Source organism: Arachis hypogaea, chromosome 17 (assembly GCF_003086295.3).
Source record: "Arachis hypogaea cultivar Tifrunner chromosome 17, arahy.Tifrunner.gnm2.J5K5, whole genome shotgun sequence".
Taxonomy (NCBI): Eukaryota; Viridiplantae; Streptophyta; class Magnoliopsida; order Fabales; family Fabaceae; genus Arachis; species Arachis hypogaea.
The window spans coordinates 26,922,427-27,066,605 of NC_092052.1; the positions used below are offsets into that span (position 1 = coordinate 26,922,427).

Consider the following 144,179-nt stretch of genomic DNA (forward strand, 5'->3'; position numbering starts at 1 on the left):
TCCTTGCTCACCAGAAAATTCACCATTTACAGGACTCAAGGATCAAGAACAACATCAACAAGAATAATAGAAAGCTTTCTTGTGGTTTCTGAGAAGCGTTGAAAAGAACTGTATATTATTGTTGACATTGGTGCTATCTACCTACTCCATGAGAAAAAAAATCAAATTTTGATCCGTGGGTGATTCCATTTTTTAGCTTTTCTTATTGCTGGGATCTGGATTGAGGTCTCTCAGAGGGTTTGATTGGGAATGAGCATCTTAAAGTCATTGGATTATTCAAGGAGTTACTTCAGGTCTTGTTCATCTTCTTCTGACATATTTGAGATAATTGACCATGCGATCATGGTGGCAGCTTCTGATTGTCCCAAGAAGTTCAGGCTGAGAAGGAACCGTATTGTTGAGATTCTCTTCTCTTGCAAGCAAATAAGGTGCGTGGGTTGTGACAGGGTTGACCTCTCTGTCCTTGGTGATAGTGTTGATGGTGGTGGTGCTCATGGTGGTGGTGAGGATGATGGTGCTTACAAGAATAGTAGTTTTCATCACAATTGGGATGGTATTGTTGTGTTTGAAGTTGGGGGCAAGGAAGGAGAGCAAGGTGAATAGCTCAAAGAATGATATTGATGATCATGGTGACATGGATGTGAATATGGTCCTTAACAATTATAGTGTTGGTGAAGTTGAGGCATTTACTGATGAAATGAAAGAACAGTCAAATGCACAGTAGTATTATTTGAATCACTGAGGAGGCTGCAACTGATGGAGGCAGCAGTTGTTGGAATCGGCATGGAGGCTGAGATGCGTAGAGGAGGAGGAGAGTATGTGATCGCTGGGTCGGGTTGGGTTGGGCTCCAGTTTTCTAATGGTTTAGACCTGTCTGCGGGCTTGAATCCTAACAAAAAAAAAATTAACGTGTCACGTCAGCAAAATTTAATTGTCGTTAGTGACAAAATGGACGAAAAGACTAACGTGATTAATTTTAAATATTTTAAGGACAATTTTGATTAATTTAATCTTTCAGGTATCAATTTAGAGATCGAATAATCTTTTAAAGACCAATTTAAATATTTACTCTTTAAAGTAAATAATGTTAAAAAATAAAAGTGAAAGTCGTTTAATTCCCAAAACGTTCTCATCTTAATGATACATGATACATTGAATGTATTGAAATCCTTAAATTTTAATTTCTCATATGAAAATTCATTTTTAAATAGTAATAATAAATACCTTTAACATATTCATTAACAAAACCAGTTTACTTAAACTTCATGGCAAGTTTCATTAACAAAACTATAAAAATGCAAGAGGAACACATAGCTAATAGATTAGCTCATTATTATATCCTATACGTATACCCCACTACCAATTGAATTATAATTAAGAACATAAGAAGAAAATATTGTCTCTTTTTCTCGAAAGTAATTATTGGTAATGCTATGTTTGATGTAATTAAAGGAAGACGTGTAATCTAATGTTTGTCCACAGGATTCGAAGTCCCAAACTCCCAATCCTCATCACCAGCTCTTTAGAGAAATAATACGTAATACTTGTATAAATCTTTCAGAGTATATTTAGCGAATATTCTAAAAATATTATAACTACTTAATTTTACCAGAAATTAATTTATTATTGAAAAAAAATGGTAATATACAGTATTATTGGTACATGGCGTACATGGCATGTAATCCACAAATATAAATCTGCCATACTCAATAACCTGAAAAATGTAAGTTATGTTTTTTGTAAAACAGAAAAAGCAAAAATTGCAATAATTACGGGAGAGTTGTGTGTTTGGTATAATCTCCTAACATCTTCCATCATTTTAACTTCACCTAACTCGATTTTTTTTTATACAAGTAACTGTAAAAAAAATTCACAACTATGACATATATAGAGGTTTTTTCACTAAAATAAAATAAAAAATTATTATTTTTCTAAACACTATTTTTAAATTTTAATTCCCCAAATACTTAAGCTTCACAACAATGGTAACTATTATCATCGTCTCCAGAGTATATAGGAATACAAAAGAGTACCCAGACAACAAGCATGACTTCTTCAATATCGTCGACACCAATGTCAACCATTATCATAGTCTCCAAAAATATATAGACACATTTTTTATTAAAATATTTTTTCTTTTAAAAAAAACGTAACCTGCTTTTTAAGCTTTTTAAAAAAATTTTCTAACACCTTAAAAACGTAACTTGTATTTTGCATCCTTTAAAAAAATTTGACATCCAAAAAACGCAAGTTACGTTTTATTGTTTCAAAAAAAATAAAATATGAAAATAATAAAACGGAAGCTGCGTTTTATTATTTTGATGAACAAAAAAATAAAAAACGATTGAAAATGATAAAACGTAAGTTACGATTTATACTGACACCATAATAATAAAATTTTTGTTCATCCATCCATTTCATTACATTACATTATTATTGTTTTTATATAGAAAAAAATGAGCCTAATTTACTTGCTTTTATATTTTTTTAGGTTTTGTTAAAGGGTGCTTTAATTATGAATGGATACACAAAGGGTTTGGAGGGCTCGGCACCCTTTTTTAGAAAAATATTATAAAAATTACAAGTTGCAAATATAATGTGTAATTGTAAGAGTGTTTTAATATTTTTTTGGCATTGAAAATATTTTAATATTTATGCTGTTTTGAAAGATGTGAAATACTTAAAAAAAAAACTTAAAAGCATTATGGTCTTAACAGAATGTTTTACACTTTATGAATTGAACAAATGAAAAAAAAATAAAATTATTCTAAGAGCTGACTCTATGTTATCTAACTAAATTAATACAAATTATAATATGGTTTTCATATTTCACATGAGAGAGGTATTAAGGGTAAGGGTATCAAAGTTGAGTTTGAGAGTCTAAATTTAAATAAAATATACAAAACATTTTATTATTAAAATATATTTTAGACTGTACTTTTAAATATAGGTAATAAGTATGTATTGGGAAAGTTGAAGTGTGCAGTGTTCTTTTTACTGAATTGTATGCAATTTGGAGATATTTACTTCTTGTTTAAGAGAGTGAATTTTGTGAGACTATTTAAAAGTTCTTTTCTTAGTAAACCAAAGAATGTTTGGTAAGGATATTCTAGAATAGGATTTGGCAAAGCATATACATGAGGTTATGAATTGGAATTGGAGAGTCTTTATTCTTTTAATTCAGAGGCCTGCAAATAGTGTTGCAGATTGTATGGCTAAAGCAGCTGCTTCTGTCGCGGACATTCACTCGAATTTGAGCCAACCATGGAGTGAGTTTCAACATTTAATAGATTTAGATATGACCCTAGCCAATTAATTTGATTTTGTGTCTTTTTTTTTCTTTCTTTTCTATTTAGTCACCCAAAAAAATATATAGGTAATAAGTGAAGTAGTTTATCGGATTAGAACACTTGTCAAAAAAAGGCCAAACTATTATTTTATGACGATTAGAATTTTACAAATTTCAATTATTCAATTTGGTTAGAGTCTTCTGAACCTATCATCCAACTCAATTTAAAAAATATGTAGATAGCTCTTCACTTGAAAAAAAAAGTATTCCATCTCCACAACTTGAACGACCATACTACTAATTAGATATTGATCACTCCTCATTTTGAAGTTAAAAACAAATTGCTCTTAGCAGTTGAATTTGACACCAGGTCTATCATATATTTTTAACTTCTATCTTACAAGCATCTAAGGAGTGCAAAAGTTTTGAACCAATAACTGTGTGTTTAGATTACCATTTATAAATTTAATTGATTTTGTAAATTTAATTTTGATGAAAAATAAATTTGTAAATTTGATTTTGCAAACTTAATTTTGATGAAAAATAAATTTGTATTAAAGTGATTTATATTTGACCATCTTTATATCAAAATGAATTATAAAATAAATATTGTTTGGATTACATTACTTAAAAAATTACTAAAATAGATATCAATTTAAATAATTTTTTTATATTATCCTATCATTTTAATTTAGATATTTGAATAATCTTATTAATTAATTTTATAATAAAATTAATATTTATTTATTAAAATAAAAATAACATATAAAAATTAGTAAAATATATTTTATATTAAAAATGAGAAATATAAATTATATGTATAAGAATATTTAATCAAATATGTTACATTTTTCTTAAATTTTAAGTATTAACGTGAAAATGTTAATTTAGTATTTTTTTATATCATATTTTTGTTCTAATACTCTCAATAATTTTATTCTTAATATTATTTTGGAATCCAACATTTATGATTTTATTAATACCTATGATTAATTTTTTATTTAATTTATCTTTTTTTAATGGGATCATAATCTATATTATAAAAAAATTACAATAAAAAAATTGTATATACCAGAATTATAATTATAAAAAAGAATAGTAAAAATAATAAAATTAAATATTTATTTTGGTAGTGATGGAAACAAATCTAAGAGTTCTTGATGATGTATTTTATATAGTATATTTTTAGTTCTCTTAGTACTCTTTTTTAGTACCCTATAATTTATTATTATTATTATTTATAGTTAATTTTTTGTTTAATTTACTTTACCTAATGGGATCAATAAATCTTATTATAAAAAGATAATAATAAATATAATATACAAAAATCATAATTATAAGAGTGTATAATGTCAAATAAAAATTTAACAAAAAAATAAAAATAATAAATAATAGAAAAAGAGAGCTCATATAAAGAAAAATAATAAAAATTTCATAAATAATACAATAACATGTCTAAAGAATAAATTTGGTAAAGGAAAAATAGATGTTCAGTGTAAATGGCTAAAAGTCCGTCAGTGAAACGCAAAAGGTAGAAATTGTTGCCTATTGTAAACGTGGTTTTGAATACAAAACCACTTCTACGTTTGCCAAACCAAAAATTAGCCAAACAAAAAATTAAAGCTTTCAAAAAGTTTAAACTTACTTTTACTCTTCTTGTGGGTTTGCCAAATAGATTGGGGAATGATGAAAGGACAATCGGATTAAAATAGATTGGTATATTTTTTTTAATGACTTATAATATGTTGGGAAAAAATTAACACTAGTCATATTTTTTTATTGCTCTGCTAGGGTTTCACTGCGCCGCCTCCATGGTTACACCTTTCTTTGTCTTTTCTTCGTCAAATTCTTTCCATCTTCTTCTACTTTCTTTTCTTAATTTCTTTTCCACTTAGCTCCCTAATTTTGTTTTCTCTCCCAATTCATTCTTCTTTTAATTCATTCCGTTTTGTATGTATTATTATTATGTGTGGTCCAGCATTAGAAACATATAAAACACACATAACACGATGTGATTAGATCATCATTGGTTCCGGTTAGTTTATGTTTGTTGTTTGGGAGTACCTAAGGAGTACCTAATTAACAAGAAAGCATGAGGGAGAGATCAAGCATAGCGAAAGACTCCAGAGTCTGGAATCGGGAGGAGTACGTTCGGCTTGAACGAGATTCATTCAGTGTTTTCGTGGACAGTTTACCAGCGGATATCTCGAAACGCGAGTTGTTTGGGTTATTCTCTTGGACGGGACGGATCAACGACATATACCTCTCAAGAAAGACGAGAAATGGGAAGATCTACCTATTTGCCTTCATACGATATACTACGAAGGGAGGAGCGCTGAAGGCTATTGCTGAAATGAATCACATGCTATTAAGGGGGAAAGAGCTTTATGTAGGGGATGCTAAGTATAGGAGGGATGCTTCTAAGGGACGAAGAGTGGCAGAGGTGGTGGCGGAGGGAAGGCCACACCACCGCCAGGCTGAGGTCAATAACGCGGTAAGGGAGCACACAGTTGGGATCCAGCCATCTCCAAACATGGTGCAGGGGGCACGGCCGAGTGCTCTAGATATTGCAACACATGCCATAGAGGAGGATTCTAAGAAAATGGGGGCAATGTTGTCAATCTCGAATGGCTGCAAAGGAGTGTGATTGGGAGTACTGTGAGACCAATTGACTTCAGACTATTGAATGAACTCAGCAGGAAGGCTTGGCCTCACGTTGTTAAAATCTGTGAGCTGGGGAGGTATAAGGCCTTGCTGATATTTGAGAGTAGAAAGAGTGCGGAGGAGGCGTTGGAGGGTTGTGGGGATGCCCGCTGGCAGTTTTTCATAGTATGTGTCATTGGAATGATCAGGAACGGAGTGAGTGTTCTGGCGTTCCACTACATGCCTGGTCCGAGGATACTTTTCGTGCGATTGGTAGCCAGTGGGGTGAGGTTGTGGCTTGTGCTAACGTTACAGCCCCAAGTTTGTCGTTCCGGGCTGGTCGCATGCTGATCGATACCTGGAGGGTGGCATCTATCTCGGAAAGGTTTTATTTAACTGTAGGGCCGACGGAGTTTGAGGTAATTGCTGAGGAACTTGGCAGTGATGAACATGGCTCTTTGGAGGGGGGGTGGTGACTGATGTGATGCCAGGGGTTGCTGGGAGCATGGAGGGCATTAGCGGTACTCGAAATCCGATGAAGAGGGGGTGGCCGGGTCCGGCGGCTGAGGAGGTAGCCTTGCCGCATAGGATGGAAGGGGATCCGGAGGGCAGAAGCGTCATTACGGCCGATATTTTGGATGAATGGAGCAACGGTTCTTTGAATTCAAATTTTGTAACGGCCAAGAATACGGTTGCTGAGCTCAGGAGAGGAAGTGCTGAGATTAAAGAAGGTGCGTCAGAGAGGACTCAGTCGTGGGACTTTGATGCGGACCGGGTGGTTGCTGTGGGAGAAATCACAAGCCAGATTTGTTTGGGCTCTAATAGCTCTAAGGCCCAGCTTGTTTACTCTAAGCCAAAGAGGGCAACGTTGGGCTTGACTTCCCAAGGCCCATCTACTCCTCATGCTGGTTCCGTGAAGGGGATGCGGATTGGGCCTGTTGCGAAGCGGTTTGTGGGTAATGCGGAGGGAGGATCTCAATCGGGTAGGTGTGGGAGTGGTGATCCGTTTACATTGGGCGATGAGGCTGGGGAAGGAGACCACGGCGGCGTGGTCAGGTGTGATGCGGGGAGGAGAAGAGACGCAGATCGGGGCTTCGCCTTGGTGAGTACGACACTGACTGTGGAGGCGGATGCTCACCCTGGGTCGCCGCACATGATGATGGGATGGGTGGCGTGTGCAAGGCTGTTGACGTCGCGGGTGAGGTTGCTGAGGCGAGTCTGGGGGCACGGGGGTTGAGCGGGGCACCGGTGAGGAAGGTAGGCAGTGCTCTCGCGGGAGGGATGGTGCTGATGATGTCGCGGCTGGTGGAGGGAGGAGGGGCAGTGGATCTCGTTGGGGGAATCCAGGTCGTGCAGGGGATGGCACTGGTTCTTTTGAGGTCAGCGGCAAGGGAGTGTCGCGCTCTCCGTTGGAAGGGGATGGGGCTAGCTTGGGAGATGAGTTGGCAGAGGGCAGGGACAGTGGCTGTCAGGGAGAGGTAGATACTGGTGTTCAAGGGAGAGTTTCAGCGGGTGTGCAAGGGGCCCCTTCTGATGTAGTGAGCGAAGCTGAGACGGAAACATCAGAGAACAAATGGACAGCTGATATGCAAGAAAACCGGGAAGCCTGGAAGCTTGCAGTAGAATTTGGAGCGGTGCAGTATGATGAGGAAGATGACATCATGGCCATTCTACAGGAACAGAATGAGTTAATTGCGCAGAAGAAAAAACAGGCTAAGCGAAAGGAGAAAGCACGGAGGAGTCGGCCGAAGAATCGGAAAAAGGTGTGTATAAGTACTATACGATGATTTTTAGTTCTTGGAATATTAGGGGGTTGAAGGGGGTTGGTAAACTAAGTATGATTAAGAATTTTCGGAGAAAGTTTAATGTGCATATGCTAGGCTTGATAGAGACTAAGACAGAGATGGTGACAAATTTTGATATAGCGCAACTGTAGGGAAATGGCACAGTTAAATGGGAGTTAGTTGGTTCGGTTGGTGCTGCGGGGGGACTGGTATTAATGTGGGACGACATGGTGTTTCGGATGAACAACTGTTATAAAGGGGCTCGCTGGATATGCTTGGAAGGTGTGCTGCTAAAAACTAACTTTCCCTGTGCTTTCTGTCTAGTTTATGGGCCACATGAAAGGGCGGAAAAACTCATTATGTGGGAAGAGTTGAGCTTCCTATCTGGGTTATGCCAAGTACCGTTCTGTTATATGGGGGATTTTAACGAGGTAACTCATGTAGAAGAGAGAAAGGGTGCTATTTCTTTAACAGTGTCCGCAGAAGAGTTTAAATCGTGGATACAGGATATGGAGTTAGTGGACTTGGCAATAACTGATCGCTTATTCACCTGGTTCAGAGGGCAATCATGTAGCCGCATTGATAGGGGACTGGTTAGTTTAGAGTGGCTAGAAGAGTTTCCTGATACAAGACTGAGAGGGGGACCTAGAGGGTTATCAGACCATTGCCCAATGATCTTGGAGGTTAACCGGATTAGCGGGGGACCAAGACCGTTTCGGAGCTTGGATTCGTGGTTTACCCATGATGGGTTCTTGAGAATGGTGAAGGAGGAGTGGAGGAACTTGGGGGAGGGACAGTTCATTGATAAACTAAAGGCTCTGACGACTCCGCTGAGCAGATGGCATAGAGCCAATTTTGGGAATATGAACCAAAGGATTACACAGCTGGAAGATGAAATTAAGAAAGTAGATGACATGGTAAGTACTGGCATGGCTGATGGGACTATTGAAGCAAGAAGGAGAGCGTTGGTAAGCTTCTGTAGAAAATGGTATATCAGGAAGGAGCTTCATTGGAAGCAAATGTCCAGATCTCGGCACGTGAAGGAAATGGATAAAAATACCCGCTACTTCCACAATCTAGCCTCAGCACGAAGAAGGTCGAATATGATTGATTCCTTAATGGTTAATGGGAGGTTGATAAGGAACCAGGCGAGGATCAAGACGGCTATTCGAGACTTCTATAAGGGGTTGTACCACCAGGAGACATCGCCAGTGATTGGGTTCAGGGACGGGCTTGTAAAGCAGATCAACGAGGAAGAGGCACTGGAGCTAGAGATGATGCCAACTGTTGAAGAAATAAAGGAGGCAGTGTGAGATTGTGAGTCAACAAAGGCGCCAGGTAGTGATGGGTACAACATGAACTTCATAAAAAAATGCTAGGATGACTTAGGAAGGGAGTTCACTGATGCGGTGCTAGGCTTCTTCCTTTCGGCTACACTTCCTAGAGACTCGAATGTTACGTGGGTTACGCTGGTGCCAAAGTTTACTGGAGCCAGAGAAATAAAGGACCTCAGGCCGATTAGTATGGTGGGGTGTGTCTATAAGGTCATATCCAAGGTGTTGGTTAGGAGGATGCGAAAGGTAATGCCGGGGTTGGTAGGAGAGACTCAGAGCGCCTTCGTTAAGGGCAGAAAAATCCATGATGGGGCCCTGATCGCCTGTGAAACAGTGCACTGGCTAAAAACACGAAAAAAGAGCGCCGCAATAATAAAGCTGGACTTCCAAAAGGCTTATGATAGAGTCAAGTGGGGCTTTGTGGATATTGTCTTGCAGAAGATGGGGTTTGGCCAGAGGTGGAGAGGTTGGATAAAGGAGTGTGTCACCACTGCATCTATGTCATTGCTTGTCAATGGATCACCTTCGAAGCCTTTCAAAATGGAACGGGGTCTACGGCAAGGTGACCTGTTGTCCCCATTTCTGTTCGTATTAGTTGTGGATGTTTTGCATCGAATGATTGGAGAGGCGGTGAGGAATGGCCGTATAACTCCGTTACTGCTTGGTAGAGATAATATTGAGTTGTCTCACTTGCAGTTTGCAGATGATACTATTCTTTTCTGTCCGCCTGATGAGGGGACCATCAGGAATTATCATCGGCTACTCAGATGCTTCGAGCTCATGTTGGGATTGGCCATTAATTTTGAAAAGTCCAGCCTTATACCGGTCAGCTGTGAGAGGATGTGGGTCCGGAGGATGTGTCGGTTACTGGGTTGTAAAGAGGCTTTATTACCAGTCAGATATCTGGGCATTCCCCTGGGAGCAAATTCGAGACTGGTTAAGACATGGAAACCGGTGATTGATAAGGTGGAAGACAAACTGAGTTTGTGGAAAGCAAAAACTCTTAACAAAGCAGGTAAGCTGGTCCTAATTAAGGCGGTTCTTAGTAGCTTGCCGATTTACTACCTCAGTTTATATAAGATGCCAAAGACAGTGGCAGAGAAGGTAATTTCCCTGCAACGACGGTTCCTGTGGAGTACTGAGGATGGGAGATACGGGGTACCGCTCGTGAAGTGGGAAGTGGTTATGGCTCCAAAGAAGGCAGGTGGGTTGGGAGTTGGGGATGCGGTGATTCGAAATACTGCATTGCTGTTTAAGTGGTGGTGGAGGTTCTCGAAAGAAGACTGTCCCTTATGGAAGAAAGTGGTGTGCTCTTGTAATAATATGCATCCTGCAAGAATGGTGGGAGGACAGCCTACTCCCACGCGAGGGGGTCCTTGGAAGGATATATGCCAGCTACAAGTTAGTAAGCCGGGGCTGAGAGATCAGATGATCAGTGGGTTGTCGATGGAGTTAGGGAATGGCAGAACAATCCGATTCTGGGAGGATAGATGGCTACCGGCTGGAGTATTGAAAGATATGTTTCCTAGGCTTTTCTCGGTCTCAACTCTTCATGAATCTGTGATAGCAGACTGTGGCTTTTGGGATGGGCTAGTGTGGATTTGGAGTTTCCAGTGGAGGAGAGAGTTGTTCCAGTGGGAGTTGGACTTAGTACACCAGCTTCATGAGATCTTACAGTCATTCAAGCTTACAAATGGGAGGGAAGATAGTGTGGTATGGAAATTTGATAAAACAGGTGACTACTCAACAAAATCCTTTGTGCGAGTGATGCAGGAGGAAGTCCTACCGGAGGAGGTTACCAGCTATAGCTTCACTAGTGCTGTTTGGAAAGGATTTGTCCCCCCGAAGGTTGAACTCCTTTCTTGGTTTGCGTTAGTCGGAAGGGTCAACACAAAGGATCGACTGTGCAGATTACGGGTTATTGACCAGCAGGACAATTGGTGTCTTCCCTGTGGTAAGCCTGTGGAAACCGCGTATCATCTGTTTCTTAGTTGTGAGATTACATGGCAGGTGTGGTGTGCTTGGCTAATGGCCTTTCAACAAAGGTGGAGCTTTCCGGGTACTTTGAAGGAACATTTTGAGAGTTGGACGAGCTTTACAGGAAGGAAGGTAGATAGGAAGAGATGGTTCACTGGATTCTTTGCTGTTATCTGGACAATTTGGCTAGAAAGGAATGACAGGCTCTTCCGAAATAAGAGTTCAAGAGTAGGGGACATTATTAACAGATCATTTACGTTCTACGAAGAATGGAGTGGTGCTGAGCCCTTTGGGTGTTGATGGCCGAGTCACAGTGTCTAGGAGTTGTATGTTATCTTGTTTTATTCTTACTATAGCTTTGCTATCTGCTCCACTCTGCTGTGTTGAGCTCCCTTTGATTCAAAAAAAAAAAAAAAATAAGAAGGACAACCGGGCTAAAATTTATATTTGAAATGTTTATTTATTTTACTTAAGCTATAATTTGGATAATGTTTGATTGGTTAGAGATTTAGACAATGTTTAATTAGGTATTTTAAATAATATTTATTTTAATTTTGATCATGTTTGTTTTTTTGGTTGTCTACAGTATTCTCCAACCTGACAGGTCAAGGACTAATCCGTCGCGGATCTGAATTCCATTTAAAGGTCTACCGCTGGTCAATAAATTGCTGTATGCACAAGACGGAATTTAAACCCCCCGACACTCGCTTAAACAGACGAGTGAGCTCCATTTTAATTTTGATCATGTTTGTTTAATTTGATTATTTATATTTCAAAAAATTTAGTTAAAGATTACTTTATAAAAATTTAAAAATGATAAATTTATTAAAATATTTATGAAAATATATTTTTAATAGTTAATGGTTTAATAATTTGAGAGAGAAAGAAAAAGAACTTGTCTTCCTGCTGCTAAGTAGGGTAAAAATTTGAGATCGCCTTATTAGGTAGATTGAGACAGGTTAATCTGCTTATTGACGAGCTTTTGTAGCAAAACGTACTAAGCCACTTGTCACCCGTATTTACAAATTATTGATTAACGCAAATCTTAGATATTTATACGTAAAAACTAACTTTATTTATTATAAATAACAAATAAAAAGAAGTAATGATGTTTAATTGTTCATAAAACATACAGTAAATATATTTTATTGTGGAAAGAAATGATGAAAGTCTCTCCATTCCGAGATCCTAGTATATTGTTACCAACTGATAGGAGTTTAAAAAAGACAAAGAAAAGAAATGGAAATGAGTTTGTTGTGAATTGAGAGAGCAAGAAAGATGGGGATTGAGATTTGTTGCAAATGGAATTGCAATGGAGAAGAGCCATTGTCTGTGAAGAGTAAGACAAAATACAAGTCATGAATGGGTTATGAGGAGCATGCGCATGTAAATATGTGCTAATCTAATTATGAACACATTATAATTTTAATTTCCTTCTTTTGCGCCCAACATGTAAAGCTTACCTCAACCGGTCAACCCCATCATCCCTTCTTTCATGCTAACAAATCATCATTATTGTCCCCGAGAATCTCTTCAATTTCTCAATAATTAAATGTGCACCATTTTGCATTTTTGCTACCATTAATTAAACATGCATGCTGAGTAGAATATATGCATGCTGAGTAGAATATAGTTTTATGGAAGGAAAAGTATAGGGTACCAATATATTATCTGCCAATTTATTGCCAATAATAATTAATTATTATATTTTAAATACATATATAAAGAGACACATTTAGAAAATATATCTATAAAGACACTTCTATTAACCACAACCATAAAAAAAACATTTTTATTAGACACATCTACGAAGACACTTCCATGAAACACAATTATAAATAAGAGTTGGCAGAAATTGGCAGATATGCTGTTAGTAACGTAACGGGACCGTTTATGGAAAATTATATGAACCAACTCCTAATCAGTCAAGAATTAAACAACTCATTTAATTATAATAATTTTAGTTAGTTTTATTCATTTTTAATTTATAATATTTAAAATTAATTACTTTTCACCCCAAATTATATTTTTGAATGATACGTTCAAAAATTAGTTACGGGAATCACGGAAGTTTGCTTCAACGAATTCCGATTCTTCACCCTCTCTTCCAAGTGGCGCCATCCCGATTCAAGCTCTCTATCCCAAGCGGCGCCCAGCTCCTCCATCCCACCATCCAAGGAGCGCTCCCTCCTCGGTATTCGTCGGTCTGTGCCGCCACATGTTGGGTTGCGGTTGACCATCGTTCTTGTTGTTCCCGATTGCCGCCATTAGTCCGTGCCACCACTCTCTCCTTCAAGGCATTCACTTCGAAAGTCCAGAAGTCACCATTGAAGGTGACATTCTTGATCGCGGCTCAAGTGGTGTTCCCGAATCGGTAACGGGAACACCCGCAAGGACGATCACGCCAAGTGTTTCCGTCACAAAGAAGCGGCTGTTGCGATGCAAGAATTCTGGAACCACACAACATCGTCCATGGAGTTTTCAATCCCGGTGGGCAGATCGAACAACGCATTGACCAATTCAACCCAAGGCGATAAAAAATTGAGTGCGGGTGATGTTGTTATTCAAGAGCAAGAGGGGTCTAAGGTATGTTGCATGGGCTATTCTTGCATTGTAGCCAATTTCATCACAACGTGATATGTGAATGTTGTTTCTTCATGTTAATTATATGTTTTTTTAACTTTATCTATTTGAAAAATTCTGGTACGGTGTTATATTTAGTTGAGAAATTATTAAAGTAAACTAGGAATCGCTTTCAAATGCTTACCCAGCATGTTCTAATCCAAAGAATTGATATTATTAAATTATGCCTGACTCTCATATGCCATTGCACTATTTTGTTGATGCTTTTTATTTGAATGATTCATTATATATTAAGGTTCTTTAGGTTGTAAAAGTTTTTTTTCCATATATTTAATTGAAGGGCGACGAAATTACCGACGTCATTGTGATGAGCAAAGATGAGTTAGAATTGAGACATGAGGAGTGAATTATGACTTATTATTTGTTACCGCGTTATAGTTACTACGTTAATACTAGCTTTAATTCGTATTTGGTTCTGAAAATTGACTTTACAGTTGCCGGATCATAGTGGAATCAGTGAAGAGGAAATCCCACTCAAAGGAATGAGTTTTGATTCGTTGCATTTGGCACAGGAGTTTTATGCAAATTATGTAAAGAAAATGGGGTTCGTAACTAAAGTCAAGAACACGAACTTCAACAAGACGCGGAAGGAATCAAAGATACCCGTTAATCAATCTCTTCACTGCACTCGAGAGGGTTATCGGGAATCTCGGGTTAAGGCAGCAACTCGGACAAACAGAATAACAGCCACGAGATGCAGAGTAAGGATGTATGTCATGCTGGATAGGGAGAATGAATGTTGGGTTGTGTCTAGGTTAGAATTGAGACATTCTCACCCCTGTTTGGCATTGACACTTTAGCTATGTCTTCAATGATTCTCCCCTGAAAAGCAGCTACACTTTAGCAATAACACATTTATAACTACTGACGATGTCGGTGCACTAATTGGTGGACATATACTTACCGCATAAGCATGTATTTTTTATTTATCATCATTATGCTCTCCTGAATACATACTATCCAGCACCCACAGCCTTTTTTTAGCAATCTCAAAGGCATACAGCCACCAATGACGATCGATACAGACGGGGACAAACTACTACGATGAAAACAGAGATATCAAAACAATTATATGATCAAGTTAGTCACCAAATACAGATAGTCGCAAAATTCTTAACACATGTAACATGTTGCGGAACATCTAATGAAACGAATTAGCCAATCACATCTCAAAAACATATACAGAACCATCCAAGTGGCAATGAACAGAAACATCCTAGTGCTTATCATAAGCAACATCCAACCAAAAAATACGGTGTCGTAAGCACATAAACTAAAACATCAACATGCAAGCATTAGTTCGTGCAATGGCATCAAACAGCAAGAACCATACAGTTTTTGTTCAACTAGCGCATTAACTTACCCATTTTCGCATGGAAGCTGCTATCATGTCAAAATATCTAGAATCATCACCGAAGTGAGGACCCAGCCCCACATAACTAACGGTAGGAACCTCCCTGAAGGAATCCAGGTTCCTTTTTTGCAACACAGTTTCCTGTTAAAAAAGTACTATTTAGTTTCAGACTTCAAATCATAAACGATAAGAATTCACAAATTCATGCATACCAAACTTCCTGGAGGAATACAGTAGAAGTCATCCCTAAACCGCAATGATTCTGAGTCATTAAAGGTTGAACACATCCACTGAACGATCTGCACGATAAATTTTAATTGAGTTAGGGTCATCTTTATGAGCCTTGATATATATTAAGAACCATATTCATTCTATCAAAGTGTTAGTATGTTCTACTTACGTTGCTGTTAACCCAGCGCCGGGGTAGCAGTGTGCAGATGTCCTCTTGGACCAATACTAGATGTTGCCTTCCTTCATACGACACCATGACCTGCCTTTTCTCCAACGAACCATTGGCAGCCCATCGTCGCAATCGCTCCTCGTCATCCTCGTCCAGCTTTCGCCCCTTTAGCAATAGATGCACCTTTATAGGAGTAGATTGTGTAGACTTCTTTTCCATCCGAGTCATGCCTGGTAAAATATTCTGGCTCGGTGGACTAGGAGTCATGCAAGACGGAGTGGTTGGCATCACAGTCTGCAGTGGCTTCGTGTTCTGTAGTTGCTCAAAGTATTGCCATATTCTTTCACTCTCAGGGTCTCGCATTGACAGGAAATTGGGATTACTGCAAGAAACTCAACTAATGTTAGAGAAAAGTTAGTTTTATATGGATACATTTCCTAATTCACCAACAAGCAAAATAAACCACAAAATAAAATATTTTTGCTTAGAAAACTTGCCCGTCGAACTCCCATTCTTCATGTTGCACTAGTGCTACGGAGAGTGTTCCTGCATCAGGAACTCTAGAGACAGGTGTTTCATGGGGAGCATTATCCTGATTGAGGTTGCCGTCGGTGGGCTTGATACTTGATTTTTGTTGGTCAACTCCCTGGTTAAACAATCGACACATCCTCTTAGCAAGAGGCTCATTTTCCTCATCATCATCTGTGCTCATTGGGAGATCTTTTTCTTTAGATTGTTTTGGGCTGGACATACGTGATCGGTCCTTTTTAGCCCCCTCATTTTTTTGGTAGCTCCCCTGCTGGGCTGTTTTATGCATATTGAATATGTTAGGTAAAGAAACATGCAATTACATTGAAATGAACCTTATAAACTTATTTAAGCTAGTCCAGGATTTAAACCATACACAACCATAAACATATACTCACCCTCGGGCTAGTTTTTTATCCTTCCGCGCGTCGTGAACTTCTTCTGGTTGGAAGTTGATTTGTTGTGCGTCCGTGATAAACCCCATTTGTAGGATTTATCTTGTGCTTGATTTAGGGAATTTTATAATCTTTTACCTACATTTATCCAATGAAATAGCATGATTTTATAACTTCTCCTTTAATTGTGCTTAAGAATGAAAACATACTTTTTAGGACTTAGAATATCTAAATTTAATTCACCTTGGTTCCATTAGATGCCTTGATATATTTGTTAAGTGATTTTAGATTTAGGAGGCAAAGATTGGATCAAGGGAATGAAGAAAAAGCATATAAAAATAGAGAACTCATGAAGAAATGAAGGAATCGCAAAAGCTATCAATCCGACCTCTTCGCACTTAATCGACCATAACTTGAGCTACAGAGGTCCAAATGATGTGGTTCTAGTTGCGTTGGAAAGCTAACATTCGGGGTTTCGAAATGATATAAGATTTGCGATAGTTGCACCGCGCATAGGGGCTCGCACGTGCATTGTACGCATGAGCGCCAATTTGCACAAAATTCATTAAATGCAAATTCATGGCCAGCGAATTCTAAAGCCTTGTGAGCCCAACCCAACTCATTTCTGATGCTATTTAACCCAAGGATTGAAGAGGGATGAGATATCTAGTCATTAGTTTTAGTTTTATTTTAGTTTTATCATGCTTTAGTTAGTTTCTAGAGAGAGAAGTTCTCTCTTCTCTCTAGGATTAGGATTAGGTTTTAGATCTAGATCTAGCTCTTCTTCTCCTCTTCTAATTTTCCCTTTTCTTCCCTAATTGTCCTCTTGTAGTTGTAGAATTCTTCTTCTCTTGTAATTCCTTTGTATTGTTAGTTGTAGTTTATGAATTTTCTTTTGTAGATCTACATCTCTTCTTCAATGCAATTGGTAAGTTCTTTGTTGTTCCATAATTGTTTTCCTTTTTATTGTTGATCTCTTGCTATTCTAGTTAGATATCTCTTTAATTCTTGAAATTCATGTTGTTTACTTTTATTGCCTTCTATGTGTTTGTTAAAATGCTTCTTTTAGTTATGAGTTTACTTTTCTATTGTTTTGCCTTTCTATTGTTAATCTCTTACTTTTATAGTTGTAGATTCATTTAATTCTTGCAATTTACTATGCTTTTATTTTATGCCTTCCAAGTGTTTGATGAAATGCTTGGTTGGATTTTAGAGTAGATTTTAGTGCTCTTGGCTTGGGAAGGTAACTTAGGAACTCTTGAGTTACTAATGTCAAAGTGATTGACGATTGGAAGCCATTAACTCTAGATCTCACTAATTGATTTGGTGGAAAACTAGGACTTATGGACTTGGATTAATATAGCTCATTTGACCTTCCTTTATTAGTTAGAGGATGACTTAATGGGGTTGATCCTTGCCAATTCTCATGTTGTGGTTAGTGATTAGGATAGAGATCCTTGACCACCAAATCTTGCCAAGTCCTTTTTAGCTATTAGTTTAATTCATTGCCATTTACTTTTCATGTTTCTTATCAAAAACCACAAAACATGCTCCATAACCAATAACAAGATACTTTATTGTAATTCCTAAGGAGAACCACTCGAGGTTCAATACTTTGGTTTATAGATTTTAGGGGTTTATTTTAGTGACAAACAAATTTTTTATATGAAAGGATTAATGTTGGTTTAGAAACTATACTTGCAACGAGAATTTATTGTAAATTCTAAACCACACAAAAATCTTCTCATCAAAATGGCGCTGTTGCCGGGGAATTGCAATGGTGTTGTGCTATTGGTTATTGTACATATGTGAATAGTGTGAATATGTTTGCTTTTGTTAGTTCTTGCTAGTTTTAGGATTTGGTTTTCTTTGTCTCTTATTTGATTTTGTTTTCATTTTCTCTTGCTATCATGAATTCTCACTTTGGCTATGAGTTTGGTTCCAACTATGTTGTAGGAAATGGGAACTTCAATGAGGATGTGTATCAAAGATGGAATAATCAAAGGTGGGAGGAGCCATATGCATATGACCAATCTTCATGGCAACAACCTCCACCAATGCACTATGAAGAAGAGCCATTCTATGATGCATACCAATCAAATGGCTATGGTGAGCATCCTTGTGACTTTCAAGAACTACCACCATATGCCTATGAGCCATATCCTCAACATAACCCTCAACCATACTCACAAGCCCCTTTCCACCAAACGCCTCCATATGACCCTCATCCATATCCACCATTACAACAACCTTTTGAGCCATTTGAACCACATATAGAGCCACCACCATCCCAACATCAATATTTTCAAGAGCCACCCCCTCCATATTATTACCAGGATGAACCACCTCCAATATATGAAAATTTTCAACCACAAGATGAATACTACTTTCTACCACAACCTCCCATGGAAGAATACTCATGTCCTTCGATCCAAGAGCCATATGATCCTAATCATATTATCTAAGAGGAACAAGAGTCAAGAAATCGTCTCAAGAAAACATTGGATCAACTTCAAGCAATCATGGAGCGTGTTGTGCAACAAGTGAAAAGAGTGGAAATTATTGAACCACCACAACTCTACCAAGAAGAACCACCTTTCTACTATGAATACTTCCCCCAAAATCATGAACCCTTCCATCCACCCCAACCTCCAATGGATGACATCCTTGATGTTCTTGTTCAAGGACAAGAGGAGATGAAAAGGGATGTAGAACAATTCACGGCCGCCTTAGATGAGGTGGTAAACCGGTTAGCATCCCAATGCTTGAACACTCAAGGAACTCCCATGGCTACATGTGGAGAATTAAATAAAGAGCATAATATGAAGGAGAGATTGGTGGGGAATGAGGAAAGTTGCTTGGTATTGGAACAATTGGAGGAAGCTATAATTGTTAAAGAAGAGGAAGAATTTGTTGAAGACTTAGGAGTTGCGGAGCCTCCATGGGAACATAGAGTTGAAGAAAATCCCTCCAAGATGATTGAAATTGATGCTAGGGAAGAAAGTGCACACCTTCCAAGGCATATTCCATATGAAGACTTGGATGGGATAGAGCAAGAATCAAGTTCCCTTGGTGAGGAAGATCAAGCACCAAGTCTTAGTGGTGAAGAATTCTTTGAGCTTGAAGAACCTTCTCCCGGTGAATTTGAAGGCAATGTGGAGGTAAAACTCTCTCACCTTCCCATTTATGATTTGAGTAAGGGAAAAAGCTTAGATAGAATTGATGAACAAAGGATTGAAATTAAGAGATCTTGTGAAGAGGTGAAAGTCCCTAGAAATAGAAGAACGAGGGTTGGTTACGCTTTGTCAAGATCTTTGGAAGCATCTTTGCCTAGGTTGCTATCTACTCCTTCACTTGAGTTGGCAAAATTCATTTCTATTAGCTTTATTGTCCCACTTGAGTATGGCTTGCTTGAAACGGATGGTCAACTTAGGATGCTTTGTGGGATGAAGCGTAAAAGAAGAATGTTTCGTGGTTGGCCTTGCAAATCAAGGCTCATTTTGGTTGATACTTTAAGAGTTAAATATAAAGGTTGGAGTAGTGCTCAAATAGATGGGTCTAGAAGGATTGTTGGGCACTTCATAGAGAATTCATCATGCTTACCACCCAAATGGAATAATGATGATCAACTTGAAGATGGGTGTGGCAACAAGATATGGGATCCGGGAATACATGAGGATCACCTTTGGGAGCTCATAGCTTGTGCGAAACTCCATCAAGTTTTGAAGATATTAACTTTGAAGAATGGAGTTTATTGGAGATTCAAGTATTGGTGGATGTTCCAAGATGAGTTCAAGCACAAGCTACCTTGAGAGGAGCTCCCCATAAGTCCAACTTAAGGACAATAAATAAAAGTGCTAGGTGGGAGACACCCTACCATGGTAAATTCTTTTCATTTTTCCCTTTGTAGATATTAGTAGAATAGGTTTGATTTCTTGTTTTGATTAGTTAGTTGAGTATATTTGGTAGTATAATATGTTAAATAAGGTTTTAGGGTGTTTTGGTAGCTGTTTGGAAGTTTGGAAGGATTAGTTTGGTGCAAGAACTTGGAAAAATTTTGAAAAACAGAGCACCATCCACGCGTGCGCGCACCTAGCGCGTACGCGTGCATCAAGCATTTTTGGCCATCCGCGCGCACACGCACATGGCGCGTACGCGTGGATGCAAAAATTCCATTCCCCAGCCAAAAACCTGAGAGTCAGGCCTGCACTGTGCGAACATTGGGCCTAAGGCACAAACCAACCTGCGCGTACGCGCACCTGGCGCGTACGTGCCCATGGCCTCAGTCGCGCAAAGCGCGCGTACGCACACTAGCCGCGTGCGCGCCAATAGGGCTATCTGCAATCCTGGGCTACTTTCCCGAGAGTTGTGCTAATTTTATGCCAATATTATGCCTGTAGCCTGACTCACGCGTACGCGCACCTGGTGCGTATGCGCCCTTAGGCCAAAATGCACATCGGCGCGTAAACGTGCATGACGCGTGCGCGCCGGTAAAAAAAGGTTTTTTTTTCTCCTCTTCCATTTTCTTTTGTTCATCACATTCGTATACTTCTATTCTTTACATTTCAATTTTGATTTTATAGCCTGTTCTCATTTTTTTTTCTAAGTTCCTCATTTTAATAATGGTGTTGAATTCTTATACTCAATTGTTGAGAACTTCTTGCATTGTTTTGGTGCTTCGTGACTTGTTGCATTAATTGTAATATTTGTCATACACACAAGATTAGTGCTTTAGTCCTTCTTAACTCATTATTCTTTGTTCTTGTGCCTCATTCTCATTGAGTTAGGATGGGACCAATTGCTCTCATGCTTATCACTAATCTTGTTTGTGTCAATTCTTATTTGATCTTGATGCTCAAGACGCTATTCATGCTTTGACTTTACTCTTGCATCAAGCTTGATGATGTGCCCTAGCTTACATTGTTTTCTCACTCATATGTTGTAGCTACCATGTAGTGAGAACCATACTCTTATTTGGCATTAGCCCCCGCCTATGTTCTTTTTGCTTTGATATCTTTATTGTAGGCTTAATTTTCTTTCTTTTTCCTTCCTTTTAGGTTGGCCACCAAGAAAGGAGAAAAAGGAAAAGCTTTTAAATGGGGCAACAAACAAGTCATCCGCACTATCTTTTGACGGAGCTCATCAATTGTAGCCACCCATCCCCATTGCTCTTCTTTGCATGCACCAAGGACGGTGCAATCTTCAAGTGTGGGGAGGTCGTCTGACCGGTCAGCGATTTTGGGTGACAAGTTTCTAATCTCAATACTTTTGCATTTTATTTTTTTTTAGGTTTTTTAGGATTTTACTTTCATTTTCTTATTTTTGCATATATATACACAATAAGCTTAGTCAAAATAATGAGATTTTTCAAGATCTCTATCTATAGGGCACCTCAATTGATTTGAGTGAAAACTTTTCATTGAACTTGCTTGAACTATATATATATATATCGTGGAACATGGTTTTTGAGCTAAGAACACAAGCTTGTGAGTCTTGAGCCTAATGGTGTGGTTACATCTTATAACCACTTATTTTCCTTCTTGTGTGCATTATTCTCTTTCTATGATTGTAATCTTTGATTTGTTTGATTCTTTATGTCCATTATTTTGTGTATTCATGCATTTATATGATTGAGGCCATCATTTCATTTAGCTCACTTACCCAAATAGCCTTACCTTTTATCTCCCATTGTTAGCCAATTTGAGCCTACGATTAACCCATTTGTTCTTAATTTTAGCACATTACAAGCCTTGAAGTGAAAAACAATAAATGTCCTTTATTTAAATCTTTGATTAGTTTAGGCTAGTGTGTGTGTGTGTGTGTGTATCATTTAAGTGTGGGAACCTTGGGACATTGGGGGAATAAAAGGGTAGTTTTGTATTTTTGTTGAAAATATTGGGAATTGGGTACATGCTCATGTGTAATAAATGTAAAGCCTTATGCATTGATGTTCTTGTATAATAGAATGAGAAAAAAAATAAAAGAAAAAAAAAATATATATATATATATAGAAAAAGAAAGAAAAAGAAAAAAAAAGAAATAAAAAGGGGACAAAAATGCACCAAAGCAAAGCGAAGCTCAATAAAATCAATGCATATAAGTTGTGAAATGAAAAGAAAATGCATGAGTATGTTAAAAAAGTGAAAAATGGGTAGTTAGGTTAGTTTGAATTGTATAGGATGTCATAGGTTAGGTGAAAAGTCTAAGCTTATCAAAGATTCAAATTTCAAGCTCACTTGACCAAATATGCATCCTACCTTGACCCTAGCCCCATTACAACCTAAAAAAAAGACCTCGTGATACTTGTATGCATGCATGAAATAAATGTCGATTGTTAGAAGAAAAACAAATCTTGGAAAGCATGATTAGGGAAGAATTGAGTGAATCAACCCTAAACACTTGAGCGAATAGAGTGCAAATACATCTGATGAGGGTTCGATTACTTAATTACATGTTTTCCACCTATGATCATCACTCCTCATGCAAGTTTGTAAAAATAATTAATAGCTCAGTTCAATTGTGGTTTGGCATGGTTGTTAATACCCTTAGCCCTTGTGCATATATGTATTCTTGGGAGTTGATTTATTTTGACCAAGCAATTGCATTCATATAGATAGATGCATATAGTTTAGGTTGCATTTAGATTAGTTCACATTGAATAAATATTGATACCCTTTACTTTCTCTTGGTTTAAGCATGAGGACATGCTTGGTTTAAGTGTGGGGAGGTTGATAAACCCCATTTGTAGGGTTTATCTTGTGCTTGATTTAGGGTATTTTATAACCTTTTACCCACATTTATCCAATAAAATAGCATGATTTTATAACTTCTCCTTTAATTGTGCTTAAGAGTGAAAACATGCTTTTTAGGACCTAGAATAGCTAAATTTAATTCACCATGATTCCATTAGATGCCTTAATATGTTTGTTAAGTGATTTCAGATTTAGGAGGCAAAGATTGGATCAAGAGAATGAAGGAAAAGCATGTAAAAATGGAGAACTCATGAAGAAATGAAGGAATCGCAAAAGCTGTCAAGCCGACCTCTTCGCACTTAATCGACCATAACTTGAGCTACAGAGGTCCAAATGATGCGGTTCTAGTTGCGTTGGAAAGCTAATATCCGGGGCTTCGAAATGATATAAGATTTGCAATAGTTGCACCGAGCATAAGGGCTCGCACATGCACTGTACGCATGAGCACCAATTTGCACGAAATTCATTAAATGCAAATTCATGGCCAGCGAATTCTAAAGCCTTGTGGGCCCAACCCAACTCATTTCTGATGCTATTTAACCCAAGGATTGAAGAGGAATGAGATATCTAGTCATTAGTTTTAGTTTTATTTTAGTTTTATCATGCTTTAGTTAGTTTCTAGAGAGAGAAGTTCTCTCTTCTCTCTAGGATTAGGATTAGGTTTTAGATCTAGATCTAGCTCTTCTTCTCCTCTTCTAATTTTTCTTTTTCTTCCCTAATTGTCCTCTTGTAGTTGTAGAATTCTTCTTCTCTTGTAATTCTTTTGTATTGTTAGTTGTAGTTTATGAATTTTCTTTTATAGATCTACATCTCTTCTTCAATGCAATTGGTAAGTTCTTTGTTGTTCCATAATTGTTTTCCTTTTTATTGTTGATCTCTTGCTATTCTAGTTAGATATCTCTTTAATTCTTGCAATTCATGTTGTTTACTTTTATTGCCTTCTATGTGTTTGTTAAAATGCTTCTTTTAGTTATGAGTTTACTTTTCTATTATTTTGCCTTTCTATTGTTAATCTCTTACTTTTATAGTTGTAGATTCCTTTAATTCTTGCAATTTACTATGCTTTTCTTTTATGCCTTCCAAGTGTTTGATGAAATGCTTGGTTGGATTTTAGAGTAGATTTTAGTGCTCTTGCTTGGGAAGGTAACTTAGGAACTCTTGAGTTACTAATGTCCAAGTGATTGACGATTGGGAGCCATTAACTCTAGATCTCACTAATTGATTTGGTGGAAAACTAGGACTTATGGACTTGGATTAACATAGCTCATTTGACTTTCTTTTATTAGTTAGAGGATGACTTAATGGGGTTGATCCTTGCCAATTCTCATGTTGTGGTTAGTGATTAGGATAGAGATCCTTGACCACCAAACCTTGCCAAGTCCTTTTTAGCTATTAGTTTAATTCATTGCCATTTACTTTTATTGTTTCTTATCAAAAACCCCAAAACATGCTTCATAACTAATAACAAGACACTTTATTGTAATTCCTAAGGAGAACGACCCGAGGTTCAATACTTCGGTTTATAGATTTTAGGAGTTTGTTTTAGTGACAAATAAAATTTTTGTATGAAAGGATTAATGTTGGTTTAGAAACTATACTTGCAACGAGAATTTATTGTAAATTCTAAACCACACAAAAATCTTCTCATCAGTCCACTTGGTCGTCTTTCCGTTGCTACCTGCTCACTCTCTCCACCGATGGAGCTCCCCTGTTTGTAGTAATAGCATGAATCAAATTAACAACAGCGAAGTAAACTTGTTAAAATACTAAGCCGTTAAAACGTGCTTACCCTTGGCGGCGCCGAATCCTTTCGTCCACGCTTTTGTGGTGCTTTTTTTCTCGATTTTCTCCTTTCAGATTGCGGTGACCGGCCTTTTATGTCTTCACCTTTCCGCTGTCTAGTCATGAGGCGGCCCAGATTTAAGAAATGAAGAGAGTCATTGACCTTAGTCAAACCCCCAAGCATCACCAACACAAAAACCAGAAACAAAAAAAAAACCATTCACATCTTAAATACACGGGGTCAACCACAACTACCTAGCACATCTGAAACTGGAAAAACATATTTAGAAACAACCAAATAGCAAACATAAGAAACATCTTGAGTCCTCTCGAAAGCAGCATCCACTTACATACTGGCATAAAGTAACCGATTACCAGAGAGAAATGAGTACCTCGAATATAATATATTGCGCCTTCTTTTCTAGCCTCTCCGAGGTCTACGCAGCTAGCCATGGCTTAGCCTCATGACGGTTGTCGAGCTGGCCGTATTGCAACCACTGAAAATAGAGGACCTGCACAAAGGATGGTTACCGGTTATGTTCTACATGAAGGAAAAACAGTTTGAATATATTCTTAAGTTGAATAGTTAGCACCAGATATGGTTCAAGATGGTAAAAGGTTAGAAAGCAATGGGGGAAAGTCTTTGGCATTCAGAAAAATGACTTAACAAGTAGTAGGGTAAAAAAAGAAAAGGAGAATCAGTTTTGGCCATTCATTGCAGGACCAATAATATAAACTTTTTGAATGGGAAAGACATATTACATAAAAGACAAAAACTATCTAATCAGTTCAAAAAAAAAAACACGGATGTCCACTTAGATAATCATCCACATCGCTACCAATAGATTGAGTTAAAACTCCAACAAACCTTTCCAAAAAATCTCTTTTTGATGCTGCAATTTTAAATAACCACATTCAGACAAAAGTTTAATTTAAAACAAAAAAATAAACTTAATTATAACTAACTTTTTTCTTACAAAACACCCATTACACAAGGAAGAACATCAGCTAACGTATACAAGAGATATATAGCAAGGCACATAGAACTAGTGACATGAAATATTCAGCTGAAATCATAAGCTGAAACATCTAAAATTAGTCAACAAAAATGCAAGTAATTCAGCAACATATCGGTACTAGTGCCTGAACTCTCGAAACTAATGCATAGGAAATTAATTTTCTACAAGTTATGTTCTACATAAAAAAATAGCATACTGAATTTACTAATAGTCATTACGTCCTACCAGCATGACGAAGATGCAACCTTCACAAATTTTGTTCCCTTTCAGCTTATACTTCTCGGTTGCCATGTTGAACCACTTTAGAGTTTACAACAGCCAGTTGAATCTTCGTGGATCAAAAACATCTAAGACGGGGTAGATGTGCCATGGCGAAATTACCTGTTGAGTGGTGGGGTACAGGAACATTTTTATTACCACCAGTAAAAAATATCTCCTGAACTCCATTCTATCTTATTCTGTTGCCATTGGACAGTTGTAAACTAAATCCCAGAGTTCAGTTATTGTCTGTCTATAGAACCTCTTTTTGATAGTCACGTGGCAGGGATTACTGTCATCCAGGGATGGGAATGGATCGCCTACAACATGTTCATGTGTTAGTGCATGGTGATATATCTATACCCAAAGATATTTGTGCCAATACGCTTACGCCACACTAGGTAATTAAGATAGCAAAACTTACCTCGAGACGGAATGCCAAAAACCCTCCCGATTAACTCGGCATTGAGGCGGATGTTTCCAATGTCGAGTATAAAAGTTCTTGGCTTCACTTGATATGACTCGACCAGGTGAACCATGATGGCTTGCTTCACCGACCAATTTGGAACAAGCCTCAAGAATCCGAATCTGATCTCATCAATCTCCGCAAGCTTCTCAATGGAGTTGTTTTTAAATAGCGTGCTCATCATGTCATGTATGTAGCTGGGCAAGTATCACGACTCTAACAATTTTTGTTAATTGTAACACTAGCTGTAAGTCACACATAAGATCATGTGGAATATTAAAATGAGAATGGTAGACATCATTTTACCTTTTTTTCCATGTTGGTTGGCTTTTCTGCAAAATAATCCTGCTGCGGTTTCACAAGAAACAGCCCCGAATCCTTTAATGGATACTGCATACAAAGATCAGAGGCAACATCAAAAGAGTTCTCAATTAAACATGGTTGATGATGCTATACGAAACTCATATCAATTAATACCATATTAAACCAAAATTAGAAGCAGTATATATCAAATTGCACGAGGTTCATTTTTAAACACATGCAAAATTAGAGTAGATGTTCAGCATGAATAGAAAACTGCCTGAAGAGAGTCTTAAGTTACACAGATTGCATCAAGTGTGCATTCCAGGGTATAAAGGGTTGGAAAGCAAATAGGTAAATTTGCATATATAAAACATGATTTAACAAGCAGTAAGCTACAAGACGGGTAGTAGAAATGATTTCAGAGTTCCAAATAAATTGACTCTTGGATCATGAGTAAGGACCAAAATTAAGTTCAACCAAAATTAGACTAAATTTAATATAATTTCATCATCCAAAATCCAAACCACTATTCAGAGCACATGAATAATCAATCTCCAATCATATTCAATATAGCAAAATCCAACTCCCAATAACAACATCTTTCGCTCTCTAATTTTTGAATCATCCATTCGCTAGTTACAGCAATTTAACAACATCCAACAACTTAGCAAAAGTAAACCACTTCGACTACAACCATAGTTCCTGAACCTAAGCATAGATTACAAAACAAAATTAAACCATTTCTAATTTTATGTTCTTGGTAATTAATAAACTCCAATAGATGTTGTAAAACCTCCAACAAATCTTACCCAGAAAATCGAATTTTCTTGCTGGAATTTTATATAATCAGGTACAGACCCAAGTTCAATTAGAAAAAAAAAACATACTTACCAGTGATCACGCTTTTGCGAAACTCCTAAACCATAAAAATATGCAGCTGATATTTATCAAAAGGACCAGTGATTCACCAAGATTATAGTACCTGAAAATGGATACTGCATACAAAGATCAGAGGCAATATCAAAAGAGTTCTCAATTAAACATGGTTGATGATGCTATACGAAACACATATCAATTAATACCATATTAAACCAAAATTAAAAGCAATATATATCAAATTGCACGAGGTTCATTTTTAAACACATGCAAAATTAGAGTAGATGTTCAATATGAATAGAAAATCGCCTGAAGAGAGTCTTAAGTTACACAGATTGCATCAATTGTGCGTTCCGGAGTATAAAGGGTTAGAAAGCAAACAGGTAAATTTGCATATAGGAAACATGATTTAACAAGCAGTAAGTTACAAGACGGGTAGTAAAAACGATTTCAGAGCTCCAAATAAATTGACTCTTGAATCATGAGTAAGGACCAAAATTAAGTTCAACCAAAATTAGACTAAATTTAATATAATTTCATCATCCAAAATCCAAACTACTATTAAGAGCACAGCAACAATCAATCTCCAATCACATTCAATATAGCAAAATCCAACTGCCAATAACAACATCTTTTGTTCTCTAATTTCTGAATCATCCATTCGCTAGTTACAGCAATTCAACAACATCCAACAACTTAGCAAAGGTAAACCACTTCGACTACAACCATAGTTCCTGAACCTAAGCATAGATTACAAAACAGAATTAAACCATTTCTAATTTTATATTCTTGGTAATTAATAAACTCCAATAGATATTGTGAAACCTCCAACAAATCTTACCCAAAAAATCAAATTTTCTTGCTGGAATTTTATATAATCAGGTACAGACCCAAGTTCAATTAGAAAAAAAATACATACTTACCAGTGATCACGCTTTTGCGAAACTCCTAAACCATAAAAACATGCAGCTGATATTTATCAAAAGGATCAGTGATTCACCAAGATTATAGTACCTGAACTATACAACATAAAAGAAACCTTCAATCCCTAAAATTTAACTGGAAACACTACAACAACACCATGTCCAAATCCCTTTTCAAAACATGCAGAGGAAATCATAAGAAACATCTAAATACTTACCAATTAGTTGGAGCAGTGGAAGTCCAATGGTGTTCGGCCGAGCTGCACCAGGAGGCTTCAATGGCACCGCTAACACCGGCATGCAGCAGCAGCGGCGCGCCCTCCGTGATGAGAAGACCCTACTCGCTCGACACACCTGGGTGGGAGCCCGTGACCGCGACCGAGGTTGGTGAAGCTACAAGGGGACGGGGGAGTCGCGCCATTCTGGAACAGTGCGTGGAGGCGCGATGCGCAGAGGCGCGGGGGGAGGCGTCGCGGCGTCCGAAGAAGACAGGGAAGAGGTTTGTCCAACGCTCCCGGAATCGTGGCACGGCCGTAGATGGTTTTCAAAATATGGTGCGGTAAAACGGTGAAAGGAAATGGTAGGGTTTTGGGGAGGGTGATTTTGGTTTATCCTTGGTCAATTTTGGGGTGATGCTGAAGTGAATTAGGCTTTTGGATCCCAACCCAAGAGCATTTGGCTAGTTTTTTGCTGGAATCATCTTGATTTTCTAGCATTGTTATAATTTTACTAATTAGTTCAATGTGCTTCCCTCTCAATCTATTTTATTCGCATTATGAAGGTTTTATCACATAGTTTTTCGTCTTTATGTATTTCATATAAAATGAATTTTTAATATAATTTAAGGGATTAATAACCATATTTAGACAATTTAATTTTTATGTACCCTCAATATAAGAGAATTTTACAAAACTTTTCAACCTGTGTGTTCATGTATTGTTATATAAATAAAAGTGACCAATATTTTTAAATCAAATATTTAAAAAATTACTTCACAATACATAAGATGTGATCACTCGAGCCTGTGTTTAGTTAATTGTCACGGTCTTGAATACACTCCATTGAACTTACTCGACCTTTTGAACTAGGACTAAGTCAGCCTAACCTTCAATATTTAGCAAAGAAGCTAATAACACAAGAGAAAGGAAGTTTTGATGGAAAGAATACTTTATTACTCAAGTGTTTGTTACAAATGACTCACACACTCAAACTCTAACTCTGACTCCCTATTTATAACCATCCACCTCCTCAATGGATAGTTAGGATTAAATTTACTGAACGATCCAGATTGATCATCCAAAATCTTCACTATAAATATCTATTCTACCATATTTCTCTAAATACTTCTAGATTATTTCATACTACTCTTCATATTCTTATATACATCCACACTCTTTTAGAATACTCTACAATATTTTAGAGTCTTCTAAAATCTTCTAGAGTATTCTGGGATCTTCTAGAACATTTTAGAATATTCTGGAACCATTTAAAACATTCTCAAATACCCTAAAAAATTATATAAACACCATTAAATATAACTTTCTAAAATTTAGCGTGATAATGTTTATGTTTCATTTGACCTTAGGCCCTCTCCATAAACCCGCAAAGAAAAAAGAGGTTAAAATTTAACTACAACTCAGCAATTCTGTTGGGGTTTTTTCTTTTTCTAATATTAAAGTTTGTTACACAAGTATTTATCCAGTTACATACCATAATTAGCTTTTTTGCTCTGTTATTTTTAATTACTATTTTTTTGAAACAAAGGAAGCTCAACACATGAGAGTGGAGCATAAAACAAACATAAACAGAAGAAAATCTAAAAACAAAAGGTAACAATCCTATGTCATCTCCGGCATTGCCATCAACAACCAGTAGGATCAATACTAGTACACTCCTTATAGCTCAAAAACGTCCTGTTTTATATGACACCAACATTAACCTCTTGATTGTTGAAGATCCTATTATTGCGTTCTAACCAGACGTTCCAAATAACCGCAAAAAACCCAACCAGCCACCTCTTCTGCTCCTCTTTTCTATTTGGCGTTCCATTCCAACTCTCAAACAAGCCTTTAATGCTTCCTAGGACAGCCCAATCTTTGTGAAAACATCTCAACCAGACGCACCACACCTGCCATGTAAACTCACAAAACACAAACAAACGATGAACACACTCGATTTCCTTTTTACACAAGACACAGATACTATCATGTTGTTGAAGTATGCCTAATCTACTCAACCTTTCTTTAGTATTCACTCTTCCTACTAAAACAAACCAACCAAACAGCTCGACTCTAGTCGGAACCAACCCTTTCCAAATCGCACTTGTGAAGCTATAACTCGTAATCTCCTCCGAAAGATTCTCAGATTGCAACACCTGCAAAAAAGAGTTAGTAGAAAAAATACCTTTATTATCAAATTTCCAAACAAGATTATCCTCTCTGTCAGCTGATAGTTTCACTGGTCTTAATCTCTCATGAAGTTGGTGCGCTAGTTCCAACTCCCATTGAAACAATTCTCTCCTCCAATGGAAATTTCAAATCCACTTTAACCCATCCCAGAACCCACAATCCCCTATCACAGATCCTTGTTGGTTTGAAACAGAGAAGAGCCTTGGAAAACTCGCTTTCAGAGGACCACCATGGACCCAATTATCTTCCCAGAAACATGTTCTACGCCCATTTCCAACTTCCATTGTCAGCCCACTCATCATTTTTTCTTTTACCCGCTGTTCCTTTATATTCAACTGACAGATGTCTTTCCAGGGGCTACCCTTTACTGGTAGAGTCTGACTAGAAAGCATAACCTGAGGATTCAAATTGTTACAGGAGCATACAATCTTCTTCCATAACGGACAATCTTCCTTGGAGAACCGCCACCACCACTTAAACAGCAGTGCTGTGTTCCTGAGCACTGCATCCCCAACCCCTAACCCTCCAGCCTTCTTAGGAGCCTGAACCATTTCCCACTTCACTAAAGGTATACCGTTGTTACCATCCTCCTTACACCACAGGAATCTCCTCTTTAAGGCAATCAACTTGTCAGCGACCGCCTTCGCCATCTTGTACAAGCTAAGGTAATAAACCGGCAGGCTATTCAACACCAATTTAATAAGAACTAGCTTGTCTGCTTTATTTAGAACCTTCGCTTTCCATAAGCTGAGATTCGCTTCCACCTTATCTATGACCGGTTTCCAAGTCTTCACCAAATGCGGGTTCGCTCCTAGAGAAATCCCGAGATACCTCTCAGGTAAAATAAACAGCTTGCTTGCACTCTAGAAGGCCACACACATGTTCCACCCACTCCTGCTCACAATTAACTGAGATGAGATTCGACTTATCAAAGTTAATGCTCAGACCCGACATCAGCTCAAAACACCGCAGCAACCTCTTATAATTCACAATTGTCTCTGTCTCCGGAGGACAAACCTCTCCCGGAATCGTGACAGCAAACCTCTTATAATCCTATTTTAATTACTATTATATTCAACATCTTAAGCATGTATTGATAAAATTAAATAACCCTCCCCCTCCCCTCCTTTTATTTCTTATTTTTAATAAGTTGTCATGTCTTAAGAGTTAAGATGTTTGAACTTTGAATCCCCTCCAACACAAAAGCAAACTTTGATTTTGTAAGAGTCCTATTTGTTCGCAGGAGCAAAAAATGGTGCAACTTACATGAATTGCACAACTTGACTAACTCAACCCAAAGCCATCTCCATTATTTGTTTTCCATCGTCACCACGCACACAACTACACACTATCTTTATCACATAATAATAATAAGAAAATATTATCAAATTTATCAACATTCTTTGACCCTTACCACTGAGTACAGAGGCAGGCGTCGAGTTGTCCTTTCAAATCAAGCTAAGCATACTAATAATTGAAAATATCTATCATGTAAAAAAAATTATACTATTATTTATATATTATTAGAAAAAAAATAAAAAATCCCAATTCATTTCACTAATTATTCTTTTAAATTCTGAAAAAAAATATTTTAATTTTTTTATGCTTTTAAAAGTAAAATATATTTTATTTTTTAAATATTAAAAAAATAATTAAGATGATATATTAGAATTTACAATCAGTACACTTATTAAAAATATTATTGTTTTTAGGTTTAATTATTCTGTCGGTCTCTATAGTTTTGTGAAATTTTTAATTAGGTTCCTATACTTTTTTCTTTTTAATTGGGTCTCTGCACCAATTTTTTTTTTCAATTAAGTCCCTCTTAGTAGTAATTGGTTTAATTTTATAGGATCCAACTAAAAAAAAGAATTGGTACAGGGACCTAAATAAAAAAAAAATGTAAGGACTCAATTAAAAAAAAATTGGTGTCAGGACTCAATTAAAAGAAAAAAAAGTATAGAGACCTAATTGAAAATTTTGCAAAACTATAGGGACCAGCAGAATAATTAAACCTTGTTTTTATTCTGACAAGTCTGTCAAATTGCTCTGTGAAATTCAAATAACTCTCAATTTAGATCGTTATCTCTATAAGACAAACTCTTAATTTTATTCAATTTGACTTATTATTCTTTCTTTTTTAAAATTTTTTTTCGTTTTTCGACCATACACCATTACATAAATACCTTTAGTATTATTTTAAAAAATTTTTACCTTTTATTATACTATTCTACTTTTAGACATCTTTATATTTTATTTTTCAATAATTAATAAAATATAACCTACTACTTTTGGGGAAAAAAAAGCTAAGCATCCCAGGACTTCACAAAATCACAAGTCCACTGTCATTAGGGATGAAAAAAATCCGTTACCCACGTATATACGTAGGAATTATCACGAAAAAATTAATAGAGATTCGTAAAATTTTTAAATTGGGACGGGACGGGGATTGAGTTATTCATTCCATAGAAATTCGCAAAATTCTTGCAAAAAGATATATATATATATATATATATATATATATATATATATATATTTTGTAAATAATCATAATTCATTTGATTTTAATTTATATGTTAAAAATTTTATTTGTATGTTATTATATTAAATTTGTGTTTGAATTGTATTTTATTTGATCTATTTGATTAAATTGTATAAAATTTTATTATGGTTGTGTAATTTTTTTAAAAATTATTTAAAATTTAATTATATCCAATTATCTATGGATACCCGTAGGTAGGGTTGGAAATGAATCGAATTGAGCCGAGTTAGACCAAGCTCAAACTCAAGCTCGACTCATAAAAATTGAACTTGGCTCATGACTCGACTTATTAACAAGTGAGCCTATTTCTTAAATTCAAGCTCAACTCACCAAAAGGACACAAGTTGGCTCGAACTTACGAGTTGGCTCAAATAACAGAATATAATTTATAATTTTATATTAACAAATTATATATATATATATATATTAAAAAAGTTAATTTTATATATTGACTATCTATTAATTATAAATTTTTTATTCATGTCCTATATCAAAATTATATATAAAAAATGACTATAAAATTTGATACGTGCTTCAAATGTTCGTGATATGAAGAGTTCAAGTGTTATTTAGAAGATATTAGTTTACATTTTTAGATTATTTTAATTTAATGTATTTTGATTTTGTTTATTTAATTACTAGATTGGCCTTATGTGTATGGGCTTTAGGGTTTTCTTTATTTTAACCTAATAAGAGGTTATAAATACCTCCTTAGCTATTGTAGTCATAATATAGAATGATTTAGAGGTTTTGAAAACCTTTTTTTGGTTTCACGATGAAATCTTGGTATGAACAATTGAGGTTGAGGAGTCCCTCTCTTGTTGCATCGGGGAATTGAGTAGAAGGTTGAGGAGTCCCTTCGATTCAATTCCCAAACTATGGCGTTGACAAGTTAGGTTGAAGAGTCCCTTTCTTGTTGCGTCAAGAAATTGGGTAGAAAGTAGAGTGATTCTCTTTGTACTCAATTTCGACCTATACTTTTTGTTTTTATTTCAATTTTAATGTATCTTTTCTATTCAATTTTAATTATTGTCTTGTTTATCTTTTTATTTCTTTATCATTTGGTATCAGAGGTCATGTATTAGATTAATTCTTATTAATCTATATTTATTCTTCTTTTATCATAAAAAAAAGAGTCCAGTATTTATCGCGTCTTTCTTTTTGTTTTTGTGTTCTTGTTTTCGTTTGCGTTTTATTATTGTTTAAAAAAAAGCATAAAATGAAAAAGAAAAAAAAAATTATCTTCCTTATAGTTATTGTCCTTTTCATATATTTTTTTCCACCTACAAGATTCAAGGACGAATCTTTTTTGAAGAGGAAGAGAATAATACGTGCTTCAAATGTTCGTGATATGAAGAGTTCAATTGTTATTTAGAAAATATTAGTTTACATTTTTAGATTATTTTAATTTAATGTATTTTGATTTTGTTTATTTAATTACTAGATTGGCCTTATGTGTATGGGCTTTAGAATTTTCTTTATTTTAACCTAATAAGAGGTTATAAATACCTCCTTAGCTATTGTAGTCGTAATATAGAATGATTTAGAGGTTTTGAAAACCTTTTTTTTGGTTTCACGATGAAATCTTGGTGTGGACAATTGAGGTTGAGGAGTTCCTCTCTTGTTGCATCGGGGAATTGAGTAGAAGGTTGAGGAGTCCCTTCGATTCAATTCTCAAACTATTGGCGTTGACAAGTTAGGTTGAAGAGTCCCTTTCTTGTTGCGTCAAGAAATTGGGTAAAAAGTAGAATGATTCTCTTTGTACTCAATTTCAATCTATTATTTTTTATTTTATTTTAATTTTAATGTATCTTTTTTTATTCAGTTTGAATCATTATCTTTTTGTTTATCTTTTATTTCTTTATCAAAATTTTAATATATATATATAATTGAGCTGGCTCAGGAACTAATAAGTTGAGTTTATCTAAGTTTAAATTCGGCTAATTTAATTTATGAACTCAATTTCATGCTCAAATTCGACTCACCAACTCACAAGTTTAGCTTATCAAGCTATTAACGAGTCGAGCTCGAGGTGACTCCTCAAGCTGACTTAACTCACTTCCAATTCTACAAGTAGATATCCACTTCTTTCACAGAAAAAAAAAAAAAACATAACAAAAATAAAAGCGAAGGACATTTTACTAAATGAAAACAAAATACAAAAAAGAGGTCCATCCCCATCAAAACCCATTGTCCTCTCTAATTTTTACTTCGCCTACATCACCTTTGGAAAGGATTGCAGTCAGGTAAGGCTTGAAATAAGCTCAAAGCAATGTCTCTGCTTTTTGTCTTTTCAACATTATTTACAAACTCTCATTGTTTCCATATAGGTTTAACGGATTTTGTCCCATTTTATGAGTCATTTCTTGCATGAAATCCGGAAAAAAATATGATATAAAACAAAAAAGATGATATTTTTCTATTACTATTAAAAACAATAAAAAATTGTTTTGTAAAACCAAACAGATCCATAGTCCTCCCTTTATATGTTTGCTCCTAAAATCCAGCTTAATTTCTCCATAATTTATATGAATTTTTCTTAGTGCATGAACAGTCACAATTTAATCACTCAAACAATAACTTCATTTTCCAATTTCCTCTCCCTTAGTTCTTATGATTGTTCCCTAGCATCATAGAAACACAAAATCATCTTCTCAGATTGGCAACTGCTATTTATCAGGTCTCACAACAACCAATGTTCCCACATTGTGCTGGGTCATCTGCAACAAATGTAAAATTTAGTTAAAAAACACTAGCTCCTTACATATTCCAGATATTAGTAACAATTACAATGAAGATCGGATTCATGTACCGATTAACTAGCATCGTAAACAGAGTCGTTCGTCGTGCACCACAGCCAGGAGCCATCTATACTTTTGCCCTTTGCCTCCAGGATGTTAGAAATTGTGGTGCCCTCAAAGCCATGCTCCTCCATGCGTGCTGGAGTAGCATAGGACTTGAACAGGATGCAATTGAGGGGAATTCACCATGCAGATTTTTTGTAGAATTGTACTCTTGACAACGTTCCCATGGAGGAATGCTAGAGGCCAGCAATTTTAGTGTTTTGTAACTATCAATCGGCCAACAATAGTGTTTTTAATGGTGTGAGATTATATTTAATGGTAAAAAATCACTCACTTTTATTTTGATGGTTAAGTGCTGGCCAGAAAACACAAAAGTTGCTGACCCCTAGACTTTTTCATTCACCAATTAGGTAGCGTACTGCATACCAATTTATCTGTGTACCATAACGCCATATGTATATTTTCCAGATAATATTTTATAACCATTCCCGTACTGAAACGTAACTATGACACAAACAGATCATAGCGTACCCCTTAGTGTTTTATCATTTCAATATTTTCAGCTGTCTAATCTTCATGCAATAGGCTAAACACTAACATCCATTTCATTTTCTTAACCTCAACCAAATAAACTCTTCAGATCTTATATCGTGACGCTAGAAATAAGAAATAATAAAAAAATGTATTAAACAGAACAACAGGGATACGAGAGTTATAAATTCAATCCTCATCAAATATAATGAATGAATGAAAGAAAGAAACAATCGTTGCATTTAAAAAGAATAAAATTATACATACGAAAGAGATCTGATGAGGAAAAAAATAAGAGGGAATCACCAGAGATGAGATCAGATGAGAAGAGAAGAGAGAAAGTTGTTGCGACCGAGAGAGAGAGGGGGAATGGATGACCCTAAGAAAGAACACTAGCTCAGTGCTACACTTTATGTGCTCACTGGTTTCTCTTACAGCAAAATGCTCTAATGACTCATTCTTTGTAACTAAAATGGGTCATGCACTATTATTAATGAATAGTTTGGATGCATAGTGCGTACCGGTGTTTCCTTTATCCACAGTTTATGGCAAAAACGCTCTTTATCTTTCTGACTCCCGGCAATTCCACCATTGATCCTTTCTGGCTCCATACCAGCAATGCTACTAACAAAGTAACGGGTGTCCGTTTTGTTGAATTGTTACGGGAGAGTACTATCAGCCTCCGTCTCATGAGCATCTAAAAGGATAAACGAGTGAATGGGATTATGGAGAAAGAGAAGGAGGACGACGGTGGCGGAGGGTGGGGGTTGGTAAACATGCATGCTCTGGCCGCGCCAAAGCCTGCCACCAAATAGGGTGGGTCAGCTTTGTCCGATTCGGTCAGACCAAAATCCATCCAATAAAAATCGAATTTGGAACAAAAAACTGGCTAAGATTGTAAACCGGAACAAGGCCAGCTCATATATAAATAAATGTATATGAGAAAGTCTAGGCGGGCAGCATTTTTGTTGAAATCTGCACTTAACTATAAAAAAAAATAATTAATCCTACACTATTAGATGTCATCTCACACAATTAAAAATGGAAAAGTCTAGGGGGCCAGCAATTTTTGTGTTTTCTGGCCAGCACTTAACCATCAAAACAAAATTGAGTGATCTCCCACCATTAGATGTAATCTCATACCATTAAAAATAATATTGATGACCTATTGATGGTTACAAAATACCAAAATTGTTGGCCCCTAGCATTCTTCATTAAAAATATTAATGATGGCTAATTAATGGCTAAACATCACAAATTCTGCTGGCCCTAGCACTCCTCAATGTATATATACAAAGAAACACAAAACCCTAGCATGTTCAGTCCACTTCCCCATTCCCACTAGCAACCACGCACACCCTCACCAATCACCCTTAAACCCCTCATTTTTGTCCTGTTCTCTTCGGTCTGCCGTTCTTTTAGCTTTGTATCCCTTTGTTGTTCTTTGCTGGACAAACTCAAACGCTCACTGTTTGCCTCGGTTCTCTAACTTATGAGTACTCTGCTCCATCTGTGGTCTTCTATTTACTTGTGCTTCTGCTCCGACGCCTTCTTAGTGCCTCTGCTCTGCTACCTCCTCGACTCCTCTGGTATGCTCCACCTCTCTGCCTCTGCTTTCCCCTCTAGGGGTGGTAGGAGTACCCGAACCCATCCCGTTCCGGACATATTTAAACCCGACCCGAAGGTGGGGATGGGGTGTTGAGCGGGGCAGGGGCGGGTTCAAGGTAAGCCCGCCTCGGAGCGCACATATATATATATTAGGGTTCCCCACTTCCCTAATCGGCTAATCCTTCATATCAGATATCCTCATCGCAGCCAACCCTCCTCTCAACCAAACTCCAAGTCTCCAACGAACCCAGCCAAGCTCCATGACAGAGAGAAATCATCGGTTCGGAATTTTCACGAAATAATAACGTTATAAGTATAGTTCCAAACCAACAAATAACTCTCAATCAAAGTTTAATTTGTTTGTCACTTAAGTTAAACCAATAAAAATACCGAGAATATTAGATCTCGGGTCGTCTCTCAAAGAAATTATAGGAAAGTGTGCATATTATTGGTTATGAGATATTTTTGGGGTTTTGAATGTAATAACAAGAAATGTAAATTGCAATAAAGTAAAGAGAAAAAAAAAAGAAATCAAATGCTAAAAGACACTCCTGACAAGGATTAAGAGTTAATGTTTCCTATCTAGATTATTGATCGCAACATGGCAATTACAAAGAGTTAATTCTACTTAGCTTTCCTCTAACATCGGAGGGAGAAATCAAATGGATATAGTTGATTTGAAAACCAACTAACAACCCTAAATTACCAATTACATTGGACATCAATGACATCAAGGCACCTAAACCCTAATTCCAAACCAAGAGTGCTAAAAATCTATCATAAAACTAAGCCAAATATTTTATCAAACACTTGGTGTGTATGAAAATAAGAGCATGGTAAATTGGAAGAATAATAAAATCTAAGACCACCAATTGCAAGAAATCAATAACAACAACTAAATTAAATCACAAAAAATATAAAACATTAAATTGCATTAAAGAAAAGGGAATTAACAATATTGTTCATAAAACTAAAATTGACAAAATAAAGAGATTAACAAGTAAAACTAAGAGAATTAAGACAATAGAGTAAGGAAATATAAAAAGGGTTGAACTAAAACAATAATTAAAACTTAGATCTAAAAAAATTTGGCCTAAACTATCCTAAATTCTAGAGAGAAGTTAGAGCTTCTCTCTCTAGAAATCTAACTTAAAACATGGCTAAAACTCAATTATGACTACTTGGTTCATTTTCCTTCAATCCTGGGTTCAATAGCATCAGAAATCAGTTGGATTGGGCACAAAATGGGCTAGAAATCGCTGATCACGTGTTGTCTTAAGTGAGTCACATTTTTTGTGTTTCGCATACATGGCACTTTAGCTATGTACGCGGATGTCTTAACTCATCGTTCACTATAGATAATTGCATATCATTTTGAAGCCCCGTATGTTAGATTTCTAATGTCATTGGAATCGCCTCATTTGGAGCTCTATAACTCAAGTTATGATAAGTTTAGTACAAATTGGTCAGGATTGACAGCTTTGCAAATCCTTCAATTCTTCATGATCTTGCACTTTGCATGATTTTTTTCCATTTCTTCAAGCCATCCTTACCTTCAAAATCTTAAATCACTCAAACAAACATATTCAGGCATTAAAAGGGAGAAAAGTGAATTAAATTTAGTAATTTAAGAGCTTAAGAAGTATGTTTAGCAGCCAGGCACTTATAAATTCCCGGGAAGGTTCCCCCAATGAGTTGAATTTATATATGAATGAGAAAAAGCTATGCATAGACTCTTAGGGATGCACGTCGAGGGACAGTCCAGGGTTTAACAGTTGGACTTGTCGGGTTGGCTTGATAACCGACAATTGAGACTCATCAACCACATGACATGCATACATCATATGCATATGTTTGATTTACTTGTTTGTGCATTAATTGGGAGTCCTTTGTGATTTAGTATACCTAATTGTTATAATTGCTACCTGCATTACTTGTACTCTAATTGTGTTTGCCATTGTCTATTTGTCTGTCTATGTATTTCCACTGGAGTTGGAGGATTTGGAGGAAGGCGGATGATGGAGGGTGTTGGATAGAGTCTTGGTTAGGATTAGGAACCTTAGAGAACCACCATACTTATGGCTTTCGTTTTTAAATCTTTAAGTGTTATATTCTGAGTGTCGGAGTTCTAGGATTACCTCTGACTTTTCCGGGACCTTATATCTTATGTATGCGACATCTTTACCATGTTGAGAACCCCCGGTTCTCATTCCATACAGATGTTTGCGTTTTTCAGATGCAAGTCGAGAGGCACGTCGCTAGGCGTCTGGCGTCCTCTGCAGCGAAGTGGGCTTTTGGGATATTATGTTTTATTCTGCTTAGACATGTCTATATGTATAGAACTCTCCTTATGTATATATATGTATGTCTATATTCTGCTTTTGTACCTCATAGAGGTTTATGGAGAACTAAGGTTTCTTTTGTGTATTTTGGGTTATGAATTTTATGTATATGTATGTAAATATCCTTTGACTAGCCTTAGCTTCGCAGGCTGAGCTCGGCAGGCTTGAATATTTTGTACCTAGACTCTCCACTCTCCTTGTTTAAATTTTTATGTTTTTGTACCTATGCTTTCTTCGTACGCAAGTAAAATTTATTCCTGAGCGTTGCGCTTTTAATTTTGTATTTTGTTTTACCTATCCTTCAAGGCTCCTTGTATATTATATTCTTTCAATTATTATACGTACATATATCTTATTTTAGAGGTCGTAATACCACACCACCTCTGTTTTATGACTTAAGCATAAAGATCTTTAGTGACAACTTTTTTGCATAATCCATTATCTCATTTCTTTTTTGAGATTGTATTGACTATAAAAAAAATAAGTAAACTGATTATCTCCTTTTGATGTGAACAAGAACCAGATGTCGACTCACGGACGCAGTCGCGGATGAGGCAGAGGCAGAATAGGCAATGCTAATCCTGAACCGGCAGGGAATAACCCCATGGATTTTATGGCTTCCTTGGAAAACATGGCTGCAGCTATGCAGGCGACAGCCGAGGCGTTGAAGATCAGATGAATAATGGGAATAATGGGAACAACAGTGAAAAGGGGCCAATGACACTTGCCTCTTTTCTGAAAGTGCATCCTCCGACCTTCAGGAAGACTACAAACCTACTGAAGCTGATAACCGGCTACAGGCAATGGAGCAAGTTCTGCAAGCTCAGCAGGTTCCTGAAGAACAGTGGGTTGAGTTCGGAACCTACTAGTTACAGGGTGAAGCCCAGTACGGGTGGCAGGAAACACGACGTATCCTTCAATCAGATGGTGCTGTGATACCTTGGGAGGTGTTCTGGATGGAATTCTACAGAAAATATTTTCCTAGTTCAGTCAGAAACGCAAAGGAGCTTGAGTTGCTGCAGTTAAAGTAGGGACAGATGACTGTTGCGGAGTACACCAATAGATTTGAAGAGTTGTGCCGTTATTTCCGAATTTGTCAAGGTACTCCAGAGGACTTTATTGAATGGAAGTGTATAAAGTATGAGGGAGGACTTCGAAGTGATATTTTGAGCTCCGTTGGACCGATGGAGATTAGGGTCTTTTTCGAGCTTATGAATAAGAGTCGAGTGGTTGAGGAGTGTTTGAGGAAGGTAGTAGTAGAGAAGGGGAATCAGAGGATGACTTTTTAGAGAACTCAAGGGAGGAATTTCGCACCAAGGGCTAGGACTTTTAAGCGTGGAGGTTTTGTCCCACAGTCGAATCAAGGTCAGAACAACTTTCGAAGGCCAAATAATAATGATAATCAAGGGAGGAGGTTCGCAAAGCAGCCACAAAATGAGTTAAGTTGTCAGAGGTGCAGGAATTATCATCCCGGAGTCCCGTGTAAAGTAGGATAAGGAGTGTGCTACTTTTGTGGACGACCTGGGCACTTGGCCTGGAATTGTCTAGAAAAGAAGAAGTATGAAGCTGGTAGAGTGCAACAACCCGAGAGAGTGTTTAAAAGAAACGACTGTAATTACGGTCCGGTTTGTCCTCTGAAACCGTTTCTTCAAAAACTGCTGAATCGGCCGGAACCGGCCGGTTGAACCGGACAGGGAACCGGTTTAAAAGAAACGGCGTCGTTTTTTGGCAAATTTGGTTTACTTTCACTCTTGGTTCTGAAGCCTCTTCGTTTCTTTCTCCCTTTCTCCCTCCCTTTCTTTCATTCAAAGAAACTCAGCCAAAAAACCCTAGCACTGTAAGCCTACACCACCGCCGCAAGGAGTGGCATACTGACGCCGTCCGTCCGTCTATCTGGCTTCCCTCGTGCTCCAAGTCTTCAACTCCTGTTCGCTGTCACCGATCGCAGTTGCTTCCTCGAGCTCGGCGTCCGTTGTCTTTGTCTGTTCAGCCGCGCTTCCGCCGCCGTTTCTTTGCCGTTCACATTCGCGTCTTCGTTCAGCCGTCGTCTTCGTTTGCGTTCTTCGCTGTTCAAGTTTGCTCGGCGTTCACCGTTCGCGTTCACTCGCCGTTCACCGTTCGGGTTCGCATTCGCGTTCTTCTGGAAGCCACGTTGCTCTGCTTCAAACTCTGCGACCAACCCGCGCGCTCCACCTAGCGGTCGAACTGCGCTCTTTTGTCGCCGCCGTGAGTTCCCTAAACCCGCCACCAGACAATACACTCGCACAACACCACCAATACTCTGCTTCAAACTCTGCAACTTCTTATTTCTATTACAATAAGTAATTATTTGATTTGGTAGTGGTTTGGATTTTTTTCATAGACTGAATTAAAGTATACAATAGTTATAGTCTCTTCTCTATGACATTGATATTAAGCTTTGAAATCTCTTATTTCGTTTTAAGTTTACCGCACTCAACATGTTTAATGAAATGCTTTAACCATATTTCGGATTGGTTTTATCATTTCTAGCTTTTAGAAACTTAGTAAGTTGATTGCATGTGACATTAGAATAATTGGATCTTAGTAATTAGGAAATTTTAGCTGCACAAATAGCATCTTTGTAGAAAACATATTAGCATGATGATTCCACTTGCATTAGTGTTCTTCTGGTAAATTTTTGGGCTGTTGTTTTAATTTGCTAAATTGTTAGGTTTCTGCGATTTAATTTTTTGGATTTTCTATTTAGGTCTTGTTCTTGTTTATTTGCTAAATAATCGTTGTGTATTTATTGTTGTCTTTGAGATTCTTGCTGGATATTGGTGATTATTGATTTATTATATGCTTCATGTTTTCATTGTTTTCTTCTTCTGAAGGAAAAAAAATTTATGTTTTCATTATTTTGTTGATTGTTTGTTTTGTTTCAGAAATCAATTTTTTGTCATCAATGCTCAAACCCTGAATGTTGTTCTTCTGTTTTTGTTTTGTTTCATAAATCAATATTTTGTGATCAATGCTCAAATTCTGAATGTTGCTCTGCTGTTTTTGTTCTGTTTCAGAAATCAATTTTTTGTGGTCAATGCTCATACTCTGAATGTTGTTCTGTTTTGTTTTAAGGCTGTGTTTGGAAGAGGTGAAAGGTGATTGATTTCTGAGTGTTGTTTTGTTTTTGTTTTAAAGCTGAGTATTGTGTTCAATGTTCATTTTGTAGGAAATTCTGAGGTATATAAGAATTAAGAAGGAAGACTATTTCAACGGTATTACTCTGTTGATTCTGGTTTGCTACAAGCTTGAACATAGAATTGAAGAGAGAAACCCTTTATTATTTCATCATTGGCCTATTTTTGACATTACATATCATCATTGTAGTTTATTTATTCATAGAACTAGTTGTTTATGATTCCCTTTTGAAGTAAAAAAATGCAGTAGAACAGTGTTTAGAACTAGTTGCTTTATTCATTGAATTTTTATAGAATCAGGTGTTTATTATAAAACGGTTTTTCCGGTTAAACCACGGTTGAACTGGTTGAACCAATGAACCAGTGAATCAGTAACTAGAACGGTTCGATGACTGGTCCGGTTTTCAGAACCTTGATTAGGATGGAATGGTGTTCTAGAAAGAATGAGTACACTGTATTCTTGCATTAGAGTAATGTTATAATATTTTAAGTGTTACTAAATAATAGTAACTAACGACATAGATAATTTGAATTTGTTGAAATCTGAAAAACCAATTGATTGTTTGGGTAACTTGTTGATCGAACACTTAAATGATGATTATGATTTCTGATGAGTAGTGTTTTTTGTTTAGTTGAAAACTTGTTTGTTCAATGTTGTTTCTTTGGTGGTAGAACATTTTGTATTTGTCATTTATGTGCGCTTTGATTTTCTTTTGTTATAAACTTTTATATTTGAAGTTGTTTATGAACTTTTAATGATAAATTATCGATAATTTATTGTGTGGAATTGTCAAATTTTAAATTTTATTAGTTTAGAAATTATTGAATAATATTTAAAATTATATAGTGAATTTTTTTTATAATTTTACTGTATATTTAGTTAAATTGGTTCAACCATGGTTTGACCCTGGTTGGACCATTGAACCATTGAACCAGTCACTCGACCGGTTAAATGACCGGTCCGGTTCTCGCAACCTTGGATGATATATATATATATGAAAAACCTAATGCATAGGTCTTTTCAAACTACTGCATTCGGTTCTTTCTGCTAAATCCTAAACCTTAGCCGAGTTTATTTTTTTTCTCAGCAAAGGAGAGAAAACATTCTCAACCCCCGAATCAGAATCTCTGATACACTCTGCATACGTAGATTATGTCTCCAGCAACTGCAACAAAGAAGAAATTTTCGAAGAAGCAGAGCAATGCAAAGCCACCAAAAGAAGCCATGAAAAAGAAGAGCAAGCTTTTAACCCCCAAGCATGATTCCAGTGCTTCAGAATCCGAATATGAAGAAGAGATTCTGCAGCAGCCACAGAATAAAGATGAAGCACCTGGTGACTTCGATGTTGATTCGGGTTCTGAATCTGAGCTATCTTCTGATGGTGATGGTGATGATCCCTTAGTTGATGATTTCCTCCAAGGATCTGATGACGAAGCGGAAGGTGTTAATTTATTTGCATGTGCGTTTTTTTGTTGTTAATGTCTTGTTTTTAAACTTCTATTTCTTTTTGGTTTGTTGTTTGTTATTCGTTTGTTGTTTGTTATGCAGAGAAAGACTCCGCTTCTGATTCAGGTTCGGGTTTGGATGTTGACTCGGATGACTATGACATTGAAGAGAAGTCGAGAATCATTGATGAGGAAAGGAAGAAGGAAGAAGAAGATGCCGAGGCTGAAATGCAACTCAACATCAAAGAGGAGTCTGATGAGTTTAGATTACCAACCCAAGAGGTTGTTTGGTTGGTTTCTTTATATTATTATTTGAAATTTTATTGATCCCTTGGCAGTTATGCTTAGTTTTCTAAATTAATTTGTGGTAGTTCTGGTAAAAGTAGTTATTTTAGTTCTTTGGTACTTTTAGGAACTTGAGGAGGAGAATCTGCGTCCGCCTGATCTTTCCAATCTACAGAGGAGGATTAAAGAGAGTGAGTTGACTTCCATTGGACTATGCTTGACTGTCTTCATGATTCATTCAATGCGCTACCTTGTTTGGTTGGTGTTGTGATTGTGTTGGATGTTTGTTTTCCTAGTTGTTCGTGTTCTTTCAAATTTTAAGGCCTTAAAGCAAGAAGGGTCAACGAGGAAGGATTATGTTGAGCAGCTTAAGAAAGACATATGTTCATACTATGGCTACAATGAGTTTCTAATTGGTGCTTTAGTGGAGGTTGGGACGAATTTCTATATTATTCTTAGATAATATTGTTGCATTTGTGAAGGGTTAGCATGAGAAATTATAATTTTGTTTTTTTCAGATGTTTCCCGCTGTTGAACTTATGGAACTAATTGAAGCCTTTGAAAAGCCCAGGCCCATTTGTCTAAGGACTAACACTTTGAAGGTAACATATTCACTCCCAATGTTCAATGTTTAAATGTTATTATTGAATTATCCATGTTTCTTATTGATCGAGTTTATGTATTTTTTGTGCTCCTCTGTACAATCAGACACGCAGACGGGATTTGGCAGATGTTTTAATAAATAGAGGAGTAAATCTAGATCCTTTAAGCAAGTGGTCAAAGGTATGAATTCATGTTTTAATTTATGACTTATTGTTCTCGTATTCCTCTTTTGGTGAAGAAAATACAAGTAACAATCTAAATTTGTGACAGGTTGGACTTGTTGTGTATGATTCTCAAGTACCAATTGGTGCCACTCCGGAGTATATGGCTGGTTTCTACATGGTGCATAGTTTTCCTATTACCATTTTCCCTTTTTGCGTTTAGTTTACTATTGCATGATGAGCATACTTAGGTCAAGTTATTAAATTGTTTGCAGCTTCAAAGTGCAAGCTCCTTTCTACCTGTGATGGCCTTAGCTCCTCAAGAGAAGGAAAGGGTTGTTGATATGGCGTAAGTAATAATTATTGGTGCACATTATATAAAATCTTTGTATGAAAAATGTTAGTAGGGTACTATATTGACAACTTAATTAATTTTGAAACTTGTGCGAATGTTTCAACCAAATGTTCTCAGACAAATAGAGCTGAAATGAAAGACATGGTTTATATTCAATTTTTATATTCATTGTTTTACCTTTATTTGTTATAACATAAAATTCCAAAGCGGAAATTGCATTGATGTGATTGTTGTGCAAATATACACATGATGAACATCTATCTCCAAGTATAGGAATACTTATATTAGCTCAAATTTTCACTCTATTTACATTATGTCACAGACAAAATGGAGGAAACAAAAAAAATTTTGGTAATGCCGTACATTTCTAAATTTTAAACTGTACAATTGAAAGCATATCTGTGTTGCAATGATATATCTTTGCCTCAATTGTTGACTTTGTTTTGGATCCTCATTGTTGTTATCTCTCAGTATGAAGAATTGAAGATGACTCTTATCTGTTGTTATGGTCCTATAGCTATATTATGTCTTTAGTGTGAGAAACTAGGACCAAGAAAATTCTTATGGATGCCTTAGAATTGCTATGTGCCACTTTTAATAGCTAAATTACAAGATTGAGTGATTTATTTATAGCTATATTTATACATATTGATTTACACATTTTTCCATTTGAATAATCAGCTACTAGAAAAAAACAAACCTGTCATAGTTGAATAATCAAATCTGTAATAGACGAATAATCAAACTTGTTTATAGTAGTATAATATTTTTTTATGAGATGCCAAATACATGTTTCTATATGCGGTGGCTGATTAATGCTGAACATGTAAAATGATTGTATTTTCAAATAGATTCTTAAAAAATGATATACTTGAAAGCCTGAATATAAGCACTTTTTGATTTCAATAGCAATGCATAACCCACTTTGCTTGCAATACTTATGTGATAATTCTGATGCCAGTTTATGCTCTATGCAGGGCTGCACCTGGAGGTAAAACGACTTATGTAGCTGCTCTTATGAAGAATACAGGTGTCTATTAAAATTCATGAATCTTTTTTGTAGTTTCCTAATTCCTGTGCATTTTGGGTTGTGTAATTTTTTTTGCATTAAACAAGTAACTTGTTTCTTCATGTATTGCTATTTTCTGTGTGTTAAACCTAGTTGGGATGATTTGACTATTTGCAATATTAAGTAATGACCAAGAAAGAGGAACCATATATTTTTATAAAATTTAAAGTGGTTGAGTTGCTTATGCTCCATGAAGGCTGCTATTTGCCGACTCATTAAGCATTAGAGAACTTACTGCATCGATAATGAACTTCCCTAACAAGTTGACACTAAACATCATGAGGTGTTAATTTGTTGAATGTTTATGCATGTATGTATACTCTTTCCGTTGTTTTTGAGTTGGTATCCCCCAATTTGTGTTATCTTGTAATTTGAATAACTGAATAAAATTGACTGTGTTTTGTAATATGTTAGATCCTCTAATTTCTGGTTTCAAATTATTTTTTGGTCATAATATATTTTTTATTACAGGAATTGTTTTTGCAAATGAAATGAAGGTATTGCGGCTCAAGTCACTTACTGCAAATTTGCACCGAATGGGTGTGTCAAACACTGTAGTCTGCAATTACGATGGAAGAGAGGTTAGCATCTTCTCTCTAATCAATTACTGTTTATAATTTTTTACCAAAAGATTTTGAAGTTTGATGTCTTTACTGCTACTAAATTGTCTTGTTTGGTTTTTCATTTTTTTTTACTGCATCTGGCTTGTGTGATGTCATGCATAATTTAGTATTTTGGAAACTATTGTATATTGGCTATGGAGTTATGTTCAATATAAAGCAATACGTATCGTACTTCATGTTATAGTTGTTGCTGTTCATTTTCCTTTTATTGTAGATGTCTGTCTTGATCAAACTCTTCCAAAGAGGAGAATGAATGATTTCATGTATAATCGTCATTTCAACCATGCATGCTAACATCTATTCTGCATTTCTATTGTTTATTTCAGCTTCCAAAGGTGTTGGGTGTCAATGCTGTTGACAGAGTATTATTGGATGCTCCCTGCAGTGGAACTGGGGTAAGAAGCTGGGGATTTATTTAAGTGATTTCTTCGTGTGCTTGTCTTTTTTCCTCTAGAAACTAGAAATGGAATTGGAATTTTTTCTGCCGACAGGTTATATCCAAGGATGAATCAGTTAAAACCTCCAAAAGCTTGGAAGACATACAGAAATGTGCGCATCTGCAGAAGGTAAGTTTTCTTCTCTACCCCTTTCCCCTTCTCTGTCTTCCTCTTTTCAAGAGGGAAAGGGATGGAAAGAAGGTTTTGAAGAATAAAATGGAGGTTTAATTACTCTGTTAGTCCTTGTAGTTTCACCAAATTTTCAATTAGGTCCGTATACTTTTTTTCTTTTCAATTGAGTCTCTCAATCATTTATTTATTTTTTCAATTAGGTCCCTCTTGACAACAAACGTTAAAAAAACGTTAAGAAAGAATAAATTTACTATTATACCTATCGTTTATGCTTTAAAAATCTCTCATACTCAGTAGAGATCTAATCGAGGATCTAAGCAATTCTGTTATTTCCAAAATGTGAACCTTGTTTTCTAGAATTTTCAACGATAAATTATTCATTGTTTTATCAGAGTGACTGAGATAGCAATTGCCGAGAGATTGTTTGTAACAGGTGCTCTTGATGCATTAAAGCTTTGCTTCAGTTATTGTTGTCAACAATAATTAACTCAGAATAAAAACAACAATCCACCTATGTTAACAACAATAAACAATCTAAAAAATTAACTCAAAAAACAACAATTAGCTCACGAAAATAAAACTGAAGAAGCAGTGGAGGGCTGGAGGTTTATCGGCGGTCACAAGGAGTGAGCTCGGAGATAGAGAGAGCTCGAACAGAGAGACAAGTCTAGGAGAGGATGAAAATCAATGACGCAGGAGAGAACAGCGACGCAGCGTCGGCGAGAAAATAACTAGCGCGAGCGACAGGGAGGGAGAAGTCCGCAACAGAGCTGAGGCGTGCCGATGAGAGTCAAAATTGAATGAAACTGATTAGTCAATGTATGGCATGCTAATATGGGTGAGGGTTGGTTTAGGGTTTTCTGAAAGAGGAATGATGAGAAGAGGGTTGAGGACCTTCCGCAGGTGACGACAGCACCCACGGTTTGTCTCCCCGGGCGACGACAATACCCTCTACCCGAGGAGAAGAGTTCAGCAATGAGTTTGAATTGGGATGGTGGCTAGGTTCGGCGATGAGTTCAGTGCACAAAGTGACAACGGAGGGAGTTAAGGAGATGAGTTTTTGTCCGAGTGTGAGAATGATGAGAAGGAGGCTAATTTTGTCTTTATGAAGAAAGAAGGGGAGAGACAATTAGGGTATCTTCAATTTGGGAACGGAATATTCTGTTAAATCAAACGTTTTTGTCTCGGTAGGGATTTAATTAAAAATAAATAAATGGTTCAGGGACCCAATTGAAAGGAAAAAAGTATAGGGGCTAATTGAAAATTTGACGAAACTATAGGGACTAACAGAGTAATTAAACCTAAAATGGTCTTCACATTACACTTCAAATACTTTCTTTACCTCCTTTTCCCTTCAAAATTCAGAACTCACAAATACCCCCTAAAGATTTTTGTTACAGAGATTCATGAATTGTGAAAATGTGAGAGAAATGGTCTATCCCACATTCTTATTACATCAATAACTGATGCTTTTAACGGTCTTCCTTTTTCTTCACTCTTCTACTTAATTTTGGATTGAAAGATTCAGATGGTGCATGTGTCAAACTGTGATCACTATGAATGATAACTTCTCCCCTATACTTTGAAGTTGATTTTTGTCTTTTGGATAGAAATAGTTGAAATTAAATGAAATAGACTGGCACTATTAAACTTACAGCGGCAAATATTTCTTCATTTTTGGTCACTATAAGTAATTCTACACATTGTAATATTATACTTTTTTAATCATTATTGAATAGATTCCTTTGTTTTTTAGGAACTCATTCTTGCTGCCATTGATATGGTGGATGCTAATTCAAAATCTGGGGGATACATTGTTTATTCCACTTGTTCGATCATGGTTGCTGAGGTTAGTTTTTCATTCGCAAATAGTAACTTTCTGTGCTAGTGTTTCCCGTTCTATATATTTCTGAAAGTTCTCTTGGTAAATCTTCAGAATGAAGCAGTTATTGACTATGCACTCAAGAAGAGGGATGTTAAGTTGGTTCCCTGTGGACTTGACTTTGGGCGCCCTGGGTAATGATTATGTTCCTTATCTCTGTAGGTTTGACTATAGAAAATTGTGTTTTGTGACCTTTGCTTTCCATCAGATTCATAAGATTCAGGGAGCAACGGTTTCACCCTTCTTTAGAAAAGACAAGGCGGTTCTATCCTCATGTACACAATATGGATGGGTTCTTTGTCGCAAAGGTATATAGGTTGTTGCTGCTATCTTTAGAAATTGCTTTAAAGTTCATTTACACGTCCAACAAATTGTATTTGTACAAATCTTTCTGCTATAAATTTGTCAGACATTTGGTGTTACAAAATTGCGGAAAGTTTATAGATTGATAATATTCTTGGCACATTATACAATATGTTGACAAATTGTGGAGTTCTTACTATCAATAAAAATTGTTGGTTATTTATGCTTGTTTAATTTGATTGGTGAATATTTTGATTGATACTTAAATGCTTGTTTACGTTTTTTCTAGAATCAGTTGACCATGGAACTTAATGAGTTGAACATTTTTAAAATAATATTTGTATAATTTTAAACTTTACCTATGGGAGCGTGGAGCTGCTGTTGTTAAAATGTACAATTCTTTTTCTCACCTTACTTCATTTCCAACCATTTGTTGTGCTAAATTAAGATTAAAAATTAGATACAGCCATGCATTTATTCCCTTGAGCTTTGTTATGTCGTGTGCTTTTTTTTATTTCTCTAAATATGCGTCTTGCAGTTGAAAAAAATGAGCAGCAGAAAGCCAGGTTCAAAACCATCAGAACCATCTGAAGAGGAGGAAGAACAATCCAAGCTTGAGAAGGAAGAAGTGGAGGATGAGAAGCCTAGTAATGATGTTAGAGAAAATGGCAAAAAATCTTCTGAATCTAAATCCAAAAAGACAAAGAAAAGGAAGTTTCCATCTAAACCAATTAACGGCATAAAAGAAAATGGGAAAGTAACTTCTGGATCTGGACCAATAAAGAGGCAGAAAAGGAAATTTCCATCTAAGGAGGAAATTTCAAATTCAAGGTTAAAAGTTTACTCCATGCTTGACTTCTCTCTTTTCCTTCCATATCAATCATACTAATATATCTGTATCTTGAATATAAATGCAACACTTTAGTAATATGATTGTCTTCCGCTGGAATCCTAAGCTTTTGGTGATGCCTGCAGGGAGGAGAAGAGACGCGCGTTGAGAGAAAACAAGCGCAGAACCGGTAAGCGACAGAGCCAAAAATGAGGAATGACCATTGGCATCAAACTGACTCACACTTAATGAAATGGAAGAGTTGTAGTGATTGCCTGCTATAAAAAGTTTGTCCTGGAATCAGTTCTATGCGGTAATCACACAGCGCAATTTTGTTTGGTTTTAGTTATTTAATGTAGCATCTAAAGTCTAAACATAGATATAAACCAGAAAAGAAAGTGTATCTTTTTGAATTAGTCTTGAGATTTCATTCTAAGTACTGTCATCATATCAATTGTACTGTGCTAGTTATCCTTTTTAAGACACTAGCCAAATGTTATAATATTGATAATGTTTTCATAGTTATACCTTTAATGGTTATGTGTTGGCGAACAAGTATTTTGTTGTTAGTGTTCCCCTTGGTGGGGTGTGTTAGGAACTTTCTCAAAATTAGGATTTATTTGATGTATAAATCAATTCTCTTGTTTGAAAATAGAGAAGAAAGAATTGATTTGATTTAGAAATTTCATGAATTTGTTTAATTGTTTTAGTTGTTTAGAATAATTTTTTCCACAACATATGCTTAAGTTTCTCAACTTACTATACTTTTTCTCTTATTTAAATGTTTTGATGAAATAAAAAAAATTTTGTATGAATGAATTAAAACTCATTTGGAAATTCTCTCAAATTTTTGAAATTTAAATTATTTATTTTATTCCCCCATCATATCAATTTTGTTTGCTAATTTGTAGTGATGAATGAATTAAACACTAGTTTTTCTGTTAATGGTACTAAGTACGTCAAACTCATAATTGCCAATAAATCTCCAGAATGCATTTCTATTTAGAATAAGGAAATAAGTTAGAAAAAAAAAGTTTTAGAAACTAATTACATTTCAGGTATCTACTAATTTTCTCTTGAATCGCTCCATTATTTTATTTATTTTCTATATTCTTTATTATTCAAAAATAATATTTCCAAGAAGACCTAATGTTAACACCTAAACCCACTTTCTTGTATACCTTCACAACATTGTCACACTCACTATATGGATCTCTATTGTCACCATTTCTAACACACATCCCAAATGAGTATATGTCCCCATTTCCGTGTACTTCTCGTATAACTCCGGTGCCATGAATTCCGGCGTCCCAAGAACCAAACGCGCTGAGTGGCTCCTCCCCACAATTGTGGCTAACCCCAACTCACCAATCTTAACCTGATTCATACACATTACAGCAAAAATGTTGCTTATGGAATCAGTTAGTAAACATTGTAACTATATCCAAACTTATAAATTCTTTCCTATGCTAATCGGCTGAAGTATGTAGGAGACACCGTGACTTGTTATAGTTTAATGGTTGGTTAGATCTAACAACATTTTCTTGTTATCTTGATGCGCTAAGAAAAACATTTCTATCTGTGTAATAGTATTTTATCGGACGTGTATATTAATGAGTGAGGACTAGGGAGTATGACAAATACTTGATCTACTATTCTATAGTATCACGATTTTACTATATGGAAATAGCATAAATTAATTTCCATATGGAAAGGAAATTGGTATAATGCACTATATTAGTCATTGGTGAAATTTACGTATTTGGGATGGTAGCATCTTTTCGCAACTTGTGAAAAGTATAAAGGACTAATGAAAGCTTTTTGCAATCTGTGAAAAGCCTTTTAGACCGATGGTTGCCTTTCGGGTGAGTTATAGCATGCACCGGTCCAAATGAGGAGATTGATGCACCTGTCACCTCTGACACAAGTTTCTGCTTTGGTGGCAGGTCTTTTTGTTATTTACAACATTGCTTATATAGTTCTGCATATAGTGTTATTACCCCTCAATTTATACATTTTTCCATTCGAACCCCCTTGTATGAATGGGCTGTTGACTGAGTTTTAGCCCATTTGGTAGAGCGAGGAGATGAAGAGCGACTGCCATGAACCATCATCTCAAGTGACGGTGAAGCCCTGGATTTAAGGGATTTAGGGTGTGGGCAGTGATATTGTTTCATGGTCTATTTTCTGGGTGACAAACAAGGTAGGACAGAGCACAGTAGTGTTTCGGCAATTTTTGGTTACAGAGTATTATGGCTGATGTAAAAAGATGTTAATCCGTGAATGCCATTTTTGCGCAGGACAGCATGGAGGGAGAATCCGCGGTGGACGAATGTTACCGGTCGTTGTCTGCTGAAGAAGAGGGAGGCAATGGAAGCGATGCCTTCGACCCTGGTGGCGACGAATTCGGTGACGACGTTGAGGATGGGGAATTAGGGGTGGAGTCGGATGCAGAGGAGAATTTCGGGGATAGCTTCTTTGACAACTGGGAGGAGAGAGCAGTGGACGGTATTGCGGAGCTGGGGTGTATAAATTTCAAGCAAATCACTGCAAAGGAGATTATGATGTGTCATTTTTCAGATCGATCGGTGGCATTCTTGTTTTACAATTTGTATGCAAAGATGAATGATTTCACTGTGAGGAAGAATAAGACTCGGCGAAATGTGAGGAATGAGGTTACTCAACAAGAATTTGTATGTTTCCAACAGGGGTTCAGAGGAATGGGGTCCGTTAACAACAGCACGCGACGGAAACGTGAGCCGAAGGCGGAGACCAGATGCGGCTGTGAGGCAGAGATGCGCATCCACGTGCACTCCGAAAGTGGTAGATAGATAATATCATACTTTCAGAACGTTCACAACCACGAGTTGCTGGACGATAGACTGACTTTCATGCTACCGGGCTATAGGAAAATGGATGCAGCCGCCCTGGAACAAATGAACATGATGCTTAGAGTTGGGATTAAAACGCCATAGATTTATTCATCTTTTGTGCAAACTGCCGGGGGATTCCAAAACCTTCCGTTTCTAAAGAGGGATATGTATAACCAGATAGGGAAGCAACGGAGGCTCATTCGCGGGGACGCGACAGCTTACCTTAAGTTCTTGGAATTAACGGCGCAGGCTAATCCTGGAATGTTTGTGCGTTATTTGGCGGACAAGGAGGGTCGTTTGGTGCACTTGTTTTGGTCGAATAATTGCAGTCAGCTGGATTATGGTTTGTTTGGGGATATCGTTGCATTTGATGCGACATATCGGAAGAATAAGTATATGTGTCCACTGGTTGTGTTTTCTGGAGTGAATCACCATAACCAAATAATTGTGTTTGCGGTTGCGCTAGTTGCAAATGAGAATGAGCAGACTTACACCTGGTTGCTGCAACAGTTCCTGGACGCCATGAAGGGTAAAGCACCTGGGTGTGTGATAACAGATGGACATGGAGCGATGAAAAAGGCAATCGAAGCGGTGTTTCCTGGGGCCTATCACTGTTTGTGTGTGTGGCATCTGGTGAGGAATGCCATGTCTAACCTAAGCAACCCCAGATTTACTTCTGAATTTAAGAAATGCATGCTGTTCGATTATGAGGTGTGGGAGTTTGAAGATCATTGGCATTATATGGTGGATGCGCTTGGTCTGGCTGATAATCAATGGGTTTCTAACCTTTACTTAAGGAGAAGGATGTGGGCAACTGCACATATAAGGGGCAACTTCTTTGGGGGGTTTTCGTACACCGTCAAGGTGTGAAGGATTGCACTCAATGTTGGGTAAATTTGTCCAGTCTCGCCATAACTTGAGGGACTTTGTTGAGCAGTTTATGCGTTGCATATCCCAAATGAGGTCTAGGAAAGCACACTCTTATCTGTTATCCGTGGTTGGGGAACCAGTGCTACAGAGTCCATTTCATGATTTGGAGAGGTCAGCTGCAAAGAAGCTCACAAGGGTAATTTTCTTCAACTTCAGGCCCATGCTTTTCCGCGCTTGCACACTGAAGGTACGAACACACACATGGAGCCAGACTTCTAATACATTCACTTTGTCTAGGTCAGCTAATACGCGTAGGGAGTGGCAAGTGTGTCACTATGGTGACAGTAACAGTTTCAAGTGCTCTTGCTTGCGAATGGAGTCCCTTGGTATACCGTGTGATCACATTGTAGCAGTGCTGGTACATTTGGAGATGACTGACATACCAGACAGTCTTGTTCTGGATCGTTGGTCCAAGAGTGCTCGCTCGAAAGTAAGGGCCTTTGTGGAGAAAGGTCCGTTTTGCTGGGATTCAACGATCACCTGCCGCAATTGGATGTTGAATGATCTATGCAGGAAAATGTGTGTTCTTGCGTGTCGTCACGAAGCTGAATTTGCCGACATGACGGATAAAGTTCTTCATGAGATAGCGCGGCTGAAAGAGATTCAGGATTCTGGTGATGCAGGTGGTCTGAATGAAGTTGGAGAAGCTTCAACACTAGAGGGCTGTGTGAGGGATCCACAGTTGGTGCGGTGTCGAAAGAGGCAAAGAAAGGAAACGCTGAAGGGGGTGAAGAGGTGCGGTCTTTGTCGCCAGACAGGGCATAATCGAGTATCCTGCCACTTAAATCCCAACAGCAGAATGAATACACAACAGGGTGCATCATACTTTGGTGGTGAGGGCGAAGGTGAAACTGGCACAATGGAGGACTCGTCTGAGGAGGAGGAGGTAACACTTTGTCAACAAATTTGTTTAGTCGTCGTTTTCATTTAATGTATTGACCATTCATCGATTCGTTGTTCATGGCTAACTGAATGTATCATTGTAGTTGGCATGGGACGATGCAGCGGACCTTGCCTTGGACGAGGGTTATGATTCACAGGGCACAATTTAGTAACCATTCCTGTGGTTAGTGCGCTCACAGCTCAATCCAGTGGGAACGTGGGTCTTCATATTAGGCAAAGGTTAGGTGATGCAGCAGGTGTTTTAGTTTCTTATAAGATCATGCGTGATGTTATATGTTTGGACAAACAATGGCTAGCTATAGAAAACATCTGTTTTGGACTGTTATACTTTCAAATTGACCATATTCAGGCCGCTACATGACATTATTTTGTAACGCACTATATTGAGATTGGAAATTATTCTAGAGCATCCGTGGTGCTGTATGAATTGAAATTGCAAATTAGTCTAGAGAATCCATGGTGCTGTGTGAATTGAAATTTTAAAGTAATCTAAGGGACAATGATTTTTTTAAAAGTACTTACTTAAACGTCATAAGATTGTATCATGTACAAAAAGTTAAGTCTAGCAGTTGTAACACATCAACAACCACAACACATAAAGTTTTTGCCAAATCAGAAAAGGCAATCCAACGTCTCTCCTTCGGGAATATCTGGCGAACCGTTCGGCATGTCGAAGTGGCCATCGGCAGGTGGTGACTCCACAACGGCCATGTTGTTGAATGTTCTTTTCCAGAGAGAAAGAGTAAGTTAGTGGGAGTTATATGGGCGCTCTAAGCCTGTTGTGTTACAACCCTTTTAAACCGGAGGAAATCAACGTTTTTGCTATCTCGCGCTATCTACCTTTCCAACGGAGTTCCATTCCCGTATACGCTCCGTCTGACTATCGTATAAAGTTTCCAGTAAGGAGTTACTACTAAGGTGAAAGACTCCCAGAGCTGCTGACTGGTCATTGTCAATGCATTGGACGAGGATGGGCTCAGAAGATGGGCTCAAAGCAGGATGGAAGGTCAATCATACTTTCATTAAATGTCTAAATTGTCATTTCTAATGCCAAGAGAATGGCAACCCTAATTAAACGTTGTATTGCAATGTGAATATATGCATTAAACCATTTATAAGGCATAAAAATTACATCTTATACACAGATATGCATGTTAAGGCACACTTAAACGCTGAATACGCTCGCTGATATTAGTATCATGTTCCACAGAGGGTTTGTTTTATCCTTTTGTTTAATGTTTATACCACATAATAGTTTGCATGTTACGGCCCACTAATGTATGCATACATGATAGTTCCACATATTAGCATGTTCCGCATATTGGCATGTACGCTTAAAATACTTAAAAGACAAGGGGTTATTTATTTTTTTTATTCGAAAAAGGGCGTTAATATATTTTCTCATAGAAGCTAAGCTAAGTGGCAAGGCAACCCAGATGTGGTTATGCTATCGTTCCAAATTCCATGCATGTAACCAAAATTTTTTTAACTTGTTATTCGAATATGTGATTAAAGCGACAAAAAAATAGTTTCAACCACCCCAAAATAAGAATAAACTGACTGCTGCTGCGTTAAAAACCTCGGTGGGAGCGAAGAAGGACGCTCTGCAGGCTTCATTTTGTCCCATCCTTAACTTTTTCCCAGTTATCACTGCACATACTGTCATAAAGACAATCCCAACATAGGACAAATATGGTAGAGTCAACTATCACTGCAGAGCATTAATTGCAACAGGCCACACCTGATTACACTTTTCCTTCCTTGAATTACAACTATCTTAGACAACGTTAAGCAAATCCAATTTCAAAGTTAAGGCAGTACATAACGGTTAGCTAATAACAAAAGCGACAAACTAAATGATTCTGGGGGGCATGTTGCAGTCCCGCAGAACCTTATTTTGTCCACAAGCAACTGCTTGCCTAGTCCACCATCTGCTCCCCCGTTCCATCCACAACTCCGTCCTGAGAGGAAGATGATTTCACGGCGTACGTCGTTGCTACCACTGACCTACGCACATCCTAACCAAACCGCCGATTGCGTTAAAGGGTCCACCCGCAAGGGACACGTCTGTTCTGCCGCGGAGTGTAGAATTCTCAAGCTGCGAAAGACAAACATTAGGGGGATGTAAATTACTACACATGGACATGTTTTACTTACATTCATATGCATCTACTTACAACGCACTAATTTCATACGTGTTAAAGGAACCTTCAGGGTGGAGCCATTGTATCACCTAGGCAGCAGAGCTGTCGCTGCAGAACGTAAATATGAAGCGGGTTATAGCTGACAGTAACTCAATGTTCCAATATACAGACCCAACACTCACAAAACAAGGTGCACCTGGTATTGCAATTTGGTATCCCATTTCCTCGCCGTATTGGCCACCGAACCATGTCTTTGGGAGTGTACTATCGCAGGGGTCCAAACGCCGGAGAAGTCATCATCGCGTACAGCATTTCGAGCTGAGGCATGGTCCCCAAATTAGGAACATATAGAAACTGCATAATTTTGGTTCAAACATGGTACAACAAACAATAAGAAGTCACGTTACCACGCGTTCCATAAGCTGCTCTCGGTCGCTGACCATATTCACGTCCGGGAAGGAGTCCAGGTGGTAGACGGTCTTCTCCCCAAATTCGACCACCATGCAGTACCAGTGCATGAAGATATCCTCAATGGGGATGAAGATCTGACAGCAGACGAAGAAAATAAAAAACTCGAAATTAGTTCCAATGGGGTCAGCAGCCCTGAAAGTAATGCAAAATGCCAAAAAGTCCATATGGATTGAGACACAAACCCTGTTCAGGAATCTTGTTGGTTTCAACCAGAAAGGCACGTATATCTCGTTGAGCTCCACAACAGACAATCCCTTACTAACGTCATCCTATAATAACAAATAAATATACTTCAGAATCCGGTAAAATATGCAGATGTCGTTGCATCCTTGAGTTAACCACTCACAGTGAAGCTTGGTAGGAGACACCAAAAATTGGGATGCTTAAGGTGCTGTATAAAACAAGTGTTGCACATGGCCACCATCTCCATGACGGCTCCGTCAATGGGACGCCCAGGTATGAGGGATTGGATTTTTTCCGCCTTGTTAGTCTGTACTGGAGCATTCTCACAAGAGTATCTCTGCAATAGATGCCATGGTTAATGTTGTTGTTCAAGGATGCAGAATTGTATAAACATCGCGTCAAAGTAATCAGGAATTATAACATACTCCATCGAATGACCATCCGAGAAAAGGAAGTTGAACAGGAGTGTCTCCGCTCGGTTAAAGTCCATGGCATATGTTGCCTTGTACTTCTACGTTAAACACACGGGGTTAAATGAAATTCAAATAAGAACGCAAACATGGAGGAAATAATTAAGGAGATGATTTCTTCATACCCGTGTGTTAGCCGGCGACGAGGTAGATTTGTCACGCTTAGCAGGTGCTGATTTGTTCACTTTGTCAGAAGGGGATCGAAATAGCCTCTTTCCCTTCATAGCTGGAACGGTGGACTGTCTATTGGGACGGTCCTCGTCGGTGTCAGGAGCTATTATCGGCCGAGTAGCATGACTATCGACTGGGACACCCATTGGTGTCACGTCTAACACTGCACCGCAAGCAACACAACTTTCCTGGGACAAAATCTCAGCCGACTCAGGCGTGGCTTGCACGAAGAATGCTGCTCCAGTCCCATCTTCCGCCCTACAAATGATGACTTAAGGGATTAGGTATCTACACATGTAACGTATAAGTGGAAGGACGTATGCAACACAATGTATCTGCCCCATGAATTTCCTTACCATAGCCTCGGAGGTTGCTGTGTCCCGCCGGAAACATTGAATAGGTTCGTCGGCTTCATCTCTCTTGAGTGAGGGTGTCTGACAATCTTTGCTAATTGGTCGTGAAGCCTTGCTTAGTGTATGTTTGTCACTTTTTACGCTTAAAAGCGAGCCATACCGAATTGTGTTAGCGCTAAAATTTTCCCCCAACATTGAAAAATGGCGCTTGCAACCCATGCCTCCCTTTAATCATCCAATTTTGGCGTTTTCTGGAGCAATGCCTCATTAACGACATCCGTTTCAGATGAATCTACTGTTACACATATGCTTTCTATCTGAACTTGGTTTTTGTCGTCTTCTGTGGTGTATCTCAAAAATACTAAAATGTACATACGAATAAAAACTAGACGACCACAACAACAAATGACGAAAATGATTCAAACTGAATAACTGTATATATATTTGTTACATTTAATTTCACAATAAATTCTTCAGATAATTCCAAGATAATTATATCATGTCTAAAAATTATATTTATACTGCCTACATATTATTTAACTATTGACTTATAGATAATTTTGTGGTCAATTCGTCAAAATATAAAACACAAGTATATACTGATCGGATCTTAGTTATTATAAAGAGTATTATTATAGATTATTACCTGAATATTTTTATAATGTTTAAATGAAAATTATGTAAAAAGAAATATCGAAAAAATTATTCAGAGATGCAAACAAATTATATTTAAAACGCAAAGCAAATACCAAGAGTTTCAGAGTAAGCGTACACCAGAAGCCGTGGACCGTAAATCAGGAGTACTAATCAGGGAACCCTAAACTCGAAACCACGTGAACCCGGCCCGTCCAACCTAAGACACATGGACCCGGACCCTAAGCCATGAACTCGTTGACGACCCCGAACCATGAAACCACCCGACCGGCTCACCTTGCTGTGGCCCCTAAGTCATGAACCCCCGACAACGAACCATGGACCGTGTACCATGAATCGTAACCACGAAACCCTAAACCCTAAACCCGGATTCCTAAGCCCTCGAACCCTTAGCCGTGATCCCTAACGGACATACCCCAGAGCGTACACCAGAAGCCGTGGACCGTAAACCAGGAGCACTAATCAGGGAACCCTAAACCCGAAACCACGTGAACCCGGCCCGGCCAACCTAAGACACATGGACCTGGACCCTAAGCCATGAACTCGTTGACGATCCCGAACCATGAAACCACCCGACCGGCTCACCTTGCCGTGGCCCCTAAGCCATGAACCCCCGACAACGAACCGTGGACTGTGTACCATGAACCGTAACCACAGAACCCTAAACCCTAAACCCAGATTCCTAAGCCCTCAAACCCTTAGTCGTGATCACTAACCGAAATTTGTATAAATTTATGTTCCATATGAACTCTTTATAATATTGTTAGGTAAAGAAGTTTTGTCAACTACTGTTCTTGTTATTAGCAAACCTAAAACTAATTTTAAAAAAATACTAATAAAAAATTAATATTCTTTTGATTAGATAAACATACCAAATATCTAAAATCATTTTTTATCGTGCAACACTAAACACGAAAGCACATGAACCATGAACCATCAACCATGTCCTCACCCTTTCGATTCCAATTGGAACTGGATAATGACACCAGTTCACCAGGGACTTTATTAAATTCCATAATGAATACATTAATGTCAATTACCCGTTTTCACAACCTTCCACAAACACTTACAGCCCTTTCGGCTACCACATTTATGAGACAAAGTTGTGTGCTATTCAATTTACTCCGTATTAAATGTTACACTTCAATCTTTAAATTAGTTTCAACCTGACGTGGAATGACTTTAAATTTAACTTCAATTGCATGCAATGCACTATCAAACGTCAAAATAACGCCAAGCTTCAAGACTAATTATGCAATAAAAAAACAATATCATATTCGAAGCTGCATGTAACGATAATTTTCATTTTTTCTGTGTACGAACCCTTGTAAACCACGCATAAAGAAATAAATTGTAAGTATTACATAACAACGTAACATAAACATAAAAGTCAGAATCCTTACCCAAAAAGTTGCATAATAAACCATTCACCAGAAACCCTAAAACCGCCAACCATGAACCCTAACCAAGAAACCCCAAACCCTAAACAGTAAACCGTAAACCCAAAACCCAACCAAAATTATCCACGGCCGTGCAAGGTTTCCCAAACATCCATCCGCTCCCTCAGCAGAGCGTTCTCAGTCTCCAATTCAGCGACACGGGAGTCCACGGACAGACTGGAGACCCGCTGCAACTCCAGAAGCCGTTCCTTGCAACGCTGAGCCACCTGGAAATTGAAATCCAGGATCTCCTTCCCGGAGTCTCCCACAACCGCCTGCAGAGATACAAAAGTGGCATCTTGCCTGGCCATGCGTTCATCGGCTGAGTACCTGCCGAAGGCAGAAAAATTGACTCCCTCCAGCGGTCCAGCCACTTGCACCATATACCCATAATAGCGCTCGCCCTGGACATGTACGCAATCACGCGGCACAAACACTGGAGGCTCTGTCTTAAGGGCGTCGCATGCCCTGCGTAGCATCTGCTCAAGGTCCTCCATGATGACATACTCGTCAGGATTCACCGTGGGGACAACCTCTGAACGTTCAATCGCAAAAAAACAATAACAATAAGTAAACCTCAACCATAACCGGGAAAAAACATAATCTAAAATCGCCTACCCTCGTCGCCGAGAAGGACGCCAGGAGCAGTTCCTCTGGATGAACTACCTCCATCACCAACGCTGGGAGTCGACATTGTTCCAACCCAATAAACAGCGATTCACTCACAACAGGATGTAACAACCTTCAATCTTATTCACAAATTCATTAGCGAAGTTATCTCAAACATCAAACTTATTTATATATGACATGCCTCATCACCTTCTCCAATCCAATTATGTATACACAGTTTTCTCATTGGACAGTCATACCGCTTCCCCAGGGCTTTAAATTCGATAATAAATGCATTAAGCTCACGTATCCGTTTTTCCCACCTTCCACCATAAGTTCAGGGCTTTTTTACCTCACATTAAACGCGTCACAATCTCTCTTCTCTATGTGATATACGAAACGATTTTCAAAAACAAAAAATTCACATACATGATATTAAAAGCCTTAACTATGCAGATTACAAACCTAATTAATTATTCATATATTAAATGACAAAATATTTGCCCCAACGTTTAACGTTATTCTGACTACACGTGGAAGAATCTATACTACTAATTACAAGTTTCAAAAAGTATAGGTAACTAACAACTTTTGTTTAACAATGTGTGAACAGTGTAAAATAATAGGATTAATAGAGTAAATTTAATTAATAGCATTACATTAGGGTGTAGGGTATTTTTATTAATAACATTCCTCATACACTTTTCACTTTAATATAGTTACGCTTACTCTAACGTTTAATATTACGCATATATTATTCAGAACCTATTTGCTACACTACAGTTCAGGATTCCAACGGGATCGGTGGACTTATAAATATGGAGGCACACTCCTTTGTCACACTCCATATCCGCAACTCTATACACATATCCCCCACCTTATCGAAATACGAACCAACAGGAACAAACGTAAAACGACAATGGACCGTTTCTCAAATACCCCCTTCCTTCCGAATGACATTTGGGTTACATTAACCGTTAAAGTTGTGTCAAACTCCATTCAGGACCTCTGCAGTCTCATAATGACTTGCAAGGCTGCACGGGATGCGGGAGACGCGAATATTGTTCACCGCAGTGTTTCTATACCGCCACCGCATGCGACGCCGTGGTGGTGGAGCCGCGACACCGAGGCAACAAGATTCTTTGACCGTTGCATGGCCGCTGGCCATCCAGAGCTTCTGTTTCGTGAGGCGCTTCGGGAACTCTTCATCAGACGTAACCAAGACGTTGGCTTCCAAATGCTGATTAGTGCAACAAGTAGAGGCCATGAAGCAGCCAAATACGCACTCTCGATGACGTTGCTGCTTCGCAGGGACGTCAACGATGGAAAATGGAAAGGGCTCGAACTGTTTTGCGAGCTAGATGCGGCTGGTTTACTCGCTGATTGTAATGCAAGGTGCTTCTCAATACTGAATAACTTGTGGCCGGATGAGGTCTGAATGCCCCATATAGAAGAACAACATACGGTGTGTGCCTCGCCCAGGTGCTCTACCAGGAGCCACATGGGTCCTCTGTATGACAATCGCAGACGGGCAGCAGAGAGAAACTCTGTCCATGCTTTCGGAGGGGTCGTTCATATCCCCTGCATCCACTGTCGGGCGGACTACGAGTTGCTACTCTTCGTCAACCTCCCATGAGTTATGTTCCCAAGTAGATTTAATGTTCTGTTGTTTACACTTTTCCTGTAAAAGTTTCGTACAACATATTTGGTTACTGAAATCAATTTTCATTAACGATTGCACATGCTTTAGTTTGTAAATTGTCATATTTCTTTCATTGATAACAGTACAAAACTAAAAAACAGGTTATGATTTCTACTTGTCAACTTAAATAAACTATGAAACCAAACCATATTTGAAAGTAAAGGTATAGGTAAACCATTATTTACCTAAAAAATTTTAATACCTTGCCCGGTTCTTTTATAAGACTCGGTTTTTTTTTTTTATATTTTGGTTCAACCGGGTTTCCATCATTCATCGAACCAACATTACGCTAGTCCAACCTTACTTTCTGGTCCTTGCAGAAGGACACATCTCATCCATACATTCGACCACTTTTTTCAGCCGTTGGAAATGTTACAAAAATATAATTTCCTGTTCGCATCACAAGACCAATCGTCCTTGGGTATAAAAACCTCCAAATCCAACCTCCCATCTTACCCGAACTCAACACACCTCTCCCTTCGAATCTCAATATAGTCCGAGCCAAAAAGAGATACTATGTTATTTTCCGTGGGAGGGTCCCTGGTATCTATAGTTCCTGACTGGCCTGTCATAGCCAAATTAACGAATTTAGCGGCAACCTCCATAAGTCTTACCAAACCTTCGATGAAGCTCGTATGACGTTCGAACAATTCTCCTCCGACAGACGCTTACAGAATCAGCTCAACCATAATGTTGCTCTACTGCATCGTAGTCAACCACCAACCATTCAGCAGAACCCATTACTGATGGCTGACCAAGTACTCCCCTTCGAGGAAGGCTTACAGGGTCATCGTCCAAAAGAACATGGAGACAACCACCCAATTGTTGACCAAATACTCCCCTTCGACGAAGGCATACATGGTCATTGTCAAATAGAACAAGGGGACAACCACCCAACTGTCCGTCAAAACAACCGATCCAACCAAACACAGCGGCAACAAATTCCTTACCCGTGTATCCTATTTATCTTCGTTACCATCTTCGTCCTATACTTAGCTTTGGTTAGGAAGTAGGCTACTCTTAACCTTAAAACACCACCTACCACCATGTGTTACCTGCATTGTAGTAGGCTTACTTTTCACTGTCTTTCACTGTTTACTTTTTAACATATATTCTATTGTATTAATTACTTTAATCTTCAGTTCACGCATAACATCAGGTTATTATTCCAGCATAATTGTCATTAAGTCATCAAAGTATAATTATTCATATGTGATTTTAGTACTTTAACCCGTTAACTCATTTACTCTCATCCTCTATTTACGACACCTAAACACATACGGGACATGCATTCCAAAAGCCACCCCACGACAAATTTTTTTCTGCACATTGTGTCACCGCAAGCACAGCCGTACAGTCCAAGCCAATCCCCGAAAAAAGACAAAACAAAAGTAAGCATATCTTCTTCTCATGCAGGGATATCTCTGCCAACATTTAAAATAACCACTGCACAATAACGACAAAACAAATTTGAGGGTCAAACAAACAGAATTTCACCCGAATCGTACCTCGTTGTATTATAAGGTAACGTCATTAATCATAACATGATCACCACTAATTAACACAAACTAAAACACATTACATACTACTTTGCGGTTTAATCACCAAAAATAAAGGACACACAACAATAACTGAACAAATACAACATAACCAAACACCAACGACACATTCAGAACACACACATCAAACTCCTTCTTCTTCGACATGGTGTCTTACAAGGGAATCGTACTGGCCTTCAGCTTCTCGTAAGATTCTTCCAGTTGACCTACCCCAGCCCGAAGCGCGTTATTTGAGTCGCCAAGAAGCTTCACCTTTCTGTAGTTATAATCCCGAATCTCTTTTCCAGTTACATCAAGCAACACGCACATCATCTCATAAGCAGCATCCTCTCTTGTAGCTTTTTCAACCATCGAGAAATGACCATTGACAAATAGCTCTATCTCAAATGGATGTCCAGGAATAACAACCGTGAAGCCAAAGAACGGGCCTTGCTCTCCGAAAAATCGTTCCACCTTGAAGAAACAGGGGCAAGGGATCTCTGCCTTTAGGCAAACTTTCAGCAACCACTCCTCCATGCTGCTCACAACTGCGAAATCCACGTTAAGCTCCTCCGCCGGAATTACAGGAATCCCTTTTGCACAGTCATCGAACAACAAAAATCGCATAAATTAATAATTTTAATAACCGGACATAAAATGACCAGAATAAACATCACTAACAAAACTCCAAATCGAATAAAATCACATTCCATTACTGCAAAGCAGAGCTTCATAAATACACTAACTTTTAAAAAGTGAATGTCGTTTCACAAGTCTTACATGAAACAATTGAAAGGCAAGGATAGCCTCCGCCGGAGACAGCCAATTTCTTGTCGCCACCTCCATCCGGCGTCACTCGACCAGTTTCACCACTATGACCTTTCTCAGCACAAATCGACGACATCATCGCTTTGAAGCACGAGCATGCGCGTTCAAAGCTATTGAATCCGTGAAACTCAGAAAACGTATAATCCAGAACTTGCTGGTTCGCCTCCTCCCAACTGGTGTATACACCGGGCTTGTGCCCCTTCGTAACGGCAATGAACAAGAATCGTTGCATATTCACCTCCATCTCTCCTACCCTCTCCTATCCTTCATACTCAACTTGCGCCTATATATAAACATTTATTCTCCATTCAAAGTTAGGTGCTTCGTTGTTTCTTTATGTTTTTTTTTTGGGTCACACATGATTGTTAACGTTTTCTAAGATTTATGAAGTTCAATTCCTCCCTATAATTTTTTTCCCGTTCCCTTGAACTTTGTTTTATTTTCGGAATCAAAAAATGTAAGCCCACAAATTTTAACACAATATATGCCCAAACTGGACCAAACAATTTCACCAGCCAACCAAAAAACATGTTTCAGTCTCACCCCATAATTTTTCGCCATTTACAAAGCAGTTCCAATGAGGCCAAATTAAAACTCCACCCATTAACCCCTCCCTCCCTTCACCAGTGAACTTTCCACCTGACACATGCCACCTCACTGTACCTCACATTTGCGTGGCACTCTCTCAAGTTGGACACCAATGCAGAAAAGACATGGTGCACCAATCTTCTCATTTGGACCGGTGCATGCTATAACTCACCTGCCTTTCGCAACCTGCGAATTGTGTCAGATATCAGCATGCATTTTCTTTTTGCAAGTTATATAAAAAGAGATAGACCCATCCATTTATATACAGGTATTTCACCTAGTTGGTTCATTTTAGTGAAAATACTAATTTTGAATCCATAATAAAATTTTTACACTAATTTTCTATCTCTTATAAAATATTAAAATAATATCTAAAAGAGAGACTAATGATTATACTTGCGACTTGACATGACAATAGTGTCAATCAAAACCTCAGTAGTAATATTTTTTATGGTGAGTTCTATTGTGTCTTTTATTATGGTGCTTAAATTGTCTAACTTGCTTTTAAAAATAAAAAATAAAATATTTAAAATAAAAAATAAAATATTTAAAATTTATTAAATATTATCTATTTGCCTTTTTTAGTAAGTTAGGCGGCTGAGTTTTTTAAATATTGTGAAAAGATCGCTTTTTATTTTTGATATGGAAGAGAGGGTGGGGTGATGCAACATTATGGAAAAGAGGGATGCTTTCCCTGGATGTGGTGTTAGTAGTGTTTTAATAGAATTCGGAGGGTCCGTTTTGAGTTTAGAAAAAAATAAAAAAATAAAAAGCCTAATCGGAGGGTCCGTTTTGATTTAAAAAAAAAAGAAAACAAAACTAATCGGACGGTCCGATTTATGTTTTCGAAAATAAAAAAAAAATTTAATGTTGAAATCGGATCGTCTGATTTTTATTTTTAAAAATAAAAAATAAAAAATACAAATCGGATCCTCCGATTTGTACATTATTTTTTTCTTCAAACAAATCGGACCATCCAATTTGAATAATACAAAAAAAAAGACCATATCAAAGAAAAACACATAATCTTCCAATAACAATGTATTACACATATATTTAATCAATATAAAAAAATTAGCCTGAAAAGATGTGTGATTTTCTTTAATATTTTTCTTTAGGTGAATTTAACACTGCTATGGGAGAAAAAAAATTGTGTTAGAACACAAAAAACGTTGGAGGGTTAAATTTTTTGAATGGATAAAATCAAAATGGTACTACCGTTTTGTGTACAAATGAATAATTTAAAAAGTGAGCAAAGTTGAAAACGGCGCTGCCATTTTGTCTAGGGGCAGAATTTTTTTAATTTAAAAATAGTAAACGGCGGTGCCATTTTGTGCTGAAATCAATTTTATCGTTGAGAATGGTCAAAACGGTGGTGACGTTTAGTATAAGTGCGAATAAAAAATATAAAATTTGCTATATAAGATACGCTAGTGTTATGAGGGAAACACGTTGAATAAAGTAGAAAGTGAATAACACAAAGTCATTTGCCTTCAAATTTTCAGAGCTGAGAGCTCTTTCTTCTTTAGCAATTGAAGTTGTTCTTAATTTTTTAGCATTTGAAGTTGTTTTGCATTTGTTGAGTGAAATAAGTTGTAGATAAATGTAACAAGTGTAAAAAATGGAGAGTTATGTTAGTTTAAGAATATATTTTAATGGTCAGATTTTGTATGATACACATGAGGGTGTGAGTTTTTTGTGTGAGAATCCATGTGTTATTATTGTTTCTCTTTCAATAACATATGAAGGACTTAAGAGTGTACTTTGTCAGAATGTAGGTCAGCAAGGCCTGAAGAGAGTGAGCAATATTTTACACAGGCAGCCTGTGTTAGTATTTGGTAGTTTCGTTCAATTTCAAATAATGCACGTGGCTGATGAAGCTAATATACAAGGAATGTTTTCGACCTACCATCAAACTAGAGCATGAGCCTCACTTATCAAGTTATCGTTGAGTTCGAAGAAATTGAAGATATTGATTTTTCAGAGTCCAATATAGACTGGATGGGTTATAATACCGAAAGTGATGAAGAGTTTAAAGGTAATTATGAAGTTGTTGGTCCCACTGAAGATGTGAAAAAAGATGATATATCAATTGAAGAAGATGTGGCAGATGTTAATAATGCACTAATAGATCAATATCCATCGGAAGAGTCATCGTTTATGCATATTTTAAATCTTGATGTCATGCATGTTTCAAAATTTCCTAAATATGTTAATACAGATAATTTATTATTATTATTATTGTTGTTGTTAGAATTATTTAAATTATTATTAGTATTGATACGTTATTATTATTCTTATTACTAATTATTATATATATTATTATTAGTGCAACGGAGGTTAGAAATTATTATTATTATTATTATTATTATTATTATTATTATTATTATTATTATTATTATTATGCAACGGTGATTATAAAAATTAATGTTATTATTATTATTATTATTAATATTATTATATTATGTGTTACAAAGATTATTTTAATTATTATTAGTATTCTTACGTTATTGTTATTGTAATTAACACTAATTATTATATATATTATTATTAGTATTATTATGTAACGGAGGTTGTTATTATTATTATTATTATTATTATTATTCTGTTTTATCATTCGTGCAGTTTCTGCTGTTGTTGTGGACGGTGAATTTGTCGTTAGAATGGAGTTTAACTTCAGAGAAGCTGTGATTGCAGCAGTTAAAGAATATACGATTCAGAGGGGCGTCGATTATAGGGTGTATGAATCTGAACCGACGACATTCTATGCTAAATGCGTACATTACGGAATAAGTTGTGATTGGCTTATCAGAGTTAGTCTTATAAAAAGACAGTATTGTTGGGTGATAAGGAGGTATAACAGTAGTCACATGTGCATCAGATCCACCATCTCTCAAGATCATGCCAAACTGGACTCTGGTACAATTGCAAAAGTGATAAAACCATTGGTTGAAGCCGACCCATCTCTAAAGGTGAAATCTGTAATTGTTGAAGTGCAGTCGAAGTTCAACTATACAATAAGTTATTGCAAAGTATGGTTGGCCAAGCAAAAAGCAGTTGAGAAAATATTTGGTGGGTGGGAAGCTTCTTATGAAGCTTTGCCGACATGGTTTGAAGCAATGGTTGCAAAAGAACCATCAGCAACTGTTGAGTACGAAACTGCATATGCTTACTGAGGGGATGAGTTGGTTGAGGATCTCAGGATTTTGACGCGAGTCTTTTGGGATTTCTATCCTTGTATTAAAGCATTCAGAAGCTGCAAGCCGCTGATACAAGTAGACGGCACACACTTGTATGGAAAATATAAAGGGGCTCTCTTGGTTGCAGTATCACAAGATGGAAATGGGAATATCGTGCCTCTTGCATTTGCCATAGTCGAGGGTGAGACTGCCGATGCTTGGCACTTTTTTCTTAGCCATCTACGAACGCATGTAGTTAATCGAGATGGTGTTGGTCTTATCTCTGATCGACACGAGTCTATTATCTCAGCTGTAGGTCATAGTGATGGAGCATGGCAATACCCGAGGGCTATTCACATGTTTTGCATCAGGCACATAGCTTCTAACTTCTTGAGAAGGTTCAAAGTGCCACAAATGCAGAAGCTGATTGTCAACATAGGTAAATAAATTATTTACATTTTATGCAGTTTGTGGCCGATGGTGAAAAGTTAACAACAAACTGATTGTATTATCTGGATTTCGTTGTTCTCTTCTGGCAGGCTATTTTAGAACAATCCGTGAATTCAACATGTGTTATGAGAGATATTGTGAGCAGGGTGTGGCTTACAAGCAGTGGCTCGACAATATTCCTCGGTTGCAATATGCCTTGGCATATGATGAAGGACATCGCTGGGGACATATGACCACTAACCTAGTGGAGTGCATTAACGAAGTTTTGAAAGGAGCACGCAATCTTCCTGTGACAGCCGTTGTCAAGGCAACTTTTTACAGACTTAATGTCTTGTTCACAAGGAAGAGAGCCGAGGCCAAGGCTCGTATAAGTGCAAGTCATCTATTCTCTGAGTATGCAACTGAGAAAATCCAGTCTAATCAAACGGCATCAGGAAATATCCAAGTTAATTTATTTGACAGGCAGAACGAAGTTTTTAAAGTACAAAAGATGCCCAGTGGTTTAGAGTTTGTAGTAAATCTGCATCTAAGACATTGCGATTGTGGTGAGTTTCAGGTCGATCGAATTCCTTGTCACCATGTATTTGCTTATTGTGTAAACTAGCGCCTAGATTGGAAGCAGTATATGCATGAGGTATATACAATGGCAGAGATCTTAAAGGTGTACAGAACTCGATTCAGGCCACTAGGACATCTAACAACATGGCCTGTGTATCAAGGACCACGACTAGTACCCAATCCTCACCTCAGGCGAGTGGCCAAAGATCGTCCTAAAAAAACACGCTTCTTGAATGAATGGATGTGCGTGATTTACGTGGTCCTAGACGTTGTAGACTTTGTGGTGGTGAGGGTCACAACTGAAGTAGATGCCCGCATCGTGGAGGAGCTAGTGCTAGTGGTTCGGCTCCGAATGAGTAGTTGTCATCTTGGCTGATTTTTAACTGTCCCCATTTATGTTATTTAATCTTGTATTCAGTTATATCCATTTAACTCACTTGCTCTTATTTTTAGTTGTTTCCATGTTATTGATTTAATCTCTTTTTTAGTGTTGTCCATTTAACTTGTTTAGGTGATATTCAGTTAAAGTTTGGTTCTTTCAAGTCACATTTCACACAATTCAATAGTTAAACTCTTACATTTTTAAAAAAATTTGGAACTACCCTTTAGGGTTCCTTTAATCTCAACAATTCATCAACCATGTTCACAACAATCTAAACCCTAGTGTGCACTATCATTAAACAATGGTCTCTCTATTATGTATAATAAATATTAGTACAATGGTTCATTTAGAGAAAGTTTTCTTCATGCTTCGTGCCATTTTGGAACATCCTTTCTTTACCCTCTTTTTGATGGTTGACGGAGACCACCTAGAGGCACTTTTACGAGTCGGGTCAATCCTAAGGTCATATCCCTTATCCTGGGCACCTGAATGATAACAAAAATTAGCCCCAGTCAATACTCATGTATCAATAATATGAATACCAACCAGGGTGAATAGCAAACCTAAATCAACAGCTAAAAACAATTTAACACAATACTATTACTATATCACTAAATAATGTCTCATAAACATAAATATCAATCCCATTCAATGCATAACAATCAAATTACTTACACCTGCTTCGTCAACCATTTCATCACTTGTATCAACCTCATCAACCACATCAGGAACTAAACCAAGCTGATCGACTTCATGCTCCCATGCACAAGTCTTGTCAGCCGTGTTGTCAGTCTCCTCCTCATCCTCTTCGGGCATAGAAATCCGTGTCAAAGTCTGGCGACATCCAATCCCCCTATGGGCACTCCTACCAGAATCAACAGAGCTCTTCGGCATAGAGTGCTCAGAAAAGGACCGCGGTGGACGGCTCGCATCCAAAGATAACCGACCAGGACCCTCTTGAGGCACCGGCACCTGTACAGGGTCCTGGATACCACTGAGATGACTCAGGACCCTGAACCCAATCAATAATATGCCTATACTGTTCCTCATCATGTGTTGATGTCCCTAGTATTTGTGTCAACGAATAGTGCGGTGCCTGGGTCGGTATGCATTCCTCGTGCATCGTAGAGGGCTGTGTGTATGACTGTATGGTAGGTTGAGTGAAAGGTTGTGCATATTCCTGTGAGTATGGTGGATATGATATAACAGGCTGAGTGAAATGTTGTGAATATGGTTGTGTGCATGGTGGGTATGCTTATGCTTCTGGATGTGGTAGGTACGGATACGGTGGGTATGTATATGGTTGTGAATATGGTTGTTGATCTTGCCGTGGTGGGTGTTGTTGCTGAGCTGGTTGCTCTTGTTGATGTGATTGCTCTTGCTATGGTTGTTGGTCTTTATTGACATGCTCGGAGAGACGCAGGTGATGACCAAAATTACAAACATAACAGTCCATGTACTGCTCAGAAGGTTGATAATGGTCGCCATGTGCACCGGTCAATATGGATGCGGGACTGTTTAACCACTGTGAGATCCATTTTTTGTGTTCTATGCTCCAGTTCTTGTTTTTCGGTCCCGTCAGCACTATGTTGTGGGATGCGCCGAGTTTCATATGTTCAACTAGCGGGTCTTGATGAAAGCCAAATTGTCTTCTGACCCTATCAGTGGGATGCCACTCCACAGTCTCAAAGCATATTAAAGGCACAGTCGCACTCCAGAGATCTGCACCATCGTTGATCTCAAATGGAATAAGATGCGGCGTAATCCGGTTGGGACTGTATGCATCCCACACAAACTGTAAAAACACATCAAATATCAAAGTTATAAATGAGCAATCATCAATTTAATATAGCATAAGAAAAAATCTAAATGACGAAACAAGTACCCCGTCCGGAGAAAGATCGTCCAACCTTCTCCTGACGTCAGCAGTTGTCCAATTTTTATACTGCTCGATAGCGATTGAAAATCATTCCACCTGGCATATTGCAACAACTCGTATTTTTATAAAAATTTGGACATAACCTCTCCTAAATGTGGACTTAACCACCCTTAAGGGTTCCTTCAATTCATAAATCATTTCAACCATCAACCACAATGTCATCAAATTAAATCATAAGTGATTCGTAATATCAGTTGCTACAGTAAAAAACACTAAATCCACATCTTAGCTAAATTTTACCTGCGAGCAAGTGGAAAGCTAGTATCCATCGGCAGTGGTCCTATTGACGGTAGTCGTAACCATGCCCATACAAGGAGCAACGGCATAGGACTATCAATGTCCTTGCAATCATACCTAGATGCCCTACATAAGGATCGATACATGTGTGCAAGGCAAGCTGAACCCCAACTAAACTTGTGAATATGAGAAAAGTCACGAAGCAACGGCAAATACTTCCAGTGCACACTGATTCTAGATTTGTCACTAAATAACGTTGTTCTAAATAGACACATTATGTGACATTTTACATAAATTTCCCTACTTACTGCGTTAGTCAAATGTTGGCGCCGCTTTAGGGTGCGGAACCATGCTAGCTTCACTCCGCTTCCTTTATGGCTGTTCAGGCCAGGAGCAATACCAAATTGGGTCATGCACTTATTCTCTAACCCACTTGTGCTGTGGTCAGTTGATCCAGTAAATGGCAAGCTGTGAGTTTGGAGTCCAAAAATCATGGCGACGTCCTCCAACGTAATCGTGCACTCGCTGTGTGGAAGATGAAACGTGTGCGTCTCAGGCCGCCACCTTTCAACTAGTGCGTCTATAGTTGGACCGTGAGACATGATCCTTCCAATCTGAGATACATGATAGAATCCGCTCTCTCTGAGTTGTTCTTCCACCCTAGCATCATATGAGTTTATTTGGTGTAAGTGTCTAGTGTGCAGATTTCTTAAACCCTGAAAACAAAAGTAATAACTAACCGTCAATAACCAGAACTAGTCAATATTACTAAATTAATACTCGGTTTAGTAACAAATATAATTAATAAGAGGAGTACTACACATACAAGTCATTTTTGTTTACAAGTCTTACAAGTTGGGCCTAACACGCGCGTTACTGAGCCATCTTCGCGTGTTTCATCTTTGTTTTCTTTTTTACGAAAAAGAAGAAGAAGAGACACAGAGAAAGAAGAAGAAGAAGAAGAAGAAGAAGAAGAAGAAGCACGGAGAAAGAAGAAGAAAAAACAGAGGCACAAAAAAAATGTGAAAACGGCGTGAATATAAATGACTTGTATGAGTTGTATGGAAAAGCGTTTTCTCTTTGCCTTCGATCTCCTTCTGTTTTTTTTTCATGGTTTCTGAAATCAAGCTTTGAAATTGTTTTGAAGATGATGGAACTTCAGAAATACACCCGAACAATTACAAAAATACACCCAAACGATTACAGAAATACATCCAAAGGATTACAAAAATACACCCAAACAGTTACAGAAATAAACCAAACGATTACAGAAATACACCCAAAGGATTTAAGAAATACACCCAATATAGGGGGAGACAGTATATTTCTTCTTGAAATCTTTTAATGTTTTGCTGGTTAAGGATTAGGCACATAACAGAGACAATCTAGAAAAAAAATCTAGAAGAACAGTAAAACAGTACCTTGAATAATGTTTCTTCGTTTTTTCTGGTGAATTTGATGAAGGAGAAAGAGAAAACGAAAAGAGGAGAAGAAATTTCAATAAAAAAAAAAAGGAAGGAAGAGGTGGTGTTGATGACGATGATAACGAGAGAGAAATATTACGAAAAAAAAGAAAAGAAGAAGAAGAAGAAGAAGAAGAAGAAGAAGAAGAAGAAGAAGAAGAAGAAGAAGAAGATGAGGAGGAGGAAGAGGAAGCACGGAGAAAAAAGAAGAAGAAAAAGAGGCACAAAAAAAACGTGAAACGGCGTGAATATAAATGACTTGTGTGACTTGTATTGAAAATCACTTGTATGTGGAGAATTACTCAATTAATAATTACTAAAAATCCAAATAATTTATAATTACTAATTGAATTATTAATTATTAAGCATAACAGTAAACACAAAAATTACTTACATATACAAGATGTTAAAGATATTCTGATATATGCTCGTCAGCACGTGTGATGTCACGCTTTTTCATTTTTGTCTTTAACGCTACACTAAAATAATATAGAAAGAAATTATTTATATTTTTCTTTTTTCTTTTTTACTGAAAACAATAATAATAATAACTATTAATCTATTTACTAAACACATATCCTAAGAATTACTAATTATCCTATCTAAATATGTTTCCATTATTTTTCAATATATATTGCAAAAATGCCTAAAATTACTAAACATACTAAAATTTAATAACAATAATTTTTTTTCCAATAAATAATTAAAATAAAAAACATAACGGTATATATATATATAATAATTCAATTTTATTATTAAAAATTTCACGCACTATACATATAAATTAACTAGAAATTTAAACTAATAAAAACCGAAACATCTAATATTTTATATAAAAAAAATTTAAATAATAATCAAAGCTAATATATTTTAGTTAAATTTTAACCTAAAAACCTAAATCACTAAAAAATTATATCCGAATTAAATAAATAATAATTCTATTTTGAAATCAATTATTTTAAATAAAATTAAAATTATTAATTTTTTTCTAATAAGTTATTTAAAATATAACTAAAATTACTAAAAACATCTGTTTTTTAAAAAAGTAAAAATTAAAACAAAACTAAAATTCTAAAGCGGCCTTTTTTCATATAAATTATATAAAATCAAACTAAAAATAATAAAATTCTGTTTTTTAAAAAATTAATTAAACAAAATTAAAATTAAAAAAATATACACTAACATTCAACTAATACTATACACTAACGATAATTTATCAATGCTAACAATTAATACTATTATTATAACTTTAACAAAGAAAATATATTTTTTAACTACTCCTAATCAACTAATAATTAATTTATTTATCTACTTAATCAAAAAACTATTTTAAAAATATTATATACTATTTGTTTTTAGAATTTTTAGTTCAAAAAAATAGGATTAACCCTAACTAACTACTAATAAAACGTTTAAAATATTAACCATTTTCTATCTTTGACTGACTGCCGTTTTCTTTATTGTGGGAATGTGGGGTAAGTAAAATGGCAACTTCCAGCTTCTTCAAACAGAATGAATAATAGGAATGGAGACAATGAACTGAAGAAGAAAGAATGAAGGAAGAAGGGAGTTGGCGTTTTCATTAACGTGTGGAAAGAGAAAGGAACCTGCCACGTGTCGATCATGCACAACAAAACGTCGGTGACATTTTGATCAACACGTCAGTGACATTTTTCACATAACGGCGTCGACGTCTTCCTTGCGGCTCCCATAGCGCCGTTAAACTCTCCTGTTCGGTCATTTTTGTGGGTAACACCACCTTTGGTCCAATATTAAAAAAAAAAGTTCAAGTTAGACACAATCTCAAAGGCACCATAGCATTCACCATTTTTTATATATACATAGTGTTTTTGAATAACATACCTGGCCAGTTTTTTCATTGACAAAGGCATTACTGCAGTTGAGGCCTCTATAGATGATGCAAGGATGATGAGTATGCAAATAATTCAAACCTTCAAGAATCTGCTTAGACCATTTCTTTAGAGCCTTCAAGAAAACATGTTTGTGCCTCTTCCGGTATTCCCTCAGATTGCCACTGTTACATACCTCAGTAATGAAATTGAGTGTGTTGTTCATGTCATCCTCCCAGAAGGCGAAAAGTGAAATGATATGTTCATTGGAAATGCTTTTGAGCAATGTGACTTCAGAGTAATGCCTATCCACCATGGAAAGATTGATAAACCACTATTTTATGGTATATTTTGGATTGAATTGAGTGAATTTTATCAACTATTCTCACACTTATCCATATAAATTGCATGTTTTTAAGTTTCCTTTCTAATTTTATGCTATGATTGAAAACATGCTTCTTTGGCCTTAAAATTGCTAATTTTTAATCATCTTTTATTACCATTCGATGCCATGATATGTGTGTTAAGTGTTTCAGGTTTTATAGGGTAGGGATGACTTAGAAGATGGAAAGGAAGCATGCAAAAGTGGAACGAACACAAAGATTTGCAGATTTGAGAAGCTGGTACCGACGCATACGCGTGGCTGACGCGTGCGCGTGACCAAATACAACGTCTACATGACGCGTACGCGTGACCTTGCGCATAGTTAAACGATGCGTATGCGTGGCTGACGCGTACACGTGACGAGCGGCATGTGCCTCGATAAAGAGAAAACGCCGGGGGCGATTTTCGGGCTACTTTTGGCCCAGTTTCAAGCCCAAAAAGAAAGACAAGAGGCTGGAGAGGGGAGCTGGAAAGGGTGGATTTCTCTCTTTAGGTTTTAGGGTTTCTTATTTTATTTTCAGTTTCATTTAGGTTTAGATTCTACCTCTCATCTTGATTCAAGTTCCTCTTTTAATTTCCTATTATTACCTCTTTGCTCTTTTAATTTTATATGTTATTTCCTTTACCTTGTTACTTTATTGTTCATGACTCTTTGTTGATTCTAATTTCTTTTTAATGCACTTTGAGGTATTTTATGTTTATTGTCGCTTTCTTCAATTTGTTGTTATTGTATTCTTGCAATTGTTAGTCTTAGATTTTACTATTTCTTGTTAATTTTTTATATTTTTATTTTGTGTCTTCCAAGTGTTTGACAAAATATTTGGTTGGATTTTAAAATAGATTTTTGTGTTCTTTTCTTAAATTGAGTAATTTGGAGACTCTTGAATTGTCAAAGTCTCTTGTTGATTGGTGATTGAAAGTTGCTAGTTGGGTTGAGTTTCAATAAATCTAGTCTTTGATTAGGATTTGTGAACTTAAGTTGATTTTGCTCACTTGACTTTCGTTCAATAGTTAGAGGTTAACTAAGTGAGAGTAAAAGGCAATTACCATCACAATTGACAACGATAATGGGGATAGGAATTCCAATTCTCAACCCTTGTTAGGACTTTTCTTAGTTATTAGTTTATTTTCTTGTTATTTACATTCCTTGTTCATCGTTCAAAAATCCCAAAAATACTTTTCTACAACCAATAATAAGTACACTTTCCTGCAATTCCTTTGAGAGACGACCCGATGCTTAAATACTTCGGTTATTTTTATTGGTTTGCATTGTGACAAACAAATTAAACGTTGATTGAGGATTGAATGTCAGTTTAGAACTATACTTCAACGTGATTATTTTTGAGAAATTCTTTACCGACATTTATCCTCTGTTAAGTTTTTGGCGCCGTTGCCAGGGAATTGCAAATGTGTGCCTTATTATTGGTTATTGTATATATTATGAATATGTTTGCCTCTTACTTCTTTGTTAGTTGTTGCTTGTTTCAGGAGTTTGTTTTCATTATTTCTTATTAGCTTTTGATTTTATTTTGTCTTTTCACCATAAATTCTCACCCCTTTGGCTATGAGTGTGGTTACAACTATGTCGTAGGAAATGGGAACTCCAATGAAGGCTTGCATCAAGGATGGGAGAATCAAAGGTGGGAGGAGGCTCAAGCATATGATCAATCTTCATGGCAACAACCCTCTCCAATGCACTATGAGCAGGAGCCATTCCAAGATGTATACCAATCAGATGGCTATGGTGGACCTTCTTGTGACTATCAACAACCTCCACCATATGCATATGAACCTCCTCCACAACATAGCCCTCAACCATACTCACAAGCCTCATACCACCAAACACCCTCATATGATCCTAATCCTTATCCACCACACCAACCACCATACGAACTATACTTAGAACCACAACAATTCCAATACCCATACTCCCAAGAACCACCACCTCAATATACACCACCTCCATGCTCTTACCAAGATGAACCACCTTCCTATCATGAACCCTTCCTCCCAAGCAATGAACCCTTATATCCATCCCAATCTCCAATGGGTGACACCCTTGGTCTTATTCTTCAAGGCCAAAGCGAGATGCAAAGGACGACACTAGAATTCGCAGCTGCCTTGACCGAGGTAGTAAGTCGATTAGCTTCCCAATGTTTGGACACTCAACGAACTCCCATGGCCTCATGCAGAGAATCTAATGAAGAACGGAGCATGAGAGAGAGATTAGAAACTCCGATAAAAAATGAGGAGTGTGACTTTGTATTGGAGCAATTGGAGGAAGCCGTAATTGTTAAAGTTTTGTTGAACTTGCTTGAAAAAATTTAATTTAGAACATGGTATTAGAGCTCAAACACACAAGCCTAGTGATATTTTTGAACCTATTTGATTGGTTGCATCTTATCAACCAATATTTTATTTTGGTGTGTGTTGTTCTCTCTAAGATTATAATCTTTGTCTTGATTGATTCTATATTTTCATTGTTTGATGTATGAACGCATTTATACGATTGAGGCATTTGTTTCACAAAGTTCACATACCCAAATAGCCTTACCTTTTCATCATTCTTTGCAAACCAATGCTGAGCCTATTTTAACCCATTTGTTTTTTATTTTAGCACATCACTAACTCTAAACGGAAAATAATAAATGTCCTTAATTTAAATCATTGATTAGTTTAGACTAGTGTGATTTAAGTGTGGAAAAATTGGGTTTGGGAATATTTGATTTGGGAATTGGGTATGTTATACTTTTTGTAAGAAAGCGAAAAAAATATATAGTTGGGCACATATTCATGCATTCAATACTTGAATCATATGCATTAATTTCTCGTTCATATATATTATTCACCACGTATATAAAAAGAATAAAAAGAAAAAAAAAAGAAAAAAAAAAGAGAAAAAAGAAAGCAACACAAGGGGACAAAATGTCCCAAAATAAGTGGTGTTGACAATGCATATGTATTGTTCTCAAATTTGGGATGCATGAATATGTGGCAAAAGATAGTCAATGGGTAGTCAAGTTTTTGCATTTTGATTACATGTGTTAGAAACAAGAGACTGAGAGAGTAATCTGAAAAGTGTATTATTGAGTTGTGTACTGAGGTACAATATACAAGGGGTATTTATAGGTGCTAAATGAATCAAAGTAATAAAGACATAGAATCCTACAATTAATGTACAGATATGCTATATAAATATAGACGATGCTAATTGATCTAAATTGATTTTAATGATTCTCTAACATCCCCCCTCAAACTCAAGTGGGAGCTAAGGATACCAACTTGAGTTTGGATAACAAAGTCCGAAAGCGAGTCGGGTGATGAGCTTTCGTGAAGATATCAGCAGTCTGATCCAGTGTCCCAACAGCAATGAGACGAACAACATCAATAAGGATACGTTGCCGAACAAAATGACAATCAATCTCAATGTGTTTGGTGCGTTCATGAAACACATCATTATGGGCAATCTGAATAGCACTGCGGTTATCACAAAAAACATCAGTAGGGGACGACTGAGGAGCACCCAGATCTTCGAGAAGCCAACGAACCGAGATAACCTCAGCAGTGGTGTCAGCGAGGGCACGGTACTCAGCTTCTGTGTTTGAGCGAGCAGTGAACGTTTGCTTCTTAGCACGCCAAGAGATGAGAGCATCGCCAAGAAACAAACAGTAACTAGTAGTAGAACGACGATCAGTGGGATCACTAGCCCAATCAGCATCAGAGTATGCCTGAAGGGTCAAAGAGGAATGGACAGAAAAATAAAGACCATGAAATAGAGTGCCTTTGACATACCGAAGAATGCAAAGAACTGCTGCATAGTGAGTAGTACGAGGAGCAGACAAGAACTGGCTGAGGACATGAACTGGATAGGCAATGTCTGGTTGGGTGATAGTCAAGTAGACGAGACCTCCAACTAACTGGCGATAAAGTGTCGGATTATCCAAAACAGTGCCATCCATAGGGGTAAATCGAACATTAGGCTCAAGAGGAGTAGACTCAGTGCGACTATCTGTAATCCCAGCGCGAGCAAGAAGATCTGAAGCATACTTAGCCTGAGAGAGATAAATTCCATCATCTGTGGAGATGACCTCGAGACCAAGAAAATAGCTGAGAGAACCAAGATCCTTCATCTCAAAGGTACGGTGAAGTAAGGCCTTGAGATCAGAGATACCATCAACATCATCTCCAGTAATGATCATGTCATCAACATACAAAAGTAGAAGAACAACTCCACGGTCGATTTTACGAATGAAAAGCGCATTCTCATGAGGACTAGAAATAAAACCAAGACTGCATATGGTAGTGCTAAACTTGTCAAACCATTCACGAGGAGCTTGCTTAAGTCCATAAAGTGCCTTGCGAAGGAGACAAATCTTACTGGAAGGACAAGGATATCCTGGAGGTGGTTTCATATAGACTTTCTGTTTCAAATCCCCATTAAGAAATGCATTCTTCACATCCATCTGACTGAGAGACCATCTTTTAACTGCAGCAATGGCAAGGAGAGCTCTAACAGACGTAAGGCGAGCAACAGGAGCAAAAGTCTCTTCATAATCAATACCATACTCTTGCGTACAACCTTGAGCAACCAAGCGTGCCTTATAACGGTCAATAGAGCCATCAGAGCGAGTCTTGATCTTGTATACCCATCTACTACCCACAACTTCCTGATCAGAAGGAGGATCAACCAAATCCCAAGTGTGTGCTTTTTCAAGTGCCTGTATTTCTTCCTGCATTACTTGTTGCCAATTTGGATTTGTGGAGGCTTCTCTGAATGACTTAGGTTGATGTTGATGAAGAATAGTAAAAAAGCAATGATAATCAAGAAGATGAGGAGGGAGATTCCTTACCCTAGAAGAACGAGTGGGAGGAGGAGGCATGACACTAGGAGCGGGATCGCCGTCCGAACTAGAATCATCTGGAGATGGAGAAGGTGGAGGATCAGGAGCCTCGAGGGGTGGACTTGGGGTAGACCCTGTAGTATCATCACTAGGAAATAGATCAACATTTGGGTTAGTAAAAAACAGTGACGGAGTAGAAGGAATGGACTCAAAGAAGGAAAAACTAGAGAACATGTGATGCTCCCAGAAGACAACATGACGAAATATACGAATACGGCGAGAGATAGGATCCCAACAACGATAACCCTTATGTTCAGAAGCATAACCAAGAAAACAACACATGCGAGCCCGAGGTTCAAGCTTATTATGTTCATGAGGCTGAAGAAGGACAAAACAGACACAACTAAAAACACTGAGAGAACTGTAATCGGGAGAAGTACAATAAAGACGCTCAAAGGGAGTAGTGTTACCAAGAACAGAAGAAGGGAGTCTATTGATAGCATGAACAGCAGTGAGGACAGCTTCACCCCAAGCACGCTCAGGACAGGAAGAGGAAATAAGCATCGCACGGACAGAGTCAAGAATATGACGGTGTTTACGCTCAGCTCTGCCATTTTGTTGAGAGGTACCAGGACAAGAAAACTCGGACAAAGTATCCTGTTCAGCGAGAAAATTTAAAAGTTTGGAGTCACGATATTCCATAGCATTATCACGTCTGAAAATTTTAATGACCTTTGAAAACTGAGTTCGAACCATAGTGGCAAAGTTAATATAAATCTGAGGCAACTCACAACGATTAGTCATCAAATAGACCCAAGTAAAACGTGAATAATCATCAATAAAGATGACAAAATATCGAGCCCTTCCATAGAAGCGGTGGGAGCGGGGCCCCAAACATCAGAATGAATAAGATCAAAAGGAGAGCATGCAATAGAGGAATTATTATTAAAGGATAAGGCAGGTTGTTTTGCAGTGTGACAAGAAATGCAAACTAAAGACTCATTTTGAACTTGACCTAAAACACCCGTAGATATAAGAGGACGTAATTTGCCTAAGGAGCTATGGACAAGACGACGGTGCCACAAGTGAAGAGTAGATGGAGAGGAAGCAGCACAGAGATTTATAGAGGAAACATGAAGGTTCTCGAGCTCAAATAAGCGTCCGACCTTACATCCAGTCCCGATGATCTTTCCCGTCTGACGATCCTGCACACGACAACCAAAATTTGAAAAAATGACATCAAAACCAAGTTCAACAAGCTGACCGACAGAGATAAGATTAAAATTTAATTTTGGAATAAAATAAGCATCAGAAAGATGAATATTGGACTGTGAAATAACCCCGTGATGTGATGGATGCAAGAGGGAACCATTAGCAGTGTTAACAGAAGGTGCATTTGTAGTGGGAGACAATGACGAAAAAAGATGACGCAAAGGAGACATATGATTGAAACAACCAGAATCAAAATACCATTTAGAATTACTTGGAGGGGTGGAAAGAGTAGCGGGGGTATTACCAGGAAAGGAGAGAAGTTGCCTAAGAAAGGTTTCAATATCTGATGTTGAGACAGAAGGTATGTTGAGAGATGTGGAAGAGGTGGACTCAGTAGCAGCAGCAGCAGCAGAGGCAGGCACATGCGAAAAGTTGTTGGGACGAGGTTGATACTTATTCTGATCTGAGCGTGGTGGTCGAGTAGGACAGGTAGCAATCAAGTGACCCGAGAGCTTACAATAATGGCAGAACAGTTTCGGGCAGTTGGAGCCAATGTGGCCTTTTTGTTTGCACTTACGACATTCAATAGAAGGACAGTCGGAGAAGGAATGCCCAGGCCGATTACAATTGCGACAGATTTCGCCCTTTCTGTCGGTGGCAGCAAAGACAATTTCACTTTTAGAACGAAGCAATCCCAAGCGCGTTTCTTCAGACTTAAGACGAGGAAGAGCATCTTCAAGACTAGGCAAGGGATTCTGATGAAGAAGAGAAGCCCTGACCGGCTCATAGTCATCAGTAAGTGCCATTAGAAATTGGATGAGACGTGTCCAGTTCCGATAATCCTCATATGCCTTAGCATCAGTGGGATCTTTAAGAACAGGCTCACAAGAGGTCAACTGATCCCAAATAATCTCCATCTGAGCAAGAAAATCAAAAACTGCTTGGCCACATTCTTGCTTAAGGCTATGAAGTTCCTTAAGCAGTTGGTACTGATGAGAGAGATCAGAAATAGTGTAACGTTTTGCCAAATGATCCCATACTTCTTTAGCAGTTTCAAAACGCCCAAACTGTAAATGAATGCCAGGAGTAGAAGTGTTGCGGAACCAGGTGATAATCTGATGATTTTTACTATCCCAATCTTCTAATTTCTCTGCATAGTCCTTCTTCTTCTCAACATCCTCCTTGGATTTGGAGGCACCATCTTTGGATACAGTTGGCTTAACAGGACAAGCAATATCACCAGTCACATATCGCCATAATTTTCGCCCTTTAAGAAATCCTCGCATAGCTTCAACCCAATGTGCATAGTTGGAGCCATTAAGAATAACAGGGATAGGCTGAAAGACATCCGGTTTTTCCATAGCTTCAAAAATTCCAAAAATACTTTTCTATAACCAATAATAAGTACACTTCCCTGCAATTCCTTTGAGAGCCAACCCGATATTTAAATATTTCGGTTATTTTTATTGATATGTATTATGACAAATAAATTAAACGTTAATTAAGAATTGTATATCAATTTTAGAACTATACTTCAACATGATTATTTTTAAAAAATTCTTTATGGACATTTATCTTCCGTCAAGTATCATCATCACTCAAGTTCCCAAGCTTCACTTGGTTCCAAGCCACTCCTGTTCCCTCTTCTTTATCAAATGCTCTGTACACAATTTTGAAAGCACCACTTATTCCTAGTGTCTCACCGTATCTGCCATATCTTCCGGTTGGATCAACTTTAACAAATGGTTCTTTGTCTCAGGACCGGTGTTTACAATTGGCATCTACCACCAAAACATATTATGGATCAAAATTAGAACTAATAACATCCATAAGAAAATAAAAATGTTATATATACAAAATTTTGTGTATAAATATATATTGTTTAACTTATTTTATACGAGTAATTAATTTGACAACTAATTTTTAGTGTGACGTAATATGATTGTAAGAAAATAATATAGTATAAGAAATTGATACGAGAATAAAATTAATATGGTTTAAGTATCCACCAAAATAAAAATGTCTATTTTGATGGTAATTAAAGAAATAATTTAATGATAGCGTGGAAATAAAAACTGATCTGTAATATCAAATTGAATCAATATAAAATCATTACATGATGTGTCTGGATGTTATACTATTCAAATAAAATTTTAATATATTCTAACAAAAATATTGTTGAAACAAATTTAAGTGAAAAAAAAATAGAATTCACCTTTAAAGTTTTGGAAGAATTTTAAATATCTGAAATACTAGTATTTTAGTAGTTTTAAATGTTGATTTTAATTATAAAAAATATATATAATATATTAATTAAAACCAATAATTTAATAATATTAATATTTCAGATACAACACTTAAAATTTTTTCTAAAGTTTTAACTCTATCATGTGTACATCTAGTTTTTGAACTAAAAAGGTGTTACATAATCTAAAAACTTTTCTACGTGTTGGAAAAATATAAAAGTAAATTCTATAAAAATGTGTTTGAAATTAAAGAACACAAAATACAACATATCTTAATACATAAGTTTTTATACTTTCTATTTTTTAAAACAGTGAAACAGGTCCACGTTATCTTCCACATCATGATAAATATCCTAAAACGATACTTTCATTCATACTTCATGAACATTACAATCAATCGTCCTCCATAATATTAAAAAGAAAAAAAAAATCAGTTTAAACTTATCATATTTAAGGGGCAACTATATATCTATATAAATCAAGAGGGTGGGTTAAAACAGTAATTTACTTAGATTCGAAAGTTTAACGGTTTTATAAAGGGTGGTTATCAGTGCGCTTATTATTTTTTGTGTGGGGAAGAGCTGAATGCATCTCACAATGATGGGAGAAGAAATGAGTTTTTCATTGCTATGGTGTGAACAAATCGGTCCCTCCGATTTGTTTTATTTTTAAAATCAACAATCACAAATCGGATGGTCCGATTTGTGTTTTTAAAAATAAAAAAAAAAATTTTCTGTTGAAATCGGACCGTCCGATTTCTATTTTAAAAAATAAAAAAAAATTAAAAATACAAAACGAACCATGCGATTTGTAGTTTTTTTTTTTATCAAACAAATCGGACCCTCCGATTTGTACTTTATTTTTTTTTTCAAACAAATCGGACCGTCCAATTTGAATAAAACACCATATAAAAAAAACACCTAATTTTCCCATAATAATGTATTACACATATATTTATATAATATAAAAAAAAATTAGCCGTTATCAGTTGTCACACTCAATATTTATTGTTACACTTTTTGTAGCTTTGGTTTTGATATTTTCACAATGTCCTTAGAAAAAGTTATTTCAAAAAAACAAAATTGTTATCAATAAAAAAAGTAAGGCAAAGTCTTTGATATAGATCAGGAACGGATTTATGTGGAGGGGTGTGGGGGCAATTGCCTCCATTGAATTTTCAAGAGAGAGAATTGTTTCTATTATAATAATTTGTTTGTCCTCACACTTCAAAAAAAAAATTATGTGTAAAAAATATTTATATTATTAGATATTAATACAACAATAAAAATTATTGTATTATATAAATTTAAAATAAATATTAATAATAACTAATAATAATCTAATGATTTAATTATCTAAAGTTAAGCTTAATTTTTTAAATATAAATGAGATTATTAGTATTTAATACTTTTTTATAATATATATAATTTATTTATTTTTTATTGTTTTGTTTAATTTAATTTTGTTTATATATACATATAATATTGTTTTCGTTAAAAAAAATTTTTATTATAATATTATAAAATATCAATTTTGTAATTAAATATCAAAAAATTATTTGATATTTGTTTAATAGAAAAAATATATTATTTTATCTATACCTATATATAAAAATAATTGTGATGGTTTAATTTAAATTTTTATTTTTTTTTATAATTTTTTTTGTCTCTTTCACATAATTTTAGAAAAAATTCAGACATCAAAATAAAAAATAATCAAAATTTTAGATTAGTTCATTCGAGTTATATTTCTTATAGATTTTTTAGCTATTGAGTTATAATTTTTTTGTATCATATAAAAATAATCAATATAAATATAATTTAACGGATATTAGATGCTTGACTAAGCGCAAGTATTAATAATAAATGTATTACTCATGCAATATTACCGAAATATTAAAATAAAAAAATATTTTTAAATTAAATTACTATACTTTTAGATGTACTAATTATATTTATTTATTAGAAATTTGATTAACTAATATACTCCAAAATTTAAATATCTAAATATATTAATATTAATATATATTTTTTATTATTTTATTATATTATTTTGCCCTCACTTCTAAAATTTTTTAGATTTGTCACTGATATAGATGGAAAGGAGACATCTATATGTATAAATTTGTGTTGAAAGAATGTTGGCTAGATAAGTATTTTTTGAAGGGGACAAATTCTGTGACGCATCAAATAGTACCTGTACTTATAACAGTAGTTGATGTGAAGTACATGCAACTTTTGAAATTAAGGAAAGGTGATTACGTTAATTAGAATATGTGGGATTAGCTAGTAAAATGGGTTATTTCATGGTATAAAGAGTTGGACGTGTTTTGTTCTAGGCTTGCACTTTAAAACAGTGCAATATAAACATATAAGATTTTGTAGGTCTTTTTAATTTATAGTTTTATTGTAAGATTTTGTGTATACAGTTTTTTGGAAATGACTATTTTAGTGGGTTTAGTCAGAAAATAGTTGACATTTAGATGAAAGATTTATTTTAGTGGGCTGTCACAAAATAATGAGTTATAGATGCTGAAAAATTTTCTTAAGAGCAAATGCTTGTTTTAAGAGAGGAAATTTGGATAATAAAAGAAACCGTTACTAAAGAAAGAATATTATTTTCATGAATAACTACTAAAATGTGTAATCTTAAAATATTATTTTTATGAAATTGCTTATATCATGTAAATCATAAATATTAATTATTTTTTATAAAGTTTTAATTTATAAATAAGTTATTTAAAAAAATTTATACATTATACCAAAAAAATTTGAAGACCAAAAAGTTATTAAAAATTTGTTATAAAAATATTTATTTCTATTAATAGACAAAAAATTTTAATACTAAATTTAGAATTACGTTATACACAAAAAATTCTAGTAATAATTTGAGAATTAAGTTGTTTAACAAAATAAAAAGTAATATATTAATTTAGTGGTTAAAATTTATTCAACATTAATTAAATAATAAAATAAAAACATAATGAATGAAAACGGAATGTGTTAAGTTTTTTTTTTTTTTTTTGGCTGGTCCTGGGATTAAGGTTAATTAAGTAATGTGCAGTGTAGTTGCATAGTAAGATGGCCCTCCAAATTAGTTTATGACCTGGATGCTTATATTGGATTTATGAATCCACAAAAAAAATCTAAAACCTTGCTATAAAAAAATTTTAAGCTTTTTATAATAACTTTCAATTTTTTTACAATTTTAATAATATATCATTTGAATAATATATGTCATTTTTTTAAATAATATTTTGAATGTTTGAATAAATTTATAAAAAATTAGAGAGTATTAGGGGACACGCATGCTTTCTAATTCTTTTTTCTTTTTCTTTAATGTAAAAGGGTTTTATTGAATAATATTTTTTTAATTAGCATGACTAATTTTTTGTTTTTTTTTTTATTATTCATTAGAAGTACTAGTTGTATCTTTTTTTGGTCATTCATTGAGTAATATTTTTTATAACAAAATTTTAATACTTTTTTGGTCTTCAAAATTTTTTTGAGTATAATGTATATATTTTTTTAAATAAATTATTTGTAAATTAAAATTTTATAAAAAATAATTAATATTCGTAATTTAAATAATATAAGTAATTTCATGAAAATAATATTTTAAGGTTATACATTTTAGTAGTTATTCATGAAAATAATATTCCTTTTTTAGTAACTATTTCTTCTTCCATCCAAATTTCATCTCCAGAAAATTTTTGAGCATCTATTACTTTATCATTTTGTGACAACCTACTAAAATAAATCTTCCATCTAAATGTCAACTATTTTCTGACTAAACCCACTAAAATAGTCATTTCCAAAAAATGTAAATACAAAATCTTACAATAAAACTATAAATTAAAAAGGCTACAAAATCTTATATTTTTATATTGCATTGTTTTAAAGTGTAAACTTAGAAAAAAACACGTCCAACTCTTTATATCATGAAACAATCCATTCTACTAGCTAATCTCACATATTCTAATTAACATAACCAAATGCCTCTGGATAAATTCAAAATCTCTACGTAAATAGTGCTTATGTTGATTATTAGGATGTTTTTTCTACTAAGTATCTAAATGGTTCTTTTTCATACTAAATAGATGTTCTTTTATATATTTTATAATTTTTGTATATACTAAAAATCGGAATTGTTGGAAGTTTCGTGATCCGACCCCTATTTCTCCAACATATCATTTAAAATTTTAATTTAGGGTGAGAAGCAATTAATATCAAATATTATAAATTAAAATAAATAAAATTAATTAAATATAATTATAAATTAATTAAATTATTTACTTTTTCACTGATTCCATATACTTTTCCTCAACATAATCACCTTCCCTTAATTTCAAAAGTTGCATGTGCTTCACGCTGACAACTACGGTTATAAGTACAGGTTCCATTTGATGCTTCATAGAATTTGTCTCCTTCAAAGAACACTTGTCTAGCCAACATTCTTCCAACACAAATCTATATATGTAGATGTCTCCTCTCCATCTATACTAAAGATTTAGACATTGTTCATAATAATCTTTAAAAGATTGTGCCAATTTGATAACTGAATAATTCAACGTTTCAATTTAGTTTTTTAAAAAAATCAATACGAGTCAAATTAGTATTTTTGTTAACTTATCTATTACTATTAATTTATAATGTGTGATATTTAAGGTTAATTTTTTTTGTTATGGCATTGAGAGGAGAGAATGATAGAGACATAGTTTGAGAAGTGAGTTTCACAAAAATATTGAGTAGAAGTAAATTAGACTGTCCCATTTGCATGTTTTAAACCTTTTTAAATTCATAGAATTGAAATTGGAAGGTTTAATTTTAATACCTTAACTTAAACGATTTTTATATTTGAGATTAACACTTCAACAATCCATAATATAAAAAAATATCACTATAAATTTAATATCAAAAATAAAATAAAAATTTAACGATCACATGTTAATAAAAAATTAAAAGAATAATACTATTTTTCTAAAAATTACTAAGATCTAGTTTGGGAAAATAGTTTAATTAAGTTACTTTTGAAAAAATAAATGAATATTAAAAGTAATTTATAAATAAGTTATTTTTTTATATTTTTAATTTTAAAAGTACTTATTTTATAAAAATTTGATAAAAAATAATAATATTATGAGAGAAGTTATTTTTTTAAACTTCTCTATAAACTCTTAAATAGTTTCTTAGAAAGCTGCAATTTAATTTTAAAAATTGCACCAAATATTAATACTACTACTTTTATAAGTCAAAAGTTTAAAAAAAAAATTACTTTTAAAATTTTTCAAATAGACTCTAAAACTAGAATCATATACAAATTAAAAAGTGAATTATAGTAAGTCACTACCATTTACGTTTTATGAAATAAACAAGGAAGAGTCATTGCAATTTAATTGAAACGGAAGAAAAACACATCATTAAAACTACTCATCATAGAGGATAAACACACGCACACACGTCAATGGCAGCTAGAAGTACCTCCTCCTCCATTACACCCCATTTCTTCACTATTAGCAGGAAACTAGCCAGCAAATAAGTTTGGTTCAAGACAAAAATAGTTTGTTAACGAACCAATGAAAAATCGACAAATTAATTGAACCGTCTTATATTTTAACGGTTAACGAATAACATAGGATGAATATTATCTATCAATTTAATCATTCAATCACAATAAAATATGATGAATATTATCCATATCAAGTTTTATCAATAAATATGTAATTGAAAAATGTTTATGTATAGAGTAAAGACCCAATTTAACTTTATTCTATTTTTGTAAAAGACATAAAATGAAATATTTTGGCTCTAACATTAGTATGTTGATACAATATGAATTGTCGTTAAAAAAATCATGAAATAGTAACGATCAAACTCTTCCAAAGAGGAGAATGAATGATTTCATGTATGATCGTCATTTCAACCATGCATGCTGCATTTCAATGCTGTTGACAGAGTATTATTGGATGCTCCTTGCAGTGGAACTGGGGATTTATTTAAGTGATTTCTTCGTGTGCTTGTCTTTTTTCCTCTACAAACTAGAAATGTGCGCATCTGCAGACCTTCACCTTCTTTGTCTTCCTCTTTTTCAGAGGGAAAGGGATGGAAAGAAGGTTTTGATGAATTAACTACTCTGTTAGTTCTTCTAGTTTCACCAAATTTTCAATTAGGTCCCTATAATATCTATCGTTTACGCTTTAAAAATCTCTCATACTCAGTAGAGATCTAAGCAATTCTGTTATTTCCAAAATGTGAAGCTTATTTTCTAGAATTTTCAATGATGGATTATTCATTGTTTTATCAGTGTGACTGAGACAGCAATTGCTGAGAGATTGTTTGTATCAGGTGCTCTTGATGCGTTAAAGCTTTGCTTCAGTTATAGTTGTCAACTCTTTGAATTTCAAATAATAAAATAACTCCAAATAAGCATCCAAAACTCTTTATTAAGATGATGTTCCAAAGTACTAAAGGGATATTTACATGCACTCAAAAGCTTATTACATAATAATCGAAAGTCTCAACTTGACTACTTGAGTGCAATGAAGGCAAGGGCTTCCCATCAACCTCTTCTCTAATAACCCTTTTGTATGTAAGCATTCAGACAGGAATGTGTCTGATTCTGTTGTCTGGAGAAGAGAAGTGAAAGATGAACCTTATCTCAATTGTTCATTTTTATTTAGAAAAAATTAAGTAGCATTAATTATTATTTTCCAATAATAACTCAATTAAATGATGGAGTAAGTGACAAGAGAGTGTAAGTATGAGACAAGAATTAATGAGGACAATCTTGTACAATCAGTTAAATGAATCTAAATCTATAATTGTTTCAACCCTATGTGTAACTAGAATTGGACAAATATTTTGTATTAGAAGGGTAGATGACCAAAATCTTTTGCCAAATATTAAGTCCTAGAATAATTCATGCATGATTGTTGACTATTCTGGATAAATTAATATCTGCACTATGGTTATTTCACAAATTCTAGTTTTGCATTTTTTAACCAAGTTATAACCTTTTATATTCATTAACTTTTCTCATGAAGGATCATAGAGTGATGAGCATGAGCTTGTTCTGCAGCCACCAAACAACAATTATAGTTGTCGTTACATGTTTTAAACGAAAACAAATAAAGAAGCCTTTCATGGTTTGCACAAACTCTTGCATCCCAATCAATCTAATGCATGCATATTCCAATTGGGTAGGGGACCACTAATTAGATGATCCATAAAGTTTTAAAAAGTGTTAAATGAATAAAAGAAAATGCAAGTGCCAAAAGCAAAAGATATTCCCCTAAATAATAAAGGACAACAACTTATACCTCCTTTTTCATGATATCTCCAACCTTAGTTAACTGGATGATCTTCCCTGCACGATATCTTCCTGATCTGAGGTAATATGGATAACATGATGATAGAACTTGTTACATAAACAACCTAGTGACAACTTCGATTCACTTTCATTGTAGTATATTATTGGACGACATAAACGATCTACAATCAAAGTCTGTTAGGCTGCGTTTGGTTTTGAGAACATAACAAGACGGGACACTAGAAATAGAAAAATTTAGAATAAATAATAAAAAGTCTAATTTACCTTCATTTTTTCTTTCACACAAAATTTAGAAAGAAAAATAGGATGGTAAAAAATATAATTGTGGAAAATTAATAGTGATAATAATAAAAAAATTGTCTCCGTTCAATGTCTCTGTATCAATTTTGTCAGAAAAAGACACAAAATACATTAATTGTCTCAGCTCAAAGCTCGGGAGAATTTTGTCTCCCATTTCCATTTCTGCGAGAAAAATTTTTTGTAGTCGGATCCCCATTCGGGACAGTCCCCGCATGGATCCTTGCGTCTCGAAGAGTTTTGCCATTCCTAATTGTTAGGGACTTTAGTATTATGGGTAGTTCAAAGTCCCACATTATGTGCTTTTGTTATTTTTAGCTAGTTGATTTGCATCTTCTAGAGTACAGGCGTCTCCTAGTGAAGATTACACAATTGATCTTACCAAAAGTCGCTCTCCATGGCTTTAAAGGAAGTTAGAAGGCTTAGATATCTATACAGGAGAAAGAAATGGTTCAGAAAGTACTTCTACTCGATTTCAAACAGCTCAAGTACCTCTTCTAAACTTTTAGACCATCTAGGCTCAAGGCTCAATTGCCTGTGGTTGTTCAGATGCCTTATTTCGGAACAAGTAGTTAACTCGCTATTTAAATTATCATTCAAATGTTATGTTTTCTTTCAATATAATTTATATTGGTGTTAGCATGTTACCAAAAAAAATATTGGTGTTATTTTTTTTTTTTATCTCTTTAGAGTTTTGGTGATTTAATATATAATTAATTTTTTTATATATACGATTTTTTTATTTAAATAAATTTAAAAAATATTTTATTTATTGAAATAAATAATTTTAAAAATATTTACGAAAATACGTAGTATGTATTATCTCGTTTATAGTATAAATGAGATAAGTTTACACGTATCCCATTTACACTGTAAACGAGATACGTAGTAAATTATAATGTTTACAGTGTAAACGAAATATAATAAGATAAATTTTCAATAACTATAAAAGGATGTACAACTTTTGGCATTCTCTACACACATTTCATATCTTCTTTTTTTCTTTTTTCTTTTTTAAATAGGCAAAAATGTCCAGTGGTGGCGAAAATATGGTTGTCTATGTGTATCTCAATTGTCGTATGAAAAACAGTAGCAATGGAGTGATATTTGAGTGTGATAATCCGTTATTGTTACGCACTCGGCGAGTAAGTTCTTTGCCCGAGTTGAAGAGTTTGATATTGAGTAACCTTAGTGATTTAGGAAGAAAAGAGATCGAAAGGGTGGGTATAGGTTGCTTGTACCGTTGGAAAACAGAATTTTTTGTTTTTGTCTGTTTCAGCTCCAAGGCGACGAGCATGTGTGCCTCATATTTGACATCTATGGGAGAATCATGGCGGAACAAGTGATGGAGCTTTCCGCTGAGGTTGGTGATGTTGGTGGCGGTAGATCCGTCCACTCAACCTTTGTGCAGGATGACCTACCTCTCGCACCACCACCGATTCATGTTGCTAGTATAGTGGAAGACATGGACGTGGATGATGAAGACTTCGACAAAGAGTATGTTGTAGATAGCAACGATAGTGATTCTTCTGAAGATGAAGATGAGGACAAGTTTGTACCGGAGACACCGGTAGAGGCTGCGATATGCTATGTTTTGCCTCTCTCCAACCGATTTCGGCGCTATCAGATATACCAAGTCACTATCATGCATTGGATCTGGACGCGATGCATGAGAAATCTCCATTTTTCAACACCTCGGGAAAGACGATTACAACCTAGACGGTGGGGTGGAGTTTCAGGTCAGCCACAGATTCAAAAATAGAGATGCAGTAATGCAGGGTGTGAAAAACTATAGCATTCGCAGAAATGCTGAGTACCGAGTGGTCGAATCGAACCAATTAAAGTACCATGTGCATTGTTGCCAAACTGCAACTGGATGTTCCTGGAGTCTCCGTGTAGCCCTCCGACAGAACCTCAGATACTGGTGAGGTTAAGTTTAACTGTGATGTATTTAGTCATTTATCATTATCATATCTGGTGTAGTTTTCAACTGTGATTGTTCTATTTCGTTAGAGAAGTCCGGATGGTTGGTAGAGCGCATACGTGTTTAGCACCTACCATGTCCCAAGATCATTGACAGTTAGACAGCAGCCTTATCTGCGATGTCATCCTGCCGTTGATACAATCCAACCCATCCGTCAGCATCCCTGTCCTACAGGGTGCAGTTCGGCAAAGCTATCACTTCAAATCCTCGTATAAAAAGGTCTGGATGGCGAAGCAATAGGCAATTGCACAGATATACGGAGACTGAGAGCAGTCATACAACAAGGGCGTTCCATGCTTATTGTGTTAGACACATGGCCGCAAACTTCATGTCTCGTTTCAAGTAATGGCAGCCACCAGAGATGGACTAAATTGTTCAACTTGTCCGTCATCAGGTAACCCCCAACTAGTAATATGATGTAACACCTCGCATATTGTTGGAGTGTGTCTGGATCAGTGGTGTCAAGCATATGTCAGACTCAGTCCCGAAGCCATGTCAGCTTCAACGAGAAAGATTTCTTCCTCTGCGCTCCCTACTGCTGAACCACTGGAAGCCTGGCACCAAGTAGTCGCTCTACCAACTCCCATGTCTCAGTGTTGTACCATCTGTAGAAATCACGGAAGCACCCCACTGGCTCCCTGTGCACGCGTAGACCGAGGTGGTACGCAACGTCTTGCAAGGTGATGGTGACTCGCCCCATGGCAGGTGGAATATGTGGGTCTCTAGATGCTAGCGCTCCACGAATGCTATGATCAGGAAGTTGTCAAAGACGAAGTCCCTAAGAGACACCATGTCGCCAAAAGCCAACCTCCCTTAAATACGGGATGATGGCGTCTGGTGGTGGAAGTGTGTGACTCACTTATCAAGAAAGAAGTAGGTGATGCCTCTGATAAAAAATAAATGATCACAATTATAAAAAAAAAGTTCCAATGAACATTGACATAACAAACTGAGTTAACTATTATATATATTTATTTAACAAAAATTTATAAATATGTACTAACTAAATTTATTTAAATAAAATTTTTAAAATTAATAAGTACTATGTTAATTAATAAGTATTTCCTGAATCCGTTAATTAAAATAAAAATATTTACTAAAGTAACTAACAATCCAATGAACAAACATTTACTTAACAATTTAATTTAGGTAAACACAAAATTACATCATTGTTTACTTACAAAATAATTTTTACTTGGATACTTAATAACCAAATTAATACATTAAGAGACATATAATTAATAAATTAACTTTAAGAAAAATATCTACCACAATATTTAATACCTAGATTAATAATTATGTATTTAATATTTTAATTATAAAAAAAAAAAACAAAACCAATTCTTAAAATCATATCTTATCAATGATCTATTGTTAACGATACATTCAGCCACCTAAACCATAAATTATATTCTAATTCTTGGTAAGTATCCTAACTATGGCTATACATATATGCAATAATATAAATATGAAGATAACAAAACTAACCGTGAAGTCGGTTGTCTCAGTGACGTGCCATGTTACGTTCAATCGATTGATGTTTGGATCACGTATTCACGTGCATCGATCTGTACGCGCCATTTTAGTGTTACTCAACAATATGATCAGAAAAAGATAGAAGAGAAGAGAAAGTAGTGGAAAGATTGGAAATAGGACCCAAAATATCGCTGTGAACGACATGTATATATAGGTCGCACCCAGTCTTATCTCGTTTATATTATAAACATGATATACACGAGTTATTTGGTCTATCTATAAATAAAATAAGACATACTACATATTTTTGTAAATATTTTTAAAATTATTTATTTTAATAAATAAATTTTTTTTAATTTATTTAAATAAAAAACGTATTATTTTCATCTTCTGATGGTTTTAGTGAAGCCTTAGTTGCTTTCTTTTTTATATTAAGTCATTACAATATAATTATTGAAACAAATAGATCAATTTGTTGATGATATCAAATAATTTTACATATAAATCAGTTGTATATTATATCATATATCGCATTCGTAAATAATATGTTTATCTTAATTATGTAGTATACTAATCTAAAAATCATACAAACACACATACTTGATTAAATGATAATATACCACCTAATGAAATTCAATAAGTTAATACAATATACAAAATAAAAACAAAAAAAACATTATTTCAAAGTCGAAACAGCCAACTATGATGCTGCCTCATATCATACATATGGAAATATTTAACTACGCACGTTATTCGTAGATTAAAATCAGTCACTAAAATTAGCTATCAGTATAAAATATATATTATAATATAAATATATATTAAAATAAATTAAATCACACATATATTTATACATAAATATATTAATGATTAATTTTAGTAGTTAATTTATATAAATAATATTTTTAAAAAATATTTAATAAAAAATAATTTAAATTTATTTTATTTAAATTTTTTTTTAAAATTAGAAGTAACACTCGAACTCGCGACTTCTAGATAAATATAGAAAAATTATATCATTTGAGTTGTAACTCATTAGTAAATTTATTTTATTTAATATTTATTAGTTATTATTAAAATTAATAAATATTAATAAATAAACCAAATTTAATTTCTTTTTTATCTTCCTAATGTTACTGTCATACATAATACATGATATATATGATTGAGCTATGACTAATTCTCCTAGAATCAATCAATTATTTTCAAGTTTATATTGATAATCCGGTTTATGGAGATCGTTGCCGTATGGTACGGGATACATGCACTTGATTATATAGTACAAATGCTGATTGGTGATTGGTGATTTGAACTTTAGGTTTGGTTACATGCATGTATATTCCAGTCTTAATTTTTTAGATATTTTATGTATGTATAGTACCTTGAGAGTGTGGATCATGCATCTTATTAGGTTATTATTCTAGCGAAAGATCATTAGGATATTTGTGTACAGATGTTAAGAAACATATTGTGCCTTCCTAGAAGGATCACACCAACGTGTCCCATGCGTATTCATGTTCATCCAAAGTCAATCTCAAGTCAAGCCAAAATGAAAATGAAAATGAAAAACAAATATCATATATACTCTAGCTACCTCTTTGATTAATGGTGTCCCCATTCTTTAGTTCGTACACCAAACTCGTGCATTTTATTAATGTAGTCACACAATTAATTAATCATAATAGTTAGATCTTGATAGATACTAATTCCCTTCGAGTATAATCACATTTGTTATCTCTTAATATTTTATTTTTAGTTTTCTTCCTAGAAACCAAAGTGAGTCATTCTTAATGTCGAAATGTCATAAAGTATCTCTATTACTAAGTTATATTTGTAAAGGATAACCGACAAAAATTAATAATTAAGAAATAATTTTCATTTTATAAATACTTTTTAAGCATTCTTATTTCTTAGAATAACTAGTGTTAAATTAAACAATTATTACTTAAGCACTTTATTAAATCAAGAGTGTTATACTCTTTTTTACTTGAATATATTTTGACCATTTATTGTATTTTATATAAATGATTTAGATTTACATGAGGTAATTTCGTATTCGACTTGACAAAATCTTTTATGATATAGTATTTGAGATAATAAAAGTTCAAATTATATCATATATTAAAGTTTGAATATTTAATTTAACATATAAATATATATAAAATTTTATCATATTATTCAAGAAATATTGAATTCCTTACATTTCTAGAATTGCATTACCATTCGCCAAATTAAACCTATCCTATTTGTTATACTCATAAAAAAGTTAAACTACTTAAATTTAAACATTTTTCAATAAAGTTGCACATAATTTTTGCTCACGTTTTTTGTGTCTTAATTTGTTCAATCTTATTAAAACTAAAATAAAACCCCACTTACTATATAATATGTACAACTATAAAAACATGGGTTAATATATAGCTATTGTCAATCAAATAAAGTTGAGGATCTGAAACTAACACTGAATAAACTCATTGAACAATTATGAGGTGGGTGATGTTTATTGAGTGAGCAACGGTAGCAAAAGACAAAATGTGTTTATCAATCAAGAATGTGTCTATTTTATTTGTTCAATTAGGTGGTCGGCAGATGAAGAAGGGGTCAGTGCTTCTTAACGGCATTGAAACATAACTTGGTCAACTTATGTCATCGGTGTTCATCATATTTCATATTAGAAAATTATTAGTCATATTCATACATAAGTTTTCACACAAATTAGTGTATCAAATAATTTAGGGTAAACTAATAATGATTTGGTTGTCCAATAAGTTTGTGGTTATTTTTTCTTTGATAATGGATAGATTTTTTAACAAAAAAAGTTGGGTTTTTCCAGAAGAGGAGTGGTAAGAGCCAGCAACTTTTGTGTTTTGTAACAATCAATTGACCATTAATAGTATTTTTAACGGTGAAAGATTAAATTCAATGGTGTGGAATCATTTAATTTTCTTTTGATAGTTAAATGCTGGCTAACTTTTTAAAAAGTTGATGGTCCTCTAAACTTTCTCTTTCCAAAATAAATGAAGATTAGGGTTTGTTCTTCAAACTTTTTCGGCATTATTATCATCGGAATGAAAAGAATTGTTACATTTTATATACCAAACAGCAATAATACCAAACAAGATAAAGATATAATACGTTTAACAGATTTTAAATCTCCCGTAAACTAACAATTTTTTAGAAGCTAAATTAGTGGTTTAATCAATAATTAAATCATACTATCTAAAATGTGTACAATGTGCTATTGATTTACAAAATGAACATTTCCCATATTATCTAAAATAACTATTGATTTTGAGATTCACCAAAGATCGAACTCTGATGAGAAAAAGTAATACTAATGGTTATATCTCTAATATTCCCTAAACCTCTATTGTACACATTATACAAATATTCCATTGGCTCCTCATACTTTTCCAATTAGAGGTTTATTAAACAACGTTATTTCATCTTACAACGGTATTATAATAATTTCTATCGAAAACTAACAACGGCTTATATTTGACGTGCTTATTTGCACAAAGCACAAGTCAATTATTATAACGTTAGAATCATATCAGCAAGGATGAATCTGAATTGCGAACCGTTGAAGATTGAAGTAACGGCTAAGAGCAAATTATGAAAGGAAGGGTTCATCCCTTGAAAATTGAAATAGGTAATAGGATTAAGTCTCAAATCTAACTGGGCAACGACTAAATCTAATTTAAATTTATTAGCATATGAACTTGGCCAAATATGCAAGAGATTCAATGAAAATCCAAATTGGACGGACGGCTGTGCCACAAATTTGATCACTTCCAAGTTCCAACTTGGAAAAATGAATTGAATTGCCATTAAATGAAGTAAGTATAAAGAATGCTTATTACATCAAAATTATCATTCTAGGGTGAAACAATAAAAAATAAAAAATAAAAAATGCTAATGTCATTTTGTTAATTTCTCTGCCTGTCTAAGGGTGCGAAAAATTTTGTAGTAAATGTCATCATCAGGTATATACAGAAAAGAATCAAAGCTACTCTTCTATTCATCAGGGTATCCCCATTCTTCTCTCTTCTTCTTCTTCTTCTTCAAAGTTCAAATGTAGCGGCCAAGCATGATAAGCATAACACTTGTATCATCCATGGAGCCGCGGGAAACGGACAAATCTACAAGCTTTTTACATGCCAGCAATGGCTGCGGCTTGCTGCTACCTACGCAAAGAGGTCGAGCGATGTCTACTGCTTCTTGGTTACTAACCTGAGACAAGAGTTGCAATCAACAACTTATTAGTGATCGATCCAATACTATGAAACTATGAACAAAGCACTGGATTTGATTTTAATGCTAATTTACCTTATCCCATAATCCATCTGAAGCTAAGATTAACAAGTCATGTTCAGGTTCGATCCTGATAACTTTGGTCTCGGGTTCCGCGATCACCCATTGTTTTAGGTGCCTATCGCCGATTCCCCTCGACACAGCAAGGGATCCTTGGATCCTCCAAACTCCGCGGCACAGATCAACATAGCCACCCTGCAAAACAAATTCAAATTTTGTTCAATACATAAGAATGAACATAGCCAATACGGAAATCATGATGATTCATGGAATGCTTCTTACCAGAGTCTCAATTCTTTCCCTTTCATCTTCCCGGGAAGGGCGGTGATCGGAAGTGAGGGCCTCAGCAACCCCTCCTCTGCTTATAACGGCGCGGCAATCGCCGGCATTGGACACAGCAAGGTTACCATTGCGAATCAAAGCGGTGACACAGCAAGATCCGCCATGGAGATCACTTTTCAAGAAAGCAGAATCAGTCTTGAGATAACCGCGCTTCACAGCCTCCTCAATGCTATCTTCTTCTTCGCTAAGAATCACTTCATCTAACACATTCTTTTCTAAGTTATTTGCCACAAATTCGGCAGCTTTTGCACCACCGTGCCCATCGAAAATTCCAAAAAATGCCTGCATTCATCAAATTTTGCTAATTAGATTTTCTCCAAATCCATTCCACCTAGGGTTACATGAATCCCATTAATAAGAAATAAAAACCCTAAATCATTGAGCAAACCCATCCACAAAATTAAAAAGAAAAAGTAAAATTTTGTTACCAGTTTTTGTTGGCCGCGTAGGTTATCAGCTGCGGAGTAGCGATCTTCCATGTACTCCCTCCTCCCTCTCTTGCAATAAACAGAGAAGGCATCACGCTCCTCCTCCACAACATCACGCGGCGGCGCAACAGAGGGTGTGGGCGGAATCCCAAAGGCCAAGGAGCTAACAGGTATATCAAGCCTAGCAGGCCTCTTCCTCTTCAAAACGGTGCCGTTTGGTGACGTAGCGGAAGCTGAAACGGCAACAACACCGGAAAGCGAAGCGGGAATAGGCGGCTTGGGAAGACGAAGACGCAACGGCGACGAAGAAGGAGAAGAAGGAGAAGGAGAAGAAGAAGAAGCGGGAGAAGAGCAAGACGACGCCGTAGAAGAAGCCGCAGCAGCAGAAATTGAAGTAATGATTGAAGGCTTGGAGTAGAATAGCGACGACGGAGGAGAGAACACTGGAGAATTGGAAACTGCGACGGAGCAAGACATGTTCTATTCTATTCAATTCAATTCGATTTGAAACGTTGGAATTGGTCTCTCTTTCTCTTTCTCTCTGATTGGTTACACAAGAAGAGAGGAAAAGAAGAGAGAGGAATGTGTATTTATAGGGTTCAGAAACAGAGAAGCAGTGTGGGGCCCGTTTCATTTTTTGCGTGTTATTTGCCGCACAGGCACACAGCTATGTATGTAATCTATCCTCAGTCAAATTTCTTTCTTTAAAACCTTCTTTGACCACTATTTTCTCTCTCTAAATGACTCTTTTCACCCTCCCTAATCTGCTTTTCTGTTACCCTTCTCATTTCGTTATACTACTATTTATTTATCTTAGTAATAACAACAAATTTAATTTTTCCATTTTTCTCCTCTATTAGTGTAAATTAAATATTTTAAATATTTTATATAATTAAAAAATATTAAAATAATTAAAAAAAAATAATTTATATTTTAATATCAATCAAATACCAAAATATCATTATAATTTATCTAAAAAATACTTTATATTTTATATATATATCGTGTTTCCGTATCTTATAAGAATTTTAAATTTCTATGTCGGTATATTTCGTATCATGTGTCCGTGCATCATAAATAACAGTACTGTAGTAAAAAATGTTGAGTAAAAAAAGTGAAAATTGCACTCTTTATAATTAAAAAAAAATTAAAAACATTATATACAATATATGTTTTCCTCAACAATCAACATGTAACTACAATATTTTACTTTTCACCAAATATCATTTTTCACCAAAAGAATTCCCTAACATAAATGTCGCATGTGACAACTTATGGTAATATAACATGAATAACTTCAAAAAATATTTTAAAATACGATGAAATTAATATAAAAAAAAAACTATATCATGAAAGGCAGAATATTTTTGTTTGAATTTAAAACATTTAAGATAAAAATAAAAAATAAGAAATAATATTAACATTTACTTCTAAATATTTGAGATAAAAATAATAATTTACTGATAGAATAATACTTACTTTTTTTTTATATATTTTCTCTGTTTGCCCTATGGATTAGTGTAACTTAAGTTTTTTTTTTTTTTTTTTTTTTTTAAAAAGCATAATCCTTGCTAGGACTTTGTTCTGTAATTGGTTAACGTTACATGTTTCTTAAAAAGAAAGATACTCTAATGATCAAGCTAGTTAATGCATAAAATAGTGGTCAACTGGTCATGAATGTGAATGAGTGTAAAAAAGGTAAATATATGTTGACTAAAGAGAATATTACCTCTTATTTTAAATTATTTATTTTAGAAAAATATATATTATTCTGTTTTTGAAATTGAAATGCATAATTATTAGCGGGAATTAGTATTTTCTAGAAAAGATCTGCAAAAAATATGTAGAGGTATTAGCATTAAAATCTACTTTGAATGTTGACCAGAACCTGTTGTTATTAAAGGTATTTTGAATTGAACAACGAAGGGTATGAATGTGATTTGGGCGGTGAAGAAGTGTAATATGGGGAAGTAAATACAACTGTTAAAGACTAGAATATTATTAAATTAAAAAAACATTTGAGGGGTGGGGGGGGGGTGTTCTAAATTCTAATTGCAGCCTGCGGATAAAATAATTAAATAAATAAGAGTATAGTTAGATTGTATTTTAAGAGCATATTTTAAAAGAATAATAATAAAAAATTATTAAATTTTTTATGTATCAAATATATGTATAACATATATTTTTAATATTTTTATAAAATATTGTTATAATATTTTTTAAACATGCTCTTAAAAACAGAAGATAACAAGATTCAATAAATAAATAGAAAATAGTGTTTTTGACCCAGGAAAGAAGGAAAAGGAAAAATAAAGAATAGCGTTTTCTTAATTACGGAAAATAAGTGTTGAAAGAGTGTTTTTCGTTCTTAGCTTTTCGGCTTTGACTTAATCACTTACCAAGGTCACCGTTGCCTAGGCCAGCTTCCAAAAAAGTATTTGATTATTTGCTTAGTCTAGAATTTTTTATTATTCTTCCTTTATATTTTGGCATGAGAGCACGGGGACCCACTTTTGTGATTAACATGGAGAGAGAAATGAGAATTGAATTTCAATTGAGAAAGTTCTTTGAAGTTACCGTTGGGATTAACAGATAACAATAAGGACAGATTCTTCATTGCTTGGCTTCCATGACTCGTGACCGTTGTCGCCTCTCAAATGGTGCTAGTGATAAGTGACAAAACTCACAACCTGAATCTGAGTGCCGTGTCTGGTAGCCATTTCATCCTGTGAGCCTGTGAGGAATTTTTTTTCTTTCATAAAAAATCAGCTCTACTAGATAGACAATAAAAAATCTGAACAAAGTAAATAATAAATTAATTTCTTAGCCCATCAAAGATTAGAAAAAAAATTTACCCAAATTAAGTAACAAAAAATTGTTTCACTTTATCTTTTCGAATTTTGACTATTCTTTCCTGTTATTGATTTTGAAATTTTAAATTGTTGATTTTTAAATTATAAAATCTGTTAATAATTATTTAATTAATTAAAAATTTAAATTTTAATTGTACCGTTGGTCTCTCCCTCACTAGCCAACTTCAATGTTGTCGAACTTCTTCTCTATCAAGTCCTCGGTTTAGAATGAAAATAATCATCCACATACCTAGTAAAATGAATATCTAGCAAATTTCATTGTATCTACATAAATTCAATCCAAATTAAATGAACATCCACTTTAAAATGAAAATAACAATCCATATACTTAATAAAATAAACATCCACATCCAAAAAAAAAAGAAAGGAGGAGGAGGAGGAAGAAGAGAACTCCAGCGACGGAGGAGGATGGCAATAAGACAGCAACAACGTCATCCAACAATCACGAGACAACAGTAGCGGCGCCACATATACAACCTCAAACACGTTAATGAGAGTGTCCGGTGAAACAACAACGGTGATGAGCGGAGGTGGTGGTCAAAGGAGCAACGACGACAAGAGTTCGGAGGCGACGATGGTGTCCGGAGAGGGAGAGATCGACATCGGTGAGGGGACTGGTGGGATGAACAACATCGGTGCTGAAAGGAGTTTGGGGAGAAATTGGTGCAGCGGGAAGGGAAAACGACGATATTCTTCTGCGTCTCACCGGCTATCTCCAGCGACCACGGTGAGTAATGGTCGTGGACGTGAGAGGAACTGGCGCGGACGTCGGAAGCGTGGTTATGGTAGGATTAAGAGTAACTGTGCATAGTGTGAATGTGTTTAGGTGTTAATCCTGATTTTTCAAATTCCTGTTAATAATTATTTAATTAATAAAAAATTTGAATTTAAATTTCAATTTTTTTTAAATCGTTGTTCACATTGTTCATTATATGTATTGTTTACCTATACTTTCTTTTTTCTTAAAATTCATCTAACAGATAGACAAATTTATGTAATGAACACAAAATTTGCTCAGCAAAATTTACCTATGAATTCGACAAACTTGTTTACGTTATAGTATAATTTAGATAATCTTAATATATATTATTTTTTTAATTAATCCTATGGCATAAAATGTGTTTTAAAATTTTTTTATATTTTTTATGAAATTTTTGAAAATTTTAAAAATATCTTTAGTGTTTAATTTATTTGTATTTTGTCTCAGACATTTTAAATATATTTTGAATATGTCGTTGAGAACTAATATTTAATAGATATATTGACATAAAAATTGTATATTGATGTGTTATTAACATATAGTTATCTTTAACTGACATGTTTGTTATACGTCAATATAAAATTACCACATCATATATTGTCTAAAATATAATAATATGAATATAATTAAAATATATTAAAGCATAACATAATATTAAAACCAGAAGATTAAAGATAAAATTAAAATCAAATATAAATCACTAAATATTCACAATAAAATCAGGATATATTATTTTTATTAGGATTCACTTCAATACAATAAAATCTCACAAGTTTAAAAATTACAATAAGTAGTACATATTCTTGCACATAAATATTTGTTTAAAGGTACAAAAAGGGTCCCAGTCCAACAAAAAAAAAAGGGTACAAGAAGGGCAATGGCAGAGCTTTGCACATGGACCTGCTCCAATAGTTTGTGAAAAATATTAGTGGTGTTATAATATATAATATTAGAAACATTTCAAGTGTATTGGAGAACACCGGTATTTCAGTTGTTTTAACCGTTGATTTTAATTAATATATATTTTATATATTTTTTATAATTCAGATCAACGGTTAAAACAACTGAAACACTGATGTTCTCGGTATACTTGAAACTCTTCCTATAATATTTCTCGTTCACTTGTTATTTTCTTTAGGGTTTAGTTGACATGTATTCTTAATTTATTATTCGAAAAAAAATAATTTTTTTAGTTAATAAATATAAAATTTAAATTTTTATATTTTTAATAAAAAATTTCAATTTACAATTTTAATATAAAATAGATAAACTTTTTTTTATTACAAATTAGTCTAATAACCTTTTAATTTTGAATTTTGACTAATTTACTAATTGATTAAAGCCTTTAAAGTTTAGGACAAGTCATAAGACAGGTTGCAGGACTTTCCAATTTTTATGGTGCAACTAGTGTATGTTCCTGTGTCCTACATAGGGTAATACATAAAATTATATAAAATATTTTTATTAAAAATAATTAATATTATTTTAATCAATTTGGATTTGTTGAATGGTCATCTCATTTGTCCGTTTAAGTAAGTATTTGGAGTTTGAATTTCGTCTTGTGTGTATAACAATCCATTAGTTAGCGACATACCCTTAATAAATAGAGTATCAATATGTGGTAAATTAGTCATCGACTTATCGAGTTAGGAAATCCGTAGAAAAAAAAATTGAATTTGTCTTTAAAATAGATTAATTTTTCATTAATAGCAATACTCATAGACTTTTTGTCTTTGTTGAAATTTACTTTGGACAATTTTATTTGTTGGTATCATATTCATTCTTGAAATCAAAACAATATGATGAACCTTGTTACTTGTTAAAACTTCACATTTTATGAAGTGATTTCTAAATTTTCAAATTCATAAACTTATGTCATTACAAAAGTTAGTAGATCGATTAATATTTCTTAGTAACATAGTGTACCGAAACACCATCGTTGAGTATTAGTTAGTGTGAAGAGAAACCAATAACAACTTTTGTTATTCAATATATAATTTATTCTATTAAAAATAAATTAATATTTTCTAAACTTGTAAATATATTTTCTTCTAATTTCTTACACTATTTTATTTGACAATATTATTTATCATTAAAAAATAGCAAATGACCATACTATTTTACAATATATATGATGTATAAAATAATTTCTTATCTTAAAATTAATTCTGGTTAGTGAGATAGAATTTAAAATATTTTTTTTATTTTCTTACTCAAATTTAAATTTAAATTTAAAATTGATTAACAACTCATTTTTTTATTTCAATAAAAAATAAATTAATTAGATACAAAATATTCAGCATTTAATAATTTCAATTATTTAAATTTTAATTACCAAAAATTGGATTAAAAATTAATTATAAACTTAGTAATCAATAATATATATATTATATTAGTAGGTAAATAATAATATCCAATATATTAATTATTTAATTTTTTTTGACAGAATTAATGTATAATCTATTGAGGATTTTATTATCCAAAATTTCATAAACTTTGTAATATGTGAAAATAGTGATTTTATTTTTTATTATTATTTAAGAAATTCTTCACAATTTTTAATTATGTATTTAACTTAATTAATAATTTTTATTATTTCTTTTATACTAAAAAAATATCAATTTATACTATTTACATATTTTTCACTACTAATAAATAAATAAATATTTGTACTATTATACTTATTGTCCTAGATAATGACTTAAGTTACTTATTTTGTATGTTAAATAATATTTTGTATGTTAAATTTATTAAATATTAAGATGAAAAAATTATTCAATAAATTATATAAATAGTCATTACAGAAAAGAAAAAAAATTATATATCATATATAATAATTTTTTATATATATAGTGTCATGTTAATATTAAGATTATCTATTTTAATTATGTGAGTGATTATTGTTATTTTCACTTTTTCGTTACATTAGAAAATAATATTTAAAACTAAAAAAGATATAATTAATTTTTTTAACTTGAATTAAAAAATGTCTTGTAAATATTAAGTGTTATAATATTAAAAAATTTTCAACTTTTACATATAGTAAGTGTTATAATATTAAATAGTATAGTATTTGTTATAACAATGACTCAAAATATTAATCCAAAATATATTTGGGCCTATTAAGACCTCAATGCAAGCAAGATCAATTAAAATTCATTGTTAGGGTCTCAAATCCGACTTACGTTCATTACCTTAAATGCCCAATACAGATAAAGTCCACATATCCCCTCCTAAATCGGCTCAGATTGGATCCCATTGCTAGTTAGATATGGTAATGAGTACTCAGGAGAACGTGAGAAGCCCCCTTCCCATCCTCACTCCTATTTTAAAAAAAAGCCCAATTCCTTATCTCTCATAGCAAGTTCCTGTTTAATTATCCCTTAGGGAACGTAGATCTCCTCGAGTATCTACGAATATTCTTTGAAAACTTTTGAAAAAAATTAACACAAAAAGACATAATATAATAACATAAAATAATCAATTCAATATAATTCAACACAATTTATAACATATTCGTTATAAAAGATAACATTTTAAAAGGAGAAAACATAAAAACATATTCCAACATAATAACATAACATAATTTTTTGGGACGATACTGAGCGACATAGTGACAAACTTGAGAAGTAGAGAAAGTGAGTTAGAGAGAGAGGATTGAGGCTGAGAATGAGTCTGGAAGGAAAAGGAAGAATTTGAATTCGAGACAGAAATTAGGGTTACTAAATTCAAGAAATGGATTTATGTATATATAAATTAGGATAAATTAATAATTTTATATTCTCGTATATTTAATAGGTTCTATGCGGCGGGTACTTATGTTCATGTCCCATTAGGGGTGACAAACGGAAAAGCCCGCCATCTGGTGGGCTGGCCCGCCCCGCCCCACCTAGTAAGGCGGTCCTGAATTTCTCCCCCGTCCCGCCTAATGGTACGCTGGCGAGTTGGCGGGTTCTCCTTTTTTTTTATAAACCATTAAATATTAAACAATATATATAATTTCCCAACAATTTCAATAAATTTATAATTTCTAAAAACATAAAAAAATTATAATTTTTAAATTCACGCATATTAAAGTGTTTATAATTATAAATATGTAATAAACATAATTATAAACTAAATTTATTGAAACAAAATAATAAAATCAACATTGTCTAAAATAAAATAAATATTGTCCAAAATATATTATTAAAAAATTTTCAAGTTTATAATCAATCAAACATAAAATATAATCCAAAATATAACAGAAAAAATTATATATAATAGAGTAAAATTATATTAATATTTTTATATATTATATATAAATTATAATTCAAATGGTAACTTCATATTTTTATCCAAATTTACACTTCTATATCAGTTTTGATATTATTCATGGTAACTCCGTATTTTTATAATTTAATTAATAAAAATGATGACATTAATATTTTTTCATAAGTCTTGTTATTATTTATAGTTAGAAAATAGCCATAAATAAATTTATTTCCTTAATAAATGTTAATTTTATCGTCAAATTATATATTACCTTTAAAATTTTAGCGTAATTGAGTCTAATTTCTACATTTTAAAATGAATTTACATGAAAAAATTAATACGTAAATCACATTATTATTACAAAATTATTTTTTAAATATAATTAGTGGTGCTTATTTGAACTATTAAAGTCAACTTATTTTATTATCTTGTACCTTCAAAGAATTTACACATCCGACATAAAAATATAACAATTGAAAAAAAATCATTACAATGGGTATATTTATTTTAACAAATATTCTTCTATCTAATACTATAAAAAATACATTGGCCACTTTGAATTGCTACAGGTCAACTTCTATCCACAGTAGTAGAATGTCTAAATTGAGATATATTCATCAAACAAACAATCAATAAAATATTCATCTGTACTTTCTCATTTTGGGTACATTTATATATAAAAGAAATTATACATACAGGAAAAAAAAGAAGAAAATAAGAGTTGAAAACTTGAAATAGTAAGAGCGATAAAAATCACGATTCTTATAATTTTGTGTGGCCATCTATATATAATAGACCAGACAACTATCATTATCTAACAAAATTAATTTGTATTTATTGCACTCAACTTGAATAAGTAAGAAATTATCTTATTTTAATTTAGTCATTAATTCACATAATTTGAATTTAGCTCAATATATATGATTTATTTTTATTTAATTATTAGTTGAAAATATCTCAATTGTCTATTTTATTCATAGATTTATTATTTTAATAACTAATAAATTAATCAAATTAATTAATTAGTACACACAATAAATTTAGTTTAATAAATTAAAAGAAATAAATTAAAAAATACTATCAGAATATTACAATAAATAATTTAGGAAATATTACCAAAGCAAATTGATATAAATTATAATAAATTATATATCTAATCAAATCAATTAGTTGATATAGTTAGTTTATCGTAATAACTTGTATTTAATGAGTTAAAAGAAATAAATAGGGAAACACTCTCAGAAGCATGCCACGTCAGCTCCATCATTAAGTGCAAAAATCTGATTTTTATATAGATATAATAGATATAATAGATAATAGATAATAGATATAATAGATATAATAGATAATAGATAATAGAATAGATAGATATTTAATGAGTTTAAAGAAATAAATAGGGAAACACTCTCAGAAGCATGCCACGTCAACTCCATCATTAAGTGCAGAAATCCGATTTTTATATAATATATAATATAATATAATATATAATAGATATAATAGATAATAGATAATAGAATAGATAGATATTTAATGAGTTAAAAGAAATAAATTGGGAAACACTCTCAAAAGCATGCCACGTCAGCTCCATTATTAAGTGCAGAAATCCGATTTTTATATAATAGAATAGATTAGTGGAATTGAAATTAAGATTTTATTTTATTTAGTACTATTTATATTTTATTGGTTTGTTAATTTAATTCTTTAAGACAAAATATTAAAATATTCAATAATTATTAGTATGATTATATTTGTGTAGATTTGATGAAGAATTCACAAGTTGTAACCTTCGAAACTCCACCAAAAAATATGTTAAAATTTAAATATAAATATCATTATATAATTTTATATTTAAATTATTGGTTCCTTCAAAAATTCTCTTCAAGCTTCACCACTTAAGAAGGGGTCGAAAACCCAAAAGAAACCCAACTGACAAAAAAAGGAACATCCATAAGGAAAAAAAAAAAGAACAATAAACATAGGCAAAATAAAACAGTGAAGTTTTTATTGTTCTTAGGATAAATATTTTTCAAGCTACAGAAAAGGGCCGAAGGTCCAAAAAAGAAACTAAAGAACAACAAACATAGATAAAGCGAATAGAGACCCCATAAAATATCATTTCTAAGGCTCATTTGATTAAGACAAAAACAAAAAGCTAATTTGATTTGGGTTTGTTTTGGACAGGTTTCGTCTTCAGCTGAATTTTAAACTTGTGAGATTGTTGAAATTTTGGGCTTTACTAGTTTTCGAGTTTGCTGGTATGTGAGATTTTTTTATTGTTTTGGATAGAAAAAATTGAACTAAAGGGTAAAAGATAAATAGGTCCCTGACTTTTTAAAATGCGGACATTTTCGTCCCTCAAGATTGAAAAAATACATTTCGATCCCTCACATTTTAAAACGGCGGACAATTATACCCCTCCGTCCATTTTGGGCCAAAAACGGCAACGGAACCAGCTGACATGGAGGGGTAGAGAATGACGTGTCCGTTACACTTGCTGAAGTGGATTGGGACGAATTTTTAGTGGACAAATTCGTCCCTTAAGTGCAAAACAATTATTCTTCCCTTATTGCTGAAATTAGCACAGAAACAATTATTCACAAGTTAAATGTGAACATACAATTTAGGATCTAATCCCAATTCTGAATCCTCTTTCTTCAACCTCATAATAAAACATTACTCTTATTAATTCACCCACTCACATAACAAAAGAAAAGTCTATACAATAATCAATGCAAGCCACCAAGAACTGAATAAGTGGGTTGAATCATTGCAAAAAGCGCCTTTGACCATCCAAGAAGAAAACAGAACAGATCATGCCACTCAACTCTAAAGGATGAAGGAACAAACCTAAGGTACAAACTCAGAATTTCTAAGAAACAACCAAGTTGAACATTCATAAATACTAAAACACGTAAGAATGGATCCATGTATTCATTTCAAATTTATATTTAAGAGTTCAAATTAAAAATAGAGCACAAAATTATTTTATCAAAACAAAATCAAGCAACTAAGAATCATAAAAGTTACATTACATAAGCAATAGAAGAAAGTATAAAAAAAAAAAAAAAATCAAGAATAGAAAATCACACAAAAATCACCATGAACAACCGAGAGAGAATAAGTAAATACATCTTTCAACTAATGGTGCAATTTAGTAGCAAAGGACCAAAACACACGACAGAAAGAACCTACTTGTTATTGGGGCATTTCATCAAGTATGTTAAACGCAGTCATGTAAAAAAAAAATACATTGACCAAACGCATCAATTTATCATCCCCGTGAACACTACGATAAGATCAAGAGAAACTATAACCAAAAAGAAAATACCTACGACAAGTTAAGAGGAAGAAAGAAGCGAACCAGAGAGGCACAGAGAGAGATAGAGAGGAAAAGCGAGCGGCGACTGAGATGGCGTAGCGACGACAGAGACTATGGCGACTGAGGGGCTTAGCATGAGCCACACCTCCCAAAGTGTTTCCAGGTCTTGTGCATGAAGAACCCCCCACTCGCCATGGACGATCGCACAAGCAGCAGGCATGGCTTCCGCCTTGCATTTTGATGAAATAGGGCTCACTCATGCTTACGGCGTCGTTTTGCACTTAAGGGACGAATTTGTCCACTAAAAATTCGTCCCAATCCATTTCAGCAAGTGTAACGGACACGTCATTCTCTACCCCTCCATGTCAGCTGGTTCCGTTGCCATTTTTGGTCCAAAACGGACGGAGGGGTATAATTGTCCGCCGTTTTAAAACGTGGAGGATCGAAATGTATTTTTCAATCTTGAGGGACGAAAATGTCCGCGTTTTAAAAGGTCAGGGACCTATTTGTCTTTTACTCTTGTCTAAATTACACTTACCATTTACCACGGTTCTAACTTTCGAATTGACCAACTTACATAGTTACATTAACTTTCTTCAATTACCTCTTTTTACTTAAGGCCAATTCTATGATGTAGATAAGAGAGATTTTTTATACCTATAGATTTAACTATTTAAGTTGTTCAAATACATTATTTAACAAGTGTCTCTGAAAAAGGATAAATACAGTTGTGTTGCAGGGTCTTATAGGAAGCTTCACATGATATCTGATTTATACTTATAATATGTAATTAAGTTGATTATCATTAATAGAGACGACAAAAAAAATTCGTACAAAAAATTATTCGTGACAAGGAGGCTAATGGAGACCATAAAATTTTTACGGAAATAGGAATCCGCTCCCACAAATAAATGGAAATAAAGGCGATTGTTCTACGAAAATCCATAAAATTCTCGAAAAAAAATTATTTAAATATTCTTATATATAAGTTGTATAAGTAACTCTAATTTATTTTATTTTAATTTATATGTTACAAATTTGTGTGTATGTTATTTGAATTTGTTGGCCTCCCACATGTTCAATCTTCTTTAGTACAAAAAAATAGATTTCTCTTTACAAGGAGGATATTTCGACTACCAAAGATTTCAATTACCGAAACAAGAATGGATAAAACAGAAATCAAAGAAAGATGGTACAAGGAGCGTCAAAGTCGAAAGGTAGTTATTACATTTCCTTAAGCATCAAGGTTTACTTCTCGACCATCAGAACTAAGTGGAGAACATGGATGCGGAATTCAAGGAGTAAGCTGAAGAGACATGGGACTTGAAGACCAAGAGAGACGTGGATGTCAAAATTTGGGGATCAAAATTCCTCATGGTCAGGACAAGGTCATGGCTATAAAAAAGAGGAAGTAAGGTAGTGGACAACATCCTCCCGGGCAAGTTCATCTCCATGGCTTGTAAGTAATAGAAACTTAGAAGAGTTTTGGAACTTCAACTAAGAACACTAGATCATCACATAAACTCATAGATTCCCAGTCTCTGTGACATAACGAAAGAATATGGAATGCAAGTGCATGTGAGTGTTAGAAGTCAATTTTTAACTTGTTTTCTTTTGCTTATTTGATTCATTGACGTTTATTTCATTTGAATTTTGTTATTATTTTGCTATTATTTTGCTTTGATCAATGTTTTATATTTTTGTTGTCTTCTTTATCTAATTGTTTATTCCCTTGTTATTCAACCACTGGTGATTCCTACGTAAGATTGCTTTGACACTATAATAAAGTAATTTCCGGATCAACCCACTCTTTTTTCAGAGGAGTCGTATTTGCTCCCCAATATTTAAGATCTTGATACAAGCTCAATTTTGACACCTTGTCGAGACACTCTGTCGAGATTACAAAAATTGAGTGAAACAAATTGGCACGTCTAGTGGGATCCTGGGTTAAATTTTTGTTAAGTTGTGTATGCATTTACGCAGTGATAAATTAATCTTGACGGATAGAGTTTCAACTTCGATAGATACGTCAAATAATAATAGTAAAAATTCCATTAGAAGCCCTGAAATAGAGGCAGTCTATTCGACCAGTCTTTCGAGCCAACGGTCGACAGAATATATTTCAATCGCCATACCCGTCAAATGGCCTTAATATGGATTACCTCCAAATTATTCACCGCCTCTGAAGAATCCTAATGCCATATATTATATATATATATGCTTGAGGTATTAACACTATATAAAATAATCTTTTATATAGTCAGACACCTTCATCAAGTTCTCCTTCAATGGGTACAGACATTCAATACTATCCTTACATGGCAAATTATAATGCCTATCAACCCTTAATAAACAACCTTCTATATCTTGAGACTGTTTTTATACCACAATCTATTCTTACGGTGTTGAATGTCATTTCGACACAGGGTGTAGGAGTCCCTAGAGTGTCGATAAGAGGGACCCATACATCAATATTGCCGGAGATGTCGAGGCAGATACCTGTAGGGACATCTTCGCCTAATATAGTCGAGTCTTTAGCTATATTTAGACAACAAATCGAGGATATCCATCATGATCTAGTAAATATGCTGACTTAATGGATAGCTACAGTATTAACTCCAATGTTAGAAAATAACAATGCCAGAATAGAGCAAGTTGCTTGATGAGTCGATGATATTGCGGGATCAATTAATCGACCAATAGCCCAACCTTTTGGAGGAGTTCATGGTAATAATCCTCCTATCATTGAGATGATTCAAATGGGATTTTGAACAAAGCGAGAGCAAGCAATGCTGCTCAAGCTTATGGTCAAATATAACTCAACCTGTTGAGCAAATCTTGAATCAAGTAGGATTAAATATTGGGGTAACAAACCAACCTTATTTTATATCTCCCTTTTCTAATTACATTTTATAGGCTAAACTTTTCAGGGGAGTCAAAACTCCTAAATTCCTCACTAAGTTTGCAGGTGAGAATGGAGAGTCGGCAGTCGAGCACATCACTCGATATTCAGTTGAAATAGGCGAATTGGCCAATAATGAGTATTTAAAAATGAGATATTTTTTCTCTTTACTGGCAAAGAATGTTTTTACTTGGTTTTCAAATCTACAACCAAATTCGATCCATAACTGAGTTCAGTTAGAAAGAAATTTTCATGATCAATTCTTTAGAGGTGAAATGAAAGTGACTTTATCTGATTTGTTCACTGTAAAGAGAGGAAAATTCGAGTCGATTGATGACTATTTTATACGGTTCAAGAATATGAGAAATAAATGTTTTACCCCTATTCATGAACCAGAAATAGTCAAGATGGCCATCAATGGTCTTGATTTTAATATTCGAAAGAAACTAGTAAATCAACAACTCCTCGACTTGGCTCAGTTGGCCGATAAATTTTAGCAAATTGAAAAGTTAAATAAAGAAAAAGAAAGAATTAGAATCGAACAAAAGAAAATCCTTTTTCAATAAAAAGGTTAATTATGTTAACTACATGAGTGAGGAAGATTCAAATAATGAATTTGCCTTTGCTGCAGAAATAAAAGATGAACCTCCTTATGTGTGTCACGCTTAATCCAGCAAAGGATAAGACTATTTTATTAGGAGGAAAGACTTATTCTTTTGATCTAACAAAAGCTGAGCAAATCTTCGACTATGTGCAAAAAGCTTTATGCCACTGATTTTAATGATCGACGGGAGGTGAAATTTTTTGGAGGGCAGCCTATAGGTCCAACCATTGAGGTCGTATCTAACCTCAACCAACTTTTGGACACAACAGTTAGAAACTCTCATTTTGTGATTTTGCTATATACTAGTTGACATGGTATGCCTAAAAACCTCAAGCAGGACATGTGGGAGTATGCCAATGTATGTGGATATTTTTTTAAAATTTATTTGTTACTTTATTAGTGCTAACCTTTGACATTCTAATGTGTTGTGTTGCATAGCAAAAGTTCATTCTTCCAATAACTTCAAAGCCGTGGGTAATGAAGGATTTTGTCATGCATGAAAAAATACAAGGGCGAAATTAAAAAGGAACATTTCTTAAAATACAACACAAAGAAAGAAATGATAAGGAACCGACCATTAGAGATCCCTGAGGTTCAATTTCGCAAACTAATTCGGTATTGGAGTCTTCCAGCTATCAAGGTAATATTGTCTTTTATTTCTTCCTATGTACCATTAAGCATACTATCATTGGTTCTTTATATGATTAAACTTGGTGTTTTGAAAAAAAGTGATGTGATTTCGAAAGAGTAAGAAAACATGTTTGCTAAGAATAATAATATCTCTTCTTTATGTTTATATTTAGGCTATGTCTGCTAAGAATACTGAAAATAAGTCAAAGCAAACATGTCCTCACCAAATGGGAACCACAAAGTTTGGAATAGGTGCTCAAACAGTTGGTAATATAACTTATTTTTTTTTTTGTGATTTCTCATTTATATTCATGTTGTAGTTGTCTAGTTAGTATGTTTCATGTAAATTTTTTTATATGTACTCTAGCGAGACTCTAAAGAGAACAATGAAGAACTATCAAGGGCTGAAGTTTCCATAACAACTCGCACAAGTAAAAAAGAAAAATAAATCGATGCTAAAACACAAAGAAGAATTGTGAGTTGTTTGTATTTGTATTTGTATTTGTACAATATAAATTCTAAAGTGATTTCTATTTATATTGAGTTAATGCGACTTTGTATTTTATTAATTGTCACTTTTGATAGGCTGAACTTCAAACCTGCATAGAGGCAAGGAAAAATGATGAGGATGCATTTGTAGGAGTGTTAGAAAACGACCAAGTCGAGTTCATTGTTATGGGGCTTCAATTTGAAGAAGCTCACTTAAAAAAGATGAGGAGATTCGACAAATCAAAGTTGAATACAACGAGAAGGTCTCATCATTAGAGAAGAATATGGACGGTGTATGTGATTTATTAAAGGTATTGGTGCACCAAATCAACCCTAGAATGAGTGACGAAGAGGTAGCAGCTTTAGTGCAAGCTGCCCAAAATTCTCCTTTGGATGCCTCAAGTAGCAGACTAAGAAATACTCTTTACTCTTCCAAATCAACTCATATTCCATCCAAAGATGATGTAAGTAACTATTTTTTCATATTATTTTTATAAAAAGATACTAATAAAAAGAAAAAAGAGAAGTGGTCACTGCCTTGTTGCTACTGTAACTGGCTAAATATGCTAGTGTTGGTTGTTGAATTTTCAGGTTATGTACGATTGATGATTCTTTGTTTTGGATATTTGATATATTAATTGAAAGTTTTTGACTTGTTGTTATTGTTGTTGATTTTGGCTTTTTGATAGTGAGATAAAATGATTATAGGTGGTGTTGATGGTGTTGAATTGGAGTGAGGTAGGAGTTGGGATTTATGTGGGTGTTGAATTGGAATATGAATTTATTAATTCAAAGTTGATTCAAGTCAAGGCAGAATAGAATTTCTCACAATTACTTATAATAGAGTGAATAACTCTACAAAGAATGCTATTTATTATATTTTATAACCTAGGATTCTTTGAACTGTCTAAACTCTATGGACAGCTGCATTTGACATTATTTTAGTATACGGTATTTCTTTGTACTAATAATGGGGAAACATACAACTTAGATGTAAAAAGTTATCATCCATTAAACTTGTTCATTTGATATATTTGTCCAGTAACTAGAATATGTACACACAATCTCATGTTATGTAAATATTTTAGTATACAGTAGATTTGTATTTTTCTATAAGCTCTACAGATCCTTTATTGTTGTACTGTCTAGTTTGTTATATGCATTTTTTTGCTGCCTTTGTTTTATAATGTTGGGACTTGGGATGGTGGTTTTGTCCTTTTGAGCTTGTGGATGAATGGATTGCTATATATATTATTATTTTGATTCATAAAACTATGTGCTGCATGTGCCTACTATTGCACTTGGTGTTATACTAGTTATCATCATTGCTAATCTGTAATATATGCCTTCTTATTTTTTGGTTCGATATAAGATGTACTAACACAACCATATTTAAAATTATGCAGGGCGTTAGTGAAAATAATTTTACTCACAATGGATGATCAGTAATAATGAAGTTTCATATTTTGTAATGAAGTGTAAAGAAAGTAGATAATGTAACCCATGATGGAATTGTAATTTATTTATTAGGAATTCATGGGTAGTTATTACAAATTTGATTTTTGGTATTTTATTAGCGTATATCATGTGATCAAACACACTTTTTTTGTTATGACATGTTTATAAAGCAAGGATTAGTTGATTTAAAATTACTGGTCATTGTTTATATTTTAAAATTATCTATGAATTTTGTAAGGTTTATTTATTAAAAAAGAACAATAGATTACTGACTTATAGCCACGCTTTAAAAGAGTGACCATATTGTACAACAGCCATCAACAACTATGCTTTAAAAGCACAATCGGATCTCCCTCTATTGGCAAGCTTTAAAAGAGTGGCCATAATATATAGTAGGCATCAACAGCCACACTTTAAAAGCGTAGTTGTATCTTACTTTATTGGCACGCTTTAAAAGCGTAGCCATATGTCTCTCTATTGGTACGCTTTTAAAGCATAGCCATATCTTGCTATTGGCACCTTTTAAAAGCGTAGCCATATCTGACACATGGCCACGCTTTTAAAGTGTGGCGATCTTGAAAAGCATGGCAAAAAAATAAAGTGTAGCGATAGGTTACCAAAAGCATGGCGATAGAGTAACCGGCACCCTTGTAGATGTAGCCCCTTCAAAAGCGTGGCAAAAAGTTATTGCTACGCTTTTTTAAAATTTTTGCCACGCTTTAAAAACATAGCAAAAAGCTTGTTTTCTTGTAATGGTTTGTGATCCTAGTTAGCAGGATGCTATCAATTCTGAACTAACTGCCCTAAGAAAAAATAGAACTTGGGATCTTATTAAACTTGTTAATAGGAAGAAAGTTGTGGGGTGCAAATGGGTCTTTAGGCTAAAACTGAAGCCTGATGGTTCGGTTGATCACCACAAGGTCAGGCTGGTTGCTCAGGGATTCACCCAAACTGCTGGGGTAGATTATTTTGAGACATATAGTCCTGTGGTAAAGATGAACACCTTTCGAATTCTCATGTTTGTTGCTGCATTGAGAGGCTGGTTCTTCCATCAATTAGACGTCAACACCACTTTTTTGCATGGTGACTTAGCTAAAAAAGTGTATATGCACCCACCACAAAGACTCGCTCTACCCTTACCAGATTTGGTTTGCAAATGAGATCATTCTCTTCATGTCTTGAAGCAAGCCAATAGACAATGGAACACCAAGTTGTGTACCACTCTACTCAGTGCTAGATATTCTCAATCAAGACATGATTATAGTCTCTTCACCAAGTCATCTAATGGTAGATTCACCGCTATTTTAGTCTATGTAGATGATTTAATATTGGCTGGAGATGATTTGAGTGAAATTACCTTCATCAAATAGCACCTGCATGACCTCCTCAAAATCAAGGACATTGGAGACTTACAATTCTTTTTAGGGTTAGAGGTAGTTCAAAGCAAGAGGGGGATTGCGATTTGTCAAAGGAAATATTGCATCGACCTCCTCAAAGACTATGGGTTAATAGAAGCCAAGTCAGTGTCAACTCCAACGGATTACACCATTAAACTGACAAAGAGTACTGGAAATCCTCTAAGCTCAGTGTCAGAATATAGAAGACTAGTTGGAAGGTTATTATATCTAACCAACACAAGACCAGATATAGGGTATGCAGTTGGAAGACTAAGCCAATTTTCGGACTGTGCTATTGACAAGCACTTTGAAGCATCCATATGGGTACTCAAGTATCTCAAGAATGAGCCAGCATTGGGATTGATGTTCTCATCTCAAACAGATTTAGAGCCTACTGGTTTTTCGGACAGCGACTGGAGTACATATTTAGACACTAAAAGATCTATACTGGGATATTGTTTCTTTATAGGAACATCTATTGTATCATGGAAAAGTAAGAAGCAAAATACAGTGGCAGTGTCATCATGTGAAGTAGAATCCAGGGCCTTGTTATGGCTACTAGGAAAGCACAGTGGATTACTTATATTCTGAAAAATTTGCTAGTGAAGCTGAACAAACCGATTGCAGTGTATTGTGGCAGCCAATCGGCACTGCACATTACGGTCAATCCAGTGTTTTATGAGAGAACTAAGCACATAGATATAGATTGTCATGTAGTGAGGAATAAATAACAAGTGATTAAGTTTCTATCAATCACCATAACTAACCAAACAGCTAATGTGTTAACTATGGCATTGGCTCCTACTATGTTTCAAAAATGTTGCAGCAAACTCAGAATGGTAAACTTTACCGATTCTGGTTTGAGAGGGGGTGTTACTTGAGCCAATTAGTCATGTATAATAGTAGTAAGCAAGTTAGTTAGGAAGTGCTTATGTGGACAAATTCCGTTAGTAAGTGATTAGTAAATTAGTTTGTTAGAATACTCACTAGATAATTAGTTGTGCAACTTGGTTTAGGAGCTATTGTATATAGCTGAGAAATGCAATATTGTAGATAATTTTTGCAATCAGAATGTGAATGCAAGAGTAATAGAGTTATGACAGTTGCGCACACTCTCCTCTGTATTAAGCTTTGTGAGGTTCTTTCCTTTAATTTTTTTTAAACTCACCAATTTTAACATGCCACTTTTATTCTGGATTTTTTAAAAGGTTTAATTTCAATAATATCATTTATTTTTTTTTTTACGATATTTTTTAACTTAACAGATTAAAAATTAATCTATTACAAATTAAAATTTTATTTAATGGTTTGTTGCTAAACAATAAATTACTACATGATTAATCTTAATCCCTTGATATTAAAGTGGCATTATATATATGGGTATAAACAACACAATTCGTTAAAAAAAAAGGAATACTATATATACTTGCAATGCTAGAAGCAACATCCCTAGCTATAACATTTAGTTTTTAAAGTCTGAGCACTCCAATTAATATCGATAAAGAATTGCTTCACTGAATTAGGTAAGCATGCACATCATCCACATTTTATTATAGATAAGGTGGTCCATTGTCCATTCTTTAACACCTTGCCAAGTCACATTAATATTTGAACTTTACTCCCAAAATTACATTACATCAATTGACTTAAAAATTGTCGTCGTTGGATAATCAATGCCGCTAGTCACTACTAACGAGTTTGTTACACACGCAACTTCTTCGTGTCGCCGCACGCTAGAAATAATTCTAAATTTTTCTACTTCTTTTGAGATGTTTTCTTATTAGGTTTTCAAAAATAAAATACAATTTTTCTTTAATTTCTTCTTATTATTCTTCTACTTTGCGCTTTCGTTTTCAAAGTTATTAGCTTATTTGGAGCCTGCCCATGCGCAATGAAAGGTATGTTTCTTTTTTCTTAATGAATAAAAAATAGTATAGGGTTTACTTTAACATTGTTTTAATTTGTTGTTGTTGTTGAACAAGTAAACTATATTTACATGGTCATTAATAATATTGTCTTTGTCTATAGCAAAATGTTACGTTGTATATACCTAAAACATATTTTTTAAAGTATATTATATCTAGAAAATAATGAATAATATAATGAAATAACTTATGTGTTGTCTATACAATTTTGGTAGACGGGTTTGATTATTTTAAGTTCATTTAAGGAATAAAAACCACAAAAAATTAAATCTTAAAACCTTTTGATAGAGCTTAGATATTTTAAAATATTTAGTTATTTTCAATAAAATTTAATAAATAATAAACAGAATTTACTTGGTTTAATTACTCTTTGCTCTTTATACTTCCATCAAATTTTTAGGTTTTTATAATTTAAAAATTTCTAATTAAATCTCTATTTTAGATAAAATTTTTCAATTAGGCCCTTTGTAATGTTTTTTTAAAAAATAAATTATTTTAAAATATTTGTTTTTGTGTTTAATATAGGATGAATTATGAAATAATCCAAAAGCAAATAGTTAAGAATTAGATGTGTTTTTTTTTAAACAATAACTAGTAAGGATCTATATTCACAAATTTTTATCTAATATAAAGTTCTAAATACAAATTTTTAAACTGTAAAAATCTAATTAGAATATTGATAAAATTATAGTAACTAATAGAGTAATTCAACTAATTTAATTAAATATGCTGTCAGTGTAAAATAATTTTACAATAAACAAAAAATAACTGTCTTTTAATCTTTTATATTGACTACATGAATAATTATCTAAAAAAAATAAATATAATTGAATAATTATGTAAAATATTTTATACTATTATTATATCAAAATTAAATTCTAATAAATATTATCTTTCACACATGTGCACTCACACCATATATATATATATATATAAGATTTTTTTTCTTTTGTGAAAGAACACTACTTAAGATTATTGATATAAAGTACGTTCGATTTATATGAAATCAGAATTCATATATATGAATTATCAATTCCATGTTCGAGACCAGTAGATTGACCTGTTATAGGTTCTTGCATTGGTACTTGCTGGTATGATGGAGTTGAAAAGTTACTAAATATTTTTTTTCTAATTTAAAATTCATTTATATGAATTATCAATTCCAAAAATTAATAAAATCTTTATCCTCATTAGAGTATTTTTTGCTTCTAATATTCTGTCTATCTATCATATTATATATATATATATATATATATATAAGTGAGCCAATTTTTTGCTTGTAATATTCTATTATATATATATATATATAAGTGAGCCAATCTTCAACCAGTAGTGATCGTGATTTGATTAACTAATTCTAGGCTCACACTTCAAACCCTAACCAAAGGATAAAAAATATTGTCTAAAAAAATAACAATTAATGACACACTTCAAAGTTCAAATCCTAACCAAAGGAATTAAAAAGAACATGCAAATTCATTCATTCACCTCATCGGCACGCTCAATAGAAGTAACAGGATCTGGAACCACAAGTCCAGTCTCATTTGCATGATGATTGTTGTTCAGATCTGGTGTTAGAGGAAACAACGGGAGCAATGTTGGATATAGACGAGGCACCTCTTGACCTAACCCGTGATTTTCAAGGTGTTCAACATGAGGACAGTAGGGTTTTCTTCAAGAACAAGAAGCTGCTCAACATTAGGACCTGTAGGGTTGTCTTCAAGAAGGTCTTCAACGTATTCAACATGATAATCAGCAGCAGGGTTTCCATGAAGAACGGGGCTTGTTACCTAGATTATTTCTTTATCAATAATAGGTTTATTATTGTAATTATTTTTTAGTGAGAGTACATAAAGAGTACATAGTATATAAAGTGTAATAACTCAACAAATATTTTTTAAGGGGATTATTCATTCTCTTCAACAATGAAAAGAACTTATTTTTCTCCCTCTCTTAATCTCTTCAACAATGAACTAAAAGGGATTAAGAGAGGGAGAAAAATAAGTTCTTCTCATTGTTGAAGAAAATGAATAATCCTTTTAAAAAATATTTGTTGAGTTATTACACTTTATATACTATGTACTCTTATGTACTCTCACTAAAAAATAATTACAATAATAATTCTATTATTGATAAAAAAATAATCTCGGTAACAGGGCCAAAATAATCGACTTCAAGAAACTGTTCAAGAGGACCAGAAGGGTTGTCTTCAAGAACAAGAAGCTGATGAGGACACCAGCAATTCTATTCTGGCACTCGTCAGCAGAATACCAGCAATTCTCGTTGCATGGGATATTAAAATCAAAGCACCTGCAGACAATTTTGCACGCACTTCTACAATAGCAAGATCCATTCACGCTGCCAGGTTCCTGTCCACCTCCACGGCCAGCTCCAAGTTGGAGCTCGAGAGGTATCTGATGTTGATTCATTGTATCAGCAGAGAAACTATAGTTGCATTAGAAACGTAAAGACTTGTATTTTTTTGTGACAAATACTTTTATATATATATATATATATAGAGAAAAGGAAAACAGGAAAATTTTATTATTATTATTATTATTATTATTATTATTATTATTATTATTATTATTATTATTATTATTATTATTATAGAATTTAATTTTAATATTGATAATATAAAATTTGAAAAAAAATAAAAAATTGTGTTTAAATAACCTTTTATGTAGTGAATTTAAAAATGAATTAGCTTAAGTTTTATTTTTTTTATTTTAATTTTGTCTCAAAAGTTTTTGATTTGGATCAAATATACTCGTGACATCTAAGGTTTTAAAAAATTTAAGACTAATGTAAATAATACATGAAAATTATGCTTCATTTGCTTGTGTTGAGGGTTGATCTTATGAAATTATTGTTGAATTGGTCTTTAATTTTTTGAAAAATTAACCGTCAAAGATATATTTGATACAAATCGAAAATTTTTGGGACAAAATTAAAACAAAATAAAATTTAAGAGTATTTTTAAAATTTTAACTAAATTTCAAGGACAAAAAGTATACTTTACCCTAACAAATTTTATTAGAAATAATAGTTAAATCAAATAGTTTTTGTTTTCTAATTAAAAGTTAACAAGAGAATTTTTCAAAAAAATAATTAATTAATTGACATAAATATAAATACTTATTGGCATTATATCTCTTCTTATTTTGTTTTAAATTCAATTATCTCATTTAATTATTCTAAGAATTTTATTTTAGTTGTAAAATGTGTATGAAAAAAACTAAATGGTATTTCATTTTTTTTATCTGAAAATAAATTTAAAAATCTTTTCAGGTCTTTATCTGTGTGCCATGAAAATTTAAGTTTAAGTCTTTAAATATGATGTGAATTTCACAAACTACAAATTATCGGCAAGCGCATCGGATCGTATCAAGTAATATAATGGGAGTGGATTATCGTTCTTGTAAAATTCCGAATTTTAAAAAGTTATTAATAAATTATTTATAATCTATTATAATTATTGAAGATTATATTTTTTTGAGATTTTTATATATAAGTTGAATAAATTTTTATTTATTGTTTAGAGTTTTTATAATTGAAAAATAGTGACTTAATTTTAAATATTTAGATTTTTAACTTTATTTTATAAATAAAAAAGAATTAATCTAATTATCATCAATTTTCATTGAAGTCGTATTTGTTCGAAAATAGATTTTAAGTTGATAATAAAATGGTATTTCAAAGATGATTATTATATATTTAATTTGAATTTAGATTATTTCTCTATACTTTTAATTTTATAAAAAAATTTGTAAGACCCAAAATTTTTGAAAAAAATCTTATATGAGCTGATTTTAAATTTACTTATTATTAGAGATTTTATTTTCAGAAATTATTTCATTGAGAATAATTAAATCAAGTTTTGATAATTAAAATGAAGATTTTATTTAATTTCATAATTATTGAGTTATTTTCTATATTTAAATTATAACTTTAATAGTTATGAAATAATAAGAATTTTATATGATTTGGACTAAATAATTAATATTTTAAAATATTAATAATGATATTTTGGAAAATAAAGAAATTAATTATATTATCTCTAATTCTTGGATTTGAATATTTTATTGAAAATAATTTGTAAAATTGATGAACAAATAGTATTTTATACATTATTATTATTGGATTAAAATTTATTTCTAATTACTATACTATCCCTAATTTTATTTGAAATTACCTAAACTACCCCTAACCCTAAATCTAACTGAACACACACACACTCACCAAACCCTAGCCACCCCCAAACCCACACACAGCAGCAGCTGCTATCAAAATGAAACAAAAAGAAAGAAATGGTTAGGAGAAAAACAGGGAAGAAGGAGAGGGAAGAGAGAAGGAACGGCGTCGGCGAGGAGCTCACTATCGCCACCGCCGCGTCGTCGTTAGGTCTTGGAGGGAGGCCATGCCTTTGAGCTGTCGCCGTAGATCCACCACGAGCCGCTATCGCAAGTCAGATCCGAGGCGAGAGAGAGAAAGCCGCAAGGAAGAAGGGAAGGAGAGGGAAAGGACCGTGTCGGCGTCGCGCCTTACCGCCGCGTCGCGTCCCGCTATCGCCGCCGTCACGCTTGGTCACTGTCGAGCTCGCCATCAATGACGCCGCCTGTGTTGCCAGCTCCGTTGCGTTCTGCGTCACCGAGGGTTCCATTCCTGTTAGACCTGTCGCCATCGTGCCTTTATGCCACCGAAGGAGCCTCCGTTCGCTCCGCCGATCTGTCACCGTGCTGCTGAGCTATCGCCGCCACCACCGAAAGCCCGCGCCGTCGTCATCCTCGTCGTGGAGTCAGCTGGCGTCACTTATGGCGGAGCCAAAGAGAGAGAGAGAGAGAGAGAGAGAGAGAGAGAGAGAGAGAGAGAGAGCTCGGGAGCAGAAGAGAGAGAGGGGAGACCTGTGCCTAGCCACCGCCAGGGAGCTCCACACTGCCTCTGCCGCCCGAAACCCCGCCGCCGTCGCCGATCTGTGGGCGCCATCACCATTGAGCTCTTCCACCGTCGTTCGGGTCACAGGGAACGTGACTGTGATCACCAGAACCACCATCGGAGTTACCGCTGTTCCAGTTCAGCCGTTCTTCCTTGTTTGGGTAAGCGTTTTATTTCGAAACCTTAGAATCGGTATTTCTATTTTAAGTTGTTTAAGGATTTGAGGTCTTGGTGTCATAGGATCGAGTTACGGGTCTTGATTGCTGAGCTCTATGACTGTTGCACGCGACATCAAGCTGCTGCGTCGTCACCGGAGCTACCACTGCTCTGTTCTCTGGCTTATTCGTAAGTACAATAAGTTGTTCCTCGTCCCAAACCTCTATAGTTGTTATTCTGTTATATGTTTCTAAGGTCCTTACAACGTTATGCTTTAGGATTATGTTTTGGTTCTTACGTGCCATTGCTGAGGTTGCGGATGCCGCCGTTGCGGGCTGAGAAGAAAAGGAATTCTCTGACGTGTCTGGTTAGTGGTTTCGTTTTGTGAGGTAGGGGCCTTTTTCAGAAAAGTATATTTTATAAATTGAAATTATTATATATGGATATTATGTGGTAAAAATATATCCTTGAGTGATTGTATATGTCTTATGTAATGTTGGTTGTCTTGGATGAATATGAATGCTTCTGTGAATGGATTATTATTCGGTTTTGTAAAACAGACTATTCTTGAAGTGCTTCCTTAAAGTTATTTCTTAAAAGTTGTTGAAATCAAGTTTAATCTGTTGGAAATGAATTGAGTTTGAATTTGTTTTCTTAAAAGGTGAGAATGGTATGAATTTTTAGAATTTGTTTGATTTGAAACTGATTTGGTTTTGAACCCGTGGAAGGGGTTGTGGAATGGTTTGGTTGGGACCTGAAAAGGGTGGCAAAGTCCAAGTTTTAGGGGAGGTGTTGCCGAAATTTCTATAAAAATCTTAGACTTTGTTTGAAAAGTTATTTGGAAATGTTTGGATTTAAAAAATTGTATTATTTGATTTATTAAGAAAAATAGTTTGATTTTCGAGTTTAATTTATTTAAGTAAACTATATATCTTGAGTTTGATTTATTTAGAAAAGAATTATTTTACCTTTTTAAATCACTGGAGGAAAGTATTATGTTCTAATATTAATTTTTTAATATATAAAGGGCTTATGCTTTTAGTTAGACTTAAGAATTTTGTTTAGAGGAGCTTTTAGTAATTTTAAAGGAAATTAGAATTTTGATTGAATAATTACGTTTGTGACATTTTGGAAGAAGTCAGAGAATTGATTTCAAGAAGGAACCTGAAAGTGGTTTTGATTCAAATGGACTGGTTCCATTTCAAGTGAATTGGTTTTGGATTGGGTTGGGACTTGTGACTTTATATGATTCGGTTTTATAATAAATTCAGTTTCTATTTACTTAAACCAAGAATCTGGTAAGAAAATCACGAAATCCCTCTTAGTTCTTCCTTCCAAATTTCTAAAATTTTAGGGCTTTGTGTTGAGTGAAATTTTGTGATTTTGGGTGTTTAGGTACACTCTAGCACTTGGTAACTATTGGGTTTCGCCCTGATCATCATTTGGTAGGGTGAGTAAATTTAAATCTCTTGTGGTTTTGTGAATTTGATGAACCCTAGAATGAATTGTTTCAAATTATGTGTATATAGATTGAGATTGTGATTGTTGGCAATTGATTGGAGCTTTGGAGTGATTGTTGATGCTTGTTGGAGTTGATTGGTGGCTTGGATTGTGGTTGAAAGCTTAACTTGTGCTCATTTAGGGTTTTGGTACATATTGAAAATCGGCCAATGTATGGTTTCGGTTTCCTCTATGTAATATATAATATTTATGGACACTTAGGCTAGTGACCCATAGGATAGGATTGAATTAAATTGGTTGTTGGAATTGTTGTATGATGAGGTATGATGATTTGGGTTGTTGATGAATTGCAATGTTGCTGTTGATAGCATGAAATTGGAGATTGAGATTGAAATTGATTATAATGATTGCTGGTAAGGGTGAAATGTGTTGGTGGAAAAATGAGTGTATTATTATGTGTTTGATAATGGGAATTGATGATTTCATAAGATGGAGTGGTGAATTAAGGTATGACAAATGGTAAAATCTGATATGGGATGGAGTTAATGTGGTTTTGGTTGGTTTGGGTTGTGAAAATTGGAAAAATTTAGAATCTTGCGAGTTTTGGTAAAAACTGGTTTTTTGTGAACTTTGACGGGTCATAACATGTGCCTCTGTCTTCAAAATTTGTTGAAATTTTTTTGGAATTAAAGTTCATGGAAAAATCTTCGAATTTATATAAATTTTGTAAAATTTGGATTTTTATAGAGGAAGTTATGATCATTCAAAGTTTGGTGTCAAAATTTGAATTCTACAATGTTGCAGAATTTTGTGATTTCTGCTTTGTGTGTGCACGCACAGCCTTGTGCGCACGCACACCCCGTGAATTTTTGAATCTGTGCACACACATAGGCTTGTGTGCACGCACACACAGGGAAATGGCTACTGATGGGAGCGCTAGCATGCCCTGTGTGCACACATAACCAATGAAGTTTTACAACCTGTGCGCACACACACGTTGGAAAGTGCATTCTGTTGAGGGCGCTAGCACGCCTTGTGCGAGCGAACAGAATTGTAAATTTTTGCCCTTGTGCGTACACACACCTCTATGCATACGCACATATTTTGAAAATCTCCTTAGGCGTGCGCACGCACACCCCTGTGCGTACGCACATGCCCTGTTTTTCAACTAAAACTTTGTTTTTAACTATTTCAGCTTTCCAACAAGCTTGTAAACTTCTGTGACACCTATTTAAGACTCTTGGGCTTATTTTTGGATATTAAAACATAGAGAAAAGTCATAGGTGGAATTAATTGGTATTTTCTTTGAAAATTTAGAGAACGGATGCTTAGGTTTCTGGTGTACTGAGGATGGATTTGATAGAGTGAGAAGAGAGAAAGATATATGAATTGAGAACTGATGAACTAATGAGTTCGGAAATTAAAGTTATGAATTGACAGTGGTTGAGATGAGTCGAGGACTCGGAATGAAATGATGGATCCATGATATACTGAAAAATGTTTTCTGAAAACCACTGAATTACTGTTTTATACTGAGATTGTTGAGACGCTATGCGCCCGGCAGGGATGGCGGTTGGATTGCGCCTGTTGAGGTAGCGGCGGCGGCGCAAGGGCGGTGGTTCGTCCTGCTTATGTTGAGATGTGAGGTCCGTGGCAAGAGTATCCCGCTCGCATCCCTTCGGATCAATAGAGTGTGCAGGCACAAAATCCTGGACGGTGTTCCGAGCACCATATCTCGGGGGTTCCCAATTTTGATTCCGAAGGGCGACATCTCCATGGAGATGTGTCGGGTTGGCAGTTGAACCGACAATGTGATATCACAGCCAATAGAACAGGCATTCATCATGTGCATCTTCTATCTGTTTGTTTGCTTTGCCGACTTGTAATTGCTTGCCTAATTGTATAACATGCCTAATTGCCTACTTGAATTATTTGCCATATATGCCTATACTTGTGTTTTACTTGCATTGATACTATTTGTGTTTGCTACTGGGATTGAGGAGGTTCAGAAGGTGGTGGCGATGGGATCGCATGGAGGATAAGTTGGTGAAGGCTATGGGACAGCGGAGAACTGTTAGATTAGAAATCCTTTAAGATAGACTACCCTTTTTATTATGTTATGGTTTTAAGTTATGCTTTACTGTTTTAGTTATGCCTTAAGATGAATCTTGCGATGGATATGAAGTTCTAGGATTGCATCTGGCATCTCGGGTCTTATATCTTACATCACTGGGCACTATTACCATACTGAAAACCTCCGGTTCCCATACCATATTTCTGTTGTTATTTTTCAGATGCAGGTCGTAACCCACCTCAGTGAGTTGCTTTGATGGTGACAGAAGCGGAGGATCCTGGATATATTTTGGAGTATTTTGATTATTTTATTTATATCTCTCACTTTTGTATTTTACTTTTGCCTAGAGGCTTACTTTGGGAGAAAAACTTGTATAAGCTGTTTTAACATTCAGATTTCTGTATGGTCTGTATATAGCTAGCTGGCTTAAACTCCGCGATGCCATGCCTAGATTCTTATGCTATTATACTCTTATATTTGGTTATATCATATCTATATCTTGTACGTTAAGTTAGTATCTTCGTGTGTACGTTGCGCTTTTTAAATCCTGTTTTTGAGCTATATCCTTCATTGGCCTTCTAGACTATATTAATTCTTTCTATATATTATATGTATAAGCTTTAGAACTATCATAACCCTTGATTAACCTTTGCCTTATGACGCAAGGTAAGGCTTAGGGTAATCAGGGTGTTACATTTAGTGGTATCAGAGCAGTTCGTCCTCGTGAGCATGAGGGATGGTCCGATTGTGCTTCAATGCACACTCTGTGTCTTTTTCTTTGATGCTATTAGGTTATCTCGTTGATATTGCATAGCATGCTTGTTTGTGAGTGCCTTTTTGGGATAATTGAAGCCCTAGGCTTTTGATATTGAGACTGATCACCTTGATATCGATTGTTTGGTGTAGACAGGAACCCTAATGGCTACTCTCGAACGAGGTCATATACATTCACGAGCAGAGAGTAGGAATGAGTAACCGGCCGATAACCATGCCAAATTCATGGCGGCAATGGCGAATCTTGTGAACACCATTGAGGCAAATGCTGCTGTGACTCTACAAGCTGTGTAGAGGTTAAGCCAACCAGTTGGGAACGGAAATGGAGATGGCAACGGAAATGATAACGCTGAAGGAAATAGGGATAACATGGGAGGTTCTCCGATGACCTTGGCTATTTTTCTCAAGGTTCATCTGCCAAGTTTTCGAGGGTTAACTAACCCTACAGAAGCGGATAACTGGTTCCAGCCCATGGAGTGTGCACTGTAAGCACAGCATGTTCCGAATAACCAATATGTGGAATTCGCTGCCTATCAGTTTTTGTTAGAGGCCCAGCATTGGTGGCAAGGAGAATGCCGCTTGCTCCAGCTTCAGAATGCCGATATTCCTTGGAATGTATTCCAAATGGCTTCCTACTAGAAGTACTTTCCTGAACCTGCAAGGAAAGTGAAGGAAATGGAACTTATGTAGCTGAAGCATGGTTCCTTGTCTGTGGCGGACTATACTAGCCGATTTGAGGAGCTCTGTAGGTTTTCTAGGGTGTGTCAGGGTGCCCCGAAAACCTATGAAAGTTAGAAATACATTAAGTATCAAAGGGGCTTGAAGGATAACATCATGATTGCTGTGGCTCTTATGGAGATTCATATCTTCTCCGATCTGGTGAACAAGGCGAGAGTTGTTGAGGAATATGCAAAGACAATAGCTTCGTCAAAGGACACTCATGGAGGAAACACTAGTAGGGGACGTGGCAAGTATTTTCAGCCGAGGGGTCAGAATTTCAAGAGAGGAGGACATGCGCCTCAAGGTCAAGGAGGCTTCAGAAAGAACGCTTATGACCAATACCAGCGTGGCAAAGGAAGAGGGAATCAAAGTAAGGTTTCTCAGGATTTAACTTGTGATCGTTGTGGAAATTTTCATCCATATGACTCTTGCAAGATTGGTATAGGTGGTTGTTTCAACCACAGTTTGCCTGGTCACATTGCGAGAGATTGCACTCTGATGAGCGGATAATTTATACGCTTTTTGGCATTGTCTTTAGTATGTTTTTAGTACATTTTAGTTAGTTTTTATTATGTTTTTATTAGTTTTTAAATAAAAGTCACTTTTCTGGGCTTTACTATGAGTTTGTATATTTTTTTGTGATTTCAGGTATTTTCTGGCTGAAATTGAGGGACCTGAGAAAAAATCTGATTCAGAGGCTGAAAAAGGACTGCAGATGCTGTTGGATTTTGACCTCCCTGCACTCAAAGTGAATTTTCTGGAGCTACAGAAGCCCAATTGGCGCGATCTCAATTGCGTTGGAAAGTAGACATCCTGGGCTTTCCAGCAATATATAATAGTCCATACTTTACCTGAGATTTGATGGCCCAAACAGGCGTTCCAAGTCAGCTTAAGAATTCTGGCGTTTAACTCCAGAACTGGCACAAAAGCTGGAGTTAAACGCCCAAACTGGCATAAAAGCTGGCGTTTAACTCCAAGAAATGTCTCTACACATGAAAGCTTCAATGCTCAGCCCAAGCACACACCAAGTGGTCCCTGGAAGTGGAATTTTACAATAAACACCCTAGCTTACTCATTTTCTGTAACCCTAGGTCACTAGTTTACTATAAATACTACTTTCAGTGATTCATATTGTACCTCATGACATTCTACACGTTTCTTATTGTATTTTCTATGGTATGAGTCTCTAAACCCCATTGTTGGGGGTGAGAAGCTCTGCTGTTCTTCATGAATTAATGCAATTACTACTATTTTCCATTCTATTACGCTTGCTTCCATTCTAAGATATTCATTCGCACTTCAACTTGATGAATGTGATGATCTGTGACACTCATCATCATTCTCACCTATGAACGCGTGCCTAACAACCACCTCCGTTCTACCTTAGACTGAATGCATATCTCTTAGCCTCATGATTCAAATCAGAGTCTTCGTGGTATAAGCTAGAATCATTGGCGGTCATTCCTGAGATCTGGAACGTCTAAACCTTGTCTGTGGTGTTCTGAGTAGGATCTGGGAAGGGATGACTGTGATGAGCTTCAAACTCGCGAGTGTTGGGCGTAGTGACAGACGCAAAAGGATCAATGGATCCTATTCCGACATGATCGAGAACCGACAGATGATTAGCCATGCGGTGACAGCGCATTTGGAACATTATCACTGAGAGGATGGGATGTAGCCATTGACAACGGTGATGCCCAACATAAAGCTTGCCATGGAAGGAGCCTTGCGTGCATGAAGAAGAAGATAGTAGGAAAGCAGAGATTCAGAAGACAAAGCATCTCCAAAGCCTCAACCTGTTCTTCATTACTGCATAACAAGTATTTATTTCATGTTCTTTTACTTTTTACAATTAAATCTGAGAATTATTGATATCCTGACTAAGAGTTACAAGATAACCATAGCTTGCTTCAAGCCGACAATCTCCGTGGGATCGACCCTTACTCACGTAAGGTATTACTTGGATGACCCAGTGCACTTGCTGGTTAGTTGTGCGGAGTTGCAAAAGTGTGATTGTAATTTCGTGCACCAAGTTTTTGGCACCGTTGCCGGGGATTGTTCGAGTTTGGACAACTGACGGTTCATCTTGTTGCTTAGATTATGAATATTTTGTTTTTGTTGGTTTAGAGTCTTTTATTTGAGTTTAGTTTTATATTTTAAGTTTGGTGTCAATTGCATGATTTTATTTTATTTTAATTTTCGAAATTGCATGTCCTTAGTTCTTTCTTGATCTTTAAAAATTCTAAGTTTGGTGTCTTCTTTGTGTTTTCCTTTAAATTTTCGAAAAGTTGTGTTTAATTTTCTAAAAATTTTAAGTTTGGTGTCCCTTGTGCTTTTATTTACTTAAAAATTTTTCAAAAATTTGTTCTTGGTGTTCATCTTTACATTCAAAGTGTTCTTGGTGTTCATCTTGACATTCAAAGTTTTCTTGTTTGTTCTCTGTGTTTTGATCTAAAATTTCTAAGTTTAGTGTCATTTTGTTGTTTTTCTCTTTTCGCATTAAAATTCAAAAATAAAAAAAATATCCTTTCCTTATTTTACTCATAAATTTCAAAATTTTGCATTAATTTAGTCAAAGATTTTCAAAATCATATCTTTTTTTAGTCAAGTCAATATTCTAATTTCAAAAATTGATCTTTTCAAATCTTTTTCAAAAATCAAATCTTTTTAATTTCTTCAATCATATCTTTTCAATCATATCTTTTTTTAATTTGCAATCATATCTTCTCAATCATATCTTTTTCAAAATAATTCTCAATCATATCTTTTTTTTAATTTGCAATCGTAGCTTCTAAATCATATCTTTTTCAAAATAATTTTCAATCATATATTTTTAATTGCTAATTTTAAAATCTTTTTAATTAATTAATTAATTTAGTTTTCAATTTTCTTTTATTTTATTTTATTTCTATTATTTTCAAAATTTTATTTCATTTTCCATTTATTTTATTTTCTTCTATTTTAATTTCGGTTATTTTAATTAAATAAAAATAAAAATAAAAACATAATTACAATCCACATTATCTCCCTTTCTCTATCATGGACCTAAGTGGAAGTGAACAGTCCAGAAGGACTCTGGGGTCATATGCTAACCCCATTACAGCTGCATATGGGAGTAGCATCTGTATACCTCCCATCAAAGCAAGCAGCTTTGAGTTAAACCCTCAGCTTATTATCATGGTGTAGTAGAATTGCCAGTATTCCGGTCTTTCACAGGAAGAACCTACTGAGTTTCTGGCACAGTTCTTACAAATTGCTGACACAGTACGTGATAAAGAAGTGGATCAGGATGTCTACAGATTATTACTGTTTCCATTTGCTGTAAAAAATCAAGCTAAGAGGTGGTTAAATAACCAACCCATAGCAAGCATAAAAACATGGAGACAGTTAACAGACAAATTCCTGAATCAATTTTACCCTCCAAAAAGGATGACACAGCTAAGGCTGGACATCCAAGGATTTAAACAAGAGGATCATGAATCCTTTATAATGCCTGGGAGAGGTACAGAGGGATGCTAAGGAAATGCCCCTCTGAAATATTTTCAGAGTGGGTACAGTTAGACATCTTCTACTATGGGCTTACAGAAAAAGCTCAAATGTCTCTAGATCACTCAGCTGGTGGATCTATACACATGAGGAAGACAATTGAAGAGGCTCAAGAACTCATAGATACAGTTGCTAAAAATCAACATCTGTATTCAAGCAGTGAGCCCTCCATAAAAGAAGAAGTTATGACAACAACTATTGATCATAATCCTCAAGAACAGATTGTCGAACTTAATCAGCAATTACTCCTTATGACAAAATAATTAGCAGAATTTAAAGAGATGCTCCAAGACACTACAATTGCTAATAAAAATATAGAAGCACAATTGAATCAGACAAGACAGCAGCTATCTAAACAGATAATAGAAGAATGCCAAGCTGTCCACTTAAGGAGCGGGAAAACATTGAATAATTCAGTTCAAGGAAGCAAAAAGTCAAGAAAGGAACAAATGACAGAGAATGATCAACCCACTGCCCAAAATCTCTCTGAGGACAACAAGAGCCCAGAGAGGAATGATTCTGGCGTTCAAACGCCAGAAAAGGGGGAAAAGTTGGCGTTAAACGCCCATTCTGCACCCACTCCTGGTGTTCAAATGGCAATGAGGGATCAGACACCTGCAAGTGCTGAATAACCCCTCTAAGAAGGCTTCTCCAATCACCTCTGTAGGAAATAAACCTGCAGCAACTAAGGTTGAAGAATATAAAGCCAAGATGCCTTATCCTCAGAAACTCTGCCAAGCGGAACAGGATAAACAATTTGCCCGCTTTGCAGACTATCTCAGGACTCTTGAAATAAAGATCCTGTTTGCAGAGGCACTTGAGCAAATACCCTCTTATGCTAAGTTCATGAAAGAGATCTTAAGTCATAAGAAGGATTGGAGAGAAACTGAAAGAGTGTTTCTCACTGAAGAATGCAGTGCAGTCATTTTAAAAAGCTTACCAGAAAAGCTTCAAGATCCAGGAAGCTTTATGATACCATGCACATTAGAGGGTGTTTGCACCAAGACAGCTCTATGTGACCTTGGAGCAAGTATCAACCTAATACCTGCATCCACTATCAGAAAGCTTGGGTTGACTGAAGAAGTCAAACCAACCCGGATATGTCTTCAACTTGCTGATGGCTCCATTAAATATCCATCAGGCATCATTGAGGACATGATTGTCAAGGTTGGGCCATTTGCCTTTCCCACTGACTTTGTAGTGCTGGAAATGGAGGAGCACAAGAGTGCAACTCTCATTCTAGGAAGACCTTTCCTAGCAACTGGACGAACTCTTATTGATGTACAAAAAGGAGAAGTGACCTTGAGAGTCAATGAGGATGAGTTCAAGTTAAATGCTGTCAAAGCTATGCAGCATCCAGACACAGCAAATGACTGCATGAGCATTGATATCATTGACTCTTTGGTAGAAGAGATCAATATGACTGAGAGTCTTGAATCAGAGCTAGAGGACATCTTTAAAGATGTTCAGCCTAATTTGGAGGAACCAGAGGAAATAAAAGAACCTCTAAAAATCCCTCAAGAAGAGGGGAAACCTCCTAAACCAGAGCTCAAACCACTACCACCATCCCTGAAATATGCATTTTTGGGAGAGGGTGACACTTTTCCAGTGATCATAAGCTCTGCTTTAAATCCACAGGAAGAGAAAGCAGTAATTCAAGTGCTAAGGACACACAAGACAGCTCTTGGGTGGTCCATAAGTGACCTTAAGGGCATTAGTCCAGCAAGATGCATGCACAAAATCCTATTGGAGGATGATGCCAAGCTAGTGGTTCAACCACAGAGGCGGCTAAATCCAGCCATGAAGGAAGTGGTGCAGAAAGAGGTCACTAAGTTACTAGAGGCTGAGATTATTTATCCTATTTCTGATAGCCCCTGGGTGAGTCCTGTCCAAGTTGTCCCCAAGAAGGGAGGCATGACAGTGGTTCATAATGAAAAGAATGAACTGGTTCCCACAAGAACAATTACAGGGTGGCGTATGTGTATTGACTACAGAAGGCTCAATACAGCCACCAGAAAGGATCATTTTCCTTTACCATTCATAGACTAGATGCTAGAGAGACTAGCAGGCCATGAATATTACTGCTTTTTGGATGGCTATTCAGGCTACAACCAAATTGCAGTGGATCCTCAAGACCAAGAGAAAACAACATTCACATGTCCATCTGGAGTATTTGCTTACAGAAGAATGCCTTTTGGTCTGTGCAATGCACCTGCAACCTTTCAGAGGTGCATGCTCTCTATCTTCTCTGATATGGTAGAGAAGTTCCTGGAAGTCTTCATGGATGACTTCTTAGTATTTGGAGACTCATTCAGCTCCTGTCTTGATCATCTAGCACTTGTCCTGAAAAGGTGCCAAGAGACTAACCTGGTCTTAAATTGGGAAAAATGTCACTTTATGGTGACTGAAGGAATTGTCCTTGGGCACAAAATTTCAAGCAAGGGAATAGAGGTAGATCAAGCCAAGGTAGAGGTAATTGAAAAATTACCGCCACCTGCCAATGTAAAGGCAATCAGAAGCTTTCTGGGGCATGCAGGATTCTATAGGAGGTTCATAAAGGATTTTTCAAAAATTGCAAAACCTCTGAGCAACCTGCTAGCTGCTGACATGCCATTTGTGTTTGACACAGAGTGTCTGCAGGCGTTTGAAACCCTGAAAGCCAAGCTGGTCATAGCATCAGTCATCTCTGCACCTGACTGGACATTACCATTCGAATTAATGTGTGATGCCAGTGACCATGCCATTGGTGCAGTGTTGGGACAAAGGCATAACAAGCTTCTGCATGTCATTTACTATGCCAGTCGTGTTCTAAATGACGCACAGAAGAATTACACAACCACAGAAAAAGAGCTGCTTGCAGTGGTTTATGCCATTGACAAGTTTAGATCCTATTTAGTAGGATCAAAAGTGATTGTGTACACTGACCATGCTGCTCTTAAATATCTACTCACAAAGCAGGATTTAAAACCCAGGCTCATAAGATGGGTGTTGCTTCTACAAGAGTTTGATATAGAAATAAGAGACAGAAAAGGGACAGAGAACCAGGTAGCTGATCACCTGTCCCGGTTAGAACCAGTGGCCGGGGCGTCCCTCCCTTCCACTGAGATCTCTGAGACCTTTCCGGATGAGCAACTCTTTGTTATCCAGGAGGCACCATGGTTTGCAGACATTACAAATTATAAAGCTGTGAGGTTCATACTCCAAGAGTACAGTAGGATGCAAAAGAAAAAACTAATTTCTGAAGCAAAGTACTACTTATGGGATGAACCATATCTCTTTAAGAGATGCGCTGACGGAATGATCCGCAGACGCATCCCCAGAGAGGAGGCACAGAAGATCATGTGGCATTGCCATGGATCACATTATGGAGGACATTTTGGAAGTGAGCGAACAGCCACTAAAGTCCTCCAATGTGGCTTCTATTGGCCTACTCTCTATAGAGATGCCCGAGAGTTTGTGCGTAACTGTGACAGTTGCCAAAGAGCTGGTAACTTGCCTCATGGTTATGCCATGCCTCAACAAGGGATCTTAAAGATTGAGTTGTTTGATGTATGGGGTATTGACTTCACAGGTCCTTTCCCACCATCATACTCAAACACTTACATTCTGGTGGCAGTAGACTACGTATCTAAATGGGTGGAAGCAATTGCCACACCCACTAATGATACCAAGACTGTGCTGAAGTTCCTCCAAAAATATATTTTCAGCAGATTTGGTGTTCCCAGAGTACTAATCAGTGATGGGAGAACCCATTTCTGCAATAAACAGCTTTACTCTGCTATGGTTCGATATGGAATTAGCCACAAAGTAGCAACTCTGTATCATCCACAGACAAATGGGCAGGCTGAAGTCTCTAATAGAGAACTAAAGAGAATCCTGGAACAAACTGTAATTGCCCGTAGAAAGGATTGGGCAAAGAGCTTGGACGGTGCTCTGTGGGCATACAGAACAGCATTCAAGACTCCTATAGGAACCTCTTCATACCAGCTTGTGTATGGCAAGGCTTGTCATCTGCCTGTGGAACTGGAACATAAAGCCTACTGGGCAACCAGATTCCTAAACATGGATGCTAAGTTAGCTGGTGAGAAAAGATTGCTCCAGCTAAATGAGCTGGAAGAGTTCAGACTCAATGCTTTTGAAAATGCAAAAATTTATAAGGAAAAAGCAAAAAAGTGGCATGACAAGAAATTGTCATCCAGAGTCTTTGAGCCAAGACAAAAAGTTCTACTATTCAACTCTAGGCTCAGATTATTCCCCGAGAAATTAAAATTCTGGTGGAGGGGACCATATGTGATTACAGGAGTGTCACCATATGGATATGTTGAGCTTCAAGATATTGATTCTGACAAAAAATTCATTGTCAATGGACAGAGAATCAAACATTATCTTGAAAGCAATTTTGAGCAAGAATGCTCAAAACTGAGGCTTGAATGAAGCTCGGTAAAGGTCCAGCTAAAGACAATAAAGAAGCGCTTGCTGGGAGACAACCCAGCCATTAGCAAGTTATTTATTTTAAATTAATACTTGTAGAGGCTTGATATACATTTTCATCAAAGGTTAATCATCAAAAATGAAGGAATTCACAGAGTTACAGAAGGATTCAGTGCAAAAAGCAGAGAAAAGGAGCTTGCTGGAAAGAAAACACCAGTAAGGGGCATTTTGGGCGTTAAACTCCAGAATGGGTATCATTCTGGGCTTTTAACGCCAATAAAGGTACCATTTTGGGCGTTAAATGCCAGAATGGGTACCATTCTGGGCATTTAACGCCAGAATTGCAGTATCCTGGGCGTTCAGCAAAACGCCCAGTGATAAAGGAGTTTCTGGCATTTAACGCCAGCCAGGGTACCTGGCTGGCCGTTAAACGCCCATAATGGCCAACAACTGGGCGTTAAACGCCAGAATGGATACCATTCTGGGCGTTTAACGCCAGAAAGGTAGGGGGAGGAGATTTTGTTTCCAACCTCAATTTTTTCAAATTTTCATGTTTTGACTCATAATTTTCTGCATAAACATGTTACAAACTTTCATCATTCACCCTCAATTTTCATCATTCAATAATTTTCTAAATTATTTTTCAAATTTCTTTCAAATCCTTTCCAAATCTTCTTCAAAAACTCAAATATCTTCTCAAATTCTTTCCATATCTTTTCATATCTCAAATTTTTCGAAAGCCATCCCCTCCTCCTATAAAAATAGTTTCGGCCATCCCCTCCTCTACACCATTCGAATTTACCTTTTCTCCTCTCTCTCCCCTTTCCTTTCTTTTGCTTGAGGGCAAGCAAACCTTTAAGTTTGGTGTGCTTTTCCGTGATCACTGAGCTAAGACCCATCAATATCATGGCACCTAAGGGAAAACAAACCAAATCAAGAGGCAAAAAAGAGAATGCTCCAAAGAGTCTTTGGAATCAAGAGAGGTTCCTAACCAAAGAACATGCAGACCATTACTACAAAATAATGGGTCTGAGGTCAATGATCCCAGAAGTTAAATTCAATCTGAAAGAAGATGAATACCCGGAGATCCAAGAGCAAATTCGAAACAGAGGATGGGAAATTCTAGCCAATCCTGAGACAAAGGTTGGAAGAAACATAGTTCAGGAATTTTACTCAAATCTGTGGCTGACAGATATGCAGAGAATGACTGGAACCGCCTTTCATACCTACAGAACCATGGTCAGAGGAAGAATTATTTACTTCCATCTGGACAAAATAAGAGAGGTCTTTAAACTACCTCAACTACAAGATGATTCTGAATCCTTTAATAGGAGAATGGTGAAAGTAGATAAGGGGTTGGATCAAGTTCTAGAGGACATATGCCTCCCTGGAACTAAGTGGATAACCAATTCCAAAGGTGTCCCAAACCAACTCAAGAGAGGAGATCTCAGACCAGTTGCAAGAGGCTGCCTGGACTTCATTGGGCGTTCTATATTGCCTACTAGCAACCGCTCTGAGGTCACTGTCAAAAGAGCAGTGATGATTCATTGTATTATGCTTGGAAAAGAAGTGGATATTCATCATCTGATTTCTTGTGAGATTTACACAATTGCAAACAAGAACTCCACTGAAGCCAAATTGGCCTACCCAAGCTTAATTTCTCTGCTATGTAAAGATGCTGGGGTGAGGATGGGAGTAGATGAATTCATCCCAATTGAACACCCAATCACCAAGAAGTCAATGGAAGGACAAGTGCAAGACAATTCCATCAAAAAGAGGGCGCAGGAGTTCCTCCCAGAAATTCCTGAAATTGACTACTGGACTCGCTTAGAAGCATCTATTACCAAGCTGCAGGAAGCTATGGAACAACTTAAGGAAGAACAGCAGAATCAAAACTGCATGCTCTGCAAGCTACTGAAGGAACAGGAGAAGCAGGGGCGTGAGCTACAGGAGCTGAAGCGCCAGAAGCTCTCCCTTGAAGGACCAAGCACCCCACAGATTGAGGCAGCATCCACTTCTCAAAATCAAGGTTGTTGAGTCCTAACTCTGTGATAATTTTTATTATTAAGAGTCTATTTTAAGAGTCATTTATTTTTCTGCTTTTAATTTTCTGTCTTCTATTATTATGGGTCTGCCTTTATATTTATTTTTGAGTCTTATTTTTATTCCATAATCAATAAAATTAAAGTTTATGTCTTAAAGCTATGAATGTCCCATGAATCCATCATCTTTCTTAAAAGGAAAATGTTCTTAATTGAAAAAGAAAAAGAAGTACATGAATTTTAAATTTTAAAACAGTTTAATTATTTTGATGTGGTGGCAATACTATTGTCTTTCTGAATGAATGCTTGAACAGTGCATATTTTTGAATTTGATTGTTTATGAATGTTAAAATTGTTGGCTCTTGAAAGAATGAAAGAAAAAAGAGAAATGTTATTTGATAATCTGAAAAAATCATAA

The 144,179-nt window shown here is 35.2% G+C and overlaps 2 protein-coding genes, 2 long non-coding RNA genes and 1 pseudogene across 8 annotated transcripts; 2 read left to right on the forward strand and 3 right to left on the reverse strand.

The window, feature by feature from the left end:
* The first annotated feature begins 13,189 nt into the window (after positions 1 to 13,189).
* On the forward strand, positions 13,190 to 14,555 carry LOC140181124 (uncharacterized). Its single transcript, XR_011875785.1, has 2 exons — positions 13,190 to 13,613; positions 14,105 to 14,555. It is a non-coding gene; the product is annotated as an uncharacterized lncRNA (long non-coding RNA).
* Positions 14,556 to 36,071: 21,516 nt separating this feature from the next.
* On the reverse strand, positions 36,072 to 37,903 carry LOC140180927 (uncharacterized). The gene is made up of 2 exons (XR_011875086.1): positions 36,489 to 37,903; positions 36,072 to 36,396 (listed from the first exon to the last, which is right to left on the reverse strand). It is a non-coding gene; the product is annotated as an uncharacterized lncRNA (long non-coding RNA).
* A 4,793-nt stretch (positions 37,904 to 42,696) lies between these two features.
* On the forward strand, positions 42,697 to 52,799 carry LOC112766215 (26S rRNA (cytosine-C(5))-methyltransferase NOP2B). 5 transcript variants are annotated; one of them, XM_072222629.1, is made up of 20 exons: positions 42,698 to 43,187; positions 44,000 to 44,073; positions 44,152 to 44,197; positions 45,208 to 45,561; positions 45,669 to 45,847; positions 45,978 to 46,041; positions 46,147 to 46,280; positions 46,369 to 46,452; positions 46,559 to 46,633; positions 46,724 to 46,795; positions 46,890 to 46,963; positions 47,947 to 47,999; positions 48,510 to 48,619; positions 48,988 to 49,056; positions 49,153 to 49,227; positions 50,987 to 51,079; positions 51,167 to 51,246; positions 51,321 to 51,420; positions 51,954 to 52,246; positions 52,391 to 52,799. In XM_072222629.1, exons 4-20 carry the CDS (start codon positions 45,273 to 45,275, stop codon positions 52,455 to 52,457), a joined length of 1,911 nt encoding a protein of 636 aa, XP_072078730.1. In that variant the 5' UTR covers positions 42,698 to 43,187; positions 44,000 to 44,073; positions 44,152 to 44,197; positions 45,208 to 45,272; the 3' UTR covers positions 52,458 to 52,799. The 5 variants fall into 5 exon arrangements, with proteins under 5 accessions (XP_025667894.1, XP_072078730.1, XP_072078729.1 ...); XM_025812109.3 differs by lacking the exon at positions 44,000 to 44,073 and having other exon boundaries at positions 42,697 to 43,187; XM_072222630.1 differs by lacking the exon at positions 44,000 to 44,073 and having other exon boundaries at positions 42,717 to 43,187; positions 45,208 to 45,579.
* A 566-nt stretch (positions 52,800 to 53,365) lies between these two features.
* On the reverse strand, positions 53,366 to 91,243 carry LOC112763062 (probable serine/threonine-protein kinase WNK11; annotated as a pseudogene).
* Positions 91,244 to 101,710: 10,467 nt separating this feature from the next.
* On the reverse strand, positions 101,711 to 103,709 carry LOC112765166 (probable protein phosphatase 2C 25). The gene is made up of 4 exons (XM_029294622.2): positions 103,012 to 103,709; positions 102,524 to 102,865; positions 102,257 to 102,436; positions 101,711 to 102,160 (listed from the first exon to the last, which is right to left on the reverse strand). The coding sequence occupies exons 1-4, from the start codon at positions 103,486 to 103,488 to the stop codon at positions 101,999 to 102,001; spliced, it is 1,161 nt and encodes a 386-aa protein (XP_029150455.1). The 5' UTR covers positions 103,489 to 103,709; the 3' UTR covers positions 101,711 to 101,998.
* Positions 103,710 to 144,179: the final 40,470 nt, after the last annotated feature.

Coding starts and splice junctions, on each gene's coding strand:
- LOC112765166 (XM_029294622.2), bottom strand. CDS start 103,488: ATGTCTTGCTCCGTCGCAGTTTCCAATTCTCCAGTGTTCTCTCCTCCG. Junction 102,866..103,011: donor TACGCGGCCAACAAAAACTG/GTAACAAAATTT, acceptor TGATGAATGCAG/GCATTTTTTGGAATTTTCGA. Junction 102,437..102,523: donor GGGAAAGAATTGAGACTCTG/GTAAGAAGCATT, acceptor TTTGTTTTGCAG/GGTGGCTATGTTGATCTGTG.
- LOC112766215 (XM_025812109.3), top strand. CDS start 45,273: ATGTCTCCAGCAACTGCAACAAAGAAGAAATTTTCGAAGAAGCAGAGC. Junction 45,562..45,668: donor ATCTGATGACGAAGCGGAAG/GTGTTAATTTAT, acceptor TTTGTTATGCAG/AGAAAGACTCCGCTTCTGAT. Junction 48,620..48,987: donor GCAATTACGATGGAAGAGAG/GTTAGCATCTTC, acceptor TGTTTATTTCAG/CTTCCAAAGGTGTTGGGTGT.